The sequence below is a fragment of the Diachasmimorpha longicaudata genome, chromosome 2, assembly GCF_034640455.1.
Source record: "Diachasmimorpha longicaudata isolate KC_UGA_2023 chromosome 2, iyDiaLong2, whole genome shotgun sequence".
NCBI lineage: Eukaryota > Metazoa > Arthropoda > Insecta > Hymenoptera > Braconidae > Diachasmimorpha > Diachasmimorpha longicaudata.
In genome coordinates, this window is record NC_087226.1 from 254,977 (window position 1) to 372,491 (window position 117,515).

General features: G+C 37.6%; 2 protein-coding genes and 2 long non-coding RNA genes across 6 annotated transcripts; 2 read left to right on the top strand and 2 right to left on the bottom strand.

Annotated features, from left to right (window-relative positions):
- Nucleotides 1–508: 508 nt before the first annotated feature.
- Nucleotides 509–64,036, bottom strand: LOC135159786 (tyrosine-protein kinase Dnt). The gene is made up of 8 exons (XM_064115824.1): nucleotides 63,319–64,036; nucleotides 16,677–16,804; nucleotides 12,937–13,346; nucleotides 10,055–10,240; nucleotides 6,737–6,875; nucleotides 6,349–6,641; nucleotides 3,650–3,809; nucleotides 509–2,600 (listed from the first exon to the last, which is right to left on the bottom strand). The coding sequence occupies exons 1-8, from the start codon at nucleotides 63,416–63,418 to the stop codon at nucleotides 2,352–2,354; spliced, it is 1,665 nt and encodes a 554-aa protein (XP_063971894.1). The 5' UTR covers nucleotides 63,419–64,036; the 3' UTR covers nucleotides 509–2,351.
- A 7,784-nt stretch (nucleotides 64,037–71,820) lies between these two features.
- Nucleotides 71,821–79,881, bottom strand: LOC135159787 (uncharacterized). Of its 3 annotated transcripts, none has more exons than XR_010298460.1 (4): nucleotides 79,867–79,881; nucleotides 77,428–77,507; nucleotides 75,922–76,593; nucleotides 71,821–72,102 (listed from the first exon to the last, which is right to left on the bottom strand). It is a non-coding gene; the product is annotated as an uncharacterized LOC135159787 (long non-coding RNA). The 3 variants fall into 3 exon arrangements; XR_010298461.1 differs by lacking the exon at nucleotides 79,867–79,881 and adding an exon at nucleotides 79,105–79,119 and having other exon boundaries at nucleotides 77,428–77,504; XR_010298459.1 differs by lacking the exon at nucleotides 79,867–79,881 and having other exon boundaries at nucleotides 77,428–77,516.
- Nucleotides 76,192–77,589, top strand: LOC135159788 (uncharacterized). Its single transcript, XR_010298462.1, has 3 exons — nucleotides 76,192–76,287; nucleotides 76,476–76,618; nucleotides 76,719–77,589. It is a non-coding gene; the product is annotated as an uncharacterized LOC135159788 (long non-coding RNA).
- A 5,145-nt stretch (nucleotides 79,882–85,026) lies between the features above and the next one.
- On the top strand, nucleotides 85,027–90,042 carry LOC135159789 (uncharacterized). The gene is made up of 3 exons (XM_064115825.1): nucleotides 85,027–85,409; nucleotides 85,701–86,859; nucleotides 88,674–90,042. Exons 1-2 carry the CDS (start codon nucleotides 85,301–85,303, stop codon nucleotides 86,852–86,854), a joined length of 1,263 nt encoding a protein of 420 aa, XP_063971895.1. The 5' UTR covers nucleotides 85,027–85,300; the 3' UTR covers nucleotides 86,855–86,859; nucleotides 88,674–90,042.
- Nucleotides 90,043–117,515: the final 27,473 nt, after the last annotated feature.

Sequence of the window (117,515 nt, forward strand, 5' to 3'; positions counted from 1 at the left end):
ACTAACAACTTCATTTCTTCCTTGTTAAAATCAACAAAGTTAAAAGTACTCAGAAAACATCGAGACTATTCGATATCTCGAAAGTCTGTCACGCTTATGCCTCATTGGCTCATTTGTCTAAGGCGACTAATTTCAATTCAGAACTCATTTAATTTTGTGATTTCGATCAAGATTGTTATCACTACGTCGTGCATTCATTGTAAGGACAGGATAGAATGTATAGTATCTCAAGTTCGTTGCAGTTAACCACCTAGGATGAGTTAAATCATAGTGTAAATAAAGTAAAAACAAACCGACCATTTTTCAGTAGAAATTACGAACAAAATTAGACGTTTGAATACGTTGGCCGGTCAAGTTGCACCAGCAGATGAAGTTTAATCAGGAAACATTGAAAACCGATAAATTCACGACCTAAATGTTTATGTAACATCCACAATAACAATAGTCACTTGAGTTCGTTGCAGACAAGGTAGAGGATTTGTAGTAGACAATTAACAACCACTGAAACTTACATCGAAATCCATTTATTTTATTTCAATATAGCGTATACATATATATATAGATATATATGTTCACTATATACAGTCTTTGATGGGTTTTGGTTGTACAACCTTGTTATTTAAACTATGTACAAAAATACAAAAAATTGGCACGTTGGATACCTACAAACATTGTGGCAAGCGAATTATTAACATATATCACTCTATCACAATCATAAGGATTCCAAAATTCTTCACATTGTGTTATCCGTTCATGGCATTAACATTTCGCTTTACTGAGCAGCATATACTGTAATAGCTGATATCTGGATATGCTCGGCAGTGATAATTTTTTGTAATTTCAATGGCAAAGCTGTATCCGATACTTTAGCATCTAATTTTTAATATATCAAACATTTTGTCTTTTACAATTACAATTTCAGATTTTAAATACAATGGAAATCCATCCATCTTTACGTCAGAGCGATATACAATTCTATACGAAACACATGCGGTGTACACGGAGAAGAATATTCGGTAAAAATTATCTAACTCTTTGTGTAATTCGTCAATCAGTATAATTTGTACCAAGCCTTGCACGGACAGAAAAAAAAGTTTTCCAAATTATCGATAAATTTACTGGTCCAGGATATTTCAATTAAAAGTTCCAGAATTATTGCGGCTACGAATGTCAAAATTCGTGTAGGTTAAATAATGTCGAAATACCTATCACTGTTTCCTTTCAACGATAAGCATCACTTTTCGTCCCTTCGGTCACAGATTTCAATTTTCGTCTTTTCCGTTGAATTTCCAGTAACACCTTGGTAGTTTTTACTGCCACGCCTGTTGATAGATCGCCCAGTCGTTGCGCTTTTAATTCATCCCGGGTAGCTTTTAGTTCTACCACATGCGTAGCTAAAAATATCAGTTCCGTCGTGACAAATGTCCATCGTGCATCAGTCATTACGCATCAGTCGTATCACGTTGTCAATGAGAAATTGGTAACTAAAAAAGGGCTAAACTAACAAATATCTGACCAATATTTGCATGCAAATCTTCGATTTTCTGAATGGCAGTAAAAATACGGACGAGGCCGAAGGAATTTACTGCCCGAAAAATCAGGAAATCCGTACACCAAAAGTTTGAGTGATGACTATTCCAAACACCTATTTCAAAAAAATAGGATACGTCACACGTGCGAAAAAAAAGGGATATTAAATTGGTGTGCTGATATTTTTTCGAACACTCGTCAGCAGCTAAAAACGACCTCAGTCGCGTTAACGTTCCTACTTTTCCCACTTGTTCCGCGTAGTTTATTCGTTCCGGAATCCGTAAATTTTCACGAATGACTGGGCTATCCCTATTTCGCGGCTAATCGCAACGCCTATCTCAGCGGAAGAGAGAATTGATGAGTCATTTTTACGAAACATAAAATATCAGTTGAGACTCATAATTTTCAGTCAATTCAAATTCGCTCGCCGATTACATTTGGAAAGGTAATTTTTCATTTCTCTTGTGGTACTTTATATCGAATATTTTTCTCCGTGCAGATTTTCTGATTCGGGTGGTTATAGAATTTATCTGGAGCTCAACCAAATTTCCAATCCACACAAACGTCAGAAACTATTTAGCAGAGTTGTTGCGTAATGTATTATTTCATTCTTAAAATCAAAATAACAGTGATATCTTCTCTCTCGGGAGTTAAAACTACATCTCAATAAGTACTATTTCCACTATTTACAACAAAATCTTTAAGGTAAAAACAAATAATGTCTGGAGATAAATTCGAACACAACCAGTCTTCTATCCATCGAGGGGGAGAAATTGAGTTTTCAACGCTTGTTGCAGTTTACTCTGTAAAGCTCATTGAATTCAAACGTATCTAGTCAACTGTGTGTGGAACTCTTGGAGGCAGACAATGAGCTGAGAGAATGTTGGCCTCTCGTCTGGTGACATGGCCCAACAATACGCCATGACAGCAAACAACTCGTCTGGACAGTTTATCGGTTGTGCGAGTCTGTAACCATTTCTGAGGTAAGAGGCCATCTCAAATGGATCCACTTCTACGTATGGTTGTTGAGCGAGAGTTGTCAATTCCCACAGGAGAACGCCAAACGCCCACTGAAAATACACGAAAACCACATTCAAGACATTTTTCATAATGTTTCAATTTTCCAAATTTTCAGAATTTAGTCAATTTTTGGAGTTTATGGTGTTATATCCATCGAAGATTATGGCAATAAAGGCGTTGCAGCAAAGTAGCTTCGAAAAAAATTAAACCTAATATTTGCAGATGAAAAAACTTCAATATTGATCTAATAATCCATATAAAAGGTTTTATTGTTTTTATCGCTAGTTTAAAGGCTAACAGAAACGTGAAAAAATTCCCCTGAAATTTGCCCCGAATCTATTATTGAAACAAATTACAGTTACGGTTTCAGCGTTTTTCCTGAATATCTCCATAAATAGAATTTTGCGCAAACAAACAAATTAACAGTACAGTATAATAATAATTGATAATAGTTTTGGCATTTAACTTTACGTCGTGTATGAAAACATTTAAATATTGCTTCCAAAAGATTTTTGCATGGTGGAGTATCAAGCGAGTGAGCGATCTGAGTATACTAGCCAAAGCCTTCATGTGCTAGTATCTGCAATTTTATTATCATAATACAACAAAAATATACAGATCTATCTTGCTCATAATTTTATGAGGAAAAATTTTGTATACATTTTTTTTTCTCTATTGTCACCATTTAGCGAGATATGGAATAAAAACGATAAAATCGCCAATTCTAATTATTTAAACAGTAACTCCGGGAGTGGTTTTGGGGAGGAATTTTCATCTTTCTCTTCCTCAACGTTAATATAGCGATGAAAGAATCATCACAGATAAATTAATATACAAACACTATAGGATTATTCCCAGAAAATATTTTGTATTTGATTATTTTTGCGTCGGAAGTCAGTTATTGTTCAAAGACATGGAATTTTTAAGATGGAGTTCAATTTACTCAGTTACTGCTTCCAATGAGTATTACTTTCCCTATCTCCATCACGTGTTTTAAAATTCTAATAAATGATCATAAGCGCATCATGCTCACTCCCCTATTTCTCGAAGTTTAACATTGACGTATGGAAATGCGAATTAATTTTCTTTGTTTACTCACCACATCGGAGGCCGTGGTGAAGGTTTTACTGAGAAGACTCTCAATAGCCAACCACTTTATTGGACGATTCTCGTTATCACCCAGACAATGATAGTCTTGTGGGAAGAGATCCCTGGCCAGGGCATTGTCAGTGATCTGTACTCTCAGGTTATCGTCAACACTAAAACAGAAATAAAATCGTAAAAGACTTTAATTGACTTCAATTGCCGAACCGATTAAATGTCCAATTAAATTCCATTAGATTGTTCTATTGATTTTATTCAATTTCAATGAATGAGATGGAATAATTGGATTATACGACGACGTGATTGCAATGAATTCACGCGATTTTCAGGAGAAAATAGTGCAACTGAACAGGGAAAAGCAAAAAGCGTGAAACGAACATATGAGAAGAATGCGAAATTCAATTTCATCTTTTTTTTTTCAATCACGCCACAGTGGACGTATTCATAAAAGTTTTCTCGCTTCGCTGTTCAATGTGACGGATGAAATTATGACCAGCACATACAATTTATGTGGCGGGAGAGTTTCATTAGCATGATAATGGTATTTCCATGAAAACCTCTTTATGTAATGAAATTAGAGCTACGAAAAATTCTCTTTAATAACGATCATGTGCAATATCTCTAATGAATGGAGAAAGTGAAGGGGTTTTTATGAGAATAATTCAGTAACGAACTGACCAAACGAGATAAGTTGACGCATTTCTCTGTCTTTTTTTTTATATCTTCAAATTGGAGGAAGATAGCGGATTTTTGGTTGTAACGGAAAGTGCTGCAGTTTTTGATCAATCAATTTAGGGCTCAGGATGAACGGTGAATAGAAAAAAAGGTCAATCAAGTCCGATCGACACTTCGTTTAACTTGCACTCTGGATTAAGAATTATCAATAAATTTGTTTAAGTGAGATATTAAATAATGAATGAAAATCACAGTTTTAAGGAATCGAATTTTGAGGCAATTTCTGATTACTCCATTTTATGTATTAAAATACTAATTGTCCTGGATTTTTTAATATTCGTAGACATTCATTATCAATTCAAGATGTGATATCAATTATTATTACACTAATTCATCCCTTCCATGACGAAATACCACTGCTAGAAATGCATCTGCGTCGCCACTTGACTCTACAACAGAGTAGCTTGTCAGGTTCAAGGCATTTCACAATTTATTTTGATGGTTTTTCGAGGACTGTGGTCATATTATTCCGATTAAGAATTACAGTCGAAGCACCATTCTTTTCGCGTTCGGTAATAAAACTATCGATAATTTGGCGACAGTTCACAAAATGGGAAAATATTCGACTTAATGATCTGAAATTATCTGAAGTACTTAAGTGGCTGGATAAAAATGGTTTGTTTGAGATTGAGATGAAATCGAGATACGGAATTGGGTAAAAATGAACTTCTGGAGGAGATAAGAAATTAAAATTATGCTGGAGTTATGAAAAGGCTATTTATAACGTACTGTATTGTGGAATTAATCCATTGCCCTTCCTAAATAATTAATACTACACTTCACATAAAACGTCTCGATAAATAATGGATAAAGTGATTGATGATTGACTCGAATGACATAGATTATTTTTGCCTCTGCATGAAATATTATGATTGACACGTTTGTATTGTGACATAAACTTGTTAACTCTCCTCAACTTTCAATACAAACAACAGTAAATTTAAACTACATTGCTCCGTGATAAATAATTTTTTCACAACGTTAGCATCCTAACAAAAATTTTTTTTTGGGCAAAATAGAAAAATTGAACTATGTCAAAAACTTAGTGAGAACGGACACACATTGTTTGATTAATTGAGATAGAGTACATCGAGACGAATATTTTGAGAGTTGAAAAATTGAAATCGGTTTCTGTTGGATTTTTCATAAAATAAATAAAGAACAAAAGTCAATCTTATTCTCTTCTGAGTGTTGAAAGACATTTTTATGGGTTCGAATTCTGAGAAGTGTGAGGTATAATATTTGGGCTTGATTTTTAGTATGTAGACAAAGTGAAATGAATAAGACTCTTTGAGAGCATGTGACTGGAAGGTCCAGGGTGTTGTTTCCCTTTGTAGACCTAGTTAGTTCGTCTAAGGAATCGGTAGAGAGTGGACGTGTCTTCCGAGCATAATTATTTGACTTGAATCATACAGAATAAAGTAGTTTAAATTACTTATTGAATTATTATTTCTTATAACCCATTTCCAATAGTTTGAAATTTATGTAAAACGGCTGGACCAGTCGAAATGAATTTTGGCACCGCGTTAATTCTCAGTAATTTGACGAAATTTGACATTTCTCAAAAGAACTTTAACCCTTTATTCGTTCATTTTTTTAAAAGAGTGGACCAAGTTAGCCATACGCACCTACCCAAATGATGCTCAAATTTGGTATTTTACCTTTCACACCACTTTACATAATTTCCAATCAAAGTTAGAAAATCCTAACATCGGAGGATTATAAACCTTCCATTTGGAAGCAAAAAGAAATAAATCCACGTAATCCATTATCTCGTTCAATGAAAAAATATATCAGAATGAACGCGCAAACATTTTCATGAAAGTCATTGCTTTTAAACCATATACACTCGCACTTTCCGTCTCTGATGGATTAAATCTCGACTGTGAATATTCAAAAAATAGTTGTTCTTCAAACCTGCAATAAAAAAAGTTGAAGTGAAAAAATGTCTCGACTTACACACAATTTCTCGCGGCTAAATCTCGATGCACGAGTCGCTTTCTGTGTAAATATTGTACACCCTTGGCAGCTTGAAGAGCCATCTCAACGACTTCCTGAGTGGTTAAAGCCCTCGGTGGGCCCTCACTGCTCTGTTTGCACCTCAGCAAAAACCTCTTCATGTTCCTATACGCAGTGTGAGGATAGAGTAGAAATGGTGCGCTCCTGTCCTCAATTGAGACCCCCAGTACTGGAAGTAGAGCTGGATGACTCAATCCATAGAGTGCCAAACCCTCCCGAAGGAGCAGTGCGACCTAGTGAAATCAAATTTGATGAGTATCGAGAGGACATTGAAAATATTTATTCCAAAGGAGAGATTAAAGTTTGAGGTATCAGATAAATTACTCACCTGGGATTGAGAGGCATGTTCTGCTGCGGTTTTAACCAAAACTTCTCGGGGGGTTGTTGCGCCCTCCTCGTGGTAACTACCTCGGTAAACCCGACCGAACGTTCCTTCCATTTCAATGCTTAAGAGACGCACTCGACACCTGAAACAAGAAGAGAGAAACTTTGAGAAACGATGAAATTTCCGAAATAAAAACGAACTGTGTAAACAGTGAAATAATCGAATGTCCCTTGAACTAGCTTTAAGTCTCCTGGACAGAACTGCAGACTACACACGTCTCTTTCTCATGTCATTTAAAAAGAATAAGAGAAATAAAGTTCAACCCACTGCATTTGATATTCATTTATATATCTCATGTCCAATAATTCCAAAAATCTTAATTGTTTCAATGGAAAATCAATATAATACAGTTGCGTAGTAGTAAACTGAAATGAGTTACTTCTGAATACTGCACAGTATTTAATGAATATCTCCTAATTTAATTGAGTATAACGACAAATGTAATCACAGAAATTCCGTTATCGCTCTTCATTGAAACATATCATTGAAACACTGGATTAAGAGATAAGTTGAACTACCTCGTTTTACCACTTGGCAACTGAATATTCATGAATGATATTAAAACTAATAATAGGATATTAGAAAATGTTGAAAATTATTGCAATTTTACTGATATTAATGGCACTATCCCCAATATGAGAAATATTGGACAAATTTTGCGATTCTGTCAAATTCTAGGACATTCTCAACGTCCCTGAGGCCCCTCATCAATCTTCATTATTTCGTGACACGTGCACAGTGGTTTCTCTATTGAGAATCATGGGACATCACGTCCCGTATACCCTCTCATCATCAAAAAGGGAAGTCGTGTTGTGGAGCAATAGTAATATCGTAGGGGAGTACAGATAGTTTGTGTAGATACGCATCAGAAAAATATAATGGACTGGTGGTGGTAGATTTTCGATTTGTAGGGTAAGTTTTTTGATTAAGGGACAAAGGGTCCAACTTTTTTCCAAAATCGATTGTTGGAATTCTTTTTCACACCAATTCGAACAATCGACCCTAAATAAATGAACTTCTCAGCAAATAACGAAAAACACTCGACAGCCCCGTAGACAAAAGAGTCTTGTCTTCGGGGCACATCTCTCACCCTGGGCGAACCAAGGGCGAGGGACACTCTCCAGCAAAACCCCGTCGGATTATCAACCTAGTTAGAATTACATAGGATTTTCCTTGGCTACAAAGTAAATGTTAAAAACTTAATAAAAAATCTAGACGTGAAATTAAATAGAAGGAGATCATTATTTATAATACGATTACGCGTTGAAATGACACAGGTCAAGATTTAGACAAACAATTTGAAGGCTGGCACTCAAAATTTAATCAATACTTTCTTATTACATGACGTTTCTACAATATAATAAATCACATAAATTTGTGGAGGAGAAAATTTCCGAGACTTTATTAAAGGGGCTCGCTGTATGGCAAGGGCTAGAGTTATAAACATTGAGAAGAGGTATTCAACACTAGGACGACGGTGGAGATGACTGTTGGGAAGTGGTGACACGGCAGTTTGCCGTGCATCATTGGCCAACGAACATCATAGAATGATCTGAATCATCTGAAGCTCTCCATTTATTTGAATTGAATAATTAGTTAACCAACCACTACTATAATGCATTGAAAAGGACACCCTCATTGCTAAAATTTAGGAATCATACAAATTTTAATACGACTACCGTAAATTCCGCGAGGCACTTGGCATTAGGGTCGTGGGTACTCAAGGTATTATTGATTTTTCTCATGAATAAATAAAGCTTCATGATATTGATTGCATTTATCTATTTTGCCTTAAGAACGCGGATTAAAACAGCTATTTTCAATAATTTATTGTATTGGAGCGACGGTCTTGCATACTCTCAAACTCCACACAAGGCTTCAGAATATATCGGAGAAAATTTGAAAAATTTGGCTCCACTTTGACACATCTCTTGAACATATTTAAGTCTTAAACAGTCCAGAAAATAAATAAAAAAATCCATATTCGTTTTCCTATTTATCTTTTCCGTACGGCAAATATTCATTTTAATCAATTTGTCGTGAGTACTTAAGCACGTTTGAGCTTATAGATAGATTGGCACAGGAGTTGTATGATGATAAAATGAGAATCGAGTGGTAAAACCGAGCGCAGCCAGCAAAAGAGATGATGGGGAGTAGGACGATGGTGTATACAAGCGCAGAAGTGGTTGAAACGTGACTTCTCGACTGTCACTTGAGGCCGGTGCACTCATTGTAATATCAGGAACTTTCTCTCCTACAACGGACACTTGACCCAAAAAAATCTATGGCTGGCTCGACATCAAAGAATATTTTCTCTTCAACTTATTTTTTCCTCTTTCATCATTTTTTTCCATGGCAAAGACATGTTATAGTTTTTACCCTGTTGTTTTTCTCTTTTATATTCTTGTGCAAATGTCAAGGAAAGATGAATTTCAAATTAAATGGAAAACCATTGACGCTGATGTATACTTTTGAACTGAGCAATTTGTGAAAAGTTGAAGGGCTTGTCAGATAACTCACCGCATTTTTAGATTATTAGGCTATTTCCGTCAGAATTTTCTTTATTAGCGAGATATTTTTTTCTCTTCTTGGGATTCTATTTCATTCAATACTTACTACTACCGAATGGGAGCATTGCAATTTATCAAATTGAAGCTTCTAATTTTTTGCGGCCCAATGATTTCCGATTTCAAGTGATTTCATAGGATTTTTTAGAAGGCGATAGCAATGACCATTATTTTAGTTCTTAGAAGTCCGTCCTTCTGATGGATTCAATCATTATTCGGTCACATATGTAAAATGATAATCAAGACGATCGTTAAAATCTTTTTCGTTTCCCCAAAACTTCCAATTTTTACAAAATAATAGAAAGACGCAGGTTAATCGCCTCGAAGTGAGTTTCGATACTTAGAAGTCAAGTTGAAGTTGCATCCATTTAAATGACATTTCCTTTCTATTAATTGTCCCTAAACTCAACTAATTAGCAACGAAAATTCGGTGAATCGTTTTCATAAATCATCTTTAAAAATTTTTATTGAAAGGATATACTGTAGAGAGGCTCGGAAAATAGTTTTCATCATATTTAAAATCATTTTGTATGATTTTGAATTAGTAAATTAATACTGTCACCCCTCCCTCGCTAGATATATAGATAATAAGATAAATAGACTTTTGAAATAAAATGGAATTGTTCATTATTCCAAATCCGTTCTGTTTCTGAAATTATTTTCCTTCTGATGGTGCAATAAATTTTGTTGTTACCTTTGAACAGTGATTTCCTGAATCCTTTCGTGCAACTCTCGACTAGGACGATCATCAAGACGCCTGTAGCTGGTAGCGGAAGCGCAGGATGGTGGTGGTGGCGTTTCCGGTGACAAGAACGTTTGCGCTGGCCCAATTCCGGTTCCCCTTTCAACACTACATGCTGAGCTCAAACCCCTGCTCTCCCTGAAACCGAAAATAAATGACAGAACCTTATGAAAGCCAGCTAATCTTTAAAACTTATGACGAGTATGGACAATATTGTAAATTGAAAATGGGAGGTTGAATAGAGCCGGTATCCGAAATGAATGGAGAAAGGACGACGGTTTTTATGATTGTAGGTCGAATTTCCTTAAAGCCCACCTCACAAACAAATGAAGATTGAATATCATTTTATCATGTATGGACAAAAGAATATAATTACTCTTGAAAAAATGGAAAACAAAATGTGCCAAGAACCAGTTCTGTGTTGTAGTTTGACCTAAAATTTTGTGAAACATAAAGGGAAATAGTTTTGTATGATGAAAATAAATAATTAAAGCGAAACGAAGATTCTTGACGAGGATTTGTTCACCTCATTCTCTCTGTCAGACTCCATAGCCTGAATTTAATCCACCATTTTCCAATCCCGGCCGAGATTCTTGTTTTTGTTTCAACTATTTTTCAAAAATTTATTTGTATTTCAGCAGATTTCATAATTTTTTTCAAAATAAAGCAGAAGCTTTTATATTTGATGGACCGTCTTTTTTAAATGAATTTAGAATAGAAGGAAATAGAGTTGAATGTTGGCAAGACATTCAAACCCACTGTTGGTAACATTTGAATGATATATGTACATTTGATGTTCCTATTTGGTTGGTTCAGTGCTGCCAACGTCACCAATTCCTTCTGATCATTTTATAATGTTAAATCGTGAGATTGTGGATATGGGATCGTTGTTATGCGGATATTTCCTTAACTACCGATTCAAAAAATATGAAAATTACACTATCTAAAAGAGCATAGACGATTTATGTACAGTAACTAAGGCCAGTACACTCATTCATTGTCCCTTGCTTGAGATAACGATTAGAAATTATTTAGAAGTAGTGGAGAGGAGTAGTTGTGTTCAGATTCAAAACTTTTTCTTGTGGATGCCCTACGGGGCATCTAGACTTGTGAAAATATATTCCTACGTATGTGTCTGCTCCCTCCCTTTCAACCAACTTGATGTGCCCTCGGCTTTTTCGAAATTATCAGTCTTATAAATTATAATGCTTTTGCATTCCTCTTTCGCCTTAAATTCTTGTACTGAGCATTTACTCATTAATTTACTAAAGTATCGTTACAATATATTCGTCACCGTACACCTAAAAGTAATTCGTCATAAGTGGTCACTAACTTTCGTTGTCAGTGTTGTTTCCAACTTTTTCTTTATTAATGAAAGCCGGGAAAATGAAATCACACTTTGCGCCATTATACACCAGCCAGACTAATCGTAACGATACGGTCATTAATGAATTATAATTGATAATTGGACAATTGCCGCTTCATTAATTTTTCGATGATGACATCGTCCTTTGTGAAATCTTCGCGTTCACGAGGAGAAATAGTTTCATAAAAATTACGTGACAATTGCCAAGTGAAAGCAAAGTACCGACGAAAATTACGAAAGGTCCAATAAACCGTATACTGAACGCTCCACAAATAGTACCTGCCAAGTTACCTAATTTTTACGGAGCGATATTTTTTTTTATTGTTTTAGAGTGCAGACATAATAACATCATCCTATTACAGATTACTTCGATTAACCCCAGATTTTACAGTTGTTTGGTATTTGCATATTTGTTCGATGTATGTAAAATCTGTCGCATTTACAAATTTTCTTAAATTGTATGGCACTAGAAGTTTGTGTCTTTGTTGCTCGTTTATTAGACTCTTCGTATTTTTTGTCGAACCGTTGTTCCCACACCCGCATTACGAAACTCGTCCGTAATTTTCACACAATATTTCCACCCGTTGATATAGTTTCCGAGAGGTGTATCATAATCAAGACGGTGTGGGTTGTTGCTGGATACATAATAATTAAGTACGCCGGGTAGAATAATGTCATTCTGCCACCGAAAACCCTAATGGAATCTTCGAATTACACGAACATGTGATATAAAATATTATTCAGTGATCATGGGAATTAGTGTGTACTCGTGTTAACTACCACCCCTCCCCCTTCCACGGGGATGTACATCCGTCGAAGTCGCACTAAACGGGTACTTAAATCGACCCCCCACTCTATACCACAGTTCATTCATTTCTACCAATTGGTGGATTGGTAGTTTGTTTCTGAATGGATCCGCACCAGTTCGATTTCAAAAATGAAAATGTAGATATTCGCGATATGAGTTAGTTGTGGTACTGACATTTCCCCCGGAATTTAGAAAGTAGTAACAGCAACTTCAACAAAACAATAAATTTTCTATGATCATACAAAATTTTAACTTGCTCACATTATTGAGTATAAAATATAAAAAAACGAAATGACGATATTTCGCGATTTTGATACCAACGAGGGTAGACATTTCATAGCTTTGGATGGTGACCAAACGAGGAGACGAGGTTTTCGAAAAAAAATTGAAATCTGTTGAGTCGTTTATGAGATTTTCATGGAAATACGTTGACGCGCCCATCCAAAAATTTATGGTAATTGGAGGATTTCAATAAACGACAGACTGGAACACACAATTTCCCATAATCGTATTACTTTTAGCAATAACAGCAATTATGCACAATTAAGGACAAACCGGGATATAGAATTGGATGGAGAAAGAACATGATGAATATGAACACTAACGGTTTAATAGAAGAAAATATGATATGGGAATTGAAAGGTAGAACATTGAACTCACTGCAACGGATCCCGATGTCTCCTCGCCTTCTTATCCCTCACATAATAAGCGATAACGAGGACGAGTATTGCAGCAATAAATGCACAAGCACATCCAATGGCAGCATAGAAAACTTGACCACCTGATGTTGTCCCAGAAGCTGCAACGAGCACCTCCTCAGGACTCGGATATGTACTTTTATCCTTCAGGCATATTTTTTTCCTCTTTACTTCAAGTTTCGTTGTATTTCTACGATTTTGTGCAACATTTATACGCAGAGTCAAGTCGACCTCGGCATCGTATGACCCACAGTGAAGGTTTAGTGCCCAAGTTTGCAGTCCTCCCACGGGGATTTCACCGGCGTCGGAGATATTGAAAGAGCTTTTCAATGCCGAGGGATTACTCACGTCAACTGCCATCGTGTAAGGGAGCTGAAAAAGACGAAATACGGGGATACATAAAAATATGTTCTTCCTATAATCCATATAAATCTACTTAAATACATTCAACTTTTCTTTTCTCCATTTTTAATTTTGCCGCCTTCTCATGCTAAATTGAAAACAAGTGTAGAATTATATTTTGTATAAATACACGAATCGATATTGCTGTTAACGAGTTTGCAATTGCCTAGTAAAAGGTTTTTTGCTTCAGATTTGCTAATTGCCATTAGAAATCAATCTGCGAAACTCGCCACTTTTCGAAAATTAGATTCTATTCAATTGAACACAATGTAGAGGGCAAACAAATACCGTAAATTGAAAACTCAGATTTGAATAATCATGAAGCTTCCACCCGGAAGCAAAACATTAAATTGAATATAAAATTGTCAAATAACTGGAATGAATTATTACGGAATAGTGAATTATTGCCCAAAAAATCATTTCGCAGTTGAAGATGATTGACAATTTATGTAAACACCCGACCATTCGTCACCCACAGTTCGTTACCCCATTGATCAAACCCGAGTAGCTCATACATTTTTATGAGGGAAAAGCTGCAAACTCGATGAGACTACATCTCCTAATGAACTGGTTCATCCGTATCCTCAGTTTGCCTCATACCCCAGCAATTACTTTATCAATTCTAAAGAGACTTTTTGATATTTCCGCCAGTTAACATTTACCAAAACGGCCGTCTTATATATAGAGAAAATATCCGAATGGTAATCATTGATTTAGTTTATCAATTTTTACAAGCTCCAAAACCGTTGCGGTCACCCACACAATTTCACATCCACTTGACGAATTGATTTTCAAATTAAATATAATGAACTCCCTCTTCCCCATCTCCACCATTTAATCCTCATCTGTTCATTCTTAATTGATTGGCTGTCAAGGAACCTTTTTTCATAAAATTTATGCGGTTCTTAGAAGATATAATAGCTTCTTCATATTTTTCGCCTGAACTTTTCCGTCCAATCTGTAATTTATCCCCGGCTATATTTTTCAATCAACTAAACAAAAACCAAAAAAGCACAGATTGAAAAATCCTCAAGGTAAAAGGGGAAATATCCACTCGACTATCAGCGGGTTCATACCCACGAATTCCCCGATAAAATATATACCGTAGAAAAAAATAAACCTCAAGATAAATAACATTGTGATGAGGAAGAAAAGTGGTGAAGGTTATAGTGCACGAAATTCGTGTAGAATTCGTGTTCACAACATAGGTGTTTGATGGGCGTTGGAAAAACAAACGGAATGAACGGTATAGCTGCAAAAAGAGAAAATGAAGATCAATAAACCAAGGAGAATGATCGAAAGATGAGAAAAGACGAGGAAAAAAATGATTGGGAAGAGAGATAACAGATATTGCCACATCGTAACATTTGCTCGAATGGTGGTGGTGGAACTCCTACGTTGGGTATCGTCCCCTCGTTTCTCTTCCTGTAATCTTCGTTCGAAGGTAATTTTTGTGCTCAATGAAATAAGGACTATCTCGAGTTGAACCGATATACAGGAAAGTTTCTCACTGGGGTACAGCGCAAAACCATCAGACGAAGGAGAAAGACGAGACAACACTGATTATCGACTACAAATCCCTCAGTTTTCTAAGCGAACAAACAACCTTCACCACCATCTTTCAAAGTTCAAGTCTGGTGAAATTCTTCAGCATTGGACACTATCCGATATTCTCAGGGAATATAAAATTGCGGGGAATATTTATTGCATGATTTGAGGGATTAAACATCTGTTAATTTAATAGCTTAGTGATTTCTTGAGTGGATGAAGCAGACAATTACCGAAAAAATAGTGTGACGGGCACGCGAGGTGCAAAATGCTGAAATACTGCAACGTGTTTTATTCACACAGAAAGATTTCTATGAATACCATGAATTTTGTGATACATTTTGTCATTCATGATATGCAGCTTCGTAATATTTGCAAAACAGGACTATAAAATTTGAAAGTATATAATTTTTTATTTGAGTTTAAATGAAAAATTGATAGAAATTCTTTAAATATTTTTATCTAGATCAGTTTATTTTATAATGGCTCACTTCAATTTTTACTGTGTTGCACAGTATTTTTTCATCAACTCATTATGATTGATTAACGATGAGATTGAAGTTTTCCTAAGTTAACAATTTGTATTACGCTATAAACATTCACACATTTTTCTCTCGGTGTGTTATCAATTGCTCGATTTCAGTATTTATTTCATTGTTAACTCAATTGGGTGCAATGGAAATCAATTTTGAAAGTGCATATATACACAGACACCGCTTTTCTACTTTTCATAACATTGTAGATAATTTAAAATTGAAATTAGAGAATCGAAAAATCGATGAAACACAACACTTCTATTCAAAAACAACAACAAACATGAAGAAAATGTAATTTGATAGAGGCTAACATTTTCAAGTGCTTTCAAACTTTGCCAAGCCGGTTGAACCAATATTCAAATTCTCCTGAACCACAATTTTCGAAATCTTATTTTAGTGAATATACTAATAAAGAAGATATAGGAATCGTAAGGTGACCACATGACGAGCTTACTTCCACTAATAAAAGAGCCAATAAATCATCACTAGTTGAAAAAGTTATTCAAACCTGAGAGAATCAGGATAAAATGTTGAAAAATTACGGTCTCCCCTTCCACATGAAGCCCTAAAAGAATGCAAACAATGCTCATCAACGTCATCAACTGCCATTTTCCTCATAAAAGGGGATATTGAATGTCATACAATCGACATGATCATTCCCCCTGGGTATCAGTTGCCTCCCAGCGGGAGAAGAGAATAAAACTCGGCATCTGGAATTCCTGTAACTTTATACCACCACTGGCAAATGTCAAACCTGGCATTTTTTTATCGTCACTCTCGAGGCGGATGAAAAAAAAAAAAAAAAAAAAAAGGCTCTCCGAGAAATGGAAAGATATGGCTGAGTGAGTGTTGTAAGTAGGTAAGCGTGAAGGATGCAACGAGGAGAATATCCATATTATATCGAATGACTCTCGTTCGTGTCCAGTCAGCCCTGAACCCTCCCTTCAAGTGTTTTCGGTTTACTGTAGCAGTTTCAGAATTCATATCGGAGTTGGGTTTGTCCAGAGGAGCGTGACCATCCGATTTACATTCAAATCGGCATTTTTGGTGTTCAGCCAGCAGTATCGGGGTAATATTTGAGGAATACCAAATGTATACCAAATGGAAGTTTCATCGTGAGAGGAAACAGAGAAAGAGATATATGACAGTGGAGATGAAATATTAATGGAAGAGACAGATAGAGTTGAGTCTGGAGTAATCATGGAAATGTTCTTACCGGTCTTCCGGCGAGATTTTGCCATGTGAAGTGAAGCTTGTGCACTTGGGCGGGTACTGGTACGTTAAACTTGATAGCGTACTCGTTTATTACTCCCTCTCTTACGTAGAAAAGTTCCGCTTCGAGGCCTGCAACAGAAACAAATAATCCAATACTGAATACCTAAGTTTTAGGAGTCATCTTCGAGAAGTATAAATAAGTTTTAAACATCTTTTGCCTCGATACAAAATATCCATCGACACGCATGCACAGAGAGCTGCTAAATTCTACAGTACAGCAATGTCTTTCATTCGCACATGAAAATTCCCACCAATAACATTAATTTTCTCATTAATGATATGTATCTTCGTTAAATTTACGAAACAGCACTACATAATTTCAAGGTTTATTATTTTTTATTTGAGATCTGTTAAATATTCCCATGTAGATCTCCCCTGCATTTTTTTTCTATGTCGAACAGCAATTTTTCGTTTGCTCATTGTGATTGGATAACGATGAGTTGGACGCCGTCATGGGAGTTTGAATTTGTTACGAGGCCGAGATTTTTTATAATTCTGTTAGTTGGCACTAAAACTAGCGATAAAAACAATAAAAGCTTTTATGGAAATTAAAAAAAGTTGTCCGCCTCTGACACCTGCACTATAACTGAAGTGTTTTCATTTACTTATACTTTCAGTAAAATTTCATCGAAATTAATCCTGATTCTCTTCGTACCAAATCCACAATCCTATCCAACAATTTCCTGTTACGTCACACGATGTAAAAATTAAAATTGCTAGAGTCACAGTATATACTGTCCAAAACAAGTAGAAAGTTCACCACAATAAAGTCGAGCCCCACGTGATTGATAAATTATTTTAGGGCGTAACAAGATGGCGGGCAAAGTAAACTAGTACAGAATGAGGAGTTACAGATTTTCACAATTTAGTGTTGGAGTGCAATGTGCCCTATCCAGTAATCAGAATGCCGATGCTCTGTTGGAATGGGTTCAACTGTGTTTGTGGTACAGATTTCGGATATAGCCCAGATTGCTCAGAGCATAGCTCATTGCTGGACCGTGAAATTCATTAGTAGCGGATTGTAATTAATGATAGCCGTATTGATAGAGTGGAGTATTGGAGAGGTCATAGTGTTCGGTTGAATAATTACAACTTTTAAATAAGCATATTACTGTATGTATATTTATTTTAGGTATAGTATGTATGCAAGTATATTCGATTTTTGACGACAATATTGAGAGTATTGTCTTCTGTGAATAGATTAGATTGTTCAGAAACGTTTATCCTCGAAGTGTCTTTCAATTCTTTAAAAACGCACGCCAAATGGCTCCACTGGATTTTATTTTCCGATGATGAGAGAAAACCTAATCGCTAATTTCGAGTATCTCCATTCCACAATAATCAGTGAATTTGGTGAAATAGTTCGTACTAGTTAGTAATAAAATAGATAGAAATTGATGAAGCAGAGCTATTTTGAAGTTGTTAAATGTAAGGGGCGTCGTCAAAGAACAAACAAAAATTGAAATTGTAACGCATGAAGGAAGGCATTACTGGAAATCCTCAGTGGTAAATCCTTTTAGTGATATTTTGTTCGAAATTTTTCCATCATCTATAGGAGATTGATTAATCTATTCATAGTAGATAATAAAATGGTGTGAAAATGAATTTGTTATCAAGAGTACCATTGAAACTGCAATGTAACTGCAATAAGTATAATAAAATCCTTATTTTAATATATGACTTATTTCAAGTATAGAATATATACTCGATACTTGAATCAAGTAAATGTGACTTAACTCAAGGGTAAAATGTACTTGATTGAAATATCTTTTTCTTTGAGGGCTTAAAGTGGTCTGGATACAGGATTTCCCTCCCATTCCTATAGACGTTTTCATAGGTAAGGAAGCGCACACATAATTATCTAATCATCAGTGTTATTACCACGACAAGATATAATTATCGGAAATATAAGACTTTGAGTTCTAATTCCTCTTTCTAAACACATGTTTGATAGGTGCGTTGTTCGTATACATGGAAGGCTAGCTCCCAACGTAAAATCCAACTGGTCCCTCTTTTGCAAACACATGCCATGACCATGTGCGTGTAGTCTACAACTCACTCCCTTCCCACCTCATGATTACTCTTATTTATTTTCCTTTCCTGCTCATACAGAGGTTCGGAAGCCAACGCCGTCGCTGAATGGCGCATACTGCAGGTAAAAATAAACATAATAGAAGAGAATAAAAGAGGAATCGACGGTGGGATATCGTCGTAAGGTCTCTGAACAAACCAATTCTCATATTTCTGCTCAGTTACTGCTCATAAAATCCCGGGTTTACGGGGGTCGAAGGATTATTATTTCTCCAATTTTTTTTCTGTACTTTCAGATTTTTTTACGATTTTATTTATCGAGAATTCACTCATCTGTGTATGCGAGGAGTTATTGATGAGACGGAAATAGTAAGTAGGGATAGCTTTTTGTGGAAAACAATATTTTTATGGGTTTGTCATTCCACAAATATCTGAAGAAGCTATAAAATCTTATTCGTAGAAGAGTTCATGGATAACTTGAAATAATAACGGATGGGGTGAGTTATGGAGTGTGACTAGACTAAATAAAAAATTATAGTATAATGGAGCATTTCCGATTGTAATCTAGAAATTGTTGAAGACGCTAAATTTTCCAGAAATCTTCGCGGAAAGAAAAAAACGCTTAAATCAAGTATATTTTATACCCATTTCAAATATATTGCATTGTCACTGGTAATAATCGCTAACCAATTGATTTTGTTATCTACTATATCAACCTCTTATAGATGACAAAAAAAATTCATAATTTCAATAATTCAGTAGACTTGTCGTTTACTATTTCGCCAAATTCATTGATCTATCAATGAAATTTAATCAACTTACAACTGTTGACGGCGGATAGTAAAAATCTTGTTGGAGGAAATGATCAGGTGATCATTTAACAACAACCTGTTAAGGGTATCATTGCGTTCGAATGAATTAATTGTCAAGGAATCTTTTATATTCTCGCTCTGATGCTTTCCCAGTTAGGATCAATCATTATCAGCAATTTTATTGGCTTCGGGATCGACGCCTGGTTTATTGTCAGGATTGCGCCGGCGTTTCGCAACATCGAGTCTACATCTTCAGGCCATCGGTTCAGAATGGGTTATGAGATCATGAGAATGGGAGCTCATAGCGTTCAAATTCACACTGCAATATTTGCAAACGTCGTGTGCAATGCTGAAAATAAATCCGGCATCCGTCCGGAAGCCAATAAAATTGTCAGTTTCGGGGATACTCTCGAAATAACACGCGGGAAATTTTATGAGCATTCTCGAGCAGTAGCTCCTCATCAGCAAAACTATTTATTTTTACGTCAACTCTATTTTCCCCTTATGTACAAAGCTTTTTTATTTTTTATCACTCTCCAGTTGTCCATAAAAATCTAAAGACAACATATTCACACATTAAGGGACAGCTTTTGTACTCAGCTGAATGCACTCAGGAGACGTAAACCTAATTTAACTTTCAGCCGAGCGTACATTAGAGGGAGAAAATGGGGGAATGAGGAGAAACGTATATGTATTCCTGCAGGGGCGTGTGTATGGATAGTCTCGAGAACAATGAGCAAAGCCGGATACTGACAACCAACAATGGCTCTTCCAAGCGCATCCTCTCCATCCATGCGCGACCATTATTATATCGATAACCACTCACATTCGCCGATGCTCAAAGAAAAAATCACTCCAAGAACTGTTTTTTAATTGAGGGATCGATTTGGACTCGACTTTTATTCGGAATAGTCCATCACGCTCTCGTTAGATTATTTTTAATCCGATTTATGGGTAAATGGCTGCAGTTGTCGAGTCGATTCCGCGATGTGGAAAATAAATTTTCCAGGGAAATTAGATTTTTTTCCAGTGGAAATTGGATTATCCCTGCGTAGTGGAAAAAATTGTCGATGGAGAATATTCAGAGAGAAAATGAAAAATTCTTTCTCTCTGGAAAATGAATTGAATCGGGATCTCCCCTATAATGTCTCTGGACTCATTTTTCTCTCCTGGCCGAAAAAAAAAACTCGTAGCTCGTAATTGTGATTGTGATGATGGTAGTTATTTTATGAGGAGCCGAGAATTTTGGGTGGCCTCAGGAAATGTGACAGGTGATTTAGGAAATGCGAGGAAATTTGCATTTTGGATTTATTCCATGTGATTAGGTTGTTATTTTCACTGTTTATATGTCGGTAGTTATCTAATAGTTAATTGTATGGCGAATGTCCCGAAGAAATGAGCGAATTTAAACTGAGTAGAGAATTCACGGCAAAAAATTTAAATCAACTGTATTATATACTTGATTCTAGTATATCCGCTGTGAAATAAATAGAATAACATACTTACTTTCGGTATATTTTGTACTTAATTTGAGTATATTCGATTCTCAACGACTGTATTTGAGAATAAAATCATTTTCTCATGAGAGTATTGTCTTCTGTGCACATATTAAATCATTCAGGAACGTTCATCTTCAATATGTGTTCATTCAAAGTTTGAAAAATGACGGCAAGATGACTCCAGTAAATTCTATTTCCTGGTGATCAGGAGAACCCTAATCACTCATTATGTTCTCCCCTTCCCCCGTTTTGAGTGTCGCAATTGTACAATAAAATCGTTCCTCTTAAGTTTGTTTGATGAATCAGTGAAATTGATGAAATCGTTTGTACTAAATAGCAATAGAACAGTTAAACATTGACGGGGCAGTCATTTTGAAAATGCCAAATGTGAAGTGAGTCGACAAAGAGTGAACAAACAAAAAAGACTTCAAACCTACTTAATTATTGAAATTACGGCACATGGAAAATATACTGATAAATATTCCTCTGTTACTTGATCTATTCATAGTACACAATTAAATGGTGGAAAAATCAATTTGTTATCGCTTTGTGACTGAATCTCTTTATCCGATTACCAGAACACCTAAACGACTCCTGATTACAATGTCGATGATAATGTCGGTCTTTATCAGTATTGGACATCCGTCACAATACTCATTTATTTGATTTTATTTGAATTTCGATGACCGTTGATCAGGGAGTCTGGATTCCTACTGACGATGATCAATATTGAAACGTGCAACAGCTGTTGAATCCCAGCAATATGAGGAATACACACTTATACTTATTCTACAGAATCCTTATTTTCAGAGTAAAATACAAATACTTTTTCGATATATTCCTGACAGATTGTTACTTAGTGTAATGCCAGATCGAAACTGAGGGAAAAATACGGAGGGCCTCAATTGAAGTGTTTATCGATTTGCTTCGTTGGAGGAGGTGTTTTCTAATGAGGGAATAGGAACTCTGTCGCATCGGAAAGATGCGTAATGTCAGGGGAGTGAAGAGAGTATCTATTTAATTGATGAACCGTCGAGAGGATTATCTCGGAAACGCCCAGAGATTTTATTGGGAAGGAGCCAGACTACTAATTATTAACATGTAGATTTGTAGGTCTATAGCACAGCGTTTCACAGAGTAGTAATAAGTTTCAAATTGGGATTTGCATTTGGTTGCTAGCAGCGAATCTACTATATCAGCTACAATCCAACAGTTAAGTGAACGTTAGCGTACGACGGTATCGGTTACATTGAATAGCACTGCCGGTGGATCACATCGCTGGATGGTTCACCCTTATGCTTGAGCAAGTGCCTCGAAAGCCAGGGCTTGTACACTGTGTCCTGGCGCCTTCCATCGCTTAATTACGAATTACGTTTAACTCTGATAGCTGTTATTGCCACAACCCTTGAGTATACCTGCTACTAAAATGTTAATTACCATCAGTGGAGAAACTTTGGATGCAATTTTTCCCTACGATGAAATGATTCATTGAAAACGATTCACAGTATCTTTAGTTTGTTATTTGCAGAAAATTTTTCTGATCTCAAATTCTGAGAAGTGTGGAGACGAGGGATTGGACATGTGTTTTTTTTTTATTTAATTCATTGAAAGAGTTCGGAGCCGGTGAGTCTCTTTTTCTCGTTATTCTTTGAAATGAAGAAAATTTCCAACAATCTTCCAAAGCGGATTGGTGTACTCTAGAGCAAAATGGGGGTAAAACCTTGGGCCTATCTTTCAACAACTTGCGCTGAAAAATACTTGTCAAAAAAACTACTAAAGATACCTTCGAAACAAGAGGACATTTTATGTCAAATTTCAAATTGATGAACAAACTTTTTTTTCTGACAAGACGGGAAAATTGGAATATCTCGAAAACTTAGTGTATATATATAAACGCATTATTACGTTTCAGACTATTCTGCATAATTTCCAAGTAAAATAAGAGAATCTGAAAATCGGACGACTGCAAAGCCTACAAGTGAGCAAAAATTTGAACAATTTCCATTTCTTCAAAGTGTGTCCGATCTGGACCGAAATTTACTATGGTTTTCATTATTTGCACCACCATTTTGTTCACGCTACAGGGCAGTGGAAATTTGGGCAAAAAAGACCTACACGATACGAGATAAGTGATTGTGGGGCTCAATAGAACCTCATCTGTATTCTGTAGCCATCTGTACCGTAGTTAATTTTTCCAAGAACACCCCTATTTTTGTGACCATGGGGAGTGTCTAAAATTTGGGGAGATTGTCATGAGGGTCGTCCAGAAAATGGGTCATGCTATGATAAAGAAGGACTGATTTACCGCATAGGTGGTTCAATGAACAACACCAAATTATTTCCAGGCGATTATTTGCACTGGTGATTCTCTACTAATGATTTGACTGATTTAATGGACTGTATATTTCGATGATTATCTCTGTAATTATGCGGATTTGCACGATAGTTGACCGGATATTTTACACTCATTAAATGACCCTGATCACATGGATAACTTGCCGAACTGCATCCATAATTATTCCTGATGATATTGTTGAGTTAGGACTTTTCTCCACATTCACACTAAGGATAGGCTTCCCTGCACAAATTGCCAAAATCATTTTAAAATAGAGGAATGCTCTAGTACAGCAAACATGAATCTAGCACAAACAGCGAACCATAAGGAAAAAGGCGCTAAATGCGTGGATTTATACTTTAAACCACCTTCACACCCATAATAGTACAAGTTATATAAATTACCCAGAGAGTCTATTGTCAGTGTTAATGGTATTAGAGAAAACTACTACACCCGGTTGGAATCATAAATGGACCGAGCCTGCTTTAGCGCAGCACATTCTGTTGCACTGCCTATATTTCCAAATCAAAAGAAGCAAATCGTTAACTAGAGTCCTGCCTGTACTCCTCCTCCTCCTCCTTATACAACAAACGAATTTGCAAATGGAGCAGACTAAGTAAATAGAAATAATTTGTCAATATTTAAAGGAATGTAGGTTGTCAATTAAGTAATAGATTGACGGTGAAAGTAAATCTTATGTACAGATGTCAACACTAAAACGAAAAAAGGAAAAGATAAGCTTTCCTTATAGTTCAGTTGTTTAAGACTGTTTGGTGCGATCGAACCCTGATACCGAAAAAAATCATCTGCCCTCCTTGCCCTAGCCATCAATCATAGAGATATTCTGAAACGAAAACTATAAATTTTTTTTTCCCGTTTACTATGGAAATTCTTGTTGACATTGTCCTGTTTACATTCGCGACTGCTTGACTAAAATAATAAACAAAGATAAACACACTCGATGAATAGTTTGAGAAAATTTATTGTCTCCCCTTGCACACGTGTGCTGAATATATATTCTTTCCTGCGATTTCCCCGTAAGATACGATTTCTTCAGCCCAACCAATACGATTACCTGTTTTCGAGACTACGTGTGTGTATTCAGAAGCATCCGATGTCACAGGGTCAAAGGGACGCGAGCAAAAAGAAGAATAACAAGGACCAAAGAGCAGAATGAATGCCCATCTCTTGTGGTTCCGTCCCTTTGTTTTTTTCCTACCTCACAATTCTAAGTTTTTTATATTTGTAATTGTATCGCGATTCGACATTATGGAGGGGGGGGGGAGGAGGGTGACATCAATATGGTACCGAATAGCACATAATTACTGTGCCCGAGATTTTGCTAATTGCGTTATTGTTGAAGGTGTGGCGATACAGCAGTGTAAGCGTGACACTTGCCAGCGTAATTGAATTATGCTGACTAAGTGATGAAGTATAAACAGTCAATGCACTATTTAAGAGACGATTAAGTCTGCATGGATCAGAGCGAAATCGGCCTCAGACGCATGCAAAAGTCAGAAAGTCTTTGTAATCAGTTAGATGACAGAGCTATGATAATCATGTAATATAGATGATATAAATTAAATACCGATAAATTATTGGCGGCATTTAATCCTTTGAGCTTGAAACCAGAATAATGATAAGTAAAAAATAGACGTGATTTCAGCGAAAGCTCCTAAAATGTTAATAAAAATTGAAGATATTTAGTTTTGGGCCAGAGAGATCCTTCTCATTCAGCGAATCATACCATTAAAATTGTAAAAACATGAGACATATGAGATTATCGGTAATTAAACATCTAAATTTATTCATAAGAAAAAAGTGCAAAATATAGTCAAATGATTATGCGAACGTCCTTGTAAGTGAAGTTCTATCATAATTGTATAAAGTGCCTTTTCCGAAAACACCAATTGCTCTCACTACCCACATTACCAGCATCTTCGCAGCTCTGAAAATTTCTTCGTCTATGACTTTAGCTTTAAATAAAATGGATTATTTTTCCCACCCAAATTTCAGCCAATAGAATTGCACCATTTGTTGATATTTTGTATAGCCTACCTCGAATATCAGCGATAATTTTTTGAATATTTTGGTAAACAAACGACACTTAACCAAATAAACCTCTTTTCATGTCATGGCACAATTCTCTTGGCCGAAATTTGGATAGGAAAAATAATCCCCTGAATACCACTCGAGCTTCAAAATTATAGAATATTTCCCTCTAGGTTCCCTGCATACAAATGAAGTCGTCAAGTTTTTCAGGCTAAAAAATCACTCGTGCTTCGCACTCGTGATTTTTTAGCCTGAAAAACTTGACTCCTTCATTTGTTTGCAACGAATCTATCGGCAAATATTCGATAATTTTGAACCACTTGTGGTATTATATGTGAGAAGACTCTGGATAATAGACATCGACGAGTACTACATGGAGAAAATAAATGAATGAATCAAAAAAATATTTTTTTGAAAAGTGACAAAGAAATATTAATTTATTTTAAAGAAATTGAAAACCATCGCTCGAGGACCTTCAACCAAGTATTTACATATTATATACATGGTAGCTGCTGCTCCTGAGTGTTAATAAAGAAAGGAATGATGGTTTTAACAAGATTGAGTGTGTAGCGAGATGGTGCAATAGGAAGGGATGAAATGATGTGAGAGGAGTTACAGAATTATACAATCTATTGTTGGAGATAGACAAGGCCTCTCCAGGAGTCAAGGTATGCAAAGAAATATTTTTAAAAAAGAAATTAAATATTTTTTACTATGAATTGATTCTTCGAAATGACTAACAACAAATCAAAGCAAACGAATTTGCATTGATTCAGGAAAATATTTTTTTGGAACTATTGGGCGAAGTATTTCTTTGATGTTATTACTTCCGGTGTACATTGGAGGTTTTCGGGAGAGCACTTCATACGATAGTGATAGAACTTCACCTGCAGGTAAATTCATTTAATCACTTAATTCTCCTCATTCCACCTTAACTCATCTTCCGTGCAATTACAGTTAAAAGGCCATTGAAAATTTTTCCTCCCTCCGACCTTTCCATTCTCAACATAAAAAACAAAGTGCGCCCTGTGCTCTTGCATCCTTAACCAGATTTCAGTCTCTTAAGTTATCTGAATAACTTCCGTAAAAGTTTGAGTGAAAGAATACGGATTTTCAAACGACTCTCGGTGTTGAGAAAACAAAAAAGAAATGAAAGTAATAGGAGAGAAATACGCAACGGTGAAAATTTCTTTGATGTCTGAGTACAGCGTTTTTCAGAGTAAAAACAGCCCTTTCAGAAAAGGCGTCGACCCTTGAGGTGCCCGTTGCCCAGACACAATTGTCACGAGGGACATGCCAGCACTTCGGGATTTCATTTTTTTTTTCATTCCTCTCGCTTTTGCCAACCACTAGCTACAAAGCTCTACAGCCTACCTACTTTTCATTCCAACTTGCGCCCTCCCCCCCCCTTCTCGGGTACCTTCACTTCACCTAACGTGACCTTCTTTTATGTGACGCAAGTCCTGCACTTCTATATCAAAGAAAGTGTTTCGATCGGAGTTTATGCTGCCAACGACATTTACAGTCGACGACGTTTACAATCTTTCAAGTGCAGTCTCGGGAAATCTTGACAGTTCATTGGGAGGTGGTCCTTCCTTCATGTTAAGGGACTTTGTGATTATGTTTTATATCGGCTCTTGGACTCTTGAACAGCATTTTAGCTTCAGTTTTTAACGTACTTTATTCCAAGAAAAAATAAAACAACAAGCCGACAACCAACACTATTCGACACAAGTCATGTGCCCAATACTTTACGCGTTATTATTGATTCTTCATTCCTATCAATTCGATTTCACTTTTTAACAAGACTTTGCAACGATATATTTAGCCGATGAATGTTCGCGCCCATTCGCGATATCTGAAGATTTTATCTACAAGATCGAGCTCAAATTATTTGTGCCACAGAGCCATTACGTGTTGGAGAGTCTATTAACTTGCAAATATCAATGTCGAAGAAAAATCAACTTAAACCGTTTTACCGCTTCCCCACTGAACTTTATTATATTACGCAGCCAGTGCGGTAACGATTTTCTGACAAGTGTGAGGGCTGGGAAACGAGCTGTAGGCGAGCTTTCTCATCACACGAGCCCTCATCTATTGCTCTGCTGGGAATTGTCCTAGGACTACTAAAATCATTACCCCACTCCTCTTAACATTCCCCCTGTTCCCATTTGCAATCCAATATACTATTATATAATTTGTTAATTATGTGGAAATTTATAAAAATATCTTGAGAAATTTCCTTCGGTCATTTCTAGAAACGGAAGCAGAATGGAGAATGGGCTTACGAGTTCATGTTTGTGCTATTTTTTTAACGTTAGGGATAGGAGCAGACTTTACCTCCACGAGGTGAATATCCTGGGTCACGCCAAACAAGTCGAAATCTTCAGTTTTATACCAGAACTCATTTTCGTCGTCTTTTCTGATTAAAAACGCCGTAATTGACACGAATGAAATTGCGATTGTCATTCAAAAGAGCTGCCTATGCTTGCAGCTTGCAAGCATGACGTTGAAAGCTGAAAAAAAGCATGCATCAAATGTCGCCCGCAAATGACACCCTACAATGCCTCAAAACATTTCCTCACACCTGCCCACCCCCTCAGGAGATTTTAAGTTGCATTGCTTCAAGTGGGGCATCCTGTAAAAACCTATAATAGCCTGTCTAACCCTGTATTAACTTATATTAATCTCCTTCTGATCTTTAGTACAAGATTCAATATAAATTCTCCATAAATATATCGTCTCCATTTCACAATCACATGTTGGACTTCACCTACTCACACCTAACCACCACATTTTCCCATTAGATTTTACTTTTCAACTGTGATATCTCCAAAAAGAAAGGCAAAACTTTCAGTAGAAAATCCATAACTGAAGGAAAAAGGATCTATAATGAAAAATCCAACTGTACAGGGGCGGCAACACGTAGAACTTGAAGCCAATATCCAATCGGAAAAAGTTTCCTACAAAAAAGTCATTCAACTTTATCTTGGAGAACCACTCGAGAGTATCCGACAAGAGGTAAAGAATTAACGAGCCATTCCCCACTACTCCCCTACTGACTACACTAATTGATGAATTGCCCATTAATTAAAAAAGAACCAATCAAATAAGAAACTTTCGTCGAGTTCCATAAATAAAAGAACTCGATTATTGCCATTGTTTAGGTTTTGTATTGTTTTTTTTTGTTGATAAATTAACAACATTCTTCCGCATGGCCGTTGTGTGCAAAGTATTTTATTTTTCTAGTAAAATTATCACCATTGTAACAATTCTATTCTATTTCTTTAATCTCCTCTGCATTAATTTCATTCTCGACGGTTACAACTTGAAAAATAAGCCATACAAGAAACTAATTACGCAATAGAGTTAGATTAGCGGGTAATGCCCGAATCACATTATACACGAAATAATAAATACCTAAATCGAGATGTGGGCTATCACAAAAGGTCTCTACAGAGATGTCGAGTCAATTAAAATTTGAGCAAATCAGTAGCTTAGTTTGTAGCACAATACAGGGATTTCATAACACGAATCTAAAACAATACGATGAGAGATATGGAAAGAGAGAATTGCCAAAGACCTACTTATCTAAGACGTCGTCGGCGAAAGTAAGAGAACGATTGTCCTCTTAGTCCTCGCCAGTTAAACTCATTCACCCTCTTATTTATACCCCGATTAGAATGAGGAGAGGACTAGCGCATCTTTTTTGGACATGCGACATGCTAACTCGCAAAACATTATTTTTATGTTATAAAATGAAAGTCATAATGTTTTTAGTTATAAGTTAATAACAATACAATTTTTATTTGTGCATTAATTAAAATCTTGCAATATGACTAAGAAATCATTAAGAATTATGAGAAAGAGAAGAAAATGGCACTAATGGGCGAATTGATGAAAAAATCACGGAAATTAGAAATCAAGTCAAGGGTGACAGCTCATCTCAGAATGATCTTCCGGCCCGATCGAATTGGGAGTTAAATAAATGTGTCAAGGCACAATGGCATTGATGGAAATCATAAATATACGAAGATATATTTATATCATTGTTATTTTCGAAAAAGGAAGAAAACCCTAATGTCTTTTTAACTTTATCATTTTAAATCTTCAAACTCATTCTATAAAATGTTGAAACAGTTATTCCACATATGTTTTTCAATAGCATAGAACGATTAATTTTTGAAAAAAAACTGAGGAATTTCTCAGGTCAATAAGTGAAGTAATTTAAAAAAAACGACATCGATCAGTCAGTATAAAATTATCAGAATCAGTTCGTGGCGTTGGTAGCACTGACCCACCAGAATGAGAGCCTCTAATGTACGTTTTCGTGAAAAATACGCCAAGAAAATTTGTTATTGTGTTTATTTTTGAAAAGTGTTTAGGGCAAACTACTATCCAAATCTCCTCTTGACGCTTTTTTTTCAAAAATTAGTGTTCAATGTCTTCAGCACGTAAAGTAATCAATCCACACCCCTCATATACCCTTTCGAAACCGCTCGCAACCACTACCTGAAAGATTATGACACCATTCGAACCCCCACAAGGAAATCCCCATGTTAAATTTCCCATAACAGTCTCAATGGTGCTGCCATAATCGTCATTTTGCACGAGCCGTGAAACTCCTGGTAAAATTTCACAGCTAACCGTGTCCCCGCTTGTCAAAATAGTACATTGAGCACGGTTGACGTGATGCCAGATGAAAGAAGTGGGAGGGGGGGGGGGACGCTTAAAAATGAACCTAAAGAATAGTCCAACAGGAAGAGAAAAAAAGAATAAATAAAGAGAGTATTGAATTCTCAGGGGGTCTCCACTGCGGGGTATAGTCCTCAGTGTGTCCCCATGGTCTCGGAATCCGACACCGTTAGGAATAAGGAGAAAACGAAACCGAAAAACCCAAAACCACCCAGAGTATAATACCAGTTGGACGATTATAACGAGACTCAAGGTGTCGAGGGGCAGGAAAGTAGTCTTTCTGAAGGTGACAGTGAATGAGAATGGGGGGAGTGGGGAGTAGGGAGGGGTCCTCCACAAAAATGAGGTGCTAAAATCTCTCACTAAAAATACTCATGGATGATTCCGTTGGATTCAACCTTTTGGAGAATGTTTATTCGATTTTATGCGTCACCGCCCACTCATAATAGAGAGGCCATTTCCTACTTAAATTATGAGCCTTCCCCTCCCCCACCGGTAGGAATTGCCAAGCATTGACAACAGGGCCAAGCTTGGTTGACTCTAAACTGCCAAACCTGCTATTTCCTAGGATGGGTTTGGCTTCAACCGATGGTGATGCCAATCTAGGGCCAACGTTACTTCGATAGCTCACCCGAAGCTCGGTAGTGAGGAGCCTAGTTCATAGCCTGCTCGGAGCTTGTCGCCAAGCTTCCAACTTTCCATTGGTTATGCCAATGGAGCCATAAAATTATGGAACATTGTTGATGAAGTGGATTATTTTTTTTAATTTAAAAAATCAACAATTGTAATATGTCGATGGTTTATTAATTAAATAAACATCACTTTCACGGCATAATGTATGCGATTCGAAGTTTTTTATACATTATCTTTAAGTGCTTGATGGCAGATGTCTATAACAATATTATAAATGGAAAATATAATAAAAATATGTTAATTGTGATTTTCAGTCAATTTAATTCTAGGGCCTGATTGACGTCGGGCTTTGGTTTAGATTAGCTTAGATCAGGTCTGTCTTTTACTGGTGGGCCCATGTTGGGTCTCATCCTTGGATCAAGCTGAACCTCCCAAGATTGATCCAACGTTTCAGGCCCAAGCTATGATGCCAGTCTAGAACCAGGCCTGGCTTGCTTTGGTTAACTCCTACCTGGGTTTTGTCATGGACATAGTCTGAAAACCAGGGATGATAAGAATAATGAAAAAGTTGATAACATGTTTGGATATATAACGAGGGAGGTATACTGTAGACTGATGAAAGATGAGCGATTCCTATAGGGTGTGTGCATTAGTAGTCGTTTCCGGGGAGATGATAGACACCCTTTTTCCCGGATACAATACGCCACGTTTTAACAAATGGAGATGGGGAATAATTCTTTTCACACATCGGTGTACTTTTATTCATCGCTTAATGTATGCATTTGTGGATATTGGAAGAGTTTCGGGGGAATATTTTTTGAAGCGAGGATAACTTATAACAGATGGATTATTCCTTCTGAAAATATTTCCCACGGAAATTTCCGAATTTTGTCCAGGACGTTGAAGAGACTTTCACGAACAGTTGAATGAAAACAATTATTTTACCGTTGATTTGGATGGAAAACAGTCCTAATTGCGATCACAACATGTAAAAAATTTACTTGAATCAAATATATTTCATACGCACTTCCAGTATATTGGAGTTAACACTTCCAACTATTTATCAAAAATCAATTTTCCGTTGAATTGACTTTTTGTTTTTGTACAATTTGTATTTCTTCTATTCACGTGTTGCCAATTTGGATTGGAAAATCATTTCTAGGGGTGGAAATTGAGAGAAGTGTGTATACTCCGTTTTATTGAGTCTAAACAGAGTTTCAAGAGTCGCTCATCAGGTCCAGGGTGTTGTATACCTTTTGTCATTTTCATTAATACGAATACAAGCATTTAATACACTTATCCACAAGTTGGAATTATTTAAAACTACCCGTTTCGAACAAGATGTATTCAATTTTCGACGACAATATTAAGAAACAAATCATTTCTTCATGAGGCTGTTGTTTTTATTGTCTTCTGTGCATAAATTAAATCGTTCAGAAACGTTCATCTTCAATATGTGGGCTGGTTATTTTTTCAACATTTTTATTGCCTCTCATTTGACAGAAAATAAATCGAAAATGGGTGCCACAACTCCCATTAATTTTGACGGTTGAGGAGGGTTAGGCAGTGAGTTGATCAGCAGATGGATCTGTTGTCATTCACTTTTAAATTCACTCTTTCTTTTGAAAAACATATCAGCAGATAATCAACTCAACGTCTCTGTCTCGATATGTATACACAAATCATTATAAACGATGATCTTGAAAATGTGAATTGGAACTAGAACTAGATGGTGTGTTACATTAACCCGAGATTCAGCATTAACTATAACTGAATACTCGCTTGCACCAACATGACCGTTCGGTTGCTTCAGCTACGCAGGAAAATCTATTTTATTGAATTAACAGGATTTGTAGTTGATACAAACAGATTACAACAACAAATCATTCAATTGAATTTATTCAGTAAAATCAATTGAATTCTTCTGTCAGTGGCAAGTGTTCTCTTCATCCTTGATTTGGTTGTATAGATAATGAATATTTACAAAAAAAATGAACCAGTGGAATGGTTCATATGGTATCTACGAGAAAATGAAACTGAAATTGAAATTAAACCCTGAGTATTTTCAATTAGCTGTCAAGACTTACACCTCTTGGCATTAACCATTTTCAAGTTATGAAGACGAATCTGGACAACAAAAGACAGATGGGTGGACACGTACACCCATGAATATTGAACAAATCGATTTTTTCCCATAATTTCTACTTTCTATTGCTTTTATCCAAAAAATAATAAAATTGAAGGGAATGCCAATTTAACCGCTTCTGTTGAAAAGCAAAAAAAATATTTTATGTTTTAAGAGGAAAAGGATGGAAAAACTGTCAATATTCATCTCTCTTTCCGCATTCACCATTCGAATCTCCAAACCCCACGTAAATCGATTCGCGTTTAATTAAAAAAACTTGAGTGAATAAAATTGCCTGGCTGCATAAACCAACGGTGAAAAACTTGACGTCAGGAATTGTTATCATCCACCCACACTCAGAAATGGAATAATTTAAACGCACAATACATCAGGCAATAAACGATGCGACAGAGAAAACCCCATCCTGTTGAGCATACATATATCGAACATATTCCGCGATACCGTCCGTCACCCATGTTGTCACCCTCTTGCATAAACCATAAGTCCGGTAGTCCACCTTCTCTTTTCGACCCTTCGTACATATAGTCACCCAAAAAATCTATTGCATGTAGACCTTAGTTGTGTTTTTTTGTATTAATAATATATTAATCAATAGCTCATGTCGAAACGACCTCTTAAAGGCTTTTGCCCGTATATTTTTATTGGAAAATTATATCAAGGATTATCCTGGTTTCCTTCTGGCTAATTTAATCCTCTATCCAACGATTTGCTATAACGGCACAAGATGGCGAATGCATATAAATTTTTCGTATTGTACACTGAAAAAAAAAATTCTCCTCAAACATTCGTTTATTTGAAAAAATTATTTGTTTCTCAAAAATGAAATCTCTTGGATTGAGTCACTCCGAGGAGAGTTTAATTAGCTTTCAATGACGACAAATCTTATTGTTCTTGAGTATGACTGTGTTGCAGAGAACTTTGGCTGATATCCATTAATGATTTTTGATTTTTCTAAATATTTTATTTTTTGAAGTAAAGAATTTTGACGAATGTTTTAATGCTCATGATTATTAAAGTAGTTCACTCAATGTTATTGCTAATATAATCATATTCTAGATTAATGTAATTAACATAACGCAAACCTAATGAGTATTGCTGTTCTAATAACTTCATTGGAGAACTATAATATTCAACGTTTGACAAAAATCCATTACATGGAAGACTCTAATTAGAGAACGAAATTCGAAGAGAATTGCAATTAGAAAGAAAACATTTTCGCTTTAACTCAGCTGGGAATTGAACCCGCGACTTGCCAGTCTTCCACCGGATACCACAGAAATTCAATAATATGTTGTGCATCAAGGGCGGAAAATCATGTTTTCCCGCAAAGACGAACAAATTACGAAGAGGAAAATAGGAAGTTGGAGGGGAGGTGTGTTGAAATTTTCGTACATTTTCTAGAGTTTCAGAGTTTCAAAGTACCTATCCTCCAAGGTCTGTTGCAGAGACCACTGGACCAGATGGAAACCCAAAGAGGCCAAGTCTGGTGATAATGCCGCGTGAGGGAGGACATCCTCCAAAGCCACGCTTGAAAAGGTGTCCTGAGTTTCGCGAGAACAATAAAATCCCACGTTATCATGGAAGAGGATAACTTGCCATTTCCTGTTCCACTTATTTCAAAAAACCGATACCAGCCAACACCTTTCATATCCCATCAGATCGAGAGTAGGATCCTTTGAAAGAAAATTTGATATTAGGGAATAGCATATGGGTTTTTCATTTGCCATCACGATTTTCTATAAGAAATTGTTTTGATGACACTTGGTCAGCAGCATTGGTGAAATTTTTTGGTCTTTTGATCGATGGGAAGCTATTGTAAAAACACGAAGCAGCATAACACTGAAAGAGAATTTTATTTTTTACTCTTCTCAACATGAATATTTCCATAAAAACTGTAAATACAAACCTTAATCACCGAAAGAAAAAGATGAGGTATAAAATAAAGTTGATTGAAGTATAAGGTATGTACTTAAAGTACGTATATTATTAAACGCACTTCAAGTATATGTATTGGATTTACAATAGTAAAATCGATAACCAATTGCTTTCCACACTATTTTATTATTTGCTATAAAAAAATGTCACTAAAAGTAGCATCCGTCCAGGTTAATACCATAATTCGTACGCACTTTACATTTAGCGTCTTCAAAACAACTCTGTTTTGCCAATTTATATTCTATTACAAACTAATACGAACTATTTCACCAAATTCAATGATCCATCAGAAAAACTTAAGAGTAATGATATTATTGTAGAACGGCGACACTCGAAACATGGGGGGAGGGAAAACGTAAAGATGAACGTTTAATGATTTTTTTTTTATATTAATAAGTATATCATTAAACGTCTCTCAAATATAAAATATACTTTATTAGCGTATATTTTGTTCCGTGCTCTAGACATAATAGAGGAAATACTTTACTCCAGTGAATAGAAAATCCATGACATTTGCTTCGATAAGTGCGAAATTATACCGAAAATGTGATTTCTCCCCCAAGGACAAGCAATTCCCAATAAAAAAATAGCGTAAAATCCATCTCTTAAAAGCAGAGAAATAGAGAGAAAATTTTGGTGAGACACTTTAAGCCCATCTCCTTAGGTATCCCATGTGAAATACGTGGGCATGTAATTCACATTAGACTTTTCCAGTTGAATTATCGTTGGTATTTCCATTCTAGGCTTTTCACGAGCCAAGCAAAACGTGTGTTCCATGTTTTCCCTTATATCATTTCCTCTTTCTTCCTGCACGTATTTCCTCTAGGAGAAGGGGGGAAAATGCGGGCCTCTACGACATCTCGTTCGTCACTACGGAAAGATTACCCGACGGTACGGACGAGATGCCACATTCCTTATATATACACATTTAACATTCAAGAAGACATGAAAACGAAGGAAAGAAAATTAGGGAAAATACGCGGTCTTGAAGGCAAGGGCTAACGGAATATTTACGGAATTTCCTCTGCCATCTCTCGTAAACATTCACCAATGGTTTTTCGGTCTGGTACACTATTCTTACGTACTTGGTATTCTTATAAATTTTTTCTACCCTCAAGAAGAGAATTTTTCTGCTCGTTTTCTTGAACATCTACGGAATTGCGACGCCGGAGCCAATTTGAGTTGTCTCCGGCTGACTTTTCTCTTTTTTTCCCCTCCTTCTTCCTGTGGGGCGTGGTAAAGATCTGGTAATTTGTCCTCGTGAAGAACAGTAAAGAGTAATTGCTCCTATTTTCAGGAAAAAGATTTATTTTTACGGGTTTTTCTCTTTTTCGACAATTTATGGTGATAAAGATGTGGGGAGTTGGGGAATTTACTAATCAGATAGGGGTTGGATGCTCTTGAAAAGGAGATGGAGAAACTTTCGTGAAAAATTTGATTTTTTCAAACGATAAAAGGAAATTTTATGAGAAAGGAGAGAGTTTTATGAGGTTCATCAGTTATGAGGCTTCACATAATATAAACGCTTCGTCACGCATATTTCTTTTCCCCCGTGTAGGTTTTTTAAATTTTCTTCATTGATCAATGGACAACGACCAATGGGACCAGGCGCCGGTTCATCATCTTCTTGGCACTCGATGCACAGCTAATTAAATATTTGTATATCATTTGCATTGCATTGAATAATCATCTCGAGCAGAGGACAATGAATAATAATATTACCTTTAGTGATACCATATAAATCGTCTATACTACGTACGACATTGAACTATTACCAACAGTGGATTTGAATATGTTGCGAATATTTAAAGAACTAAAATCCAAAAAAATCAACATCCTGGAATTGAAAAAAAAACTATGTGTAGTGCCTTGCTCCGAATTTTTTTGAAAAATCCATAGAAATGAAACGGAGTAGGAAACAAAGGTTCTGGATGATGAAAACAAAAATAGTTAAAAGAAAGACAAGGCTCTTGGCATGGATTGAAAAATAGAGAATTAAATTGATGCTATGGAGATTGACAGAGACAGTGAGCTAAAAAAAACCGCATGCTATTCATCAAAGAGCGAATTTTATGATAGTTTTAAATTGCTTAAAACACAAAAGGAAATATTTACCAAAAAGTATGTAACTATTCCCGTAATTCGTTGGAATATGTCTACAAGAGACTAAATAAATTTCGAGGAACAGTGAAATACTTTATTAAATAGTGTTTATTAGGAGGAGGTGGGCACGTCTTTACTAGGGGTCGGCCGTTCCGAGACTAAACTATAATGTGAAAAAAATGCTTACGGCGGAACCTACGGAAAAGTTTATGACTCCAGAGAACGGAGTCTTTCTTCAAATTTCAGCACATGTTTCAGGTTAAACCACTCCCGAGTTTGTACTAAAACGGATCATAAAAGGGTCTTTTCCCAAAACAGTTTTCTCCACTATGTCGTAAATATTTCTCGAGTGGTTTTTATACAACAATAGAGCATGGATGCTCAAATATTGTAACATAATCTGTGTGAACGTGCATCCTTCCCAGTTGCCCGGGCAGCAATCGCCAAGCATTGACAACAGGGCCAAGCTTGATTGACCCTAAACTGCCTAACCTGCCAAGCCTCGCATGAGTCTGGCTTCAACCCATCCTGATGCCAATCTAGGGCTAACATTATTTTGATGAGTCAGCCCGAAACCCGCTAGTGAGGAGTCTAGTTCAGAGCTTGGTTCGAGTTTTTTGCCAGGCTTGGAACCTTCTAGGGTGGCTCTAGCTTCAGCCAAATTTTTAAATAAAAATTAAACTCCGAAGTCTCATTTTTCCAACAAAATTTCACTCTAGAGGTCTAATTTTTATCAAAAATTTCATTCCGTGCAATACAGTTATAAAATTATGAAAACCTGATCGGGCTTAATTATATTTTATTTTTATTTTCAAAATCGACAATTGTCTTATATTAATTTCCAGTTGATTAATTGAATAGACATGACCTGCACGACTTAATGTATGCAATACAAAGTTTTTCATACATTATGTTTAATTGTTTGATAACAGATTTTCATAACAATGTTATAAATGATAAATAAAATAAATATATGTCAATTGTGATTTCCGGTCTACTTAATTCCAAAGCCTGCATGACGCTAGGGATTGATTTGGATTAGCTTGAATTAAGCCCGCCTTATACTGGTGGGCCTGTGTTTCACTCCTAGCATAACCCACCCACGCTAGGTCCAAGCTATGACGCCGATCTAGGAACAGGTTTGCCTTGCCTGGGTCTAACTTTGATCCAGACTTAATCCAACTGTTAATTCCTACCCCGCTAGTTGTTATAGAAAAGATCTTTTTCAAATAATTCCAAACTAATTTCTTTTAGATTGATATATATTACACCCCGTTCTGCCCTCTTTCGACTAATTAGCCAGCAAAATAATTCTAATAATTCTTTTTGTTACTGCTGCCACCTTCAGTCCACATCGAAAAGTAGTACCGCTGCTACGTTCAGTCCGTATGGAAAAGTGACTTTTCATTTACTTGTGAAGACTTTTCGTTACTAAAAAACGAAAAATGGCACGGTTCACCGCTCCCTGAACGTAACATCACAACCAAAAATATAGTTGGTATAGAGGGGCGACGGGAGATTCTAAGTTGTGTGATTGGCGCAGCCCTCGGCTTCGCCTCGAGCTGCCATTTTCACGCTCGTTACCACCCCATCGCACTTGTATCGAAATATAATATTTCCTTCTACAATAATCGAGGGGTTATTCACGGGTGAAATCACAGTGTCACTTTTGATTGAAATCACTTGTATTCATCAACTCCACATAGTGGGAATAGTATTTTTTAGCCTCGGGAGGTAAAATAAAGGATCCCCTGCCTTCGTGCATAATTATCAGCCAAATCGAAGACAAGATTAGCACGTGATAAGCACGTGAGTAGGAATCCTTTATGTTAATCGTTACCATCCTTCCAATCAAAAAAAAAAGTGACTTCCATCTCGTAATGAAAAGGATCATCGGAGATTGATTTTCTTTCCAACTTCGTATCAGAAGTTTTATGAATTGACGAGTGATTTATTGATTCCTTAAAGAATAAGTCTCATGCCACAAGACCTATTTTTATCATTCGGTTTAAATCTGCTCACTTGTCCGTAGAAAATTGAGCTGATTAGTAAAATAGAAAGAGAAATCACCTGAAATTGGAAATCATTGTCTCACGATGAGAGTAATTCGAAAACTGAAAAAAGTATTATTGTAGCTCCAAATAGAAAGGCTCTTCGACAGTGAATAATTTGTACAAAACTGGTGTGTAGTTTCTACCCTTCAGGATACGGAAATTTTTACGAATGGATGGGCTATCGCCTACTTGACAGCTTATCTCATGTCAATCTCGTTGGAAGGGAAGAATGGATGACTCATTTTACGGAACTCTACGTGACGGTTACATGGTGGAAATGTAAAATTTCAGTTGTGACCCATAATGTTCACTAAATGTGACTCGCCGACTACCTTTAGAAAGGTCAATTCTATGGGTCTCCGTTGGTATTTTTTACAATTAAAAGCGAGGTATCAAAGGGAGCTTCCTTATCAGCTGAAACAATTTATCGACGCCTGAAATGTCGTCCTTCCGCCGTCGCGCGCATCAATCTATCTGATCGAATATAATGGCGTCGTGTAAACACATGTGATTTGTATCGTTCAATTATATCTTGTTTTACGAAAATAATCTGTACGATATACAAAATCCCTAATCCGTAATATATTTAATATTAAACAAAATGATTGCATTTATGGAAATTATTCCACGAATCTACAACATTTCTCACCGTGTAATAAAATTTCAGAAAGTACGATAACGAACTAAGTTTTGAAAAAAATAACTGCCGTTCAATTTCTACAACACATAACCATCGGTGATACTTCAAATTTCCTGCAAAAATATCTAGGACGGCAATAATCGTTATCAAACTATCCACTGCCAAAATATCCTCCAATAAGAGTTTGTTGAAATTTCTGGCCGGTATTGGAATTTTTTATTAAAAAATATGTATTTTGCGTATAAATAAATGTATATATCTGTAATGGAGTACCATCAGCTCATAACAGATGGATAATACGGAGGAATAATATGAAAAACGTGGGATGTGGAGAATTACCTGGATATAACTGGATGAATTATAGTTAGAAGCTGTCTTTAATTCTCTTTACGTTACAGAAAATCAGAATATTAATTTTATTGTGAACAGCATGTTCACAATAAAATTACACAAATGCTTGAAATGCTTGAAAATCCACTTTTATAGAAATATGTATTTGGATAATTTTGAAAGTCAATTTCGACAAGATATTTTTTCCTATGTATTCTTACGCGCATATTATTATTGCCGATAGTACACTGAGAAAAATTGAACCGGCTTATTAGCATGTCTAGCTTTCCCTACGTCCAATTTGTCACCGTGAAGTGAAATAAATGATGGTGCGTGAATGTTTCACCACTAAAAACGGCGTCGAGTATTTTTTCCCCCCTCTGAAAAATCTTAACGAGAGTCATCACGAAATGGTGTACAACTGCAAACCTGAAACTGTATCGTGTTTCGCGTGGGCAGTGGGGATATACTACAGGGTCCTATCATGTACACACAGGATGTTAAGTTACTTGACGTGGCCCTCAGGTGAATGGGTTTCAAATTCTTTGGGTAAATAATGGCTCGTGTGGTATTAAATTCAAGGGAATATATGGCAATCAAATATTTTAGAAATCCTTCCGCTTTTTGTTGACCGAATTTGTTAATTAGATAAAGTCATGCAAAGAATATATTCTTTGAAATTTTTTTCTTTATTCTAGATCGGCATTTGACATGCCCAAAATTAATTTCTCCTCCGTAAAATCATAATTTTTTGTAAAATCAATTTTCTAACGACAAAAAAAATATGCACGATATGGGCAAATTGCGTGAGAAAACGGTTTATACAATGGGAAGTATCAATAAAATTGTATTTCCTAATAATAATATCTGGCATTAAACTATTCTATTTTAGGAAGTGGATACATAAATGACCTTTGCCGAAATCGAAATATCTTGAAACGCGTAATTGAAATTAGGATTTTGTGTAGTTCATGGCATTAAAACCTTGGATATGCGATATTGATGGAATATTCACGATCAAAATGATCTTTGCCAAATGTTATTTCGTCTAAACTCCGCAATTTCCTATAAAAAATGGTTTAAAAAAAATGTAATCGTGGACCATCTAGCAATCATCGTACATTCCTTTCACTCAGACACTGCACTAGAGAGAACAAATGGATATTCAACGAGAAACTAATCCCTCAGAAGTAAATATTGATTTTATCCTTTCCGTTCTCTTAAAAAAATCTGGAACAAATTTTTCCTCACTTGTCCCCCAATGGTTTAAAAAAATCTGAAGAGTTCCATTACACTATATTCAGCGCCCAACTTAATACAACAAAAAAAAGCCCACATAATTTTCACCCAACTATTTACACGTTAAATGGAGGGCGTGCTGGGGCGTTGGAAACCCGAGCTCTAAAGTAAACGTCAACCCAAAACGCCTGTGCATCAATCCCCGATGTCTCCTCTCACTTTTCCAATGAATCTGTCCAAAAGGTTTAAGCCAATATTGTCACTAGTAGTCCTTGAATAGAGCCCTCCCTCAAGGATTGTTCCTGCTTCTCCATCCGAGGGGAGAGACAGCAGATGGGACAGGCTGATTGAGGCGTCCTCATGCTCCTACAATTCGAACACATACAGATCAAATTGTCGTACCATGTGTCGCTGGGGTTAACCCTCAAGTTCAATTTCGAATATCATTGAGAATATTCCAATGTCTGGAATTAGATTCACTGCTGTCGATCTCTGTTTGAACTTGAGACACCAATCGCTGAACACAGACGTCTCAATTCCAGTTACATTGTATTTGTCAAACATCACACGTATTTTTCAGGCAGGAGATGACAATTGGACGAAGGCAAACGAAGCCTGATCCTAGATCAAGCTTGGTTCGAGAATGAGGCCCATCAGGGGAAAAAAGACTTGATCCAAGCTAATCTAAACCAAAACCCTTCCTATCAAATAGACTGGAAATGAAAATTGACACATATGCATTTTATTTTCTATCAATAATAACATAATATTTCCGTAACATTCTGAAGGCAGACCCATTGTAGATTATTCCAAGCCTGGGAATAAACTTGAATCAGGCTATGAACTAGGCTCCGGAGTGACCTATCGAAATAACGATGACCTTAAATTGGTATGACCATCGGTTGAAGCCAGATTAATGCTAGGAAATGTCAAGCTTGGCAGTTTAGAGTGAACCAAGCTTGGCAATTCTACTGGGCTTTCAAAATGTAGAATACAATCAGAACAATCTGGCTCACCTCCCAATTATTCGTCTTTTCTCTTCGATTTCATTCGTTCTCTCCATCCATCCCCATCCCCTTTTTCTCTCCCACTCTGAATGACTGTAGATTGGTAGAAAAAAGATTCTAGGAAAGTCTTTGGTTTCTTTTTTCCGTCTATCCGGTTGGAAAAGGGAGGAGGAGAAGTAGAGGAACAGTGTGTATCTTAATCCCGGAAAATCCGTAGCCAAGACATTCTTTTTTTTCTTCGTTCCATGAAGGGAAGTTAATCCGGAGACTGAAGCCTTTTTTCCTTGGATTGTAAAGACGTCTGGGGGTACTAATGCGGCAACCAATGCCAATGGGGGGAAATGAAAACGATTGTGAAAAAGGAGTAATAACCGATTTGGCTTTTTCCAGCATTGTTGGTTGCAGAAGGGAGAGGATTGCAGAAGATTCTGTAAAATAATTCGCGTTCTGGAGAGTCGGAGGCGGGAAGGAAATTTCATCAATCGGATCAAGTTCTTCTGTCCTGTACAAATGGCAAAAAATAGAGGAAGGCAACTTCAAACTGAGATTTATTATATCCAAAGCGAATTACCATTTATACAGTATTGCACCGTCAAGAAAAAATTATGAAATCAACAACATTGATGTTGGTATTTTAACGAAATTTGTCAACTAAATTGTCTGAGAATTCCTTGTTGATAGAACAAATTTCAAACTTTTGGCAGTCTTATTTTTCTACAATCTCAATAAATGAATCAACTTTATAAAATTTCGTTAAAAGATGTTTCCTTTGTCACATTGTCCTAGAAAATCATATTGGAGATTACCCCCAAATTGATTTGCTGAAAAAAATCGCAATCCCAATTTCTAAGTTATTTTCGTCATTAAAATAAATCATAAAAATCTGAATATTTTTCCTCGATGTCGATCTAGTTTGAATTTATTTTGTTATTTCATCAATTATGCTTTGTTCATTGTCAAAATACTAAACATTGGCTATTACCAGCTCAAGGCACCTTATTTGTTCAGCTGGAAAAGGCTTTTCTCATAAAATTCTGAATGGAAATAAATTTATTATAATTCCTTATGAATGACATTTACGACAGAAAATTGATTATTCATGATTTATTTTCAGAGAAGCGATGGTAGTTTTTCAAATGTTACGTTTTCAAAATCGCCTTCAGAAGTAAACCTGTAATTCTTTTAAAGTGATAACCAGTTGCTATTCCACTTTCAACAAAAAAGATGTTTTCCTTTCTCGACACCCAATTAACCCAAAGAATTCTCAAAAGTGTTTTTAACTGACACACTGGAGATTCCAGGAATGTCCCTTCGTAAATAAAAAAAAAAAAAAAAACATCTGGAAGATACAATATCTCCCTTCACCTTCAGCTTGAAACACCCTGTGGTGACATGTCGGAGTCGATCGCAAGCGATTTATAATTTTCTTTTTCCGTCGTTTTTTAAATGCACACGGTACGTAAACGCGGATGGGACCAGACCCCTTGGGGTCATGGGGCGGGGGGGACGAAATGGTGACCACAAGAGGTCCAACACCGTGTGAGGCCCCCCTCTCCGGTAAAAGGAACCTCTATTCGTCGCAAATCCCTACAACACCCGATGCCAGACGAAAACTTGAAATTTATTTTTCCTTTTTTTTTTCTCCGTCGTTCTTCGAGGGTCCTCGATGCTCTGACCCTTGGCTGCTGCTGCTGCTGCTGTTCCCTTCTACTCGTCTCGTTTCCCATTCCTATGGCGCCGATGGGAAGATAAGGTTTGGAGACACTCCATACCAATTCTCTCCCCCCGTCGCCACTGAAAAATCTCCCAGGGAAAGTGTATTTCGATTTACTATTGCCCCCGAGGGAGATGAAATACTCGTCCATGAGTATGCTAATTTTATTGATCATGACAGGATGAAACGTCAGGCGTTACTCTTGCCAAGTGCCTGGATTTTTTAATCTTTCCTCAAGGGATGGAATTTATTTTAAATTCTTAGAAAGAAATCGAATCCCAAGGATAGTCGCACTATTAATGGACAATAGAGTATTAATTTTTGGGGCAGTAACAGCGAATGTGATTTAGGGGTTGAAATATGATGAGATTTCAAAGTCAGTAAAATTACAGAATATAAAACGACAGATGAGAATTCTTTAGTTTAGTTAAATTTCTAATATACATCGAAAGAAAAATATAATTTTGTCAATGAAATATTCTTTTGAAAAGAATTTAAAGTTGATTTTGCAATAAAAACTTCAGGCACTTGTTTGTCGAAAACAAATATGATTGGCAAAATTATATTTGTAATATTCCTTTGCGGCGTGAAATTATATTGAAACTTAAAGGCCATCAGAAACTCCATGTTTTTTTTTCAGTCTAAATGACATCCAGTGCTACTAGTTTAAGAATTCAAGATCCTAGTGTATATAGAATTTGTAACTAAGTATCTACTATAACTTTTTATTTATGGAACCAGTGACAATTTACACCAAACGTGATAACGAAAATCCCGCTATCGTTCGCAAATTTCAAGATATTGTTTAAAAAAATTGACTGAGACATAAATCACTTAATCTAGGTTTACCGTTTGGTAAATTATTTAGCAGAATTTTTTGATTTTCTCATTCCGAATGGAGGGATTGCAATCGTTCCCTCCGGATTCACAAAAAATCCATTTTCTTTGGAAACCATGTAAAATGGTCTGAAATGTAAAAATACAAAATTTTTTAAAAACGTGTGTGTGTGGAGTGTCTTGATCAAGGGTCCATTTTTAGGTAAGGACAAATATAGGTGGATTAAAAAATTCAAAAAAAAATTGAAGTTTTGTCAGATAGTAGGTAAAAGTTGAGGCTAACTTCTTCCATCTTTTTCTTCAAGATTGCATCTATTAGAAACAATAAAAAATTGGCAAGTGAACCCTTGAAGAAATCAGAGCATAACAATCCATTTAACTAGTGGCCGCGTGACTTCCCGCATTAAATGCGAATGACCAACACTATGAAATTTAAGTAACATTATCCTTATCTTCATAGATCCTTGACTACTCCATGAAATTAAATTGATAAAATAGCATATGGAAACGAGGACAATTTGCTTCCGTTTTTCATGTCTCTCTTCTCGGTTTACCACTTCACCACATTCTTTTTCCCATATAAAAATATAGAATAAATGAGAAAACACGTATAAAAGAGGAACAACATCACACAGACGGTTTTTTCTTCATAATTTTCCAAAGATATAACGCTTTGCACTTCATATGAAAATTCTCCGCCTTCCTTTATCCCTCAGCTCAAGTGCCACTGAAACGTTTGAAGTCATCTTCCAAAGTGGAAAATTGTTTTTACCCTGTCACAATTTTTTCTTCAACATTACCCCACAAAAACATTCATTTTCCCTTGATCATTGAATTAAATCATCTGAGGGCAGGTAAAAAAAAACGTGTTGTTTTGAGAAGCAACAAGCTATAATGTGCATCCATCATTTGTCAGAAAATATTTGTTTGACTGAGTAGTGATGCTGAGTCACCGATCCTAAAGATCTTTCGGGCTCAAATGTCAGGAAAAAAATTATACAAAAACGATGGACAAAAATATTGACTAAAATTTATAGAACACTACTGTTCACTTTCATGTGGCCCAGAATCACAAGTTTCTCAGAATATTTTCTGAAACTACCGGTCGTATTATCAACAAAGAACAATATTAAATAGAAAACTAATATCCAAGAATTCTTGCCCTCCTTACACCACAACAAAATGGCGGATATGTAATTATCTTAAAGAGTGTAATTTAAAAGTATAACATGACAGAATAAAAACACTTTAAAATAATAAGATTGATGTATCAAAAGAATGTAAAATTAAAATTATGCGATATGTAAAAATGAATAAATCTTTTACGGCCAACAGAAAAGTAACACATTGTGTAAATAATTAAAATTAGAGTTAAGACATTAAACCATTACGAAAACACTGTTCGCTGAGAGATTATTGTATACAACAAATAAATTTATTTGTCGTTGTTATATCTCTCAGTGTATGATTTCTTCATCTCAGCGGTGAGTCCTTCAAGATCCTGCATATTCAAACGGGCCAGATGCTCGTTAAGATGCTGTCACTCAGAGAGGCAAAGGAACACCCCCCCCCCTTCCCCCTTACAGGTAACGTTCAAGCAAGTTCTTTTGATGAGGATTAAGAGATTTTCATGGGGGATGTGATGGCAACGACCATCGAATATTGATGAATAATATCAACGATATTTCAAGATGTTGAGATTGACTGATATCTTGAAGTATCCTTCAGTATTGATAAATCTTTTGACGTTCAAAGAAGTTTCATCGTATTGATGACTCTTCTCCTACGAAACTACGCAGTTCAGAAAATAATTCGAAAGTTGGGCTATTTCTTGGGTCGTTTTACACTGAAGTAGACGAGGAGTATATTGACTAAAGCTAAATGTGTCTTAGGAACTGACCGAACCCAAATATTTGGAAGAATGTGAGGAAAATATAATTCACTAATTTTTATTTAAAATCGCGGAATTCCTTCGCTCCTTGCCTTATTACTGAAAAAGATCACGCGCGATAGGTAGTGTTTGGAGAGTAAACAATTGTTCAATTTGATAGAATAATTGTTTAATAAGAATTATGGAAAATGAAATCGAAAAATCGTCAAACCCATTCGATGACTGATGACCGACATCAAGATAAATCAAACGTGTCCCATATTGCAATTTTCCCATAATCCAAACAATAATTTAAACATAATCAAATTATGTTTCAAGTATCTTTGACAGGTAAATCCGTGTGAATGATAAATTACTTGGCGAAAATGTTACCTTCAACCTGTAAAAGATTGTTTTTTCCAAACCTCCCAGAATTTAAATTAATGACATAACTAAAATGTATATACAGGATGTCCCATTTGAAACAATCCCCCTAAATATTTCCTGAGGGGAGAAAGTGATAGGAAATGTTTTGAAACATTAGTTGTAGGGTTTCAAGAGGAACGTTTGATGTATGCATTTTTTTCAGCTTTCAAGGTCATATTTGCAGGCTGCACAAGTCTACAGAGCTTATTTTTAACGGCAATCGCATTGTTCACCTCAATAAGACGCGTTCGTCTTGATGAGTTGTTTTCAGATACCTCATCATTCATGTCGCCTCCTGCGTGTTTACTCAGAAAATGCGACGAAAATGAGTTGTGGATATCAACGTGACGATTCAGACTTTCTTAGCACGACGACCAAGGATAGAGCTCGTAGAGGTAAAGTCTGTTGGCAGCCCTTGCGTTAAAAGGAAGAGAAAAAATATCGCAAATATGTCCGGAGGTTCATGTGCATGTCGCAAGTCAAAGGTAGCAACATTGAACAACTCATGAACTCTTAAGCGCATTAACCTCCCCACATGTTTGCGATATTTTTTCACCTTTTTTTAGCGCAAGGGATGCGAGCAGACTTTAGTTCCGCAAGGTGCATCCTGGATCACGCCAAGAAAGTCTGAATCCGTAGTTTTATACCAGAATTCTCCTTCGTCGCATTTTTTGAATAAAAACGCAGCAATTAACATGAATGATAAGGTATCTGAGAAAAACTCATTAAGACGAACACGTTTCGTCGGGGTGAAAAATGTGATTGCCATTTTAAAAAAAGCTCCCTATGCTTACAGCTTGCAAGCATAACCTTGGAAGGTGAAAAAAATGCATACACCAAATGTTCCCCTTGAAACCCGACCACAATATTTCAAAACATTTCCTGTCACTTCCTCCTCTCAGAAGATATTTAGGTGAATTGTTCAAATAGGACATACTGTGAAATATACTGTATATAACATAATACGTATGCATAATATTCTCTACATAAAAACCACTTCCTACTATTTTATTCCTCGGATGGAACTTCTGCCAAGTTTTTGGAAGACTTTGAAATTTTGACCAATCTATCATGTATTCCCAACCATGTTAAAACATTTTAAATAGTTTCTCGAATCTTTCCTTTGCCAGACATTATTCTGGCAAAAAATCCGAGATATTTACTCGATTGAGGGAAAAAGTACAGTTGAAGAATAAAATCGCACAAGAGTTGGAGAAAATCCAAAATCCGGTAGGAAGAGGAGACAGAAATGGTTCTTATATCCTCTGGGCTTTTCCGGAAAGAAAAAAGATACCGTAGTCAATTCCATTATACCCCCCCCCCCGCCCCCCTTGGGATTCGATTGATATAAAACTTCAGAGACCATTGCACTGGACAGCTCTCGTGTAATCTGCATTCTCGTGTTTCCCGAAAGAATTTGAGAAGGGTCAGTGAGCCACAAGATGAAGAATTCACATCCTTCGGTCCCCCTCTTCTTAACGAGAAGTGAACTCTCGTTTATGCTGTCCTTCGATTCGTCAGGGCATATTAGAATTTTTCACGGTTCATTTTACACGAAAGGCTCGGTTTTCCAAGTAAACACAAGCTCCCATTTCACTCGTATCCAATAAAAATAAGAGAAAATGTAGTGAGTAACCCAAATAAAATGAAACAAATACAACGAACGAAAAAAAAGTCGCTTAATTTTTGTTTGCGAAAGAGAAATATACAGTTGGACGGTAAAAAATAAATAAGAACTTTCAGCAAATGTTTTCACAGGCTCGTTCAAAGGGAGTGAGAATCAATCTCTTACTATTCTACATGTAAATATATCTCACGAAATACATATGCACGTGCCCACTATGTCTGATTCACAACAGCGAAAAATATAACACGCACTTCTTAATGAAGAGTTGGAGATAAATGGTGAGCAGCGGCGCAGCAAACCAGAGCATGTTGAGATTACTTGAAACGTGAAATAACATGGCATTTTTCAATGATCTCTATCACCAAGGCTAAGTAAAATGTTATGCAATCTATTTCGAAACATGTATACATGTAATAATAGTTTCTCATTGGACTTCGTACTTTTGAAATGAAGTTTTATGCTTTCAATTATTGAATGAAAATTATTACCAAATCATCAATTTATGAGCTGAAGGAACACACTTTACGAGAATAGGCAAATTAGGTAATAGGTTGTAGAAACGGAGCTCTGATTTTATAATATGGACGAAAAATTCATTAGGTGCTCTTTGATTTATTAAGTATTGATGATAAATGTAGATCTCAAAACACGCATATAGGTTCTAGATCTCCATTATTGGTGCATGCCTCAAAAGTAGCTTTCAATGTTGAGTCGAGGGTGATACAAATAGGAGCCAAGTATTTAAAAAATAGTATAGCTTTTTGATCGCACTCCTTGCATTTGATAAAACTTTTGCAAGCAAACTTAGTGCTTCTGTTTTTTCAATATTGTGTTGTGAACACGTCAGGGAAAAACTGAAAACACTGAGGTTGTTTATGACTTAAACAGCCCCATAGACAAAAGGGCCTCCTCACCCTTGACGAACTGAGGGCGAGAGACATTCTCGAGCAAACCACATCGCCTTATCAATGTAGCTAGAATTATATCGAGACCTTAACTAGAAAGAAATGTTAAAAGATGAATAACGATCTAGACGTTTAAAATGTGGTTCAATTGATACTAAAGAGTCCCAATTGTCCAGATTTCTCATTTCCTAGGTGAGCACATCGTACGACCTTTCTCCATATCGTACACAATGCAAACTGATGAGTACTCATTGGTTTTAATTAGTAAAATTAGTAAATCAAACTGCCCGCGCATTTCACAACTAAAATAAATTGCAGATGTAGCTGATAAAAAAATATACCAAATTTATGTGTAAATATTTGAAAGACCGTAATCTACGAATTTAAATGGTATTAGCAACATCACTACAACTAATAGAGAAAAAAAAACGGAAAATTATAATTTTGCCCGACGTAGAGTAGCTTTTAACGTACTTCTTCCTCATTGGATAGCAATAATTAAAATGATATTTCCGGAATTAAGAACACTATACTCGCATTTTGACATTAAAATAACCCCTTCCTTGAAAGGTTTATCATGATGAGAGGTGCATTGAAAGTGTGCATCCTCCGGGTTGGAGATTTTAGCACGAAGCGCCTTTTAATCTTCGGTTTGGTACAAAAAAACTCGATTTGAAAGCGGAAATCTCGGGCTGGAAGAAAAAACAAGTTGAAAAAAAGGGGTGACGGAGCACGAAAAGTGCAGTATGTCACGTCATAACAGTTTTGGATCGATAGAATGTGCATAATGCATGCTAGCCAAATAAGCGAGTCTTTTCATGCTTAAAATAAAAAGGAAAAAAAACTGCAACTTGTGTGTAATCCCCGTTGAGGATTTCTCGCGTCCCCTGAGTGAGAGGTGAGGGCGACAATGAGCCGTGTCTCTCGGTCATGATGATGAATAGAAGGTTTTCACTAGTGTGAAGCAGAAATGAGAAGTAAAGAGAGTGTAAATGCTAGAATACAGGAACAAGAGGTGAGATGAATGTATTTGGGTCGAGCGTTTTGCCAGATTTATGCTTCAGTTATTCCTCTTAATAACTTTTTCTTGAACGACCTATAGTGGAATGATTTAAACATCACTCATTTTTTCCTTCCGCATCGAAGCCTTCTAATCGACCAAATTCCACATTAACTCATTATTGTCAAAAAAATAAATAATTTTTTACCATTTTTAAACCGCGTCCACGTGTGTATAAGTGCATGTACATGTTTTTCGCTGATTGTTCATGATTGAACATGTTGAACCTCTTCAAATGACAGCAGTCTAGATTTATTTCACTGGTTGACTGTTGGAATATTTCAGTTTTTCTGATAAATCGGTAGTCTCATGATAATTAGAAAAAATGTCACAAATAAATTGAACGATGGCTGAGAACAATTGCTTCAATAATTTATCAATCGGGTTGAAGATAAAAGCGAAAGCTTCACCCGGTGATTCCATTATTTAATCAATTTTGAACCGTTTTCTAATATTGTGATATTTTGATATTGCTAATTTGTTGGCAGAAAAGATAAATGCTCACCAAATGTCTTTCACTGTTTGGTAGAAAATCTGACAAGTTCTCAACCACTTTTAATGGGTCCATTTCGAGATTAAACTGCGTCAGGAACATTGGAGAAAAACAATTATTAATATTCAGTTCTATTCAAATAACATTTGTAACAAAATTATTATTTTCTTCAGGCATTCATTGCATTGTTGGAAAAATTCTGTCTACGAATAAAGTCATTACAATTTACAGTGAATAATTTTCACAATAAAAAATTGATTATTCGAAACTTATTGACGGGAAATGTTGATGATAAAAAAAATTAAAATTTGGAGACTATATGATCGATATACCGCTAAAAATAAAGTTTCTCATGTTTTTTGCAGGTGTTCCTACCCTTTCGTAAGACTGAATATTAAAATTTCCAATTGAACAAGTAAAAGCAAAAATACTTAATATCAAATGGACATAATAAAATTGGAAACGGCCGGGAAATGTGAAATGGAGTTCAAATTTGTTTCCTTTTTTCGGAAAATTGACTACACAATTTACAACAATCGAGTAGCTGAATTCTATTAGAGTCTTCCCCACATACCTGACAACTATTGAGAATAAATGATTGATTAATAATATAATGAGAATCTTGTTAGTCCCGTTATGTTACTGAATCGAATGCGCCCCGAAGTCCGACGCCAATGGCGCGTGCACGAACGTTTTCACGGGGTCTCGGTCGGGTTTCTTTGAGTCGACCCTGCTACCTCCACCATTTGAGATGAAGAGGAGGTGGAGGGGGGGAGCGTCAGGCCCTAACTAGGTAGGGCCGTACCCCGGAACGTGGGTCAGTGCGAGCCAGCCCACAGTGGAAGGGAATGAAGAAGGACGGTAGAGCCACAACAAGCAAGCACAAAGCACAAAGGTTCCAACAAACACATGCTCAGCCTAGTATATCCGGGACGCAAAACGTGAAGGTCGTGCGCACGCCTCCGTTTTCATGTTTTGACACAACGGCCTCACTGACAGCTGATCTACAGCCGTCAAGACCTGCATTTAATCACGGGCAGAACAAATTGAAGCAGTAAAAGTGTTTACATTGTAAACTGTGCTAACCAATTATCAGAAAACTAGAAGAAGGATTTTCAGATTTTCTCTCATTATTATAATATATCGCTTGACAAAAATTGTGGGAATAATAATGATTTGTAAGGCATAGGAAATATTATTTAAACTGATTTTTTTCTCGTAATAATATATGTACTAATGGATATAAATATTCAAGTAATAATGTATTTATAAATTCATAATAGAGTCTGAACTATTTACGAAATATCTTCTAGAAAATCATTTTGTGCCAGTAAAAACAACAATGTCAATTAAAATATTTTAAAATTTCTAAGAATCACTTCTTTGCATGAAGTTCTTATATATTTTGTTATTGGAAGACAGGTATACATGATGAGAAAAATTATGAAATTTTCTCGCATTGACAATCCATTTAAACGTAAGTTGCATGCGATGGTACAGATCCTGTACTCGATTTAAAAACTCGAGAGATAATTGAACTATCAGTCATACACTGAGAGAAAGTCCAGGAATTTTTATGACAAGGTGCGGGAAAAATTCTGGCGCTGTATTGGAATTGAGGCACAGTGTGCCGGGACGGATAAAAAATATGGAGCGGTATGGTAAATTTTCTGTTAAGAGCAATTAAAATTATTTATTCCCTGTTGAAGTAAAATTGTAAAATAGTATAGCAAAATTTCCGTGATAGCTACAGAAAAATTCGTTGACAGCGCTAAAAAATTTCCTCGAAACTCGAGGAAAGTTTATTTGACAGTACTAGGAAATACAACTACTGAACTATATATCACCCCGAATTTTCACTCTTAATAAGAAATTTCTGAAGAATTTTAAATATTTGATCATCCAACACGGAGATAATCATGACAGTATTTCTTAGTTGAAAAAAAATTAATTAATCAATTTCGATCTATGATAATTTGGGTGAAGTCTTTGCAAGATAGGCCGGAAATGTATGGACTATTACGCAACAAGTGGGATAAAAATTTCCTAACGAGTCTGAAGACCGAAAAAGAAAAGTCAGAAAATCCATACCACACGTGTTCCGTACAGAATTTTACATCACAGCGTACGTCAAAGGCGCACATGAATAACACAAATGTCAACGCAGTATAATGTTTCAAATGAACGAGGATTAAAAACACAAAAGTTTATAATTACCCGATTCTGTAAATAATCTGTATTCTTTACTAACATAAAGAATTCCTAATCATGTGAGAACAAATTTTCAATAATAATAATTACACTGAATCCGTCAACAACACGTAGTTCTGGAAAGAAGGTAAATTACGCGGAGGAGAAGTAATATCGTAGAAAAATAAACGAGGACTCAACTGACCCCTGACTGAGAGGATTCGCTGGAAGACGTCTCTACTCGTAAAACTCCAGCTAACAACATCACAATATAGTTCCAAGAATATCTTAAATGGCAAACAGAAAAAACCTACATTTTAAATAAGAATCTGTGATGTTTATCAGGTTTATTTATCGATCGGGCCTTCTGTGAATTAATTAGACTGTATAAATCAATAAATTATTAGCATTATATAGCTATAATCACTTAGGCCAGTGGAAAAGAAAAAAACCTGATGAGTCATATGTGGGAGAAGTAAAAATATCCGGATTATTGAAGTAAGGGTTGACGGAGTGGACGAAGGGATCGTTTTAAAAAAAGCTATCAAAAAGTTATCGTTCCATGAAAATTTATCACAAGTTATCCTTTCATCAATTCCTGTAACCGGAATTCAAGGAAAATTAATTGAGGAATAATTAATTTTATGTCGCTGCACCAACAGTCGGATATTTATCGACTGGTTTAGAAATTTCGTAGTTATGTGCATAAAAATTATTGGACTGGAAGGGTACAATTAAATATGCGTCGAACCGAAATTTTTCCGATTAAAAATAAAAATTAATCATCATACATGAATTTTTATCAAATTTTGAAATAGAAATGTGGAAATAATGATTTATAATATACTTTTGTACAACGATAGAACAATTTTATCAAATTTTTCTCATCAGATGGGGAATACATGTATGATGCCAACTTGTACATGGAGTGCTCCTCTGAGGATTATACATATGGCTTAAATATATACATATATACAATATGATGCATAGTGAGAAAAAAAAATTATGTTTGCTAAATATCCATTTACTTCAGGGAAATATTGTTTTCCAATCCTTGATTCCTGAAATGGCGTAACTCCCTGACGATTCTAATTGGGCTTAAATCGCGCCAATTATATTGTTCTAGAATATGCAATAATTATGAGCATTAAATAATTTATTGAAATTCTTCCGTCAAGAAAATCACAAATTTAGAAACACTGAATAGTTGGTAGAAAATTCATTCAAGTTCACGTACGAAATACTCATCTTGTAAAGTAATGTAATTATGGTAATTTAAACCTAATTCCATGGTTATGATTAGACCGGAGAACTACAATTTTCAAAAAATAAATACTTTTCTCAAGTAAATGGATATTTGGCAACAATAATTACTTTTCTCCGTGCAAGTCACTCTCGTTCCTCCCAATAACTAAAATGGCTTTAATTTTCAATTATTTATTCGAATATATTTTCTTCATTCCAATTGATTATTTGTTGGCAAAGATGGCCGTGTGAAATATGTTTAATTAAAAAAACGATAATCGTTGGAAATTTTTGTTCAACCATTTCATACTTGAGTAAGCGAGCCATCATATAAAACATTGGGATTCTAATAGCTGTTCAAAGTTCAACAATTTTTACGGTACATGAAAAATAAGGGTTTTTTTCATCTGTTCTGCGCAATATCACAGAAGTTGTAGAATGAAAAAACAATAAAACTTGGTATTGGCATTAGACTGATAGTCGATCTAACGAATGAAAGTAGTATCACAGCCATGCGCTTCTTTTCGCCAAGATACAAGCCTCCAGAGTTTGCGGATTCTACATTTGAAAAGGATAATAAAATCGTTTATCAAGTATTCTATCCAAAATGTTAATTTATCAAATGACATTTGCAACATAATTCACACAAATTTTCAAGATCCTCTATCAACAATAATCTACCACCTCATCAGAAAAATGATAAAAAGGTGTTTGAACCCCATGCAAAAAGCTTCACAACGAATCATTTCCATTCACGACAGGATACCCATCCATTACCCCTTTTGCACTACCTTCAAATCTCCTCCATTCATCATGAATAAATGAAAAAAATGTCCATGAAGGAAAAAAATCGAAAATTTATTCCAACCGACTGAGTCGCAACGGGAGGCCAAGTAAAGCCGCTAGTCGTTATTTCATCAATAAATAGATGATTGAAATGAGGAATAGCCAAGATGGAGTTGTTAAATTTATAGTTTCTCATAGATGCGCTCGAGTCTTAAATCTGTAATGTGATAGTGGAATTAATTTAGGTGAGATATCGATTGCATTTTTTCAAGCCAAATACCAAATGGATGGAAATTTAGCTTATGCCCCGATGGCTGTATTGGAATATTCCCAAAAACCTTCATTGTTTTACAAAAACTACTCGCCAAATATCTTCAGGACGTAGTGGAGAAAACCATTTTGGAAAAGGATTCTTTTTTAATCGGTTCAACATCCGTCCCAGAAAACCACAAATTTAACAGGCCATCGTTGATTGATCGACAAATTGTCAATATACTGATTACTGGGGTCGCCTCCTTGTGCCAAAAAAAAAGGTATTTTTGAAGAAAAATATATTTGACTTCAGTATCCACATTGAAATGCCCGATAGAGCATCGGCCAAGAAAAAGTTTGCACAATTAATTCGTCACGTTGACAGCACTGATCCACCCAAATCAGGGCCTCAAATTTACATACGACACGAAAAACTTTTGGTTTGTGCTTTACCCTGAAAATATTTGATAAATAAAAAGAAATAAAAAAGAGCTTTGACTAAAAGCGTTTTACACAGAAATTCGGCTCTGTCCCCTTCCTTACACCACACAAAAAATTGCAAAGGCTAAAGACTTGCATAATTCTACAACTATGTAGAACAAATATGTAATTATCTTGAAAGTGCAATCTGAATGTATAACATGACTTGACATTTTAAACTGAAATAATGTACAATGTAAAATGTAAGAAAATGTCAAATAAAGATAGTGTAAACAGTCCAACTCTTTAAATAAACTAAAAAAAAAAAACGAAGGGAAAATGGACAATTCCATTGATACTATGGTGATTGACAGTGACAGTGAGGTGAAAAAATTCAAAACTTTTCTTTGGCGCAGTTCTTCAATTTCCTTTTCAAAAAATTTCAGGGCAAAGTGCTAGACAAAACTTTCTCGGCGCATTTTTTAGAAAAATGAATTTTTCCGTTTTTCCGTGCGCCAACATGGAGGGAAATTTTTAAAAAGAATTATGGTGTTAGCACCATAAATGAGACGCAAAATGCGGGTCAGAGAGAAATTCTAGTGCTGATACAGCAAAGTTTATTACCTTAGACGTCAATTTTTCCGGAAATGCTCTGAAAAGTTGCCAGAAATCCCGAGGAGTTTGACCTTAAAAATATTAACTGTGCTCACAGCCGAAGGAAAATATTACAATTATAATATTTTCCAGTAGTCGAACTAGAATTTTTATAATAAATTTCTCAGTGTGAATAATACAAAATTTTCAATATAACCGTATGGAATAAAGTCCATAAGGTCTGGAATACCGGTCGTAGAGATGCGGCTAGCATTCATTGGCTACTTGGATTTTATCGGTTAAACTGATCTTCGTTTCCCCTGAACAACCCACGGTCAAGACAGTTCTCCACACGTAGGCCCCGATGAACATAAAACGACGATATCAACCGAGGTGGAGATAGAGTTTCTCGACTAAAAAATAAGTGAGTAAACGCGATTATTCGGTGTCTAAACAAACTAGAGAGACCCGGTTTCCTCTCCTCTCTCGACCCCTCACAGTTGATTGTGTGCCCAACTCTGGAGGGAGAGGAAAGAACCCTAAGTTGTTGTGTGTATATACTTAAACACAACGATACCTTAACAAGGACCTCGTTATCATATTTTATTACCAAGACTACTCTTGTAACGAGGAGCACCGCTGAAACTATACTAACCGCTGAGTAAAAGTTTGACTCTTCGGGTTTCAAGGAGGCCGACGTAACTACATAAGCAATTGATATATTGATGTTTTTTTTAGCTTCAGTTCCTAACAATTTCCCTTTATGGTGGAAAAACTGTACCCATATTATGGTGACAGGAAGATTAATTGTGGACTCTTACTTTGGGATTATTCATAAGAATATCAATTTGGGAAGACTTCTTTCATTTACGTGAAGTAACTTTACTCTCAGGTCGATATTTGACCGAGGGCATACGCTGCTTTGAAAAATCTTCAGTTCCCACATTTTCCAACTTATTGCACAAATAAAATTGCAGAAAATTCGTACATAGTCAGTATTATCTAAATTAAATTTCAGAAGTATTGGCTTTCTTCTCATTTGCGTCTTTTCGTCCTCAATCTTTTACCAAGTGTCAAAAAATTCCTTGATTTTTTTACGTTTAATGATCAACAATTTTGATTGGAATCTTTGACTACAACGGGAAAGTTCATTTTTCCATAGGTGGTAAGAATGTTTTTTCACTTTTTGTTTATAGAAAAATCGACAAAATTATGATTTTGAATGTGATCGAATTTTTGAAAAATTTCGTATTATTTTCGATAATCTTTGAATTTACAAAAGGGATAGAAGCACTTTAACAAACATTTTTATTTTTAGGCAAGTTAGAATTTCCATTAGGAGCAATCAAGATGATAAAGTAAATTATTGAAAGATGAAAAGAGTCCGGGGAAAAAATCATATTCTATATTGTCAGTCAATTCAGAATTTAATAAGGATAATTTTAACAGTGAATTTGGGGGCTCACGGGATCAAATTTCACGTGTATATTTTATTTGATTTTTACATTTGTGTGTAATTCTAGTTGTGTACAATTCTTATGTGCATGACTCATATCCTCGCTGTGCAAAGCAATAAAAACATACGCCCATCATTAATTGTTATTAACATGTAAATAATTGGCGAAGATTCAAAAGAATGCAAATTAGGATTTAGTATCATATCCACAGTGTAAATAAATAATCTTATATAAAGATTTAAACATTTAAAACATATAAAAAACGGCAGGAATTTGAAAAAGTTGTATTGTTCTCCTATTGTTTCCTTTCTGTCGTATAACTTGGTGAAATATATAATAAATAAAAAATAGGTGAAGTTTTATGGCTGAAAATGTGTTCGGGATAGATCGAAATTCGATAATAGGATAACAAATCACATTATCTATTATTCTTGTCGACAATTCATGACGTGCATTGACTCGAATTTATGCCTATCGCGAACGTTATATTCCTCCGTGAATATAAACACGTGGGTGGAGTATACGCCACCAGCCCCTGGAGGTGTAATGGATCGTAAATTTTTGAGTCGAGCAGACGTCAAAAAAAAAGGAACAAGAGATACAGTGGTTCCCTGACCTGGTCTGCAACAAGCCGGCTGAATTTGTATTGTATATGCATCGTCTCAATGGAGGGTGAGGTTTTAGAGAGTCGAAATAAAACGTGGGGATACGTGTTGGCCACTCCTAAATAAAGAAGTAGTTTCAAAATTATTTATCCTGCATTTTATATTATGGTGATGGCCAGAATCACAATAAATTTATTGTTACAAGTAGGATTAGGTATGAATAACCAAAAAACTAGTTTCAACTAGGACATTATGTATGCATCCCCTTCTACTAAAATTAACCAACTTTCAAATACAAAAATTCATGATGTTTGTTGAATTTTGAAGAATATCGTTTGTTTTGAGGATTTTTCAGTTCAAAATGCATTAAAAAAATTAAATTATCACCCATGTTCGTCTTATGACGGCAACTTGACAAGTGGCGATTTTTTAGAAATCTTCTTATTGATTATATACAGTCAAGATCAAGCGGGTAGTGTCGATAAGGCGAATATAATTGCCATTTTTCAAACGACGTTATTGATATTTCTCAGTGAGACGTTCTTATCAAGTAATGTATTGATAAAATATCAAGATGAATTTTTCAAAAAAATAACAGCAGAAGCTTGATACTTTCCACATACATTATGCGCGCAGAAATAATGAATTAATCAATAAAAGTTGAATTTCTATTTGAAATAATACGACGTAAAAATTGAATCCCATATTTTTCAACCTATATTTATACTGAATAGTGAACATTTTCATTGGCGAGAATTCGGAGAAGTGCGATATATATATCTTCTCTTTTAGGCTGAATAGAGCCGAATCAATAAGACCTATTATCATGAGTTGGTCAATGTTGCCACTGTTCACTCGCAAGAACCTTCACAAATGTTTGCGAGCAGAAATTGACATGGATGATGAGGTATCTGAAAACAACTTATCAAGTAGAATAAGTTTTATTGGGATGAAAAATGCGATGGCTATTAAAAAAATAGCTATTGATGCATCAAATGTTCCCCTCACAACCCTACAACTAATACCCCGCTCAGGAGATATTTAGCTGGACTGTTTCAAATGGGACACCTTGTATAATATGTAATTTATATATTAATTTTCAATGAAAAAAATGAGTTTAGATTACCCTAGATTAAGGCACACGACGTTTTTCATATGTTAGTAACCTTCGCAACAAAAAATGGAAACTTGTTTTTGGTATAATGGTGTACATGACTTCCATTCGGAAGGAAAAATACTATTAGCGTCTGCTGGAAATAATGAACCCTCATTTTTATGAGCTCATATTGGAATACATCTGATGCATCTCTCCCAATGGTGTCTAAAAAGCCCCAAAAATTCCAATCAAAATATTTCGGAAAATTGGCAAAAGCATCCGAAACCGCAGTGCCATTAACCGAATGCAGAGAGAACGGAAATGAAGGTGACACAGCGCCCGAAATTGAACGTCAGTGGAGTGACGAGTGACGGAGGGAAGCCTAGGGGTGGAAACGCGACGTGACAAAGAGAGAAAGTGATAAATTGAAGTGAGACAGATTGATGAAGCGTTGAGGGAAGAGAGACAGAGAGGACGGAGAGGAGAAGCCAACCCACTAATTCCAGTGTTCAGGTGTTGAGCTGTTGGTTGTGTGCAATTGCAAACCAGCGAGCCGGACATTTTTCGCGGGCCACTGATCCGAGAGCGAATTATTCCTAACCGTGAAAGTCATTCAGGGGGAATGTTACGTTGCTCAATGTTTCGCGCACTTTTGATCAACAATTTTGTCAACTCGTGTGTGAATCAATCCTACCGTGGACAGAAATTACTCTTATTCATTTTCATCTCTCCAACTGGACTCTAAGTGACACGTACGCCTCATTGATTCATAATACAATTGCCGAACAGTAACTTGCACATTTTTATTGGAAAATTTGAGAGAGAAGTTAAGTCACGGAATTATGTACATGCATTTCTCGGAATTCTGAGGATATTGACGATGAAGTTTCTACGGGGAGACGGGAAATCTACCCAAACGGGATTTATACTCGTGTTTTCTGGATGTTTTGACGCGTTTCGAGGAAATGAGGGTCACCTAATCTTTCTGGGGAAAAAAATAACGATAAAAGATATGGTTGTCGATAACGGATTTTTTTACGTCTTTCAAAATCAATTTAGAGATGGATGAAGTGAGGGGGAATGATGGTATTTCCGATTATATTTTTTCTCAGCATAAATTGTATTACGCAAATAACGTATCGCCGAATAGTGTGTAGTTAATATTTTTACTAGAAAGAGTAACATTCGGATAAATTCGTTGAACACCTGTCTTGGATAAATATAGCTGTCCTTAGAATATATTGAGGTGTTGTAACAATATTTATGGTAAATTAAGAGCAGGTATAATTCGAATAATGTATGGACGTGTTCCGATGTGCACTCGCCCTCGTTGCTAGGGGGAATGGACTCCATCTCCAACCCGTCAAACGCTGCATTCGTCATTTGTTTAGACGAAAAATGTGGCCCTACGTCGCCAAAGGTATCCGACACCTCAACGCTTGTTTATGCGATAGCGCGGGCGGTCCAGGCGTACAGAGCCGCCTTTGTTCCTACTCTAAGAAAAGGCCTCTCATGACAACCCCAAAAAATTTTCCCCCACAGTGACCAACATACTTTTTCATCGTGCATTTCATCATCTCCAAAGTTTATATTGACAGTCTTCTTAGAAATCTATCAATTTCGAAGGCCCTAGGATATAATCAACAAATAACAATTAAAGATATGTGTACGTTGACCATTTTGGCTGCAGTGCAATGCTGTTTTACTTCTATAGTTGAACGTTTTAAATGTTAATTTGCATTCTAAAAATAAGTTCATTGTTGAAACTGTTGAAAGTTTAAATTTGTAGGTTAAAACGATCCTACATTGACCAAATTAGAAAAATTGGGATTGAAAACGGTTTAGAGCATTTTCTATTTTTGATTATTTGCAGTCAATCAAAGAGATTCTCTTTGCGGGGAGGGGGTAGGAGGATTTCCGAAGAAATTTCCATGGGAAATAGAACTATGTTCCTCGGGATTCCATTTTATCACTGGTGAGCATTTGATAACAAATTTTGTTGCATTTTAAAGAAACTCATTGAAGAATTTTTTCGAATGTTCGACCGATTCCGACTATTCATTTATGAAAGACGTATATTGTATAGAGTATTAATTCTGGGTGAATTATAATTGAGAAATTCAAAATTATGTTCAGTTTTTTAAATAATCTAGTGACAAATTTAATAGCTACGAATGGTACAGTTTAGTAAGACACATTTGCATATACTTAAATCAATCAATACTCAATCATTCATCACAAAGCTAAGTGACGGAGGACCAGGGGTCGAATGGACATCCGTCAAAAATGATTCTATGCCTAATTTTCAACTTTTTATATTATTCAACCCACAAGAATAGATCAATCAAGTATTTGACAATTAGTATGGAGTTAAAAGTTATGGATCCCTGCCACGGAAGATTCGTTAGATTGAACAACATTCTTTATCATCAATGTCATGTTTTTTTTTGAGAAATATATTTCAAGCACACCAAGAATAGTCATAAAGAACATGGACGTGAATGTCAGGGGTGCATATTTAATGTAAGAACAACCGCTGAAATTAAGACCTAGTGGTCTACACTTTTTAATCCAACAGTAGTGGATTAATAGACTGGGAATTAGTATTCCCCAAATTCCTCCGTGAAAATTACCTGCGCAAAACTTCCTCAAAAAAAAAAACGTTTCCGTAATACAGAATTCCTCCGACGAAAAATTCACCTAATGCATTTCTTCTGATAACAACTTTGTTCTATAAATCTATTGTTTATTAATTCAATCACTCTTCAAACACTTATTGGAACTACAACAATATTTGCAGTATTTTCTAAATACTCCAACTCTAGTGGCTCTAGATTGCGTCTGTCTATGAAATAAACCAATTGATTTGCGACTTGTTATAGATAGGTACGGTATCCTTCTATTAAACTGAGACGTACCTTGTTAACATTTTGGTAAATATCTGCCAATCGATAAATACAATTTTGTCGATTGCAACCAAATGTCAAATAACGGGATAATTTTACCCGAGAAACGAATTCCAGGGAAGTTTCTGTTGCGTGACATTTTCATTCGGGGAAAATTCTCAACGCGGTAGATTATTCCGGGCATATGTTTATGGGGAAAGGAACTTCGGCTATTTTTTCAAAAATTCAAATAACGCGCCCCCCCCCCCCCCCTAGTCGTTGTGTACATATGCAAATGATGCCAAAAATTCAATTTATCAGTGATTCAGTAACGTTTTCCAGGTTTAATCGAAAAAATTATTTCTTCTCAGACTCAATTATTGCGCATTGACTCTGATAATTCACTGACCTCCAAGAAACGTGTTTATCACTTTCGATAATCATTCTGCGGTCCGACAAATATCTTCAACGATTTCAATTGTCATTGAATTAAAATAAATAAAAAGATATAATTCTCCCCCCTTTCTTTCTAACAACTCTACAAGATATTTTTAAAAAAGTCACTATCCGCATCGACAGAAATGAAACACATGAAAAGTCAGCAACTTACCCATCAATTTCCTCACTTCCGTCTGACTGAGGAACAGATTAAAGAATCCATGCCCCGGCGTGATAACGATAAACAGAAAGGCCAGTCTCAGCAACATCATGCTACCAGTCAAACCCACGTGTTTCAGTCACCACTAAAGTTCCACCGCGTGTTTTAATGCGCGCGCGGTTTATTTTTCAATGAAAAATGAAAAAAAGTCCCTCGAAAGAGTCAAAATCACTACTCGCAATGTTTCTCCTTCGCGTCACTTCAATAAAGGATCAAGCGATTTTTCAACTCATCTTAACATTTTCGTTGGAATACCTTCGGTCAAATGTTATCGATTAAAATTCCTCAGTATTAAGGATCTTAATATTTTTAAGCCCACCAATAAAACTCGGATTGTTAGCCCTGAATTCAAATATTCCCGCACACGAATTTCATTCACAGACGCTCGAAGCGACGTTCTCACCGTGTCTTCAACTCACTGCTGTATATTTTTTTATTTGACAGTTGATTTTCAATGCTTCCACGTGCAGATATCCATGATGCACGTTGAAAAAAACACAAACTCAATTCACTAGATGATGTTCAACAGGTTGTTCATGAACAATCCTACTCTTTAGCGCTTTTATTTTCACTTATTCATCGCGAATAAAATGACGATGGGGATAGATAGGTATGAATAAGGGAGTGTTGTTGCCTCGTGAAAGCCACAACCAGTTCTGCTACAGCCGCCATGGGTCGAGCAGGGTCGACGCAGGCCTGCGTATTAACCGAGTATAACCGAGCTAACCCGAGCGTCAACGAGCCCGCGAGAGAGATGAACGATTCGACTGTGGATGAACTGAGAACTACCGACGCGCGGTTTTCTCTCCTCTTTTTGCTTTTCGTTTATCAGTTTTTTTTTCTTCTCGTTGTAGTTGCCCTCCTACCAGGGCCAGGGGGAGGGGGAGGGGGTGTGGGGAGAATAACGCGGAGGCAATTTCTGTCCGTGATCAATGGTTTGATGGATGGAATTGTCGGTTTTCGGAGGGTAAATGCGCTTGTTAGGAAGTACGGAATTTTCAGGATGTTCTAGTGTTTGCTGCTAAATTAATTCACCCTCGAGAAAAAAATAATCGTATGATAGATAAAAATATTCGGAATGACAGGTACAAATGATCATAAATAGATTGGTGCAGGAGGTAGACTGAGAGAAAAATATAATTTTGCCAATCATATTTGTTTTCGATAAACAAACGCTCGAAATTTCCATTGAAAAATCCGCTTTAAATTCTTGTCAGAAGAATATTTAATTGGCAAAATTATACTTTTCTCTCAGTGTATGGAAAAAAAATGACTAACAATCGGTTTTTGTAGTCGGTATTTTCAACCAAAGTCAATGGGTTGAAGGAAAAACACGTAAGCGCCTATCACTATTTGACAGAAGTGATGTGACCGATACTTTACGCGTTATTTCTGCACCAATTCGATTTCAAGTATGATAAGGTAGATATTTGTGATGTGAGTTAGTTATGGTATTGACATTCGCCAGCGAATTAGAGACATATATAGTAATCTAAAATTCACCAAAATAGTAAATTTTGTAACAACCACCCGACGGATTGCCCCCATCTGACGTCTGACGCATTCAAATGATAAAAATTTCACTTACTCTCCCGATTTTTCATCAAATTATTGAGTCAGAATAGTGAAAGTATTGAGAATGCTTGATATGTGATATCTGTCTATAGCTGTTTTTCAGTCCATCTCAGTATGTTATAGTTTTTCTCCAAACAGTAGCGAAATGTTTAGAATGGTTTTAATAAATAGAACCAGCGAAGAAGCAGAAAGGAATGAATGAACAAGGGCCTTTTGTCGAATGGGTTTAGAGCGATAATAAATAATTAAAGTTAATAGTTAAATGGTTTTTTATATTATTGAGACAATTCCTATCCATAATCCAATAAAAAATATTTAAAAATCCGGAGAAATGGTAATATCTCGCGATTTTTCCGCTAACGGGTACATACATGTTTTCATAACTTTGTATGGTGTCCATTGAGACGAGTATTTTGAAAGAAAATAAGTCAAATCCGTTGAGTGGTTCATGAGATATTCAAGGAAATACATTTATGCAAAAAGTGTAGTATCTCTGGAACCGTCTGATCGATGAGAGCTACAAGTGTATAATATTTCAACTCTCTATGTCTATTTTTTTGTTAATTTATGATGTCCGCATTGTTTATGATGATAGAACCTAAAACCGGCGACAACTCGAAATTTTACACCCTCTACCCTTGGATATTTTGATGGATATAGATGGGATCCACTGGACGGATCCAGCTGAAACGACGCATCAAAGTAAAGCTTAATGGTGGCTATTTCAAGTAAAAAATTTAGATTTTTAGCTGCAAATTTTACCCCATTTTTCCCAACGTTCTCAAAATTAGTCTTCAAAATTGCGAATTGGAAGAACATAGATGCAGACACGATATGAAAAAAATCCTTATTCGCGGTTAGAACATTTTAGAATCATCAAATCGCTCAAACACAAAGCTTCCAATCACAAGCAAAAAGACTTATTAAATGATATTTTGCATTCAACTTTGAATGGAAAATATTCGGGACTCAACTCTTGCCTGATGTTCGTTCTTAATTCCAAATTTTATTTTTCTTTCTATAGCCGGTTTAATTAATAAACATGGCGATACATTTTTTTTGTGCACTTTCAATGAGATGTCGATATAAGAGGCTTCAACCAACGCATTTACAAGCACCAAAAGTTGTTTTCAATAACTTCTCACTAAATTCCATGGGGATTTTTGAAGACTTTGTATTTCATTTTCTGGTTTTTGCTCTTTCGTGATTTTTTTTCAGCGCATCAACTGTCCATTCCCATTCTACTGACTATTGAGATTTGTGATATTAATACATTTCAGTTGATTAGTTATCAATTTTCCCTGATTTAGTAACTCATTCCCTATTTTTGAATTACTGTGCCCATTGAATCCGACCTGATACCTTACAGTTTCCGTTATAGTATGTAAAATCGCAATGCCATTTAAAACAAGATACGAAATTCGTGAAATTTTATGGCACCCTTAATTCTACACATAGTACATCCAATTAAAATCATTCAGTTATTCTTCAGAGGCATTTATGTAACTATCAATTAAAATGTCTAATGGTCATTAGGACTAAGATCCTAATTACTAAAATGATGACTGATCTTGAATATCTTCCTCTCGTTAATGCACTGAAAGAAAAATATAATTTTTTCTTTCCAATGGAAATTTCAAACATTTTTTTTATCGAAAACCAATATGATTGGCAAAATTATATTTCTCTCGCAGTGTAATTACAATTTCAGCAAAAGATTCAATCAATCAGAAATTTGAATATGGTAGCATCTGAGTTTTTCTCAATTTTCTTCCTAATATTCTGAGATCTCATGCTTTTTTTACAGAATTGTAAGATTTAGTCAAATTATTAAGACAATTGAATGGATTTTTCAATAGCAAGGGGGTGGAGAAACGAGCACGCGGAAGTATTTTCTAATCCCAATTCGCTCCGGAGGAGGCTGAGGACTGTCCTGTCTTATTCCATACTCCATTTTCACCGGTTATGCCCCATTAGAATAATTTGCGTAAAACTCATGCCTTATCTTTGTTTATGGTAATTCAAGGAAATTTCTATTCCGAGAGCAATTGTGGCGCTGAGGATGACATTTCATTATTTGTTATTCTATTTTTTATTGATTTTAAATTAATCTATTATTTATTGCTCCCACTGCCATACCTGACTGCACATAAAGCCTAACTTGGAGAGGGAGGGGGGTCATTCGGTGCCATTGGCAGGCCTCCAGTTTCCTCTCAGGACGCCAACTTCAAAATCTATAGTACCTTCTTTTGCGCATTCGTTAGGGTCAACAGTAAGTGGTTTTTTAATATCTTCGATTAGGTATTTTAGTATGAATGTTCAGTGTCCTGCATATTGGCATTTGTATACATGAAGAGAAAAACTCTTCAACAATTAAACGCCTTTCCCGTAATCTATCAGTCAAAACAGTATTCGGTAAAAATTACGGAATACACCGCACTTTTTCAGTGAACTTTCAGGAAAATGTGAAAAACGTTCCAGAAAAAATTTGGTACGTTCAGTAAAAAAAAGCGCAACTGTTCCGTAATTTTTACTGAATAATGTTTAGACTGAAAGATTGTGGAACAGGCGCGTAATTTTTTAATAATTTTTCTCGCCATGAAACCCGTCCGAGCTTAGCTCGACTCTGACATCCCAAGCCTTTGCACATAAGGTTGGACTTGAATTCAATCAATTGTCGAGACAGTCTGCACCCCATCAGCCCATTATGGAGCTTGAACCTTGTCCACCAAGGTTGGACCGAGTATAATCGAAAAATGTTCCCTGATGTTTGTTCATTGGGCAGCCACCACTTTTGGCTCCACTGTCATTGTCAATGAACAGCCGAAATTCATTAGTGGCTGCTCCCGGGTCAAGTTAGGCAATCCCTTCTTCGGCCAAGCAAAGGGTAAGCCAGTTTTTATCAAGCATTCGCCCGACCATGCTAGACCAGGCTAAAGTCCCATTACTGGCTGAAGACTGGGCTCAGCCACTGGCTCAGTTGCGGTCCAAGTTTCTCCGTGCATCAGGATCCCAGGTGGGAATTTACCATTGGTCCAAGCTTGGACCGAGACTAGGCTAGGTTGGTTCGATCTTGGTTTCCAAGCTTGAATCAAGTTCGGCGTCCAGACTTGGACCAACCTTGATCCAAGCGTCACCCAATTTGAGATCAAGCTTCAGCCTAATTTGGTCATCAGCCTTCACCCAAGCTCGACTTCCAAGTTTGACTTGAAAAAAAATATGTTCAGCTCGCTCCCCTCAACCCAAGCATTAGTATAGCCAAACAAAACTGTCAAAAGTTGATAATTCTTCCAATTTAAATTCTGACTTGATTTTTTTTCTTTGACCATCACGATCAACTTTAATTTTTTTCCACGAATTTTGTTAACAGTTTTCCGGTTTTGGCGTAAAGCCCTCCGACGATAACCAGTTAGAAATTCTCGAACTTGCAAAAAATTAAAGAAAATAAAATGAATAAATAATATATTTATTTATAAAAAATATGGATTTATATCTTGGTTCAATTCAAGCTCGGAGACTCAAGCTTGGATCAAGATAGGAATTGCCTTGGTAGCCAAGCTTTAATTCACAGGGAATCGCCAAACTTGGTTTTACCTAAGAATTACCACAGGTTCAACCCTGGTGGAAACTAGGAATCCCGAGGCTTGGTAACCGAAGTTCGACCAAGTTTGAGCCTATCGTCCAAGATTGGAAACCCTCACCTGGGATGGAGCCAATCCAGAAGAGGAAGTGTTATGGTAAACTGTTGGTGGTGGTGAAAACTCTAAGGGCTGGAGATGAGGGGAGTCATAATAATTTTTATAATTATTATTCTCACGATGACATTTTTTTTTATGTATGTAATGAAAAATTACATATCGGAATCCCTTAAGATCGGTGGCGTACATGCGCAGTGTAACTATTTGAATCCTTTTGTTCCCACCAGCGTCAAAAAAATTAATTTAAAAATACCAGTAGACTCGAAAGCATCACTTGGACTTGAAATTTAAAGAATGTAGCCCAACGTCTAAATTTTACCATCTTGTTGATAGGACTAGACAAATTAAGCCAGTTTATTTTTTTCACTAGTTATTAGCTGTTGAATATACTGAATATTTCTATTGGACGTATGCATCCACATTTTTTATATAATCGTCAAAGGATTTTCTCAACAGTAAAATGGAATTTCAGCCTGTCAGGACTTTTTTGAGGGGTAGAAGATATAAACACAAGTCCTATTTTCTTGGCCTCAAACAAAATACTTGTACTAAATTTCCTGTTCAGCCGATTTTGTCAACAGTCCCTCATTGAAGATAGCCCAATTCCTCACTCCCATGCTAATCTTGTTTATGATACTATCCACACTAATCTCATTTACGACCCCATTAATAAACATGGAGGTAAGATGGAAATCTGCGAGTTGAGTGAGCACAAGGGCTGAGCGGGGCGAGCAATAAATGTGTGAGTCATATCGGGCGGATGAAGGAAGTGATACGAAAAGTCAAAGGGAGGAGACAAGTGAAGTTAACATGAGGGTCAAATAAAAGAGGAGGATAGATTCACAACGAGAATCAAACACGGATCTGAGTGAATCAATCCCAAGAGGCAAAGAGGGAGGTAGACGAGGTTTTCACCCGGTCCTCGGAGGCTGATGGATGGGGAAAGTGTCCAGAGCGTGAAAGGGAAGTTTTTATCCACCCAAACCAGTGGGAAGTACATCATCTCTTCATGTTCCAGTTTGACTTCTATGATCACTCCACTTGTATAGCTGGCTTTACCCTCGGCATTACTGCAGTGTACGCTAGCGACACCTAGCGCGTGAAAATGTATTTATTCGCTCTTTCTCTCTCTCTTCCATTCGATACGTAGAAATGTACACATGTACTTTTAAGTTGACTGAATCTAATCGATACTAATTAATTATGCATAATAATACCTCCTACCTCATCAGCAGGCATTATATACAACTACTTAATCCCATTTCATCTGACTCTTAAGTTCTCTCCCCCATTTGACATTTGTGAGTTTATCATTTGTCTGTCTATTTAAAAGGAAAGTTCATTTGAGTATGCGAATACACTATAAACTTGTATGAAAAAGTCGAAAAATTCGCTTTTGGTTCGGTTTTTATAATTTCGAAATCCTTTGCCTCCGCAGAGCAGTGAAAGCGATAGCAAACAAAATCGGAAATTCAAAAAAGCGAAGAAAATAATTGATGGATTTTTGAATTTTCGTATTGTTTATTTTAGAAATTTTTAGTGACTATTGAACTCCTACTCCATGAGAGGGATGTATATATTCGCGCGCAAAACCTTATATAGCACTGACATGTCAGATGACAATTTTTGAAATAGTCTATAACTATATTGTATTATATTAGACACTGACGCGGACGTTACTATCTCTGAAATATTCGGTCTAGTTCGCCATTAATTAACATATGAGTATCATCTGCATTGTGAGCTGATCGATCTCAGTATTGATTCAGGACGATGGGGAAAATGTAGGCGTTAAATGACTGCGACAAAATATTCATATAGATGTGTTGAAATAAAAAAATTGTCTATTGTTTGAGATGTTAGTGAGTGACTAGATTTGTGAGTACTTCCGCGAAAAATGCTCCACAGAGAAATTATGCGGTATTTTTTTTAAATTTTCTTATTATCGTTTAAAGTGATGTAACCTGCATAATGGGCTATTTACGCTGTCATTAACATTTCAGTAGCTATTTTACATTTTTTTCTCATCGCCTAATTCTATTTAAATTCATAAATTACAGTCTTTCACATATTACAAATGAATTTGGTATTTTAAAATTTGGGAAAAGGTCGTGTATATTTCGATTGTCAACTGACCCCCATCTTTGGTCTATATGTATATTTAGGAGAATACCAAAGGACCTGATTAAATGTTTGATTTGTTGCTCCGCAGGAGTAGCTGGGATCAGTGATTATTCCAACTGTTACCAAGAAGGCTGCTAACTAGTAATGACACTATTGTTTGTCTCTGAAGTTTCCAGTTCTTATACTAGGTGTTAATAGTACTCGTGTAGTTGCTGTTTTTTAGTAGGGTCAACTTTGATTCTCCTAAAAAAACGTTGCTGGGGTAGTACGCCTATGTACAGTATAGTGTACCCAAGGGCTAGTGGAATAGTCATGTGTTGTATTCCTTCAGGCTTATCTATCATAATTTGTGTATTCGGAATGTAGATGAACAGTCCATAATCAATGATTGATCTGACAAAGCTTTTATACAAAACAATGAGAGTAGAGGGGTCCGAACCCCATTGTGAGTGTTAGAGGAATTGAACAATATTCAGAGTTCTGAGTGTTTTCTTCTGTATTTTGCTAATTTGCCATTCAAAGTCCCATTCGTTGTTCGTATGTATTTCCAGCAAGTGAGATGCTGGACTGGGAGAAATTTCGGCGGTTTTTAGAGTGATTTTGGTTTTTTCTTCTTCGCTCTTTTTATTGGTGAACTGTAGCATAGTAGTTTCTTCTGTTGATGATTCAAGGTCCGATAATTTCAAGTTTTTTGCTGACTGCGTACTAGCACTTTCCAAAATTTCAACTTCAGTCTTTTACATTTGCACAAAGAATAAATAACTATGACAACTGCAACAAGTGAAGATTTGATGTGGTTCGCCACTGTTTTTCATTTAGAGCGGGGGATGCCCGTGGGAATAGTGAGAGCATTAACTTGAGGACTATGGAAGTGCACATATTTTCGACATATCAAGAATTTATATGAAATTGTTGAGATTTCATTGAAAACAGTATTTTTATTAGAATTCTTTTCTGATTCTGATTCTGATTCAAATATTTATTCTTCTTTTAATACCAATCGAAACGATCAACTCTTGGAACGACGAAGAATAAATGATAAAGGAAATTGAATGAATTTGATTATTAAAATTGACCAATTTATTTACTCTTGAGAATTCTTACATTGCCCTACTCATAAATTTCGATTGCTTCGAAGAAGTACATCATTTCGAAATGTTGTTAATGAATAATTATTTTCATTGTTTTTTATCAGCATCGTCTGTTGCTTCCCGTGAAGATTGATCTACACACATTTGATGTATCCCGTCACTGGCACAGTGACAAATTTGATTGCCAACAATTTTGGCATCTCCGGGTGGGCAACCACCCGTCGGTGTCTGGAATTCAGCAGTTACGGCTTATGAAAAATGAAAACAATCGCAACATTGTTAGCCATACGTAAGATTTATCAGATAGGAATTAAAAATTGGACTAAGTAAGTTTGAGAAGTTCAGCTTGATCCAAGTGTGACGCCCAACATAGGCCCATCAGTATAAAGCACACCTGATCCAAGCTGATCTAAAGCAAAGCCTGGCGTTAACCAGACCTTGGAATTTAATAGACTGGAAATCAGAATTAACACATAGTTATTGTATTTTTCATATGAAACACGTAAACATAATGTATTCTAACTTTGTATTGCATACATTAAGAACGTGCAGACCATGTCTATTTCATTAATCAATCATTAACATAAGATAATTGGTGACGCTTTAAAGAAAAATGAAAAATAATTGCCTCGAATTAATTGTTCATAATTTTATGACTCCACTTTTATGGTCCACTCTAGAAAGTTTTGAGTCTGGAAGCAAGCTTGAACGAGGCTATGAACTATGTTCACTACCGGGCTTCGGAGAAATAACCTTGGCCCTAAATTGGCATCATCATCGGTTGAAGACAGTTTAGAGTCAACTAAGTTTGGTCCTATTGTTAATGCTTGGCAATTCCTAGTGGAGATGTTATTGAATGGAGGAAATAAACTCGAAATATTAATATGTCTTCTAATATGAAAGTGACGTGTTGATAATTGCACTTCACGAAATTACGAAGAGAGTGCAGGTAATTACACCTAAAAATGCTCCCGGTTGACACATTAGTGCGCCCTCCCGTCCTCGCGTTCGCCATCATTTATTTTTGTGACATATTAATTACACGCCAGAAGGCACCAATATTTAATTGCAGAAAAAGGGGAAAAGTTAATATGAAAACAAACGACTAGCTAGCGGACTAACGACAAGGGAAGGAGAGGTTGCTAAGAACCTCAGGGATTGCAGCTAGTTAGAACTTTTTCCCAACTGATTTTATTTTCCTCGTCCGGGGATCAGCCCTTTCTCGAACTCCAAAAAGTGAAAATCACTACGAAAACGATAAAAGAATAAAAAAATTTATTCATTGTTGATAAGTTTTGGCTTTTAGATGAAATATTTTTCTGTCAGTTTTGCTTTTTTGGAATTTGACTGCAGCCCATTCAATACTACTTATGATAATGATATATTTTTAATTAATGATTCATGGAAAGATTGGTTTTCTTTTTCATCTGAACGGTTTTCGATTTAATGCCGTCCTGATACACCCTGACTACATTACCACCAACTCCTTTTTACTTTCTTATGTCTTCCCACAACCAACGAAAATATCTCGAAAAGACAATGATTTAAATCAATTCAATGATGACAAAATTTATATTCAACTATATTATTATCAGTCCATTCATAAACTATTCGAGTACATTTAATTATTAGCCTGGAAGTGTCGGCTACACTCATAGAACGGTTCATTAATGGCAAACTAAATTCGTTAACTGTTAACAAATGGTACAATTGACTATAAACAAATGAATAATATCAGGATTCGTTAGTAGGTAACGGTCGGCTCACTTGGATGGTGAATATGAAATTACACAAGGTTTATATCCATTCGTTAATTATTAACGAATACACCTTCGGTGAAACCAAATAGACCCCAACCTATAACCGGAATCTATTCGTTTGTAATAACTAATCCGTTCTATCAGTGTAATAAACCAGTCGGGACGGTTTTAGTATCAACGTTACCTTCGATTACTCCAAGACTAGTATATTGCCGGACGGGTTATGGGGCCAACCGCACGAGTAAAAAATCCCATAAAGTTCGTCTGGCATTTTGCTTCTTTCGTAGTGATTTTCAGGTACTACTGAGGGTACTCGGAGACACGGGTTCGACTCCCGGCTGAGTGTAAGCGGAAACAAAATTGTTCCTCTCTATCTTTGATTTTTTCAGGTCTTCGAGTTTTAGAAGTATGTAATACTAATTCTTAGAGGAGAATTCCTGGGGAGTAGTATGGAAAAGGTGACGATTGCATCATACAGTTGAGTTTGCTCAATAAGTGTCACTAAAACTGACCAATTTTTTTGCCAGCTGTACACGAGAGATGAGGGGCCCAGCTGGCTGAATTGGGATTTGTTTCCTCGAACTTTTAATTTTATTGGGGATAGAGATCCTCGACACACATCTGAAGACTACATTGAAACTCGAAAAGTCGCAGGAAATTTGAAACAGTTCACTCAGTGAAAATAAAGCATCATCGAGACTGATGACAATCAATAGTTTTTTAGGTCAAGTTTCATGGAAAAATCAGACTTGGAAGACTTGGAAGACAATTTTTGTGATAAAACTATACTTCGTCCCTCTGCATATCTAATTTCTACTTAAAATTTCTTTCCTTGTAGTTCAGAAGGATTTTTGAATTACTTTCTATATTTCTGTGTCATCGACGGTAGTGGTGGTGCGGTTAGAGTGCTAGACTCGTGGCTGCTCCTATCAACCTCGCCTTCTATATATGTACATATCTACAGATTAAATTTTTTATCAAACACTCCTTTTGTGGTTTTTCTTCAAGTCAACCTTATTTTTCCAGGCAAACCATATCCCCGGACAAAAATACTCGACTAGTGTGCTATTGATTCGGGTTCGATTCCCGGCGACCGCGGTCATCAAATTTGTTGCGGTTTGATCTTAGTTTTATAACCGAGTGGTAGTCTCATCAAAGGGACAGATTTTTTCCTTAAGATGAGGTTCACTCGAGTCCTTCGGCGAATGCCGTACAGGGGAAATAAATCGTAAAGACCCTAAAGGAAACACTATTGCTAATTATTGCTATGTTATCTAGCGACCTTATAATCATATCCTGTGAATTTTGATGAACGAATTGTTATAGTGTTGTCAATATATATGCTACATTTGTTTATGAGAAATTTTTGATATTGTGGTCAGCTTCAGTGTGACATTATCTGTAGGTACAGAAGGAACCTACCCATAAGTTTGCTGCGTTGACGTATTGGTAAAATTATTCCAGGAATAGAGTGATGAGACATTTTAATTGAATGGAAAGTTCCTGTCACTAATAGCACTTGCATATAACCTCAACACGTCACTCAGTTGTCCCGAATCTTCTTAGTTCTATAACGATGACGCAATAGCTTTTACACTTTTCAAATGGAACAGTACACGAAAACTTACTTCTAATTATTGCCTGAGCGTTTTCGACAAACAAAATGAACATGTCAATGTACATATTGAACATTTTAACACCAGATAACACCACACACAGCTGGGCTTCACTAAAAATTCCAATATCCGATGATCATTTCATGACGTCCCGTATTCAATAATACAGCACTTTATTAATAAGAAAAAAAAGAAATATATGAGATGTATCACACAATAATTAGTCGACTTCTTTTGCACTGTAGTTGTTTATTAGTTCATGTAAAAGCAATGCCACGCAGTAAAAAAGAGGTAAAATTTAGAAATATTCGCTTCAAATAAGGCTGACTTGCAAAACTAGTGTTCATCTAACTTATTCAGATCAAAGACGGTTTCTGGGGAGCTTACGTAGATCGTTGCCCCTGGCCGGGCCTGTATTTAGCCAACGATCATTCCAATAGTTATACCGCTTATGATGGGACGAGGCGAATTCGCAGCAAATTATCATTTGCTATTCTGACAAGACCTACCTAGCCAGAATGTTCAATCTTGCAAACCTAAATCTCATTTCTACTTGGGTAGCTTAGAATAAGGGGAACAAATCGTAAAAATACGAAAGGGCATACAACTGAAAGCCAATTTACTTCCGTTCTGTTTGCTGAAAATAAAAATATGTTCCCAAATAAAATAATTATATTTCGAGTATACATACCGACCACCAAGACCGCCAAAAAAGTCAATTTCAGCAACATTGACATTCTATCATCGATTTACTGAGGTTCGACAAAGACAACGGTTAAGAGTACAACAACCGTAACATATATATATAGTCAAACGAACAATTAGTGTGTCAACGTTTTTATTGTTCTGTCAAAGATACATCGTATAGTTTCCCAATAAAATTCCTTATTTATCGCAGTTGATAAGCCACAGATAGATAAAACATTGAGGTGAATGCATATTTTTTCATATCCTGCTCCATTATTTCTCAGTATTCATTTACCACTTCATTTTGCGGAACTTTATCTCCTGAATCTTACTTTATGTATCCCATTCATAATATAATCGACGGACAATTGTAATTGCAATAACTCGAATTTAATGTTTTAGAAAATTATTCATTCAATTACTCAATAAGTCTTTATTCTGCATATGAAATGGCATGACAAGTTCATATTTAAAAGCGTTCACGTTCTCATTGAAGAATATAAAAAAATGTTGAATCAGTGTCATTAAATAATTCCCAACCTGTCTCCCTTTGCGCAGGTATGCATCTCTCCAAATGGACTACAAAGGCATAATGCTCCTGTATCATCTTCAAACATACTTCCGGGTCTGCATATTTTTCGAGCCTCCGGCTTGGTTCTCACTCTGGCATTCACAACTAGAAAGGAAAATATAGTTATCAGGTAAGAATTACATTTTTTTCTATCTTAAGTAGCACAATTTAAGTGTCGTTCATTAAAGTGGTTCTACCCGACCAGACACACTAATTTTGAATATTTTCAGTGGCCAAACTTTCCACCTAAGAGCCTATAAATAGGAGTAAAATTTGAAAAAAATCATATATGGTCAGTATTATTTAAATTATACTTTAGCAGGTATTGATATTTTTAAAAACAAGTCCTTCTTATAAAGAAATGATAAAACTTTTTTTGGTCATGGTGGATTATGTTTTACAAAGTGTTAGAGAATTTATTGATTTTTCCCTATGTAACTATAAGGAAAATGTTGAATTTCCTTTAAAAACACGATGTGAAGTTCTGATTTTGTAATTTTGTATTCCAACTCAAACGAAAATCAAATTAAGGAAACCCGTCAGAAAATGTATCTGAAAATATTCATCTGACTGACATATTGTGGAATTTTTTCCATTATTACTAAGTACATGTATGGAACGGTTAGTGAGACTTCATTTTATCAGATTCTTCGTTAAATTTTAGATGGATTCAATGAATAATAATTTAAAAAGCACTAAAAATATCATATAATATTCCAATATCGATATTGGTATTTTCTGACTGATGAACAATTGAAATACAATGTGATGATAAAGGATTATTCTTTAAAAAATAGTTTTGTCAATCAATATTTGCTTTTCCAATATCACATTCGTCCTCTCCAGTCGCTACCAAACATATTTCACAAGTAAATATTTTTACGAAGATTTGCATGTGCGTTTTTATTTACCATATTGTTATTATTTGTAATAACTTACCAACAACGGCGAAAATGAAGATTAGCAACTTCCAAAATATGTCCATGGTCTTTCAATATTTTGTGACTTGTGATCAACTCCTCGTGAAGGGGCCAAGTGGTACCGAGAATATATGATTTTTGATTGACTTTGAATAATTCGCACTTGATTAAACTTATCATTCATTAAGCGAGAGCATTTTATACTTCCAAATTTCCCCCATATTCCTAACTTATCGTGCTCATTACCACAGTAAACAGAAATACATGTAAATCCAATGGACACGCCAATATGCGAGTGATCATAAGTATGTGCCTTATGAGAAAAATATCCCAATTTTAGTATTGATTCAACTGGGAATTTAGAGTCGATTGATCATAACATCACCTAATGCCGATATTTGTTTCAGCAATTCATGTAACTATAGTATTTACTTTGAACCGCCGTACAAGATGGGAATCCTTTTGAATCTGTTTTATTGGTCATTCCTTCTTTATAAAATTCGGTTAAATTTGGTGGTCCTTAAATGGCGTCGATTTTTATAATCTTTCTACTCAATATGTAACATCAATATATACCTCCTATTTGTTCATCGTTATATCGCTTATTTTACAATAGAAATTTCCTAATAATAGACAGGATGTAATTTTATTGGTAGCGAATGTCCTATCGTAAGGAAAAATAATATGATGAACTGAAAATACGATAACAAATATTTTTTCAAGTCATTTTGAAATAATCAAACATTAGAGTAACAGAACGTGGGGGAGTTCGAAAAATGAATGACGATTTAGAATTAAAATTACACTTGTTGATTCGTGAAAACATGTGGGTGACATTGGGGCGATCCGTTTCAATGAGAGATGAGGTGCGAATGCTATTTTTAGATTCAATTGACTCTAATTAACATTTCTCAGAAACATTTTCCTTTGCAGTATAAGAAAGAATTGAGTATTTATGGGGTGCAACAAAGTGTTTTCTGCCATAAATGAACTTTTCTATCACGAATCAAAAGTTGATATAAGGTGTAACGTGGTAGATTTTTACTAGCATAAAAATGGATCAGTTAACCCGCCCTCTTTCCTTGACTCTCCGAAAACGGAAAGAATGCTCTGAAGGGCGCCAGTTGTTATTTGTCTCGACGGGAACAACAAACCGAAAAACGTAGTTGAAGCGCATAAATCACGGCGACGAACCAAAATTATAAGTTAAACGTAGACGTAGGAAAAACTTAAACTAAGGGTCAAGGAAAAAGTGGTCGATGATCGCGCTGCTCAAGATGTAGGTTGTGGAGAGAGGGGTGGTTCGGGTGGTTGCTGGTCACTGGGCTATTAATTCGATAAATAAAACCAATTCAAACCCGTATTTAATCTTCACTTTACGGACTGTACTAGCTTTACCTCATGATAACAGTAACCATAGATACAATAAACTCGAGAATGTTCCAAACATTAATAATTAAATGAAAATATAACCCAATAGTTTTCATGAGAGAGAGACAAATTATACAAAATTATTCCCCATTCCGTTTATTTTAAGGAATACAGCGTATCGTACGCAAAGAGACCCAAACTGATTTTATTCATCCAATCTAATTCATTAAATTCACCAAAAAAATAAAAATAGAAACAAAAGAAAATATGGTGACCCTGATGTCCGGCTAAATACGATTAATTTCTGATCGGTGACACTAAATACCTGAACTACGAAATTCGAGGCGCAATAAACGCAAGTTATAACAGAAAAATTCTAGCACAGAATATACAACATACGGAGGCGCGACCTTGATGAAAGAGAATACGCGGGAGATTCTCGGCGGAGGCGCGTAGCGTAAGCGCAAAGTAAATTTGCACGCAAAACCACGAATCGATTGATACTTTTGTGTAGCGAAGTGTAGTCGCAATGGCCAAAGGCACAAAAATGGAACAAATCCATAAGCGCAGATACAATATTCCATAAATTAATGGGAATACAGGTAACAATAAAAGGAATCATCTGCATATAATTCCAAGTTGAATTGGAATACACGGATGGTTCGTATCCAAAACTCATTTTTGGTATACAAGATATACCAAAAGACCACTGGCACAAGACTCCAAAAATTCGAGAAGGCGATTAACGCAGAACCGAATCGGTAGGCGACTAGTGCAAGAATGTATTCTAAATTCCCAAATTCCTTAATCTTAACCTGGACTCACGTACGCAAAATATAGACAACCTCCTCAAGGTTACGAGTATTGCATAACCCTGTCAGAACACGTGAAACGTGAGTAGTTCGAAAAAAAAGACGTGAAAATCGCAAGAAGGCAAAAATGCATATCTTTGGCTTTATTTAGGCTCTACCGCACAGAGCATAACGTCAATTAATAAAAGAAAACTGTAACTATTACCCTGAGATGATAATTTCGGGACTCGTTATTCTAAGCTTTAATTATCATCATTAAACAATGAAAAACTCACGATTGTATTGTACACACACACACTGAGACAGTGTCGACTATACCACGGGAAGAGTCTTAAATCGTCCTCGATGGAGTAGCCTGATCGGTGATCGGTGATCTCTCAACTTGGACTGTCCCGATGGATTATAATAATTAACTCTTACAAATCTCAATTACTTCACTACTAATTACCACGTGGTTGTCTTGTCGAAGCCTGCGCAGATACTGTTGCTAAATGGCGGCTTGGCGCACGGTGACAGACGGCCACGTAGCGCTCCATGCGCAAAGATTATGTAAATAAATGTCCCTTTTCAAATTTATTCCAACCTTAACTCGACTGGGCCATCATCTCTGCGTACTTACGGTAGAAAAAACAAAAAAAGATGTAGTGTTTCGTCAGATTGCGCGGTGAGCGAAGGGATTCGCTCAGAATTCCTTACAAAGGATTTCCATCAGGGCCTGATTGTGATTTTTATCTTGCATGTAAAAAAGATTGTCGTAAGAAGGACGGCCAGGTTAATATCTACATGTAGGAAATTTAGAATGAAGAAATCGCTAGGGCATTCGGCTTCTTTTTGTACCTCATCCAAAATTCTATCCGACAATTTCTTGTGGCCTCACTGGATATGGAATGCTAGATGAATTTTCCGTCTTCCACGTGGAAAAACAACTGCCGTAAAAATAACATTAGTCACGTACTCCCTAAGCGGGCGTCGTTTTGACCGTTTTTGGAGCAACTGAAGAGAATAATTGTGAAAACATCGAGAATTTTCCTAGTTCAGCATGGAAAAAGTACGAAATGGTTACGTACTTTTCTTGGAACGACGAAAATTGTAGACTGGAGGTTCCATAATTATTGCGGCGCCGAATGTATCAATTCCTGGACGCTGAATGCTTTTCACGAACCTGACGCGTAATTTTTGCGTCCCAGAATATGTAAATTTTGACAACCGAACAGGATTCGGGACTCATTCTGTATTTTATAGCAGGAATACAAAATCAAGAAGGATATAACTAACAGAATCTATTTTTGGGTACGGATATCACGGGTCAGGCATCTTATATTACCACGATAACGAGCGCATCCGCTTAATAACAAGTGATCATATAAGAGTTCAGCGGTTCAGAAGAAGAATGCCTCGGAAGAATGTAACCACTATCCTGCAGAAAGAACAAAAATTAATGACGTCATCTCTAGAATATCAAGCGTAGTTGCTGCTGATTCTTCCTATGAAAGCCAAAATTATTCGAAGACGATGCGACAGTGTAAATTCGATATAAATGGGTTTATAGGCCGCGATGAAAGGACAATCCGAAACAACTAGAGACATCACTCTTGATATCAAGATCCCCATCGTCATAAGCAATAGGAAATCAAGAAATAAAACACGCGACGTTATATACGAAAGGAAAAGTGAAATTCGCTGTTAATAGTACCCGGGTTTACCCTGAGCCCATGAGAGATGCGCCATTGCTAAACATAGTCTAGCGCCTTTTGCATCTTATGATGCGGCACGCTACCATCCCTGCTTGTTACCGGTATTGCTACGTCGTCCGCGTACCCAACAGCTTCCACTCCCATTTTCTCTAGCCCCTCGAAGAGTCTGTTTACCACGAGGATTCACAACAGAGGCGAAATGACACCTCCCTGTGGATCAAAGAGCACCCGATGCATAATCGGAAGGTCCCGGGTTCAAATCCCGGTCTGAACTATCCATTTTTCAGTAATTTTTCTTGCAAAATTATATGGAGAATTATCCTGTTCCCCTGCCTACCTCATCCAAAATCCTATCCAACGATTTCCTTCCCGGGATTACCATTGGGTCTTTATGAGGGAAATCTACCATTCCTTTGCCCTGCTTCCTCTTTTAATCGGGACACAGGCCTTGGGTTGGGGTTCATTTCAAGCCAAGTAATGCTCATCTGTAATGCTCATGTGATATATATTTGTTTGCCGTCCCGCAAGGATACGGCTCAGCAGGGCAGTGGAAGCCTTGCAATATTGCAAGATGATTTGAGAGTAGCGGACAAGCGATGCGGTTACGTCACCCCATCGCACAGTGTCCTCTACTGCTGCGCATTAGCGCCTATGAGCCGTCGGAGCATGCTTAACACAGTCACTCACCCCTTCACTCCCCGGACCAGTACCTTCGGCCGCGGCCGGACCCCCCTCTGAAACTTTCGTGCTGGTCGGTTCGCCCTCGCCGTTCCAGATATTATCCCCTTCCGGCTGTCGGTTGGGACGGGTGGACGGTCCTCTGCTCTGCATCGCGCCTCGTAGAAACACGCCCGACGGAGGCAGTAGACAGGAGCCATCTTCGTCTCCTTCAGCCGTTCTAGGGATTTGGGATCCACCCCTAATCATTAGGTTTGTCCTTGTCTGCCCCTCCCTGCTGTCCCAGACTCGCCACTTTTTAGCGAAGGAGCCCGCGTTCCACACCCACCGTTTTTCCTGGAAGGAAAGCCGTCATCTTGGTCAACTTTGAGAGCGCTTCCTTGTCCATCAGGACAAGGGAGGCTCCTTCTCACGGGGTGATGGTGGCCACCGCACTCTTGAGCCAGCCTTTCGACTGGCCATCTGTGCACATGATCCATAGCACCCCCTGGTCGTATCGGTGTTCCTCAAAGCCCGGGACGAACCCCTCCCTGGTCCTTCCCGAACATAACGTCCTCCAACGCTTCCTAAATAAGTTCAGCCGGTGCCTCCGTCAGGGTCGGTTCCGAGTAGGTGACTGGCACTATGGCCACTCTATCATCATCCTTCATCGCCCCCTGAACGAGGTAGTTCCAAGCCCCCCCCCCTCATCCTCAGCTTCTTTTTAGACATGGAGGCCTCTGGAGGTGTGAGGGTTGTGGACCTGAATGTCTTTGTACCTGTCCCGCTCTCCACCCCCTCCAAAGTCTCCGTCATGCCTTGCGGAGAGTATAGTTCCTGTGATGTCTTGGCTTCAGCCCTGGTATTGCGAGCCCTGCGCTTCTCCACTTCTATGCACCATTTACGCTTCCTACTTTTGGTAGGCTGGTCATCGGTGGCTCCCTCTGTGGCTTCTTCTCCTTCTGACCCCTCTGGTTTCCCGATCGCTATCTTCTGAACCCCTGGCAGAGCATCAGAAAGCACAGTCGACTCCCTGCATGCCTCAAACGTTCCCTCTGAGAGAGCACCGTCCTCAGTGTTAAAATTTTTATTATTAGGATCCATGTGCGTCCCACGAGTAACCTGGGTAGAGCACGGATACCGGGGTAAGGCATCCGTACAATGGGATGCTGCCTGGTACTCAAAGGGTATCGATCAAGATACTGTACGCCAGTGTTATTCAACCCTCGGCACCATAACTCTCACCTTGATTTGGGGTATTGGTTTGCGCCGGCGATTTAGAGCACACGGTTGGGATTTTACTGGCTTGTTTGCTCGTATGTCAGCCGATAGCCAGGTTCCGACAAGGACCAACGTGATCCAAAGCCGAATGTCTGGCAACATCCGCCCCTGGTCACATCAGCACCTCACTTTCACTGGCCGTTATCCTATCCACCAACTGGGACGCACTTGGTCGGCACTCAACCATCCCTTTCGTCTCTTCACGAGCGCGTCCGGGGCCAGGTCAAAGTAATTTATATAAAAAATTCAAGTGTTTGCCTGAAAATTCGCATTTGACGGCCTATTTCTTTGGACTGCAATAGATCGTAATGATTATCATGTCGGCCTATACAAATTGAAAGTCCATGTCGCTCGAACTACAACAAAAAGAACATCCGTTGCCTTTGCGACACTACCTACGCTCTTAGTTCTTACTTCTCAACATTGACGCTACGGTATCATTATAGTGAGGAGCTACTAGCGCCGTCACGTGACGTTACCCCACTCTGCGGATTGGCTATATAAACTCCTGCACTTTAGGAGCTCCTCGGCAGTTGGTGCTCGGTTCGACTTGGGTATTGAATTCCCCTGGCTAGGTCTCTAAGCAACGTTTTTCTCCTACACCAGCCTTTCTATGTACTTGGCATTATCTGCACTTTCTCTTCCTCATACCAGGGATTAAGAATTAGCTAACCTGCTCGTACACTGGTGCATTCTCTGCACACAACCGCCATCGGGCTCCCCCCTCTTACCGAATTTTGAGGAGTTGGTGGCTCTCTAGTCTCTGGACACCAGCCCACGCACGTGGCTCACCAGGACATGCTTAGATTGTTAGCTCATCGGCCTAAGCTTACCCTGACGTGCTCGCTATACCCTTCATTTACTTTTCGCTTTATCTAACTTAAATGCGGGTCTTTCTTTGATGGTCTTGATTCAGAGACTGCGAACGGCCGAAAGAAATTAGTGACAAAGTCTCGTGAAAAAATTCTGTCACGTAAGGAAGTATCCATTTACTGATTCGCTGTATACCTTATTGGGGTTTTCACATTGTATTTCCAGCATTGTTTGTTCTTGGATGAAGAATCAAACGGTTAGATTATGTGTTTAATTTAAATGAATGTTGGACGGTATATTTTAAGAAATACGCGATATCATTATTCAGTGCAATAGCAAACACTTTCACAATTTAATGTGTTCTACAAAATTGGGATTATTTGACTTGGAGAAATTCTAATTTCTAAATTTAAAGGGTTTGTATAAAATATTGATGTTATTTGCTGCGCTTCGAGTAAGGCCGAAATATATCTAGTAGCTCCGCGTTATTACAAATTGTAGACGAGGCTTAAAGAGACTTATTTTACAGAATGTCTATTAATACATATACCATTTCGTATGCATATTACTGAATCAGTCAGTGAACTGGGATTGACAGGAAATTGAGTGGGAGAGGAAAGAGGATGATGACGTGGAAAAGGAGGGTAGATAGTCGGGGTCTTACGTGGGTCGTAGGGGCCGCCGTGACATTTACTGGACAATAAGTGACCGTATGAAACTCATAGCGGATCAAATACCATGATGGATTTGAAGTAAACAGATAGCTTTTGAAAATCACGTACTTAAAAAATTTCTTAATTCTCGGGAATTCATGATAATGATCGTCGCAGGAAATACATTGAACAGATTCCAGCGTTGTAAATTAATAAAATTAACAACAAGGTTTAAAATTCGAAAGGATAGTCTAGAGACTGCGGGGAAACGCGTGTGTGGCTTAAAGAAATTAAATCTGGATATCGGGGAAACAATTGAATGAGCAATTGAGGACATAAAAAATGGAATATTCGAAATCGTCGATAAAAAAACAAAGAAATTCGTAGAATACTGGGGAACGAATAAGTAATTGTATTCGCGCCTCTTCCTTCGAGATCAAGACTATATGTAGTACCTCCATCGCTCTGCCGATGTCGCCACAACATTCAGAGACAACCAAAAAAGAATACTTGTATTGGTACTACTCTGAACCCTCCATTACCCATGTTTTTCATTCTACGTTGTTGTGCCGAAGGCGTCACATCCAGCCCGATTATAATTTTAAAAGAAAATGGGAAAAAGAAAATATTATTCATCAGAAGAAGAGGACTATTGGAAGGAAAAAGTACGACGACTACAAGACGAGCTAGAGGACGTTCTGGACAGGAAAATTAAGAAGGGTAGGCTTGAATCCACCACGGTTTGATTGAGGTTACGTGACGTGACCATTCATTGCTTGGTCCAACTGGCAGTTGAAATGAAACACCAGGTTCTCTTTCGGTCCAACCGACTGATGAACATTTTATTCGCTGTTGGTCCAACTGACAGTTAGAATAAAAAACCGAATTCTCCTTCGGTCCAACCGACTGAGACATTCATATTGATGCGTGTTTGGTTCAACTAAACACACACACACAAAAAAAAAAAAAAAAAAGACAAAGTGACGATCGTAAGTATTACTTTGTTATTAGGTCGAAGAGATGATAAGCATAAACGTGCGAAGGGATCACATTCACGTCACCGAGCCTACTCTCGTTCAGGGGACCGATCACGTCGATCAAAACGCTCATACACTCGTTATTATAACCGCAGTTATTCGAGAAGTATATCACCAGCGTTCAGACCCGCCAGACCCGCTTCCTCTGAATCCACGTGCAGTTCAGACGACGTCAAATCGATTCGTTCAGTGGAAAATCCTCAGAATTCCCAACAAATTGTTCAGATACAAAATTCCCTTCCTGAGGTGGGAGACTCAACGCCAGGGAATCTGCCAACAATCCAGACGACTGTTGTGCCCCGAGCCCAAACAGATGTTAACCTAACCTCTACATCCAATGTTGTTGTTGCTGAAACACCATTACAAACAGATGAGCTAGAAGCGATTGGCGATAAGGTTATCAAAAGTAGAGAGTTAGCCCCAGCTGCACACTCTGAGGTTCTCGACAGATTCGGATTACTGGAGATAATTAAAAAAGGTTTGCCTATAGATGAACGGAAAAATCTGGCAGGTAAATTTCTACTCCCCAGCAACTGCTTGTTCCTCGATCCCCCAAAATTAAATGGGAGTGTTAAATCGTCGATACAAGACACAATCCTTAAAAGAGACACTCGAATTATCGAGAAACAGAGTAAAGTAGCTATGGGCCTGAGTGGTCTGATGCAAATCTGTTCCCTGGTATTGAAGTTACCGGTAAGTGAAGAAAAGTCAGCACTACTCTCCACTCTCACGGGGGTCACTCGCATAGTCACAGATATTCAACACGATGAGACGTGTATTCGTCGTAATTTATTGTTGAAAAACGTGAATGCATCCATGAGAGATACTTTGCTGTCAACGATCCCAGATGAGTGGCTTTTTGGAACTGATGTGGAGGAAAAGGTTAAGGCGGCCAAGGCAATGGCATTGGTTACAAATGCTCTGAAACCACATCCACACCAGGGACAGGCTAATGTTACTCCAAAAAACGGGAAGAGCCTGCTGCGTGGATCGACGACGACAAATCACCAATCATCGGCGTCAGGCGGGCACAAAAATCGATCTTTTCCAAAGAACAAATCGACTTCGAACTCCAGGGCCCCTCGGAAATCCTCCAGCCAGCCCAACCCCCGATTCAAGAAGTATTAGAACCGGTAAGTAAAACAGCAGGACGGTTAAGATCTTTCGTGGAAACTTGGACATATATCACCTCAGATAATATTATTCTGAGCTGGGTTAAAGGCGTAAAAATTCCCTTTACGACTCAAGTTTCCCAAACAACAATCCCGGCAGAACCAGAAAGATCTAAAGAAGAGCAGCTGATCACGTCAGATCTGCTCACCGAATTGATAGCAAAAGGAGCAGTTCGAAAGACAATTCCATGCAAGAATCAATTCATTTCTCCAATTTTTCTTGTACCTAAACCGGATGGGTCGTACAGACTTATCTTAAACTTAAAGAAATTGAACAAATTCATTAAAACTCAGCATTTTAAGTTGGAGGACGATAAAATAGTTCGACGTATCCTCACACCTGGGTGTTTCATGGCTCATATTGATTTAAAAGATGCTTATTATTTACTTGCAATAGCTGAAAAAGACCGAAAATTTTTACGTTTTCAATTCCTAGGAGAACTTTATGAGTTTACTTGTTTACCATTCGGTTTAAACGTTGCCCCTTATATTTTCACTAAACTACTGAAGCCAGTTGTCTCTGTATTACGAAAAAAGGGTTACAAGTCAGTTTTCTACCTAGATGATGGACTACTAATTGGAGATTCTCGAGAGACTGCAGACAACAATGTCAAAGAGACTTGCTTATTATTTGAATCTTTGGGATTTATTATAAATTACGATAAAAGTTGCTTGCAGCCCTCTCAACAATGCCAATTTCTTGGGTTCATTTATGATTCTCAAGAAATGTCAATTGAATTACCCCAGAAGAAAAAAGATAAAGTATTAAATCAGGTGGTAGAAATAAAGAAGAAAAATAAGTTGAAAATCCGAACATTTGCTAAATTCATCGGTAGCATAAATGCGTGTTGTCCTAGTTTGAAATATGGAAGAGTACACGTTAGAAATTTCGAAAGATTAGAATACTTAGCCCTATTAAAAAATCATAATGATTATGGGGCCTCTATGCTACTTGAAGGGATATCCCAATCTGACTTATGTTGGTGGGAGAATAACATTACTCGTGCGAAGAACTCAATTAAATGTTTCAAACCTATCATGGAAATATTCTCAGATGCCTCTAACAGTGGTTGGGGTGCTTATTATGATAAAATGAAAGCACATGGTTTTTGGAAATTCGATGGGGAACGACAGAAACATATTAATGAGTTGGAATTGATTGCAGCTTTAATGGGTTTAAAAACATTCGCGAACGACGCAAGAAGCTGTGACATTCTCTTGAGAATCGACAATACCACGGCGATTGCCCACATAAATAAAAAAGGGGGGGTTAAGTTCCCAAAATTAAACAGAGTTTCGAAAGAAATTTGGGAATTTTGCGAGAAACGAGATTTATGGGTATTTGCGTCATACATTGCCTCCGAAGAAAATTTAGAAGCAGATTTCGAATCACGAAGAGAAGAATCGGAAATTGAATTTGGGTTGTGTCACGAGGCGTTTCAGAGGATTATTAAAATGTTTGGTCGACCAGAGATCGATTTATTTGCATCGAGAGCTAATACAAAGTGCAAGAAATACGTAAGCTGGAAGCGAGACCCAGAATCAATTGCGATCGATGCGTTTACTATTCCATGGAATAAGTATTTCTTTTACGCATTCCCACCGTTCTCAGTTATCCTCCGTGTTTTACAAAAAATCCAATCTGAAAAAACTGAAGGCATTGTTGTTGTGCCTGATTGGCCAGCTCAAGCCTGGTTTCCAACATATATGTCAATGGCAATTGGGCCCCCCATTTATTTTGAAGCTCAGGCTAACTTACTCGTATCTTCTCACAGGAAGCCACATCGTCTATGGCAAAAACTTACCCTGGTGGCTGCGCTCTTATCAGGGAGGCCTACGAAAGACAAAATATTCCAAGAGATACAGCCGAGATAATGTTATCGTCACTGAGCGAGTCTTCAAGAAGACAATACGAATGTGGTTTCAAAAAATGGTGGGTTTTTTGCGAGAAAAATACGGAGGACGTGTTTGAGAGCTCTCCCCAGGTAGTATTGAGTTTTTTAACTGAAGAATTCGAAAAAGGATCCAAATATGGAACTCTGAACTCTTATCGTTCTGCTTTAGGGCTTCTATATGGGCCAAGTTTAGGAGAGAATTTTTTAACAAAACGTTTTTTCAAAGGTGTTTCAAAAAAGCGGCCATTATTACCGAAATATGACTGTACTTGGAATCCTCAAGTTGTCTTAAATTATTTATGTGAATGGGGAAAAAATGCATCACTTTCTTTGGAAAAATTGACTCAAAAACTAACAGTACTGTTGATGTTGGTTACTGGACACCGCATGCAGACCCTATCACTTATTAATATAGATAATATTACGGAAGTAAGTTCTGGTTTTGAAATAAAAATTCCTGATAACATTAAGACTTCAGGAATAGGTAAACTCCAACCTCTCTTGAAATTACCTTATTATAAACAAGATGAGTTAATTTGTCCAGCATCGGCTCTCTCATATTATTTAGAAAGTACAAAAAAGCTCAGGTGCGAACAGAAAAAATTGTTACTCTCGTACCAAAAGCCACATAAGGCCGTGAGTACGTCTACCTTAAGCCGATGGATTAAAGATGTTCTAAAAAAAAGTGGCATCAATACTGCCAAGTTTTCAGCATACAGCACACGTCACGCAGCCACCTCAGCGGCTAAGCGTGAAGGGGTTTCGATTGATACTATCATAAAGACTGCTGGTTGGTCTAAGAACTCTAAAACCTTTGCTCGGTTTTACAATCGGGAATTAGCGCAAGAGTCTCAAGAATTCGCTAATGCTGTGTTGAAACCAAAAATATGTTGAAAAATGTCTATGATAAGTTATTTTATGATATTAATATAATTCGTTCTGGATTTGAATAAAAAACCGTAACCATCTCTAAAAGTCTACATATAGTCTTGATCTCGAAGGAAGAGGCGCGAATACAATTGTAAGATTAAACGAACTTACCTGTAAGTGAAGTTCAATCATAATTGTATTCGCGCCTCTTCCGAGAGATCACCCACCCTTAAATAAAGAAAATCAACATCCTCGGATGATCCCCGACCCTGGGAGTTCCACAAACTCCCTTGGTTACGGTTGCTCTGGAAGAATGAAAAACATGGGTAATGGAGGGTTCAGAGTAGTACCAATACAAGTATTCTTTTTTGGTTGTCTCTGAATGTTGTGGCGACATCGGCAGAGCGATGGAGGTACTACATATAGTCTTGATCTCTCGGAAGAGGCGCGAATACAATTATGATTGAACTTCACTTACAGGTAAGTTCGTTTAATCTTACAATTAAGAGGCAACTATAACGAAAAAAATATTCTGCGACGGAACAGACGTCGTGGGCCGATTTTCTCTCCAACCGTGTCGCTTTGATCACAGAAATACCAAGCCACATCCAAACCCTCGTGGTGATCAAGAAAAACCATGGTCAATGTTGGCCAGCACGACACCCATCGACTAAGCTTCATTAGGAAATGGTATTTCCTGGAGATTGTTGGTGCCTAGACTTTCCTTCGACGATTTCCGAAGAATGAAACTTTCAAAGATTTACCAAATTAGGCCACCGTCGTCGGTTCATTAGGAAGTATTCATTCGTTTTTTTATTCTATTTACACTCCACCAGATTCATATAAACATTCTGATTCCAATGGTGTAAAATGAACGAAGTATACATCAAAACTAATGGCATGTGAAAATATTCAGTTATTTATTATGAAAATATTTGTCATCATGGAAACATAATTTTACCCCTCTTGAGAAAATTCATTGAACGATAATTGAGCTGTTACCAACACACGTAAAGCATGACGTAATGTCTGTCAATGTAAGCTGCCTCGTCCCCATCATAACTCGTCAAGACATTTCATCCCGGCTTATCGATTTTCGCTACCCCTCCCTGTTCAATTCTTGATACTCGATACAACCGACGGTCGATTAAATTCCCTCATACCATGGCAGGTTCGCCAGCCGCATGGCACTATCGAAGATTGTGTTGAGCTGAAAAATTTTTTCCCATGTTACCCAAAAGTATTTCAATCTCGTTAGAACTCTATCTCTCACGCCTAAATAAACACCCTCCATATTATATGACAACAGAAAACGAAATCGCAAAAAAATTGTACATGCGGAAATGGAATTTTTTATCAAAAGTATTGAAAGAAAAAAATATTTGTCATTTGTACATAATTTTTATGTCATATCGAATAACACATGTTATGAAATTTATGATATGGAAATCATCTTGAGAGCTCTACATTTAAGATTACTTTATTGCAAATATGGCTTGTAACGATTAGTTATTTCGGTCGTACTGGCCTATAAAACAAATTAAACAATATAATAGTGTTGAGGTTTAAATTTGCTGTCGGAAAGTGACAGGTGTCCGCAGTAAATTTTCCTCCCTCATATTTTTTATTCAATACTCAAAACATATATTTCCCCGATCGTCCTTCAACATTTGCGACTGGCGAGTGTACTGTTACGTTCAAATACAATATTTACTGTCAAAGGAAAAATACGCATCAGATAAGTTGATGCCTTTAAGTGGCCATATGGCTAGCAAATTCTTATGTCCTCAATAATGACATTTGACCTTGCACAATAACCGCATTGAAATATTCACTCTGATGGTAAGGTACGTGGTTCCTCAAATGATCTCAATTTATCGATGCACACAGAGACATTTCCTATAACAATTCTAGTTCGGGTACTGGGAAATAGTACAATTCCTCAAATGTGAGCAAATCTAATATTCTTAATGTACAATTACTGGGGATTTGTAGCGAATTTTCACAAAAGTTGGGGAAAAATTCACTTTAAAGCTAATTAAATTTCCTGGACCAGCACTAGAATCTTTGCCTGACCAGTACAAGAAAACCAGAAGTTTCTCTGCGCATGTAGATTGGATAAGTTCGTTGTTTTAAAATTACTACAGAATCAAGTATATGCAAATTTATTCATTTAAATTCGCAAATTACATTAAATCGCGCTATACATTTTCTTTATCAACTGCATATGTTGTTTGCTCTTACGGCTGTTATGATAACGTTCCCGCTTCACAACCGATCCACTTCGTTCTTGAAGTTTCTTATTCTTTTCTTAATCACACTTCGGCAATTTTATTGCTGAGAATTTATTTATAATTCGATGGAATTCATTCTAATGTAATATCTTATTAATCACAGACTTCTACAGTCATGCAAGCCGTCTTTGATGTTTTATTTTTATCGCCTTACTTTTATTTAAATTTGAATTCGGACATTGTCTTTTTTATAAAATAGTTACAAATGAAAGTTGCAGATTATTTGTCAGATGTTCAACTGGAAGTGAAATTGTTGGTTGAATGGGCTCCCTGTTGTAGTCAGATTATAGAATCACGTGGAAGAAATGAGAGCAAAAAAACAAGAAAAATGTATCATCGCGATGCATGAATTATTAGGTTCATTGTGTCCTTGATATATTTGCGTTTGCACTTAAAAATAAATGCGTTGTTCTCGAGGAAAGTTTCCGAATTATGAATTCAAAATCTTAAATAATAATGCAGCGAACAAAATTTTTTTCTACTAGATCCGACGTGATTTCTTTAATAAGAAAACTAAACTTTCACGTAAATATAAGAAAATATGGTTTATTTCAATTCTAATGTCACTAATTAAATCAATTAGAATTTTATAAGGTTGCCCAGTGAGAATTCCCATATTTTTCAAAACAACCGGCGTAAAATGACTAACAATTTTCATTTTTCCCACAACTGCTGTCCACAATAGTCATAGCTCAAGACAATGAAGTTGCGAACTGCAGTTTATTTCACAAGAAATTGGAGAGTTTGTGATGCAGTGCAGAGTTCACGATTCATGAAGTCAAATTGGATAAATTCCCTCCGCTCGAGCAATTTTTCTGAAGTATCTTGTTTTCAGTTACCGAGACGGGTGCGTCTGATTGCCAGAGTCAGTGACGAGCCAAAGGGGCAACTGTAAACTAAGGAAATGAAAACGTCGAGCATCAGGACGGATGAAGAGAAAAGAGAGAGCCCCGAGGATTCATAATGAAAGTGGTGAAAGAAAGACACTACTCAACTGTCTAGCGAATAAGCGGCCCAAGAGTTCAACGTGATACTCGTTTTACAAATTTGTGGGTTCATTCAAAGGTACGTTTAAGATTGAACATAAAGAAATTCGTTCCTCTCAGCTCGTTGTACCTCAGAATAAGATAATGATGGAGAGAGGAAGAAACGTGATTACTCCCTTGTGATTTGGGAGGCCAGTCGTACAGCACAGCGAGTCGATCGCCTGCATTTATCGACCAGAAAACCCCTTCCCATTCTCGTGCTACCTTTTTTTTTATCCCCCATATCCACCTACTTCCTCTCGTCAACGATATTACTGCGGATGATGTATAAACTGCACGCAAATCCAATTGGGTGCCTATCAGAATTTTTTTCGTGCTGAAGGAGAATTCAATTTTAATTCTCAGGGCTTATCCTGTTTGGATGTAGTTGACAGAGGTATTTGGATATAAAGGTAGTTGTTGAGTGCGGAGAATTATCTGAATGGAAAAGGCAATTGGTTTACTTCTATTTGAAGTTCAAATTCCTTCATTCAGTTACTCTTATCATTGAAATAGGTTGTTGTTAATTGTGTTGGAATGTGTAGTGGGTGAAAAGAATCAGCTAATGAATTTCGATTATGGTTGTTCCAATTAATGAAGTTGTTAGATAAAGTAAGCTAGTCCTGGAACGATTTGTTTATCATTGTTTATTGTAATGACTATTCCTAATTTTTTAGATAAAGCTCTCCTTCTTACTACTCTCACTGTGAGGCAGACCCTTCCAACAACTTCTCTCCAGTCCCCGTCCTCTCTCATGCACACCCATATTGAAGAGTACACATGTAACTTCACTCAAGTCTCGTTCTCAACAGCAGTGTTGAATGTTCATCTGACAGAAGTAGATTATGATACTTGCGAAATACATTGGTGAAAGCGCTATTTTCGTGTCCGAACGGCGAAAATTAAATGATATGTATAAAGTGAGTTCGACTGCTTAAAACTTAACTTCATTTACGAAATTTACATGTACTAAGTCGCTCCACAAAATTAAATTTGAAGAGAGAGATCAAATAATTAACGATTACATGAGCAGTCTGCCAATAGTACATTGTGCGATAATCTGAGCTTAAAAATGCCATTTTAAGATTGCTGTACTATGGGTTAAATTGTCTAGGAATTTCGCTGAATATATTTTCATAGATAGCCCGGATCGTTATCTTCAAAAAATTGCCTAGGCTAATTTTGATTTAGCAATTAGCTGTATGCGTGCGTTAGACGCGTTGAACTGTACTTTGGTGAAAGTTTGTGGTTTAATGCAAGCGCTGGGTTCAGCGCGATCATTGTAATACAATATTAAGGGACAACGTGAGAGTAGCAGCCCGAGCTGTAGTAGCCTAATGCAACGTCGTCGCTTAGACGACACTTTTCTCGGCGTAGCTCATCATGTACTATTTTTCTGGACACCATGTTTATCATATAACCATACAGATATCCAAAAATTCAGTAGTCAAGTTTTAAAACGAGATAAATTCTTTTTCCTCAATTCGATTTATTGTATCAACTAAATTGAAATGACGTAAAATAGACAACTAGAGTGGGCTCATTAAAAGAATCAAATTCTTTTTTAAAATTCTTCTTTTTCTCGCCATCTCATAAAATCATCATAACGTTTTACATTCGTCACTTGCGATTTATGTATCATTAAAATAAATTGGTGCTTCTTCCACTAGTTCACGAAGTATATAATTATCATCACTCGTTATAAATTGAATAATATATTTGTCATGCCTTTTTATCGTCCTACATTAACCTCCAATTCATAGTTAATTACCCATTCCATATTTTGCGCTGATAATTTGGAAGGGATTAGGAGAATACAACGTATTATACAGTGAAATTTGTGGACCGATGGAATGCATTAAAATGGTAGAGTCGTCGTCAGAGTTGCGTTACATGTACACGGCATCCTCAGTTATTGAACAATGTGTTGCGTACTCGCCTACATCTTCTTTCCCCTTACCCTATCCGCCTAGTCTACAATCTGTAGGAGAGAGATCACATGGTCAACTGCCTGCGGGGATGGTTCTGCGTCTCTCGAAATAGCGTTGAATTCTTTCGCTGTATAAATTTCATCAACAGTTACTCTTCATATTCCTGCAAAATGTCTAACGATGAAAATGCCGACGAGGATCTCACGGATGACAATCTTCGAAATAGAGATGTGATAATTGGGCACGATGAACAAGATCGGGTAAACAAGAGCGTCAGTGGAGATAGATCTCCATCGCTAAAAAGACCTCCCTCCGACGAGGACGCTTTGGAAGTGCTTCAGAATCAGAGTAATTTTCAATCAACAATCAACACAAGCCAACTACAAAGAACGAGGAGTCGCGGAGAAGATCATTGGAACCAAAGGTTTTGGATTTCGGAAATCTGGAAACGGATGTCGACGAAGAGAAAACCATCCAGCCTGTAAAACAAAAACGGCTGCAAGAAACATTAGTGTCCCTGTAGCGCTTCGATATTCTCGATTGGAAGGAGGGAAGATTCCCAAAAGTCCTTAAAGATTTTTAGGCTCAACCTGGCTTTACCGCCCTGGGAGAAAATGAAGAACTCTGCTCTCTTAAAAAAAGAAAGGACTCCGTTGTAGCCGACTGGAGCTTTGGCTAGTCTGATAAATGCCATTTTCGAGCAAAAGGAATTACTCCAGGAGAATCTGACAGCTCCGCCATCAAAGCAGTGGAGATACTCAGGGCATTAGGTTAGTAAGTCAAACAGAGCAAGTACATCCGTGCCTGGTATTGGACTTCTTGGGTTACCTTGAACAATAGGTTGTATCTTCAGTTTGGCAATGCACAAAAGTTTCATTAACTCATAAACGCGCTCAGATCTCCAGGGACTACCCTCTTGGGACGAATTCAGAGATTGTTGGCTCGTCTCAACTTTACCAACTTTGTAATCCTCAGAGGGCGTCTTCATTGGCAGTACCTACGAAAATTCTCAACACAGTTCAACTAACAAAGACTTCGACAAACCCTTTCCATTCTTCCCCTACTGTTGAACGAAGTGGACTGGTGGACAAAAGCAGTCTCTCTAGACACCACCAGTGACTCTTTTTCTGATTACAGACGCCACAGACAGCGGTTGGCGAGCCCATCTAGGTTCGAGCTACCTCTCGGGAACTTGGAACGACAGCCAGAGTAGATGGCACTCCAACACGAGAGAGATATTTGCCGTTTTCGCAGTCCTCCAATAGCTCCTCCCATAGATCCACGTTGTCCACGTCCTCGTTCAAACTGACAATACAACACTGATAGCCTATATCAGAAACGAAGACGGAACAAAGTTCTTCGGTCTCCACTCTCTGACGTATCGTTTTCTTCAACCATTCGACGACATCGAGACCAAATTTGCAGCAACTTACCTGGCTGTGCAATACAACGGTATAGCCAGACTGGTATTCATGAAATGGGGTATTTCAGAAATAAATCTTTTCGCATCCGCCACATCAGTGGTTATCGAATGGTATGTCTGTATGGACTCGTCTCATCAATTAACGGCCCTTCACGACACCTTCAGTCGATCCTGAAAGGTCAAATTAGCATGGGTCTGTAAGCCTCCAAGTCTCATGCTCAGAGTACTGACTCACCTCAACAATTGCCAGGAAATCTTTCTGGCGGTAGCCCCCAATTGAGATTAAACATTCTGAAAGGCGGATCTCGCCAAGAGGTGTGTGAAACCACAGAAGAACATCTCCAAACTGGATAAGGTTTCGGTAGAGTTGAGCACAGGTTTGACCCCTCGACAGGTAGAAAAGATTTCTCTTCAAGTAAGGAGAAATGGGGCTGGTTTACCCTGAGACAACATTGGTTCCTCGAGCAAAAACAATTGCTCTCAAAGAATTGGTACTCTTCAACCATCTGCACCTACCAAGCATTGATTGAGAGATAGGTTGAATGGTACAAGGATAGGCATATAACCCTCACAGCAGAGGGCTCCCAGGTGGTCAATTTTCTTGTTTTGGAAGAAAAGCTGGCTTACAACACGATCTACTTCATCGATCAGCGATTTCAACCTTCTCCATTAGCAGGTCGACAGTGGACTATTCTCCGAGTTCATACTTAAACAAGTAATAAAAGTCGTTGGCAGCAGTAAACTTCGAGAAAATAAATTCCTCATGTGAGATGCTGGCATCCTGATGGATTGGTTGGCTAAACCGTAGTCCTCCTGCTTCTAGCATCGGGACGCAGAGCTCACGATTTAAGCCTTCTATCCACCGCCAAGAATTCTATCTCCAATCTGGAAGACGAAGTCATCTTATGGTTTAAAGACCGATCGATTATCATTTAGACGAGCAGGACGGCACCTGCGCAAGCACCTCAATCTCTGGTTATGCCCAAAAAATCAGAGACTCATCGGGAATTTCTTTGTATCGCTGGAAGGCCCTAAAACCAGCATCATCAACCATGCTCCATGGGTGGATCCGCTCTGCCCTAAAGTTTGCAGGAATTGGAGCATCGGCCGGAAGTATGCGCTCGGCAGTGGCCTGGCTCGATAACCTACCCTTGGCAGTCATTCTGAATAGAGGAAACTGGAAATGCACAAAAATATTCAGAGATCACTAGAGTAAGACGGTTGCATTACTAAACGAGAAAAGAACGAGTCTACTATCCAAAAATTGCAATCCTATCTGAATTTTTATATTGTTCTTACAGTATTTGATTTGAAGGCGTGTTTTCAAATTAGGACGAACATTGAAAACGTAAGTTTGGGTCGGGAAATGGCTATCACGGACCTTGAAGACAGTCTTTTCTGGATGGCGAGGTATTTTTCATGGCGGAAGAGAAGAAAATCATATTCTTACCTCTAAACTACCGAGAAGAGCATTATTTTTCTGCTCCGATCCCAATTACTTTTGGCCGAAGATTGATAAAATACAGAAAGAATCAGCTAATTTGAATATTAGGATCATTCTCTATAAATATGTTATGTCCGGAGACGTTGTCAGCGTCGGAGGACAACTGTTATGTAATTGGGTTATTTGCGGAAAACAAGAACTAGAAATTTTGATATAAAAATATGGAATAGCTAAATTGAAAATATGGAATGAAGCTAAGTATTTTTATATTTGAGATTTTGTTTGGACGACGCTAGGTTTAGTTTTTTCGCTCTTACCTTAATTATGTTATTAATCTAAATGAAAAGGTGGGAAGGGGAATAAAGGAATCAGGAATAATCAAATGATTCCGAGTAAATTTTATTCTCAAGAATGATATTCTCTATTACGAACCTTTTTAAATTACAATTAACAATAATTAATTCCTATCTAGAATTTTATGTAAATTTTATTTGACAAGAAAGTAATAACGGTAAAATATTTATCCCCGAATAGGTCCTTAGAGAGTGGATTAGCCAATTAATTTGGAATTGGAGAAGAATATAATTATTTTTATTAGACTCACAGTTCAAGTGTGTAAATGTATACTATCCCTTATGTATTGGGAATGTGTGGATCCTTCGGTGACACAATCGTCTTTCTTCACCAGAATCAGAATGGCCTCTGATCCTATCATGAATACTTCTTATTCATGCCACGTTCACCCACTCGCTTATAATTAATGCACAATGTTTTTGGATAAGTTTTTGAGAATGTCCACAACCACGGAATCTGATTAATTGGTCCTCTTAAAATTGCAAGAAACACTCCTACTTTCGATTAAAGGATGCAGTATCCCTGTACACTTCCGGCCGTTTAGCTATTTATTATGGTGAAATAGATTACCGCGCACTATATCGACTCTATCGCGAATTATAGTATGGGAGGCCCGAAAGAGACAGATCGATTCCGGAAAGTAATTTCCACCAAGTCAAACTATCGCTCCGACGGTTGCTTCTAGACTGGTTTCGATTTTTGATTTTGGGGAGCGGATCGGTTCGTGGTGGTTACACGAATTGATTTCTAATTGGTGGAAATTATGGCGTGGTTTTCCCACTACCAATTCTTAGAGGGGATCGACCTGTCAAGTCAGCGGTTTTGGCAGTCAGCAGTTTTGACAGTGCATGATTTCCGCGGTGGAGTTCAATGCTCTGGTATGTGTCATACTTTTTGTTGGGGTGAATGCACTTGCCGAAATGGTGAAACCGATTTTTGGTGGACGTGGTGTTTATTATTTGAGGAATGTATTTCCTGGCGGTTAGTATCTATGGGGAATGCGGGAGAAGTTATTGATAATGGGTTTTGGATATCACAGCCCCCGCTCGGAATCATTATTGCACTGGGTTGGAATTGATTTTGAGAAGTGTCTGCAATTTCACATAGTCGGGTGTAACTTGATCTATTGGGTTTCCTGTTTATCTCTTGTCAGCGATTGTTCGGATCGTGGGTACTGTTTGTTTCGTCTCGTTCGGTCGGGGATTGCGATCAGATTTCTGCAGATTGGCATGGTGCATCCGGTGTAATGAGTTTCTGTGACAGTTCTTTGGGTACTCTTGGATCAGTCTGCTGCTGTCTTTTCTCGTGGCAGGAGTGTTAATATGCCTTCGAAAGGCCGTCGTATTCGAAATGCTCCTCGGGAGTTGAGAGTTTTGTTGTCGCGGTGTGATCAACCTGGACCGGATGGGGTGAAAGTGTCTCTTGGTCTTTTGCCATATGTCGATATGGTTTTGGGAGAGAATCCTGATATTTTTAGGTTGAGTGGAGTTTTGAATAAGCAGTTTTTTGGAGGTGGGGTGCGTGGATTCACCTATCTTCGATCTAACCGAAAGAAGGACTGTTTCGGTTATACAGATTTTACGACGAAGATAATTTATTTGCAAGAGTTCATGTTCTCCGCGGGGTTGTGTAGGACAGTGTTAGTTCGCACCCTCTTTCATGAGATGATCCATGCGTTTTTGGATGGCACTGGCGCGGATAGGAACGAGAACTCTGGGCATGGACCGATTTTTATGAGGGAGGTGTCCCGGATAAACAAGCTGCTGGGATGTGATCTGATGGATGAAAGTGACGTTTCTTGGGATAGGCTACGGATTTTAAATCTGGATAAGGTTTTTATCTGTAACAAGTGTCGGAAGAAGGTGTCACGCGTCTTAACTCGCCCACCAGGACCGGATGATTTTTATCCTTGGTATGAGAGTCATCGGAGGAGATGTGGGGGTACTTTTGGTTTGGCAGGTAAGATGTTCTTTTGCTGTTTTTACTTCATTTTTCTTTTTTTTTTTTTTTTGTTTTGTTTCACAATCCCTGTTCTTTTTCGCGGTTTTAGCTTGATCGGGTGGTCTGAGGTTTGGAAGGGTGATTGGGGATGAGGGATTCTTCTACTATTTCTGGGACAGCAGGCCATAGCAGTGTGAGGATCTTATGCATCGAATGGAGGCATTTTTGGGACTGTCGGCCGAAAGTCGGCTCAGTATTGACGATGTTTATGGAGACTCTATCCCTGATTTCAGAGTGTTTCTGTTGCATACTACGAGTTTTGGATGTGTTTGGATATATCACGAGTTTTTTTTTTTATCATATTATTATAATTATTTTCTGCAAAATAAATGGTTTTGTCAGTGGCTATGGATTTCCTCTTACACATGTTTTTTTTTTTTTTCTTTTTTTTTTGTTTTTGATTGTTATTGCTTTTGATACTGTTATTGTTATTATTATCGTTATTTTTATTATTACTTCATTTATTCTGATGTTTTATTAGATGTAGCTAATAGTTACGCCTGTCCTTTGAGGTGGTTCTGGTAGGGAGGTCTCCTGATTCTCTTTTCGGATTGGTGGTGGGAGTGCTGGTAGTGCGGGGGCTATTCTTACAGCGGGCATGCTGATAGTGGCCATTGGTACCTCCTCGAATCGCTCAATGGCTGGTCGTTTCTGGTTTTTGCATTGTTGTTCTCTGGTGGTTTTTATTCTTTTCCTAATCTTCTTCGCATGGTTTCAGCTTGTTGGGATGTTTCATGAACCTGTGCCCATCTTCTGTCTCAAGATATACATTCCCTTTTGCGGTGATATCTACAATTTCATAGGGCCCAGTATAAGCTTGATCCAATTTTCCGGTTTTTGGTTCTTTCTCGGCATACACGAACTGGCCGATTTTTAACTCTAAAGGTCTTGCTTTTAGATCATAAATCCTTTTCGAGTTGAATTTCGATTCCTGAAGATGTAGGTAGGCGATTTCATGGATTCTTTCTAATTTAGTAATCAGCTCAATCATGTAGTCCGAGTAGGTTTCCTTCCCCTGGTCTGTCTCATTAAGATTGGAGGGTATCCTGGCTGGTTTGCCGTATAATAATTCAAAAGGGGTAAAATTTGTTGCGCTATGAACCGTGGTGTTGTACGACAACATAGCAAAGGGTAGCAGTTCATCCCACTCGTTGAACTCGTTGGTGTATGCCTTAAGATATTCTACAAGGGAATGATGGCTTCTCTCTAAAGCTCCATTGGATTGTGGCCGATAACCTGAAGTAGTGATGTGGTGGAACCTCATGATTTTGCTTAACTGAGCGAAAAGCTTGCTGAGGAAACTTGTGCCTTTGTCGGAGAGAATGATTTTCGGGCAACCATATTGTGTTACGTACTTGGTTGCTATAGCATGTGCGATGGTATGGGCTTTGATATCTTTAAGGGGTACGGCAACACAATGCTTGGCAAAATTATCCTGGATCGTAAGGATGTGATTGTGCCCTTTCGAGGTCGTTGGGAGTGGACCAACGGTATCAATCGAGATTCTCTCGAAGCATTCACTCGGTGTTTCCGTGATCAGCATTGGTTGTCGCAATTTTACGCGTCGTATCTTTTCCAGTTGACAGGTTCTGCATTTCTTGATGAACCTTTCAACCTCTTGCTTCATTCCTGGCCAGTAAAATCGTTCTCTAATTCGGTGGAATGTTTTGACGATCCCTTTATGGCCGGCTGGCAGAGTTTCATGACATTCCTTGATGATTTCCTGTCTCAGGGCTACCGGTGGCATTCCAATGGTTCCATGGCACAGGGTTATGTCGATCGGTTGTTCGTAGAATTCCCTTTCTAAGAAGAATCGAATGCGGATGTCTTCATCGATTTCGTCTCCCTGATTTACCATTTTAACCGTTGTTGTTTGGTATTTTATCAAGGCCTGGTGTAGATTCTTCAAACAGAGTTTGAGGTTTTTGTTCTTGACTTTCTCAAAGTGCCATTGCTTCACTATTAGTGTGAACGTGTAGAATTTTCCACATTTGGTGACTATTACCTGACCTGGTAGAGGCTTAAGCTTTTTGATATGCTCTAAATTTATGAGGTTCAGATCTCTGAGAAGTTTTGTGTTCTGTTTAGTTGGCTCTGCATCCGCAGCCAGAAAATGTGCAAGGTTTCCCTTCGAGAACGTAAGTCCATCTCTTGTTTCGTGAATGTTGGGTGCAGCTTGATAGGACTCATCGTGGGGAATGCTGAGCTTATCGTCTTTTATGATGTCCGTCTTCACTTGTTCTCGGGAGGTACCCTGAGAGGAAAAGGGGGACGGTGTGATGAGTGAGGGCTCTAATTGCTCTGCTATTAGATGGGAAAGCTTTGTGGATTTAACCTTCACCCCCGGTGACGCTGTGTCGTCCTCCTCGAACTCATCGGACAAATTGATCAAGGGTTTCGATCGCTCTTCGAGATCTGCTATCTTCTGGTCGAACAGCTGGGTAGAAGCGTTCAGCTCGTCGAGGAAACCTGGGCTCAGATTTGCTCTTTTCAGCTGGTATAGAGGGGGTGGTTGGTAATAGTCCCACTCTGGTAGACTTTCATTTTGTGACTCTTCAGCTTTTTCTAGGAATTTTTCGAATAGCTGTAAGCCCTTGAGCCTACTTATCTCAGCTTCTGATGGTTCTTCAGGGTCATCGTCCTGTTCTTCCATTAAAGATTCTGATTCAATTATTCCTTGATTCAGGCCGTCCAGTTGCTCTCTTTCTTCAAACACGTCCTCCTCCATTGGTTCTCCTTCCAGAGAGATGTTCATTTCATCAGGTCTCTCGGTGGACCCTCGGGAGTCTTCTGTGTCTTCGGAATCATTCTCTTTCGGGATTGGGGTGTCAGAGTTGAAGTATTCCTTTTCCTTGTCAAGGTGAATCGTTTCCGTGCTATCCCTTCCTGATTCCGGGCTTCCTGGGGCAGAGGGGGTTGGTGTTGTGCTTTCGACTATTGACTCGTTCCCTATTTCCGCTGAACTAGGTGTAACTGTTGTGGCATCGGTATCGAGGTTTTCCGGAGTCTTTTCTGGCGTAGCGCTGCCACTCGGATTTATTTTCTTTTTTAGTGCGGACTGATACTGACGACTATCTCGATAAGAGATAGGTTCTCTCCTGCCCGTGGCGAGGTCGGTCATTCGCCTTGTTTTAATTCGTTCTGCAACTGAACTACCAGGGACTGGTGTTTGGATGACCTCAGGCTGCGATTTGAAACGAACCCGTAGATTGGGATTTCCCACTGTTCTTGATGGTTTAAGGGTTGGACGTGATGCATTGGTTGCCGGTAGACAAACAATAAGCACAGTTTCATCAGGCTGGTCGTCCTCCAATGGGTTCTCGGCAAATGCATCGGCCAGTTGTGCCTTCTTCTGCTTCTTTATTTCCACCTCAAAGTCGAAATCGTTCAAATAAGTTTTCCATTTAACTTGTCTGGAGGTGGGATTGCTGGAATCTCGCAGCCAATTGAGGGCTGGACTATTCGTGATAATGGTGAAAGGCACTCCATAAATGTAAGGTTTGAACTGCCCTAGAGCGTATACCACAGCTAGGCAGTCTCTCTCTGCAGATGTGTAGCGACTTTCAGCTCCTCGCAAGGTTCTGGATGCATAGAGGATCGGGTGTTCATCCCCTTCTTCGTCTTTTTGGCTCAGTATTGCCCCTAGTCCCTTTTCCGTGCTCGATACGTGCACTATGAAAGGTTCGTTCATATCTGGATGGTACAGCAGGGAATCTTCAGTAAGGGCATGTTTTAGGAAATTGAAGGCTTCATCGTGTTCCGTTCTCCAATGGTATTGGCAGTCCTTCTTCAGTAACCGGGTCAGAGGTTCCGATTTTTCAGCATAGTCCTTAACGAATCTACGATAGTAATTGCTGAAACCTAGGAATCTCCGAATCCCGTGTTGATTGATTGGTTTGGGCATTTCCACTAGAGCTCTAACCTTGGAGGGATCAGGATGAATCCCCTCCTCATCAATGATATGTCCTAAATAGGCTACCTCTTTCATGAAGAATTTGCATTTGTCAGGTTGGAGGGTAAGTCCCTTGTCTCGAAGGCATTCAAACAGGTTGTGAAGCCTATGGGTGTGTTCTTCAAATGTTCTGGAGTAGACAACAATATCGTCCAGATACACATAAAGCTCCGTGCCCTTCAAACCTGCGAGAGTCTGGTCCATCATCCTCTGGAAGATCGGTGGGGAATTTTGTAAGCCAAACGGCATTCTGGCGTATTCATAATGTCCGTCGGGACCCGTGAAAGCGGTCTTTTCGCTGTCTGCTTCATCCATCTCGATCTGGTGAAAACCACTTGCAAGATCGAAAACGCTGAAATATTTCGCTCCTCCAAGCTGTGATAAGATTTCCGAGATGTCAGGCAGTGGGTAAGAGTCTCCGATGGTTTTCTGGTTCAAAGCCCGAAAATCGATCACCATCCTCCATCGTTTCCGTCCTCTGGAGTCCGCTTTTTTGGGGACAATCCAAAGTGGAGAATTGTAGGGGGAGACAGACGGCCGTATGATACCTTGCTCTTCCAGTGTCTTGCATTGAGTCCTGATCTCATCCTTGTGTTGTTTAGGGAATTTATATTGCCTTTTATGGATAGCCTTGTTGTCTATTGTACGGATTTTGCATTTGAAGTGTCTAGCTTTCCCTAGTTGATCTCCCGGGAGGTGAAAGACATCATCAAATGTTTTAATCAAGTCGATCACTTTCTTCCTCTCAAAGAGTTTGAGCTCTTGTTCAGGTAACGCTCGAACAATGTCAGCTGCTCTTTGGTGTAAACTTTCATTTTCTTCTGAGGATATTGCCATATTGCAAACTGTGACGTCGGTTCCAGGGCAGTAAATTTCCTCATCAAAGGGTTCTATCCGTTGTGGGGGAATGTTGAGTTCGACGGGGTCTTCGGTGGTATTAATGGCTACTGCACAGGCTATTCCATTTGTGACGGTCACTGCACTTCGGCCTAGATATATTCCCTGAGGTGTATCGACCTTGGGTAGGTATCCAACTTCTAAGTCTGAGTTTTGTATTGGGATTCCTATGACCATCCGCGTTCTGGCAGGAATTATCTTAGGTCCGTATGGTCGGTGGTAATCGAACCAATGAATGGGTAGATTCGGTCTTCTCTCGGTAGTGATGGTCCTCTGAAGATACCGGATGTCTACCTTTTCCTGAATCAGAAATTCTAGGCCGAGAAGTCCGGATCCTTGCACTGGTAATTCGCCATCAATTATGTGAAAGGGGACCTCCGCTCCTAGGATTCTGAGGCGAATCAAACCACACGTTGGCAATGCATCTTCTGTTACCCCCGTTAAATACCTCACGATTGGAGGTTCGATCTTGGCACCAGGTTTAATTGCGCGTCGCTCGATGAGATTTATCTCCGCTCCGGTGTCTATCAAGAATTGGTGTGAGTTCCCCACTAAGTTTTTAACTCGTAAGTTGATTCTGGGTCCACCCCCGGTCAGAGATATCCTGCACTCTTTTCTTGTGGGACAACTCGGGACACACATATGCAGAGGTTTTAACGGAGATATGTTGAATGTTATGGTTCGTGTGCTAAAAGATAGATGCGCCTTCAGCTTGTTCAGCATATCGTCACCAACAATTGCTCCATATCCGCCAGGTTGGTGAGGTATGACGTGGAATTTAATTTTCACCTTTGGGTGAAGGGGTAGCATGACAGTCCCCAACGATTCCATAACATCATTGGAGAGCCCCACAATTTTACACGTCTCTCTTATATCCACGATGACCTCTGGTTGTAACGACTGAATGGCTATAAGATTTATGGAAGCCCCCGTGTCCACCAGGGCACTGATCCCATCGTTGGTCAGGTATGGACCCTGAATCCGAATATGGGGACCTCGCTTGGGGCCACACAGGACCATCTCCTTTATTGGTGGTTGCGGTGGGTGCTCGTCAGGGTATGGTATTGGTTCTGACCCTGGTCGCTCGTCATCGCACCCGCTTGACGAGTCAGATACTCGTTTAAAGCCTGGATGGGAAGTCCAGGTGTCACAGTGGAGTTCAGGACTTGTGGGTTTGGATTTCCCCCAGATCTCTGGTGATAATCTGTCCGACCCCGTTCTCGAGAATTATCTCGTGTTCGATTGGGTATGGCGGGCGGTTGGTTCATCTTCAATACTAGAGTTTGGAGGAGCTGCTTTATTTCAGCCAGGTCATCGTTTCGTCGCTCACTCCTCTGCTCCCTCTTAGGAACAGGCTCTTTCGGTGGTTGCGAAGATCCAGTCAAGATTGCAGCTAATTGGTGAAGACTGAGTTCAGCTGAGGCTCCATCGGCTAAATCTTCATTGGACTGTTGTCGCTCGAGCTGTTGGAGTAGCTCTTGGAGAGCCGGGTTGTCCTCTGATCCTCCTGCCATGGCGATAGCGTTACCCCCGTTGAGGCGAGGTGGTGAAAATGGACCCCTGGATGAAAATGGTTCTGAGTTCGCTGATCCCCTTGACGGTCCGGGCGGACGTCTCGGAGGCAGATAGTCTTGCAGCAGCGAAGCTACCAGATCCTTGTTGACTGGCTGATTTCTCCCATCATAGTTGACTTGAAATCCTGGGTTTCCATAGCCTCTACTGGGTGTTGGTGTAAAAGATGGAGTGTTGCCATAACGTCCCTGATGATGCTGAGGGACTGCATATCGAGGACTTGACGTTTGTGCTTGAGGATACGCCTTGAATGACTGCGGTGTTGATTCATTCGCCCACATATCATTGTGTATCCCAACTGAAGGATACTCCGTCACGTACCGGTATTGGTTTTGGTCTTGTATCTCAGGTGCAGGCAAGGTCATACTCGGTCGGAACTCTTCTGAATCGAGTACCCTCAGTACATCATCAATTTTTTTACATTTCTGCCGACGTATCATATCCTTAACTCCAGGTGTTGCATACTCTTTAAACCTGGCCAGAGCCTCATTGTTCAGGTATTCTTCCAGAACACCTCTCTTATTCTCTGTTTCACCTTCGAGTGTTCGCAACCCAAATTGAACCAAAGCTGCCAATCTTTCTAAGAAGCATTCTAGGGGTTCGTTTGCGTATTTGCATAGACCACGGACTTGGTTAACGTAATAAGTGAAACCGTATTGACCTCGGAATCGTTTGACAAGGATTTTGAGGATGTCTTCAACGGAGTTCAGGGTTTTGTTCGATACGGCGAACTTAGCGGGGGGTAGGAGGCGTTTCAATATCTGAAGAATGTACTCCTCTTTTCTACCATTTTCAGTAGGAATCGATGATAGATTTGCTCTAACAGCATATTCAAATTCATCTAGGGAAGCGTGTTGGGAGGTACCGGAAAAAATTGGTATACTACTAGCGATATCTCTTGCTTTAATATAATCTTCATGGTTCCCAACAAGCCCTGTGGCATTTGAATCACCTGTATAGGTGATATTGACGGAACTATTAGCCATTGAAAAATCGTTTTGAAGGAGGTCAAAAATAAATAAAAATAAGTAAATAAAAATTTGCTTGTGATAGCAAAATCTCGAATAGAATTTAGGCTACCTCCTTCTTTAAAACTTTTGAAATTATTTCATTTGATGCTGAAAATATGGATTGCTTAGATTTCAGGAGAAAAATAGAGGAATGAATTTTCCGATAGAATTAGCCGAGCTTGTTCAGAAAGGAATAAAAGAATTCCTACTCTAGGTAGGAAGGAGTCGATCTCAAAACAAATTTAATGAATGAGTTGAAAAGGAAACCGAATTTATTCGATATCTGAGGAAAATTCTTTATTATAAATTTGGCGGTAAGAGTGAAAGGAAGCCTAGAACGTGTCCTACCGACTGCGCCATGAAATTCTAGCTGTTATGTCCGGAGACGTTGTCAGCGTCGGAGGACAACTGTTATGTAATTGGGTTATTTGCGGAAAACAAGAACTAGAAATTTTGATATAAAAATATGGAATAGCTAAATTGAAAATATGGAATGAAGCTAAGTATTTTTATATTTGAGATTTTGTTTGGACGACGCTAGGTTTAGTTTTTTCGCTCTTACCTTAATTATGTTATTAATCTAAATGAAAAGGTGGGAAGGGGAATAAAGGAATCAGGAATAATCAAATGATTCCGAGTAAATTTTATTCTCAAGAATGATATTCTCTATTACGAACCTTTTTAAATTACAATTAACAATAATTAATTCCTATCTAGAATTTTATGTAAATTTTATTTGACAAGAAAGTAATAACGGTAAAATATTTATCCCCGAATAGGTCCTTAGAGAGTGGATTAGCCAATTAATTTGGAATTGGAGAAGAATATAATTATTTTTATTAGACTCACAGTTCAAGTGTGTAAATGTATACTATCCCTTATGTATTGGGAATGTGTGGATCCTTCGGTGACACAATCGTCTTTCTTCACCAGAATCAGAATGGCCTCTGATCCTATCATGAATACTTCTTATTCATGCCACGTTCACCCACTCGCTTATAATTAATGCACAATGTTTTTGGATAAGTTTTTGAGAATGTCCACAACCACGGAATCTGATTAATTGGTCCTCTTAAAATTGCAAGAAACACTCCTACTTTCGATTAAAGGATGCAGTATCCCTGTACACTTCCGGCCGTTTAGCTATTTATTATGGTGAAATAGATTACCGCGCACTATATCGACTCTATCGCGAATTATAGTATGGGAGGCCCGAAAGAGACAGATCGATTCCGGAAAGTAATTTCCACCAAGTCAAACTATCGCTCCGACGGTTGCTTCTAGACTGGTTTCGATTTTTGATTTTGGGGAGCGGATCGGTTCGTGGTGGTTACACGAATTGATTTCTAATTGGTGGAAATTATGGCGTGGTTTTCCCACTACCAATTCTTAGAGGGGATCGACCTGTCAAGTCAGCGGTTTTGGCAGTCAGCAGTTTTGACAGTGCATGATTTCCGCGGTGGAGTTCAATGCTCTGGTATGTGTCATACTTTTTGTTGGGGTGAATGCACTTGCCGAAATGGTGAAACCGATTTTTGGTGGACGTGGTGTTTATTATTTGAGGAATGTATTTCCTGGCGGTTAGTATCTATGGGGAATGCGGGAGAAGTTATTGATAATGGGTTTTGGATATCACAAATAACTAATAGGCCATCCATGAAACTTCCTTTTATCATATACCATCATCAACAACAACGTTTTCAACTTGATAAAAATATTCCCATAGGCTTTATATTCTATCATAGTTTTTTACATTTTTATTGCCATTGTATGGCCTTGTATGGCTCGAGTAATTTGTACTTGCCAGAAATATAAACCATTTTTAAATATATAGGTATACACTGATTCCTCATTTATTTTTTATTATGGATTTTCTGAAGTTTGATTGAATTCGAATTCAATATGATAGCATGTTCATAATGCTCGTGTTCGTGTATGGACAATTGGCGGAAATGATTGTAATTATTGACCAGAAACATCCTGTCATCTCTATTTTGTTGAGTTAATCGAATTTCCATTGTATAGTCAGATTGATAATTGAATATATCCATTGAATGGTTGGATTTTCGAGTGTCTGTATTAGCATGATCAGGAGTTATGGTAGGTATTTAATTATCGTCAACGTGAGTTGCTGTATCAGCTACAGTAGGCAATTCAATTAACGTTGGTTTACGAACTAAGAAGAATGATTCGTGAGGTGCTCATGAATATGTGGAAAAAATAAAAATATGGAAAAAAAGAAATAACGGCTTAGTTAAAATAAGCAGGCGACCGACGCTATTCAATAAAAGTTATGCCACCGATCTTTACGCGTCATTAGTTGTTTTCTTCATTACTACCAATTGGATTGATGCTATGCTTCCGAATAGATCCGCACGAATTTGATTTAAAGGATGAACAGGTAGCTACTCGCTATGTGAGTTAGTTTAGAGACTAACATTCACTAGCGGGTTAAGACCGATATTAGTAACATGAACCTCAACAAAACAATGAATTTTGTCTTTGCTTTACAATGAAATTGGGTACGGTTCTGAGTACTTCTAATGTTGAAATTTTAACTTGCTATCGCGATCTTTCATCAAATTATTCAGTATAGAATACTGAAAATATTAATAAATAAATATATGCAAGACAAAATTGAAAACTGTTGAGTGGTTCATGAGATATTTGGTGAAATACATTCATGCACAAGGTCTAATCTCTATGGAACCGCCTCGCCGATTGCGGCCATCCAAAACAATAGGCTTTTATGTTATAAGAATTACAACTGTATAAAATTTCAATGCCCAGTCTCTACTTTTTGTTAGTTTACTATGTTCATATCGTTTATGATGATAAAAGTGACGATATCTCGAAATTCTACCAGAAAACAACGTATATACATATTTTGACCGATAGAGATAGGACCCACAAATATTTGAAAAAAAATTGTAATTCTTGCAGCAGTTTTGGAAATAGTGAAGGAAAACGAAATTGATCAAAACTGTTGTATGTTAGGAACTACTGGACTGATTTAGCTGAAATGACGTATCAAAGTAAAGGTTAATGATAGCTACGATAAGTTGAAGATTCAGATTTCCAGCAACAAATTGCACTCTCTTTTACAATTTTGCCAAAAACATTGTTTTTGCGTGTTTCATAACATTCCAACACAAGGTTTCCATTCGGAAGTAAAAACTCTATGAAATAACCAGTTAAAAGCACGTTATTAATTATTCGAGAAACAGATTTTTATTCTTTTTGATGGGAGAACATTTAGCCACATGGTTGTATTGGAGATATTAAATCTACCTGCAGTCATTATAGTACATCAGTGGAAATGGAATATCGATTGAACGTCACAATTTTCATTTCTCCACACACCTACGAAACAAGCAGGACCGTCATATTCACGATTACATTTAATTTCAATCTATGCAGTTGACAGTAAATAGATAGAAACTTCCCTCACGTTATGATTTATTCTTCCATGAATTTCAGTCTCGTTGCTTCCTCTCATTTAATAGTATTATATTTGAATTTGTAATCTCAATTCACCGTACACAGCGCAGTATAAATAGCTTCTCGTGTCTCCGGAATATGATTTTTTTGCTCTTCATTTTTTTTATTGACATGAACGTGTGGAAGCCGCGACGTTTTAATCTAGAGTAAATAACGCGATGTACGTGTGTTACTAGCGGCTTAAATGAGAGAAGAGCCTCAATGAAACACGTGAGTGAAGCGAGGATGTTTATAAAGGGAGGCCTTTGTCGGGGGCTCTAATCTGGACAAACAGCCGTATATGAGTCTGCACTCTACATCGGTATGGGCCCCCGTACGTTCGTTTCACGATGGGGTTATCCGCTGTTGTTTGAGGTAATAATCATACAGTAGCCATCGTTGAGAATCCTATAAAATCCCTGGATCAATGGCTTTCTAAAAATATCAGCGAAGAATAACATATGATTTATTATCTTCCCATCCAACATTCCCCACCAAACTGTGGATATGAAGTTGAGTTTGTACTCTGATTGTAGTTAGAACATCTCATCGTTGATCCATGGGAGATTGTTAATAGGAATGTTAATCTCAGGTGATTTATTGACACTGTGATTTAACTTATTCTTGGTGTTTAATTGCAATAAAGTTGAGGTACTATATACTGTGTTTTGTCTTTATTTGGTATTTTGAGTCATCGTAATTCTGTCAAGAGTATTACTCCCTCATTGCTCAGATTGGGGTGAAATCAAAGGATGTGGTCTATGTCTTGTGTTCTGTGTCCACAAGGAGAACTCCAAACTCAGTTTGAAATCCTATTTCTGAAAGCATAGGCACGTAACTTAAATTAGTCCCGTAAGACGTTTGCTTTGGGCAATGTATTTGATACCGGAAGCCTAAATAACGCGCAAGCATTTTCATATTAAATATATAATGGCGTAATATTGATGTTTTTGCGGGATCGGAATACCTTTCTGGCTCCCGCTCAGCACCTTCATCTATTCAAACTATGTAAACCACGCACCGTGCTACATTCATGCTGCGATCAACGGATATCGACGTATTTGTGGTCGAAAGAGACCACAACCGAGTCACTGGATTACTTTGCGAGAGGAAATGTCATTCCGGTTATCAGGGCCTGAATCAGATTTGAAGCCGTTGGAATTTTCTCATCTGAACCGTCAAATAACACCTTGAATAAGATCACAATCAGTATGTTGAACTATCTATCACATGTTTGAAAACGGTCCCTCTAACGGACCTAATGGTCCATTACCCAAATCCACAAAAGATGTATTATCATGATCTCAAAACATCTAATGGGATTCAAGACTCAGGAAGATAGTATTTTGAATGATTTGGTTTCCAAAGATATATTATATTATATTGGGTTCTACATCACTATTATAGCATATAAATAAAATTGCTATATCCGCCAGACGGAGCTCCTCAAAGGACAAGTCGAATGGATTTTCCAATCTTTTTATTAATTATTCAAGGAGAATTCTTCTAGGACGTCACTTGATTTTCGGATTCAGCAAAGCACCATGTACACTAGCTCCCTGTACCTTCTGGCCAATTTTTGTGCAGAGAAGATTAATCAATAGAGCAATAGTAATTGCTCCGAATTGTCTGTACTGTTTCCTTGATCCCGTCCACACAATTAGCAGTGTTTCTTATAGCTAAGCCATAAGAGAGTCAATTTTTCAAATTGCATACAACACGCAAAGGTTGGGAGAGATGCCATGGGCTCTAGACATTCTTACAACTTGGATATTTATTAAGAAGATGTTAATATAGACTCAGTACCTTGGTAGGGGTCCCGCTGCGGTGAAGAGATTTTAAATAAAGAAAGATATTGGGTTGTCCTCGGATCTGATCAGACTCTCCAACGACTGCTCGATCACTAGCTGTATTCAGAGTCGTAACTGGAAAACTATCTTAGAGGGGCCTCCAGAACTTTGAATACATTATCCTGGATATATTACCTAAAGTGTTCACTAGAGAGAAAAATCGATTTGATTAACTGTAAATTAGTCAAACGGATTGTAGTCCAATGCACGAGTCGAGCTTGGACTCTTCCCGAGGAGTGAACGCTGAACATTACCTGAAATTGTTGTTTTCATAATTATTGATTGGGTCTATCTGGAGCGTCGATGTTCCCTCCTCTATTCTCCGGTGGAAGTTGTAAAAGCGAGCCCATTCGAAGTAGTAGAAGGAGGCTATTTTCACCCTTTTACGGGTCTCTGGGGTTCTGAGGACCACACTCAGAACAAGGTTCATGCTTCCATTAGCTTTTCTGCGGTTCCAAATTCTTCCATTTTCTGGGAGAAGGTCCTGGTTCTGCTTCTGACAACCGCAGGTTCCCCAGGAGGACAGGTTGTCCTCTGATGAGCTCGGTGAAGCTGCCTTGTCTAATAAGACAAGGTGCACTTAATTCGAGGGTGCCAACGTGATCAGCAGGCTCTCAAGTCAATCTTTCGACCGATTCTCTGGCCATATCAACCACAACACTCCCTGCTCCAACTAGCGACAATCGCCGCTCATGAGTACTTCATCTTTTTGTCTCTAGCAACATCAGCACATTAGGAAGCGAGTGGGTTGGTTGGTAAAGTAGACGTAGGACAGAGCTCGGGAGCTGAAGGCTCAGGCCATACCTGAAAATCGCGTCCATCAGCGCATCCGGCAGGATAGTCACCTTGCCTTCATCTTCTTTGGCATTGCCATTTTTATTTTCCTTCGTCGATTTTCAAAAAATTCCGTGAGTGGGCAGGAAATAACAACCCACCTCCGCAAACCTTGGATTCTAGGAGGAGGTATACATACAATGGGCTGGGGCCTTGGGCCCCAAGGGTGTCGTATACCCCAGACTACCATAGGATCAGTTAACCATCAGCTCGATAACTTACACTTTGGCTTTGAGGAGTTGGTTTACAGCGAAGCACTGGAGGCGCTCCGTCACATATTTACTCTGATTGTTTGCAGTTATCTCTCCGCAGCCCAATTTTCCATTAAATTGGAGAAAATTAACCAAATATACAGTGAAGAAAACTTCGTTGCAACAAGGACTGTTTAAACTCGAGCGTCTTTTGAGGACCAACTTAATTTTTTAAAGTTTAAAGTTTAAAGTTCGGATTTCAGCGTCAGGAGCCTCGCTGCGTTGGTTCCGGTCCTCCAGCGCTTTCTCTTAGCCGCCGTGACCCACCACGTGGGGATGCACTAAGTTGACCCTCCACTCGGTTACACAGCACGTTCAGCCCCCAGATCGTCGGAAGAAATTGCAGATTTTTTGGAATTTCAGTTCGTAGTTTCAAACTTCAGACCATTCTCCACCACATCCAAGCAAAATCAGGAAATTCGAAAAGAAACTAATTGCCATGTCTCCATCCGGAAGGAAAACATAGAAAAAGTCTTGTAATCCAGCCTTTCATTTATTTTGAGAATTTATTTTGTAATATTTCAAACAAGAACGATGTGCCAAAGCCTTTTTTAAATATCTTTCCATAACTGTTTGCCCATGGAACTACTATTTTTAAACTTATAATATTGCTGAGATGGTGCTCACTTAAATACGCAATTCGCTAATTAATGTTAGATTTACAATACTTGTAAAAGTATATATTGGATTATGGAAGTCGAAATAAACAAACACTTGGAGTATTTTTACTACTGAAAATTATTATTAAAAATTATAAGACTCTAGACAGTCAAGTGGTACTTTACTGAACGAAGACTGCTAATGAACTGACTAAATATTTTCGGTGAGGCCCACGTTAAACTCCTCTCCAGAGGGCAATATAATTTCCCTTTCCACCCTTAACCCTTGGACTTTTCTTTCTTCACCCTTTCTGGTCACCCAAAAAGGGAAAGGACCTTTTTTTTCTTATAACATAAAGGAAAGGTCCCACAGCAACAAAGAAATAAATATTTCCTAAATCCGGAAATAGAAAAACTCTGGAAGAGTGAATTTTGAACCTGGGGAAAACTCCGAAATCCAACAGTATACTTTATTGGTATGAGAATTAATTAATTTCTCCCACTAAAGTATCATCAATAATTTACGGTCCATTAATATAATTAAAATATGAACATGCAATTTGCATGATTTGTCATCAGAAAAAAATGCTGTTAGCTTTGAAACGAATAATGTTTATATTCTGTGTAAAGTTAGCAATTTTCCAAGCAATCTCCCGGGGGGGAAAAAAAACACAAAATACATATTTGCGCAGAGAGACTGTTTATTCTGTGATGAAAAGAAATGCCGATTTCAAAAGCTGCCACACGACGGGCTTACGGTATATGTAATCACGCACTTCATATACATTCTTTTTGTGAAGGAAATAACGAGTGTAAACTTGCCTTGTGACTTTGTATGAAAACCCGCTCCATATACTTGGATTACATATTCATAATAAAGTGTAGATATTGTTCGCCTGGAAAATGTGGTGAAAGACTGAAGGTAAGGGCTTTTTCGACGGTATCTCGAGCGGTAGCTGATGCTTAGGTGCTTCTTGCTAGCAGTTCTTCAAAGCCATCCTTGACTTCAGGGCCTCCAATTAACGCTTACCTTATATCTTTTTTAGAATCATATGTGAATATGCATTAGAGTATTTTACAAACTTCATCTTCGGTTTTAATGATGCTCTTCGAAAAATATGCAAGTATGTCATTTATTCCCATGAGAATTCATTCATTTTTCCCACTAAACTAATAACAATAATTCATGTTCATTGATTACCTCTCTGCACTACTTTCATTTTCTACTTTTTCAAATATCACGACGAGTAAGTTATTCCACATTTAATTTTCCATCTCCTTCGAAAAATCCATTTTTCCCAACCGGTATATTAGGACATTTCAATTTGTGTTTGTTTCTACTGCTCTGAAATTTATTGTGCTGTTAGACTACAAAATCATTTTGGTTACATGAATTTTAAAAATATTGTTCATTTGGATTTATTTAAGGGGCTAGGGCTCGCACTGCCACCTAACCGCACTCTGCAAAAACCCTCCGATTTCAGCCTTAGGATATCACATACCATTTCTCGAACATAAAACTGTCATATTAACACACTTGAATAGAAAACTTTAGAAGAAAGGAAAAACCCTACTCGTTCCTAATCCGGTGGAATTTTGAGAAAAATATCACCCATACGAATATTCAACCATTCTGTTAGGGATTTGATGAGTTTAACCGGGTAGGGTGGATTGGAAGCGGAAGTGGAGAGATGATTTTCCAACTCGGGATGATGACAAAAAACACTTTGATTATGCCTTACGGCGATCCAATATAATTTAACCCAAATGTACACTATTTACACGTGATAACTTTCCAATAATGATGATGATGATATTTATACAATAATCGATGATAATAAACCAAAATTGATATAGGAAAGATGAATAAATCCGATAAAAGCCACGATACAAAAACCTGATGAGATCACGATATTTGATGCGATTTAGTTGATGGATGAACACGAAGTGAAGTGAGGTCAGCGTAGCCCCCCTTGGCACCCGAGCCCACTCCCGAATTATTCCGATGGTGTCCGATCGACCCAGTGCCCCGGATCAGCCTTAATTTTATACACATTCATCTGTCTAATCATCCAAAATTATCGGAACACGATCGAATCTCAACAATTTAAGGTTAGTTTATCTTGGAAATGCAACTGGGGGCTACAGTCCACGCAGGCAATTCAACTATTCCCCTGATAGAAATTGCCAAGCATTGGGTTCATTCTAAACTGTCAAGCCTGGTATTTCTTGAGATTTTCTAGCATGAGTCTGGCTTCAACCGATGGTAATGCTAATCTAGGGCCAAGGTTATTTCGATTGGTCGGTAGTGAGTTTAGTTCATAGTCTGGTTCAAGCTGGTACCCGGGTTGGAACTTTCTAGAGTGGTTCTGGTAATGGTCATACCAATGGAGCCTTAAAATTGTGGAAAATTCATTGCAGTCGATTATTTATTTTTATTTAAAAAATCAACAATCGTCTTATTTTAATGGTTGATTAATTGAATAGACATCACCTGCACGACTTAATGTATGTAATGTACGAAGTTTTTTGTACATTAGATTTAAATATTTGATAGCAGAATTTTACATCAATGTTATAAATGGAAAATAACAAAATAGGTGTATCTTGATTAGTTTGGATCAGGCCTCCTTCATATTGGTGGACATATGTTAGGCCTCACCCTTGAACCAAGCTGAACTTCTCACGCTTGGTCCAATCTTTTACTCCTCGGATATTCCATTGGTCTAATTGTTAATTCCTACCTGAGTCATTATTAGAGAGCAACGTGTAATTTTGCAAGTGACAATTACACCCAGAAATTCAACAGGTAGTTTTCGACGTATCTTCAATTAATTTCAAACTTCATCGAAAGTGTTCCTTCACAACTTACTGAATCACAAAATCCTCCTGGATATTTCTCGTTAGTTCTATCATCTCTTCATCGAATTGCCAT

Bases quoted from the DNA above. Each gene is read 5' to 3' on its own strand.
- LOC135159789 (XM_064115825.1), top strand. From the start codon at position 85,301: ATGGGAAAAAGAAAATATTATTCATCAGAAGAAGAGGACTATTGGAAG. The intron at 85,410-85,700 runs GTAGGCTTGAAT...CTTTGTTATTAG, and splicing joins GGACAGGAAAATTAAGAAGG to GTCGAAGAGATGATAAGCAT.
- LOC135159786 (XM_064115824.1), bottom strand. From the start codon at position 63,418: ATGATGTTGCTGAGACTGGCCTTTCTGTTTATCGTTATCACGCCGGGG. The intron at 10,241-12,936 runs GTGAGTTCAATG...TTTCGGTTTCAG, and splicing joins AGACATCGGGATCCGTTGCA to GGAGAGCAGGGGTTTGAGCT. The intron at 6,876-10,054 runs GTAACAACAAAA...TTCTTGTTTCAG, and splicing joins CAGGAAATCACTGTTCAAAG to GTGTCGAGTGCGTCTCTTAA.